Here is a 121,896-nt window from a genome sequence, read left to right as displayed (position 1 = left end):
TGGGCAGGCTCTGGCCCTTTACTTCTTCGTGCCCTTGTTAACCCCCACCCCCACTCACACATTCCACATTTAATAAATGCTTGAAATAATGACTTTTTATTAAAGCAGACACAAGTAGGCTTCAAGAGCCTTACAATTGCCAACTTAGTCTTGGATGCAAAGAAATTGAGATCTCATCCTTCCTATTTATGCCTGAAACCCAACTACCTAAGCAGCTTGCTTCCTACCTCTTAGTTTTGGGGATTGTTGTTGTTGTTGTTGTTTGTTTGTTTGTTTGTTTTCCTATCCTTGAGCAGAGAAACACAAAGGTTGCAGATGCGGGATTTGCTGCCCCAGGGTACCTGAAGCACAGGAATGTCCGGCTTCAGGGGATGGCCATGGTCCCTATCCCTAGTCTTCTGCAGAGATTCTGCTTCTAATCCTGCCAGGCTGCCCACCCCCAGGACAATATAAAAAGTCTTTCCATCTCCAACAGAGGACCCTGGGTGAGTGGGTTGGAGGCTCTTCTTGACCTCTGCTCTCCGGCAGGGCAGGGGTTAATGGTGAATTGCAACACTTCTCTGGGCTGAGTCACCTCCTACTGCCACGCCCCCCCAATTCCTCTGAAGTTTTATAAAGAGGACCAGAGACTGGAGAGTGAAAAGAACTGGGGGTAAGAACCCCCCCACCTAGCCCTGCTCCCCCAGGCTCCCCGAAATCTCAGGGCAGAGGCACAGACGGCCTCTGGAACTCTTGCCCGGTGGGACCATGAACTGGCAGCAGCTGTGGCTGGGCTTCCTACTCCCCATGACAGTCTCAGGCCAGGCCCCGGGGCCTGGAGAGAAGGAGGCAGCAGTGGTGAGTCCCCTGGGAAAGTCAGACCCAAGCTGGGGGAGGGAATGAAGGAACTGCTCCATAGTCCCATCGAAGCCTCCCTTCTGACCTACAACTGCCTGCCCTTCCCTTCCTTCCTCTATTCCATGCTCTCCACTCTACCCATCTCCCACTCCTTCCCCTTGTTCCTGCCCTAAGGTGCTTTTCCTTTCTGTCCCCTCCTATCCTTATGGGCTGTTAGGTCGCTTAGAAGCTATACCCAGAGACTAACCCCTTTCTATCCTGCTGACCCCCACCCTGGTCATAGGATTATTTGTTGCAATATGGGTATCTGCAGAAACCTCTAGAAGGATCTGATGACTTCAGGCCAGAAGATATCATGGAGGCTCTGAGGTGAGAGGTCATAAGGCTCATGACTTAGGGTCAAGGTTTCAAGGTCTTTGTTCTCTCTTCTCATCCCTTCTACTCCCCAGGCCCCACCTCTGCCTGACCCAGGACCATGTCAGGGATCTAGGGAATGGGTGGCTATTACTGTTAGGGTGGCGGGACCTGGGTGAGATGGGGACTCCAAGATGTGGGGCACAGTCACTGAATCTTCCTAGACCCCAAGTTCTCCTTTGTACATCCCAGATTGTATCCAAAATACTAATATGTAGTCAAATCCCACATGAAGTATAATTTATATATAAACTGTGAGTTGAGTTGACTTAAAGTTGAGTTGACATGATATTGCCTTTTGTAGACATTTAATTTAGCATTTCTTTTGTTCTTTTTTTTTTTTTTTTTTTTTTGCCTTTTCTAGGGCTGCTCCCGTGGAATATGGAGGTTCCCAGGCTAGGGGTCTAATCAGAACTGTGGCCGCCGGCCTATGCCGGAGCCACAGCAACTCGGGATCTGAGCTGAGTCTTCTACCTACACCACAGCTCATGGCAACGCCGGATCCTTAACCCACAGAGCAAGGCCAGGGATCGAACCTGCAACCTCATGGTTCCTGGTCGGATTCGTTAACCACTGAGCCACGACGGGAACTCCAGCATTTATTTATTTCTATTTTGAAGTTCTCTTTTTTTTTGGATCGAATGAGTCATTATTCCATTATTCTTTCTGCTCTCAGACATGTTCCCAGTCCATCAAAAAGCCACAGTACTTGCAGTGCCTGATGGATGAATTGCCACAGAGCAGACTGAACTGGGAGGGGTGGGTCCAGCCAGGAGGGGAGAGGCTGTGGGTGGACAGGCCCTCAGGTGGGAGCAGTGGTGGGAGAGTCTCCAGAGCAGGGTGTGGGATACTTCCCCAGAGTGGGAGAAGGTTAGAAATTGCAGGAGAGGAGTTCCCGTCATGGCGCAGTGGTTAACGAATCCGACTAGGAACCATGAGGTTGCAGGTTCAATCCCTGCCCTTGTTCAGTGGGTTGACGATCCGGCATTGCCATGAGCTGTGGTGTAGGTTGCAGACATGGCTCGGATCCTGTGTTGCTGTGGCTTTGGCATAGGCTGGCAGCTACAGCTCCGATTAGACCCCTAGCCTGGGAACCTCCATATGCCGCAGGAGTGGCCCAAGAAATGGCAAAAAGACAAAAAAAAAGAAATTGCAGGAGGGGAAAAAGGCTACACCTTCAGGGAATCTTACCCAAATAAGAGACTGGACACGGGGAGGTGCAGTTGGAGTATTGCCTTTTCTGCAGCACGGAAGAGAAAGGCTCAATTATGAGAAGTGGATCCTGCAGTGATCCCTTTACCTTCAGAGCTTTTGTGTCATTCTCAGCCACCACCTTGGGTAGCTGGGGTCCAAAGAGCTATCCCTAGTTCCCAGTCATTCTAGGGTCCCCTGCTCTGCTGGCCCCAACCCTCTCCTTCTTTTCAGAGCTTTTCAGGAAGCATCTGAGCTGCCAGTGTCAGGTCAACTGGATGATGCCACAAGGGTCCGTATGAGGCAGCCCCGTTGTGGCCTCGAGGATCCCTTCAACCAGAAGACCCTTAAATACTTGCTGCTGGGTGAGGACTGAGTCTGGGAAAGGGAGGGAAAGGAAGGGATGGCATGACTCTGGAGCACAGATGGTATTGGGACAGCCTGGACCAGCTCAGTGTGGAATGGATGGTCATATGGTAATTAACAGACCATCATTTGCCTGGAGAGGTTGTTAAACAGCTTTGCTGAGTGAGTGCCCAGACCAGAGGCGCTCTCCAGGGCTGGCAGAAGTATTTGTGTTTTTAATCTATTTTCTGGTCCAATAACCAGGCCGCTGGAGAAAGAAGCACCTGACCTTCCGCATCTTGAACCTGCCCTCCACCCTCCCACCCTATGTAGCCCGGGCAGCCCTGCTTCAAGCCTTCCAGTACTGGAGCAATGTGGCTCCCTTGACTTTCCGGGAGGTGAAGGCTGGCTGGGCTGACATCCGCCTCTCCTTCCATGGCCGCCAAAGCCCATACTGCTCCAATAACTTTGATGGGCCTGGTAGGTACCAACTCTTGGCTCCCTCCTCACGGACCTCTGTCCCCTCAAGTCAGTGACACTGGATCCTTAATGTTCAGGCCACCACCCATGCTCAACGGCACCCTACACTCGAACTATCTTCTAACATTTTGGGGGGAGCAGGATATCACCCCCCTGGGACCTTATCAACCTCTTCTTTGAAGCTTAGACCTTCTTCCTTGGTTTAAGCTCCTCTGCTCAAGACATACCTCAGAGAGGATAGAGTGGCTGCGATGTAAAGGGAGAGAGCAATGGGCATCCCTCAGAGAACTGGGTGATGACAGGGGACTCTGAAAGGAGAGAGAGGCATCCAAGACTGACTATTCATGGGGGAATTTTAAGGGAATGGAGTAACTAGAGTTTATAACTGGCAGGGGATGCTGCAGCCTAGGAGACTCTGACCGCCTTCCTCTCTCCCTTTGCCTTTGTCCAGGGAGGGTCCTGGCCCATGCTGACATCCCAGAGCTGGGCAGCGTGCACTTTGATGAAGATGAGCTCTGGACTGAGAGGTCCTACCGAGGGGTGAACCTGCGCATCATTGCAGCCCACGAACTGGGCCATGCCCTGGGTCTTGGGCACTCCCGATACACCCAGGCCCTCATGGCCCCTGTCTACGCCGGCTACCGACCCCACTTCAAGCTGCATCCAGATGATGTGGCCGGGATCCAGGCTCTCTATGGTCAGTCCTCTCTCCTAGTGATCATGAGGGTCAGTCTGACCAGCACCTCTTCGGGCTTGAAAAGACAGGTCTAATCTCCATGGAGGGAAATGAATGGCCTGGCTTCTTTCTCTTCCTTTTGCCCAGTTATGCAGACTTCTTCATTTTCAGAAGCTGTTTTTCTGACACTTCCAGAACTAATCTTCTTTTCCGATCTCTCTTCCCCTCACACCCATTCTTGGGGATGAAGAATGAACATTCCAGCAACCCCCTTCTCCCTTTCCAGTGCTTCTCAAAACTAACATGTGCCTCCTGCTGGTATCAATATGATCTTGCCTCCCATCAAGGGAAGCTCTCAAGGACGGCCTTTTCCTCTCTGTGTGGGGCCTCTGAGCTAGACAGTGGAGGAGTGGAGAGACCATTGCTCTGAGTTCTCTCCATGAGCAACTTTATGTGACCTTGCAGGCAAGAAGATCCCAGAAATGGAGGATGAGGAAGAAGAGACAGAGCTCCCCACTGTACCCCCGGTGCCCACACAACCCCCTCCCATGCCAGACCCCTGCAGCGGTGAATTGGATGCCATTATGCTGGGTAAGACCCTGCCCCTCCAGGCTATAGGCAGGCAGTGGGGGCGGCGTGGACAAACGGGGATGACATGGACCTCAGCATGAGCAGTGGCGCTTAGACACCAGGCAGGGGTTAGTGGCCACAGAAGGAGGCATGGAGAGGGAGGGTTCAAAGCCAAATTAAAGGTGGGTCAGGCAGGTATTTATGTCGGTGGCCACCCTATGAGGGCCACTAAAACACATCTGGAAATATAGCAAGATGGAGAAAACTATCTTAACGGGAATGTCAATTAGAGAGGGTATTACACCTGCATGGAAGTACAACTTGAAAGCCACTTAACGTAGAAGATGAGATCCCTGTACGGAAGTTCCCAGGCCAGGGATCAAACCCCAAGCCACAGCAGTGACCCAAGCAGCTGGCCCAAACTAACAATGCCCGATCCTTAACCCTCTGCACCACAAGAAAACTCCTGCAGGGCTTTTGTTTCATTGAATGGACCAGAGCAGCTAAATTGCCGTGAACTGCAAAGGAGAGGCTGAAGTCTGGGTCCTCCTTCTCTGCCCTTAGTCTTCTCCTTGAATTAAAGTTGAATGAATTTTTGAGGACTCTATCTATTGGAGGAGGGCAAACGGTCAGCCTGCCTGAGATACCCACAAATCTTCATTTGATCCCTGTCTTTTTGACTTGTCAACATGCCTGTGCTCTCAGGGCCCCGCGGGAAGACCTACGCCTTCAAAGGAAACTACGTGTGGACCGTGACAGATTCAGGGCTGGGTCCCTTGTTCCAAGTGTCTGCCCTTTGGGAAGGGCTCCCAGGAAACCTGGATGCTGCTGTCTACTCTCCTCGGACACAATGGATTCACTTCTTTAAGGGTAACAGAACTAATTTACAGTGTGTTACCTAAGGAGAGCCTTCCATCAGAGAAGCCATAAAAGGGAGGGAAGAATGAGAAGTTTCTGAGAGGGTGGAAAGGAGGGAACTAAAAGCTATCACTTGAGGAGCTCCCGCTGTGGCACAATGGGATCGACAGTATCTTGAGAGCACTGGGACGCGGGTTTGACCCCCAGCCAGCACAGTGGGTTAAAGATCCGGAGACCACAGCTCAGATCTGATCTCTGGTCGAGAAGCTCCATTTGCCACGGGATGGCCAAAAATGAAAAAAGGAAAAAAAAGCTATCACTGGAGGACAGAGGTGACTTGTTCTTTCCTTACATACGCTCAGGAGACAAGGTGTGGCGCTACGTTAATTTCAAGATGTCTCCGGGCTTCCCCAAGAGGCTGAATAGGGTAGAACCCAACCTGGATGCAGCTCTTTACTGGCCTCTCAACCAAAAGGTGTTCCTCTTTAAGGTACAAAGTTCAAGGCAAGGCAAATCCCTTCTCAGGAGGATGGTCTACTTCACACCGAGAAGCAAAGACTTGCTCTTGAAGGGAGTTCTTCTACAGCTGCAGTGGGTTGAGGGTAGACCTCTTGGGGGGGAGGTTCCCTAAGCTCTCTCTCCTCACCATCCTCTTTTCCCTGCCCATCCCATACCTAGGGCTCTGGATACTGGCAATGGGACGAGCTGGCCCAAATGGACTTCAGCAGCTACCCCAAACCAATCAAGAGGTTGTTTACCGGAGTGCCAGACCAGCCCTCAGCTGCTATGAGTTGGCGGGATGGCCGTGTCTATTTCTTCAAAGGGAAACAGTACTGGCGTCTCAATCGGCAGCTTCGAGTAGAGAAAGGCTATCCCAGAGATATCGCCCACAACTGGATGCACTGTCACCCCCAGAACTCAGATCCCACGCCGTTGGATGGGGATACTTCTTCTTCAGCCACAGAAACAACCTTGGATACCACATCCTCGGCCACGGATATCCCGTTGAACACTGACAGCTCACCCAGAGATGCAGTCTTGGACATTATCCCCTCAGCCACAGTCTCCACCACCCACTCATTCCCTGGTAATGTCACCCTCACAGAGGCCTAAGACCTCAGTCAAATGTCTCCTGCAGGAGGAGCACTGAACCAGAGATCTCAGGCCTCTAAATGTCCCAGCTTCAGTTCCCTCTCCCCTGTCCTCTTTCCCTCCTGGGCAGTGACTCTAACTCTGGGACAGCCCCCAATTCCTTCCATTTCTTCCCCACACTGGATAACATTTCCAGCTGTGTTATCTACTCTCTGGAGGACACTGGTAGAGGAAAGGCATCCATCAGGCCTTTGGCTGACAGGAGGCAACAGCTGGGAATGCCTGGGTCCTGTTCTTCCTAGATAAAGAGCAAGAAAACAGCATGGCCAGTAAAATGGGCAAGGGCTTTGGAATCCTTGAGAATCACATTTACTTGCTTAGCACCCTGGGCAAGTTAATTAACGTCGTTGAGCCTCGGATTTCCCAAAAGCAAAATAAGGTTAATACCAATCCTGCAGGGTTATTGCATTAAATGAAATGCTGTATGTGAAGTGTTTGGCACATTTGTGCTTAATAAAGGTTAAGTTCATGTTCATTAGAGAGTACTGAACAGCTCTTCTTCTGGCTGTGTGTGTGCAGCTCCTACTGTAGTCTGGTAAGGGTACACTCGTCAGATCTTTAAGGGACAGGGGACTTGTCAGTATGGCCAGCTCTTTGTTTTGCAGTGCAAAGAAAAGAAAGGAGCAGCAACAGTAGAGGCCAAACTCCCTGGTTCGGTGTTCAATGCTATTTTATTCACATGGTCCCACATTCCTCCTCCCTCCCAAAATAACCTTGCTGCCCAGCAGAACCAGAGGACAGACTTTGGGCAGGAGAATGGGGGTGGGGGGAGGCGGAGGATTAAAATGGGTTAGTGGCTAGGACAACAATCTGGTTAAGGAGATTATCATCACCTACAATGAGAGTCAGAGAAGGCACTTGTTTCCCACACAGCCCTGAAGACCAGGTTCCTTTGGGCAAAAGGGCAAGACTGGCACATGGGCCAATGCTCTCTCTCTGGAGCAAGAAGCCAGCTTTAGGGGTAGGTGGGTGCTGAGCCAGGCACTGCCCTGTGGTCTTCCCCACATTAAGAAGGAAGAAAAGGGGGAGTTCCTATTGTGGCTCAGCGGGTTACAAACCCGACTAGTATCCATGAGGATGTGGGGTCCATCCCTGGCCTCGCTCAGTGGGTTAAGGATCCACCGTGGCCATGAGCTGTGGTATAGGCCAGCAGCTGCAGCTCTGATTAGACCCCTAGCCTGGAAACTTCAATATGCTGCAGGTGTGGCCCCCCCAAAAAAAGGGAAGCACCATGGAGGACAGTCAGTACCACCAACTGAGGTAGGAGAAGGGGGATTGAGCCTATGAGGTCCAGAGGGAAAGGCTAACCAGGAAGCCAACCGCCTGGGGATTAAGGGATCCTGGAACTCCTCTGCTGCCCTTCTCCCCAGCAAAAAGCTTAGGAGGCTTCTTGATTTTCTATAGGTCCTACAAAAACAAACACCTTATTTTACTGTTGCGAGGCACACTGATGTGGGTATACAGAAGGCTATTTGGGTAACAGCCCTCCTTGGTTTGCTTTGGAGGGAATTAGGGAGTCAGTACCTTAGGGACCCGGGCACCTCTATTACTGGACAGAGGTAGGTACTCATACTTCCATTCCTCTCCCTTCCCACAGATTCCTCTCTATCTGTCCCTGAAACATATCCCTAGAGAGCTGGTCTGGGTTGGAGCACAGATTCCATCCCCAAGTCCAAGAGGTGGGGAAATTTGTGTGGGGGTCTTATGCCCTCAGGCCCTGCCCACCTAGTGTTCCCAGGTCCTTGGTGGGGTAAAGGCCATCGGTGGAGGTTTAGGCTCAGGTCCGGGTGGAACCAGGTGTGGTGAGGGGTACAGTGGAACCACAGTCAGAATCCAGGTCCAGGACAGTGTGGGGGGCTGTGGCCTGGGTGCCTGGTCCCAGCTGGCGCTCTCGAAGGCTCTGGAGATAACTCTGGAGGGGCACAGGGCAGAGAGAGCGGAAGAAAGGGCCTGGGGCAGAGGCCCCCCCCTCCGACCATCCCCATGTGCCCCCTACCCCTCCACTCACTGGAGCCAGACTGTCAGCAGGGCTCCGGGCGCTGGCAGGGAGCTGGCGCCGGTAGCTGCCCTCGCAGAGCCCCACACCAGGGGAGGTCCGATGCCACTTGGCTTCTTGCTGACGGATCCGAAGAAGTTGGAGATGCCTTCGCTGTTGGCTCAAGACCACTGATTGGGAGGGGCAATATGGACTCAGGGAGGCTTCTGTAGACCCAGGAACCCACCCCCAAATACTCACACTCTAGAGAAACCCATCTGGTCTCCCTGTTGCGTCTCTGTCAAACCTCCTCTTCTCCCCAGTTATTCTAAAAGAAACTTCTTTGGAATTCTCCTCCTCTTTCCTTCTGGACTTCCCTGAGCTCCTCCTTCCTTCGTCACAGTTCCCAGTAACTTTCTCCTCCTCCCCCTGAAAATTTTTCTCCTCATTTTCACCTAGACCTTTGGTGTCTCCAACTCTTTCTCTCAATGCCCTTCCCCATTCATTGTAATCACCTCTGCTCTTCACCCTCAAGAGTATTTCCTCCCTTCCCTTCCTCAAGTCTGGGAACCAGGGACAAGAGAAGGCATAGATTGGCTGTGTTCTGTGCCATAGCACTGACTCACCATTGGCGTGACCTCCATGTTCCTCATCCATGAGCTTCCACTGGGCCAGGGCACCAAGGGCCCCCAGTGCTGGCCAGGTCCCCAGCAAGACCCAGCTATACCAGCAGAGAGGAGGCAAGGCTGGAAGTGCCTGCAAGCGTTGGCCCAGCCGACTGCCCAGTGCCAGCCCCTCCAGGAAGTAGTCAGCACAGGCCACCAGCACTGCAGCACCCAGCAGGGCCGTGCCCAGAACTGTGAATGGACGTGGCCACCGAAGTGTGAACAGGGCTCCCAGCAGTGCCAGCCCCACCAGCCCCCCGGCCGGCACCCAGGCTGAAGGTGGCTGGTAGATGGGCTCGGTGCCCAGCAGAACCCCGGAACCCAGGGTTAGGCCTAGCAGGAGGCCAGTCAGGAAGAGCCCAACACTGCGAACCAGCATGGTGACCAGGCCGCAGAGGAGTCCGATGCCTAGCGCAATGCCAGCGCTCACCTCCAGGCTCAGCTGTGTCTCTAGCACTCGTTCCTTGTGGCACAGCAGGAAGATCACCAGAGCTCCTGACAGCAGGCCGGAGAGAAACATCACTGCCTTGAAGCAGCGGTAGCCTGGGAAGGGAGGCAGGAGGCACTGAGAGGCAGGAAGGTGGACTCTACAGGGATGGCTCTGATGAATGAGAAGGGAGAGGAATGGCTGACCAGAGGGGCAGAAGACAGGAGCAGCACACCCAGGGACCTCAAAGCAAAGGGCAGAAAGGGAGCATCGCAGGGAGGGTGGGGCCTTTTCAGGAACTGTGGGAGGATGGGAGGGCAAATCAAGAAGTAAAATGGATAGAAGGAGGGGAATAAGTATAGAAAAAAGGTTTAGTCTTTCCAGGGATGATAGACAGGAAGAAATCACCAAAGGCTGACTCAGGTTATTGGGGAAGGGTGAAGAAGTCTTAAGCATGCAGGTTAATCTGATAATGGAATTTTAAAGCAGGAGGCAAGTGATAGTTGCCAGGGGTCAGAGCTGGAGGGCATGGGCGTGGCATGGGAGAAGAGCTGGCAAGAGCAGTGTCAGCCATACTGAAAGTAGGTGTCCCCTGATAGAGGAGTAGAGGTGGCCCTGGAGTAAAGGAGAAAGTTGGCCTCATCCTTGAGGGTGACAGTCTTGGGCAGCTGCCCCCAGAACCCTGGCCCTGCCCTCACCGAAGCAGCAGTAGATGATTCCAAAGCAGCAGCAAAGAGCACACACCAGGGCGGGTGCCAATTCAGGATTGTCCTGGGGTTCCAAGACACATCTTGGGTCTGGAGGCTCTGGAAGTTGTTGATTAAAGGGCCTGGGGTCAGAGGTCATGGCCAGGGGCAGCAAGGCTTCCTCCATGGCCGAAGAGAAGGTGGTCACAGATGGGGAGGCCAGTGTCAGCTCCTCTTATCCATCCATGAATGTCTTGAGGGGCCTGGGAAACCTGCAAGGGGGTAGGGGCAGGAACTCAGGTGCTTACAAACCTTGAGGACTCTGTACCTCTCTCTCTTGAAGAAAGGCCAATTTCAGAGAGAGCTTGGCCCTGCTACACTAAGTGAAGGAATCTATGGGGCTGGGTCGAAGGGAGCCAGATGTCTCTCTATCACCCTCTGAAGCAAGGACTAGAACTAGAACTTAAAATCTTATGCAGGGGGAGTTCCTGTCGTGGCTCAGTGGTTAACGAATCCGACTAGGAACCATGAGGTTTGGGGTTCGCTCCCTGGCCTTGCTCAGTGGGTTAAGGATCCGACATTGCTGTGAGCTGTGGTGTAGGCTGCAGATGCGGCTCGGATCTGGCGTTGCTGTGGCTGTGGCTGTGGTGTAGGCTGGTGGCTAGAGCTCTGATTTGACCCCTAGCCTGGGAACCTCCGTATGCCTGGGGAGCGGCCCAAGAAATGACAAAAAAAAAGACCAAAAAAAAAAAAAAATCTTATGCAGGTAATGAGTCTTTGTCCCCTGGTTTTTCAGGGTGGGGTTGGAGTTTCCTAGTCCTTGTGTGTGGAGGGAAAGGCCAGGGGCACTCAGGTGACTAGGGTCTAAAGGCCTAGCAGCCAATTCCAGCTGAAGAGAAACTTTGCCCCATTTGCAGCTGGGACTCAAAATTATCCCATTAGACTGGGAAGGGTGGAGTTAACAAAAGGGGGAGAAGGAGGAGGAAGAGGATAGAATGAGTCATGGTGAAGGGTCTCCCTCAGCTGCTCTAACCCCAGAGAAGGAAGAGGAGAAAAAAGTAGACACCAAAAAGAGTTTGGGATAAGGAATCAAGTGGAGACAGCAACACAGATTTTGTCAGGGTTTTGAAGCCTCCGCCTCAGGTGGAGACGGAGTTGTTGGGGGAAGGGGCGCCCAGCAACAGTCCAGTTCCTGTGGTCCCTCTTAGACTAGGCAGGCGCCTTGCCCATAGACATCTCGTATTTGCTCCTCCCTTCAGGATACTGGTGGAACTTTCCTACCTTTTCCTTTCCCCTGGTATGTCAGCGCTGCCAGTGGGATTTGAACTTAGTTCCTGAAAGAACACCAAGGAGGGGCTGGCATTGGGGGCACTAAGGGAGGAGGGTAAGGCGGTGCAGGCACTTCCCTTCAGCTGTCTTCTTTTGGTCATAGAAAAGGAAGAGTTGGCTTGGGCAATCCCTAGGGCTCCTCTCCTCAATCCATTTGGAAGTCTGGGGACCCTAAATAAGGAGAGGTTGGGGAGGGGGTGTTAACTACTCACCACCCTGTCAAGGCTGAGGAGAGGAGGGGGTAGATGTGCTTCCCTAGACCCCCAGCTGCATCCCTGCCCGGAGTCTTAGGCGTCGTTTCGGGTGGTTGTTGGGAGTGGACACCCCCAGGGCCACTCTGTTCGTTGCCCCCTGAACTCTTGCAAGTCGTAGTCCAAGCCCCGTGGGCTAAATGCAACCAGTTTGGGGGTTGGAGGAAGGGGACAGGGTGTGTGTGTGTTGGGGGGGCTGACATCACAGGGCGGGCCCCTCCAACTCTTTTCGTTTTGTGTGGGGGGACCCAGTTTGCCTATTGATGTAGGCTGGGACCACAGACCCCGCAACCGTAGGAAGGAAGGGTCTTGGAGAAACGCAAGAGGTTTGAGAAAAGGTCTCTGAATACTTCAGCGCTGACTCAACAACTCGAAGCTCTCAAACCCTCTACTGGTGTCCCAGCGCCCCCCTACTCCGGCTTGGTTTCTTCCACTTCCCAGAGAATTGGAGTATTGTTTTCTGGAGAACTTGGTTTTCGGGACCCGGGACCCGGGATCCAGGATCGGGGGAAGGGGCTCTTACTGGTCTGGGGTTGCCGGCGAGGGGTTCATGGGTAGAAAAACTTGCGGAGCAAGACGGAGTCTGGAAGGGGGACTAACGGAGAGAGGCGTGTGGAGAGGAGGGGACGCACAGAGAAGGGAGCCAAGCCGGGTCTGCGTGGGGGCGGGGAAGCGTGTCGACGTCGACAGACAGCTTGGTATGCAAACGAGATGCAAAGCAGCAAGCAGATGAATCCAGTGTTTTTTGGCATTCCGCTCGGGTCCAGAGCCTAGCGAAGCTACGCTCCCATTCCTCTGGCCCAACTTCGTGACGAGGCCTGAGAGTTCTACCCAGAGGGGCGGATCCGGGCCGTGGGAGCTACAGTTGTACCGGGCAGTTCGCCAGCTGGGTCAGGCGCTGCGGAGACCGTGGGTTGCTGGGAAAGAAGGAGCAGTGTAGGAGGGCCAGGGTGGGGTCAGGCCTGGGGCGTCCTTCCCTCCATTCTACCTCTGCACGATACTAAAGGGCCTCTGACCTCGTTACAGCCAGCAGGGAAGTGATCAGAACGGTGGCTCCCCTATGCTCCCGGGTTTTGTCTGCAAGGGAAACAGACTGGCTCGGTGGCTTTCCTCTAACCCCTGGTTTTGGCAAAGTCCAAAAATACTGCCAGAGGGACCCTGAGACTCTGCAACCACTCCACAGGCACTGCTGCAGCGTCCACTTGCTTCGCTTCCAAGGGTGCAACCTTCGCGAATTCCACTTCAGCACGCGGAGGGAGGAAGGAGAGGGACCTTTAAGGGGCGGGACCAGCGCTTCCTCAAGGCCGCCTCTTCTGATTGGACTCGGCGCTTTACCGAACAGGCTCGCGCCTCCGCCAACCGCTTTTACTTCTCCTTCCCGTGTCTTCCCTGGTGACCCCGGAAGTGGAAGTAAGCGCAGGTCGGCGGCAGCGGCGGGCACGGAAGGCGGAAGCAGAGCGTGAGCGGGAGGCGGAGCCGGGGGAGCTGCTCTCGTAGCTCCCCCTGGCCCTAGGCCCAGCTGCTCGAGGGGGAGGAGTTACCGCCGCTCTTAGGTACGTTACCTTCGTCCACCTAGCCCTGAGGGTTCGAGGGTTGTCTCTCTCTGGGACAAACCCAGACTCCGCCCTAGATTTTCCTTAAGGGCCGCTCGGTCCCCACCCTTTTCTGGCAGCTTGTGGTCCCCTTTCCAGTCCTTACTTTTTAACCAAGAGTGACCCCCAGGATCGCACCCTTTACGGTACCTCCCTTTTCCCTGGATTCATGGTTATAGCTTTCTGGTGAAAGAGAAAAGTAAGGGGGGTGGGGGGAGGGAGCAGGTTGTCGTATTGGCTTTATTGCTGGGGTAATGAATGCGCCAGAAGAACTCGGTGCATTCAATGTATCCCTAATTTAAGATTATCTAACCTCTTTCTTGGACCTATCCTTGATCATCTCCACCTTGATACCTCTGTTACAGGTATCAGAATTTACCATGATGGCTGTGACCTAATATCCTCAGGAAGCCCCGGGGTCATGGCCCAGAAGCACCCCGGAGAAAGAGGGTTGTGTGGAGCCCACCACAGTGGTGGTGCCTCCCTCAGGACTCTAGGACCCTCTGTGGACCCTGAAATACTTTCATTCTCAGGACTCAGGGACTCAGCCGGGCCTGCTCCTAATGGTGCCCGCTGCCTCACAGAGCACTCTAGTCCTAAGTACACACAGCCCCCAAATCCAGCTCACTGGTCGGATCCAAGCCATGGCCCCCCAAGGGGTCCAGGACCCCCTAGGAATGGAGAGGACCCTGATCAGAGTGAGGCATCTTCAGAAGAAGAGTCAGGAGTGGACCAGGAACTCTCAAAAGAGAATGAGGCTGGGTACCAGGAGGATGGGAACCCTTCCTTTCTTTCCATTCCATCTGCTTGTGACTGCCAGGGAATCCCTGGAATTCCTGAAGGGCCTTATTCTCAGGGAGGAGATAGCTCTTCTAGCAACTTTTGCCACCATTGTACCACTCCAGCTTTGGGGGAAGATGAAGAGTTGGAAGAGGAATATGATGATGAGGAACCTCTTAAGTTCCCCAATGATTTTTCACGTGTGCCCAGTGGAAAGAAACCTCCACCGAGGAGACAGCGGCACCGCATTCCAGCCAAGGAGGATACTCGGGAGGGTGGACGCAGAGATCCTAGGTCCCCTGGTCGACATCGGCTTGGTCGGAAACGGAGTCAGGCAGATAAGCGCAGAGGACTGGGATTGTGGGGAGCAGAGGAACTGTGTCAGCTTGGACAGGCAGGCTTCTGGTGGCTGATCGAACTGCTGGTATTAGTGGGGGAGTACGTGGAAACTTGTGGCCATCTCATCTATGCATGCAGGCAGCTGAAAGGCAGTGATCTGGACCTTTTTCGTGTTTGGGTGGGAGTCTGGGCAGGGCGGCTGGGGACTTGGGCCCAGCTGATGTTCCAGTTTCTGAGCCAGGGGTTTTCCTGTGGGGCAGGGCTGTTCATCCGTTTTCTTAGGCTATTGGGTGCTTTGCTGCTCTGGGTTCTGGCCCTTTTGTTGGGCTGTCTACAGTTGGGCTGGTGGTTTCTGGTAGGACTGGGTGACCGATTAGGCTGGAGGGGTAAAGCTGCGTGGCTCTTCTCTTGGCTAGCTTCTCCCACCTGGCAGCGGTGCCTGATTCTGCTGAAAGATAGCAGGCCATGGCAGCAGCTGGTAAGAATGGTTCAGCGGGGTTGGCTGGAGTTGCCTTGGGTTAAGCAGAGGACTGATAGGCAGGGGAATGCACCTGTAGCTAGTGGTCGCTACTGCCAGCCTGAAGAGGAAGTGGCTCGACTCTTGACCATGGCTGGGGTTCCTGAGGATGAGCTAAACCCTTTCCATGTGTTGGGAGTTGAAGCCACAGCATCAGATGTTGAGCTGAAGAAGGCCTATAGGCAGCTGGCAGTGATGGTGAGTACCCTTCCTCTCTACTTCCTGTTTTTTATTTCCTATATTTTACTTTATTTCCTGTTACAATTTTAGGGAGAGTAGAGTAAAGGGAGGGCAGTGTAGAAAGTCATCTTGAAGCTGAACAGTATCTTTGATTCTTAGAAAAGAATCAACAAGACTTTTCTACCTTTACTCTATTATCTGGCTTTTCCTTTATTTTACGTTTGTCAAGAGAGCCTTTCTCTCTCTCTCCTTCTCTCTCTCGGTCTCTTTTTAAATTTTTTGGCTGCACCCATGGCTTGTGCAAGTTCCTGGGCCAGGGATCAAACCCACGCTGACCTGAGACACTGCAGTGATAATGCCAAATCCTTAACCTGTTGGGCTACAAGAGAATTCCCATGAGATTCTTTTTTTTTTTTTTTTTGCTTTTTAGGGCCACACCCGAGGCAAATGGAAGTTCCCAAGCCAGGGGTGGAATCAGAGCTACAGCTGCTGGCCCACACCATAGCCACAGCAACGCAGGATCCAAGCCATGTGTCTGTGACCCACACCACAGCTCATGGCAACACTGGATCCCCCGACCCACTGAGCAAGGCCAGGCACTGAACCCAAATCCTCATGGATACTAGTCGGATTCGTTTCTGCTGAGCCACAACGGGAATTCTAAAATACTTTTTCTTTTTTTTTGTCTTTTTAGGGCCGCCCTCACTAGCATGTGGAGGTTCCCAGGCTAGGGGTCGAATCGGAGCTGTAGCTGCTGGCCTACGCCACAGCCACAGCAACTCGGAATCCAAGCCACGTCTGCTACCTACACCACAGCTCACAGCAATGCCAGATCCTTAACCCACTGAGCGAGGTCAGGGATTGAACCTGCAACCTCATGGTTCCTAGTCGGGTTCGTTAACCACTGAGCCACTACAGGAACTCCGGAGATTCTTTTTCTTAAAGAAGATAAATGAACCTGGTTTATTAGAGTGTTGGATTCACCTACTCTGGAATATCTAGCTGAAATCCCGCTGAGTAGGGTGAAGAGACCTAGTCAGAAATCCTGTCTTTTACTCTCTCCTGAATAAATGAAGGGTCTTGTTTGGTTGGTTGGTTTTCTCTTATTTTGGCTGCCCCAAGGTATATGGAGTTTCCTGGCCAGGGATCAATCTGAGCTGCAGTTGTGACCTGCAGCTGCAGCAGCGCCAGATCCATTAACCCACTGTGCCAGGCTTGGGGTTGAACCTGTGTCCTGGTGCTGCAGAGGTGCCACCAATCCCGTTGTGCCATAGCAGGAACTGCAAGGTGTTTTTTTTTGTTTGTTTTTTGAACACAGAGAAATCCAATTATCTGTCGCAGTGAGGCAGGTGTGGACTAGTGTGGGAAGGTTCGGGGAGTACATGTGATTATTCTAGGAACAGGTGAAAGAAAACAAGCTATTTCAAGACCAACCCTGAGTGGGAAAGGGAAGAAGAATGGGATGTAAGTCGTAGAGAGGCATGTGCATATGTATGTCATACGTGAAACTATGGTTGGTTGTTTGTTGTTTTTTTTTTTTGGTAAGGCATGGTGTAGGTAGGAGTTTTTCTTATATACTTGAGGGAAATGGCTTACTACAAGCATGCAATAAAATTGCCTTTTTTTTTTTTGGTCTTTTTGCTATTTCTTGGGCCGCTCCCGCGGCATATGGAGGTTCCCAGGCTAGGGGTCGAATCGGAGCTGTAGCCACCGGCCTACGCCAGAGCCACAGCAACTCGGGATCCGAGCCACGTCTGCAACCTACACCACAGCTCACAGCAACGCCGGATCGTTAACCCACTGAGCAAGGGCAGGGATTGAACCCGCAACCTCATGGTTCCTAGTTGGATTCATTAACCACTGCGCCATGACGGGAACTCCAAAATTGCTTTTAAAGTGGATATGAGGTTGCTATTTTTAGATATGATTGTTGCTGCTATTTCTGTGCAAGTAAAAGTGTATTATATGTGCATAAATTGCATTGGAGGCCTAGTTGAGTGTATGGAGCTAGACTGGTAAAATATATCACAGTGTGCAAATTATCTCAGAGGTTTCATGACACCAAAGAGAAATGGGCAACCAAAGTTTCCATTAACCATTCAGGCCTGTAAATTATCAGGAGAGTTATACTAATTTAGTTTGGGGGGAAATGGATGCCCCTCAGTGGATAGCCTGGGATATTCTGAGAGTGGGGCACAGTGTTCACACTCAAATTGTTACTAATGGTAGAGCTTTTTTTTCACCTTCATGTCTTTTAGCAGACATCTTCTGTTGGGGAATATCATTCAAAAATTCTCCCTTTTTAACTTACTTTATTGGAGTAGAGATGTGGTAAAGCTCCCCACATCACAAAGTTCTTCCCCTTGTTCTGGGCCGCAGTGTCTGTGGGCTTCTTTTATCCAACCTCTCACTGCCCTTATTAGGTCCTAAAGTAACCATGACCTACATTCTATAATCTTGGGACTATGGGAGATTTAACAGCAGTTTATTTGGTTTCAGTCAAGAGGCTTGCTTTTTTTTTTTTTTTTTGTCTTTTTTTGTCTTTTTGTCTTTTTTAGGGCCTCACTGGCGGCATATGGAGGTTCCCAGCCTAGGGGTCTAATCAGAGCTACAGCCACCGGCCTATGCCAGAGCCACAGCAATGCCAGATCCGAGCCATGTCTTCGACCTACACCACAGCTCACGGCAATGCTGGATCCTTAACCCACTGAGCAAGGGCAGGGACCGAACCTGCAACCTCATGGTTCCTAGTTGGGTTCTTTTCCGCTGCACCATGACGGGACCTTCAAGAGGCCAGCCTTTATCTCTGTTTTTGGTGAATGAGGATGGGAACAATCAGGAAGCTGTAGGAAGTGAGGATATTATTTGTCTTGGAGAAAAGGCTGAAAAGTGGATAAAAAGCCTGTGTGGATCATGGTATGTTATTTCACTTCTAGGACAGAAAAGCAAACTATTGTAGAAGTTTTGAGTAGATATGAGAATTTCCTAGTTAGAAAATAAAGAGTTTGAGGATTGTTGGAACTCTAAAAGTTATTGTTTTATGATGGACAATAAAGTTAACATGTGAGGGTTTAGTATGTGTGTGCCTGGTAGGGTGACCAACCATCTCTGTTTGGGATTGTAAGGTTTCCTGAGACATGAAATTTCAGTGCTAAAACTGGAACAATCCCAGGCACACTGGGATGGTGGATCACCACAGTGCCAGATTCTGTGCCATATGTTTCACATGTTCTTATTGAATACTCGCAACAATCCATGATAGATAAAATATTCTAGGTCATATAGCTGATAGGTGATAGAGCTGAGACATGAACCCAGATCTGTCTGCAGAGCCAGAGCAATTAGCCATTAAGCTATACTGACTCCTGAAAAGGGTGGTGAAAGAGACACTTTGGCTATGAGGTTATTTTGACCCAAGATGGGGAGAAGGTTGGAAAGGATTTGTGATGAAATCTTTGTCTTGGTAGGTTCATCCTGACAAAAATCGTCATCCCCGGGCTGAGGAGGCCTTCAAGGTTTTGAGGGCAGCTTGGGACATTGTCAGCAACCCTGAAAGACGGAAGGAATATGAGATGTAAGTTGGAGATAGGAAATTGTCAGGTGGGGTAAATTAATAATCTTCAATAGCAGAGATCCCTGGACTTGTTGATGGGGGCTCACCGAGGCAGAGAGAACTGAGGTGGCTTGTCTTCCTAGCTGGCCCAGGGGCCTTAGGAGACCAATAGATCTGCCTCCTTTTGTCCCTCACTCAATACCCTCTGACTTAACAAAGCTTTTTTTTCTTCTAGGAAACGAATGGCAGAGAATGAGCTGAGCCGGTCAGTGAATGAGTTTCTGTCCAAGCTGCAGGATGACCTTAAAGAGGCAATGAATACTATGATGTGCAGCCGATGCCAGGGAAAGCATAGGTATGAAATAAGGCAGGCGTAGGATAGCCACAGCTTAGGGAAGGGTAGCCAAAAACCTTCCTTGTGAGTATTAGTGGCAGTTGTGGGATGCAGGTGGTGAATAAAAAGACCCCAAGGTTTCTTGCCATATTTTTCAAGAGACTGGGGATTTGAACTAGCAAGAAGAAAAAGGTAATGTCTCTGGCTTTAACATAGTAGAAGGGGAGTTCCCATTGTGGCTCAGTGGAAAAGAATCTGACTAGCATCCATAAGGACGCAGGTTTGATCCCTGGCCTCACTTAGTGGGTTAAAGATCCAGCATTGCCCTGAGCTGTGGTGTAGGTTGCAGACACAGCTAAGATCTGGCGTTGCTGTGGCTGTAGCGTAGGCGGGCAGTTGTAACTCTAATTGGACCCCTAGCCTGGGAATCTCCATATGCCACGGGTGCGGCCTTAAAAAGCAAAAAAAAAAAAAGACAGTAGAAGGTTGAGGGTAGGTTGTGTGTAGGCGTATGTAACAAGTGAGTGAATTTTAGATGTTGCAGCTATGTCTGTCAGTAAAGATGAGTCTATGGCAATGCCTCAGGTGTGGTTGACAAATTAAGGAACTGTCCTTTTTGTTGGGTTGCAGGAGGTTTGAAATGGACCGGGAACCTAAGAATGCCAGATACTGTGCTGAGTGTAAGAGGCTGCATCCCGCTGAGGAAGGAGACTTTTGGGCAGAGTCAAGCATGTTTGGCCTCAAGATCACCTACTTTGCACTGATGGATGGAAAGGTGTATGACATCACAGGTATACTTCTGTTCTCTAAAAGTATGGGCTCATATAACTTTAAAACTGTGGCATTTTTGGCTAATTATCTCTCATGCTTGCAGAGTGGGCTGGATGCCAGCGTGTGGGGATATCCCCAGATACTCACAGAGTCCCCTATCACATCTCATTTGGTTCGAGGATGCCAGGCACCAGTGGGCGTCAGAGGTAGGTGGTATTTCTTTCAATGATTTATCCACGATTTTCTTTTTTTTGGCCACACCTATGGCACATGGAAGTTCCTGGGCCAGAGTTCAAAGCCATGTCACAGTGGTGACCAGAGCTGATGCAGTGACAATGCCAGATCTTTAACCTTTTACATCACAGGGAACTCTGAGTTCTGAATATGGTTCCAAATGACATGCTGGGAGTTGCTGCTGTGGCACAGCGGGAGCGCTCTGGAGCCCTTGGATATAAGTTCAGTTCCTGGCCTTGGCTTTGCCACAGCTGCAGTGTAGGTTGCAACCGTGGCTCAGATCTGATCCCTGGCCTGGGAACCTCATATGCCATGGGGCAACCAAGACCCCCCTCCCCCCCCAAAAAAAACCAAATGACATGCTGTATAGAACATGTATGTCTGTCACCCTTTAAAGAGATTTGCTTGAAAACTGATTTAGTGTATCTTTAAATAGGTAAGTTTGACTCCAGTATCCTCATCATGTCTTCTGTTTTCTTCTCAGAGCTACCCCTGATGCCCCTCCTGCTGACCTTCAAGATTTCCTGAGCCGGATCTTTCAAGTACCCCCAGGCCAGATGTCCAATGGGAACTTCTTTGCAGGGCCTCAGCCAGGCTCTGGGGCCACTGCAGCCTCCAAGCCCAACAGCACAGTACCCAAGGGAGAAGCTAAACCGAAGCGGCGGAAGAAAGTGAGGAGGCCCTTCCAACGTTGACACCCTTCTCTTTCCTCAAATCAATGTCAGGGAGTCAAAAGGGCTGTGTACAGCACCGGATGGAGTTTTGATTTGTTTATTTTTAAATATTTAAAAAAGGGAAAATTTTAAGCTCAAATTGTTCACTCAGTAATGGTAGGAAGCCCTGGAACCACTCTCCCTCCTCCACCAGCACCCAGGAACTGAATCTTGTCTTCTGACAATACCAAAGAAATAGGGGGCGGCTAGAGCAGAGAGCCTAGGGCCCGGACCTGGGCGGGACAGTATCTCCCATAGTAGTGTGGGAACTGGGTATTTCCCTGGAGTCTGTATGCCTTTGTCTTGTCTCTGGCTTCTACAGCAGACGACACTTTCCCCTCTTTTTTTTTAAGCTATGGAGTCTATCTTATTTCTGGATCCATTTCAGGAGGGAGCCCACTCTTTGCCCCAGTATACTAGTAAAAAGAACAAGAAAGCATGTAACCCTGATTAGAGGAGATAGAGTTCAGAGAGTGGGGATGGTCACTGTGTGGGAAATCACCCAACTTTGTGCTTGTTGTTGCAGGAATGGCCAAAACTAATAATTTTTAAAAAGCAGATTCATGCCCTCTTCCCTTGGGTGAGGGGAAAGGATAAAGGGGCTCCCAGCAGCCCCCATATGATCCAAGGGTTTGTATTTTTTTAAGTTTGTTCATATTTGTATGTACATATCTATTTAAAGCCAGGGGATTATCTTTCTATAAATACATAACTGGCAACCTCTATCTTCCCTCTCTTCTTTGCCCATATAGCTGGAGCCCTTTTTTTCACTTAAGAACCTTTCCCTGCCTGTGTTAGCTGAGAGCAAAGGGCACCTCCTATTGGACCAAGGGAAAGGGGGTAAAAAAAATACCTTGGAGAAATTTTGTAGTTCAAGTTAGGTCATTGTTGCATCTTTCTTCCCTAGCCTTATGAAGACATCTCTCCACCCTTCCTGTGAACCAAACTGTAGCCATATATGAAAAAATTACCTTTATTAGAAGAAATACATAGCAAAACAGAGCTGGAAGGTAGTGGGAGTGGATGATACGGAAACACAACGAAAAAGCTGCCCAAACATGGTTTCCTGCTGTGCAGGAGAGTGATTTGGCCCTTACCTCACCTGTCTTTCCTGATTCAAAGAAATCCTGCTCCTAGCAGGGCTAGGCTCAGAGAACCCCATTTTCCAACAAAAACTTGGGAAAAGTTAGAGTTTCCAGTAGGAGTATGGGAAAGGTTGTATAGTTCTCAGGGTTTCAGGATACCAAAGACAGTTTGGAGAAAGGAGAGAAGTTACAACCCTTTGTTCCAATGTTCCCAGACCATCCCTCAGTATTTGTTGATGCCAAAGAGGCGAACCCCATGGAATTGGGGCAACTTAGGCAGCAGTACGCTGAGCAATGAGACTGTATTGATGAGGAAGTGAGCAGCATCATACTTGGTGTAGAAGCTGGCCAGGAGGTAGCTGGGGAGAGAAGAAATTAAGTTAAGTGAAGTTGGCCTTCCCTATCCATATTCAGGCCTTTCCAGCCACTTTATTTTAAATGATCAATTTTACTGCACATAGTCCTAGGATATCTGAAAATTTTCCAGCTATAACAATATTTACTTTGGGATCGGGGAGATAATCAGCAACTTTTATAAATTAGGTTGGTTTTTTTTTTTTTTTTTTTTTTTGTCTTTTTGTCTTTTCTAGGGTCGCACCCGAGGCATATGGAGGTTCCCAGGCTAGGTGTCTAATTGGAGCTGTAGCCACTGGCCTACGCCAGAGCCACAGCAACATGGGATCCGAACTGCATCTGTGACCTACACCACAGCTCACGGCAATGCCGGATCCTTGACCCACTGAGCAAAGTCAGGGATCGAACCTGCAACCTCATGGTTCCTAGTCGGATTCGTTTCCACCATGCCACGACAGGAACTCCGTGTAGTCTGCTTTTTTTAAAGCTTCCCTGTGGGCCTTTGTACCAGGCTCTTAAACCATCTCCCATATCTCCCCCTGGACTCACAGTACAATAGGAGAGATGCTGAGGAATTTGCGGGAAGAGGTAAATTGGAGCCCGTAGTCCATCTGTTCCCAGTGTGTAAGTAGCCGAGCCTTTCCTTGGTCGGGAGTCTCAAAGGGTGTCCCTTTCACCGTATGTAGGAAAACATACATAGCCTGGTAGGAGGAAGGGGTAAGTGTGAGGAGGGCAGAAAGTAGTCTTCAGCCCAAGAAGTATGTATGCTAAGTTCCCCAAAGGAAGACAGAAATCCCAAATAACTGGTGATTTTGTTTTTGAGTGGGAAAGGCGTAGAGTGGGTAAAAGGGCATGGTTTAGTGCTTACCAAATTATGGATGACGTTGGTCAGGGTCCAGACAACAGGAATGCTGAAGAAGGGGATGCTGAGTAGAACCACATGCAGCAGTCCTACCAAGATGATGTAGGCCAGCCAGATGCCCCGACTATTCATCACTCGAGTGTTGGGGTTTACTTCGCTGTGTGCCACCCCCACATTCATCCTACCACAGTGGGGGATCAGGTAGGAGTCCAACTTAATCTCCTCTCAACCCCTCTGCGTCTGTTCCTCCAAGTTGTCTCCTAAAGAGCCAAAATCCCCTGGATTGTACTGGGGATGAAAGGACTTCCCCATCATGCACAAAGAAAAACTGAAGACTCGGGAGGAAAAATTTACAAGGCAAGAAGAGTCCTTTTTACATCTTGGAGACATAGTATGGTAAACTTTCTTCTGAGCCCTTTAAATGTAACTTGGAGTAAGCCCAGGCTTGGGGACGGGTATTACTTTCCTTAAGAAGTTAATAAGGAACAATGAAGACATTACAGTACACCCAAAATTGTAAAAGAGTATCATGGAAAACAACCAAGGAACCACCATTAAGGAGGGATGGGAGGGTAAAGCTACTTTTTCTAATCTAATCTCTATCTTTTCCTCTGGGGCTCGCCCCGTCCTGTCACTCATGTCTTTGGCATGTAAGCAGGCGGCATCCCAATTCCTTCTTTCAAGTGTGGGGTGCTGCAAGAATGTGCCCAGGGCTTTGGCGCTGAATTTGGAAGAGACCTGAGCTGAGTGTTTCGAGAGATGGTCCCAACTCCAGGGGGAGCCCTGATGGTCTGAACTTGGCCCTTTAAAATCGTGCTAGCCGTAAAGTTGATGACGCCTGGTTAGCAAGCAGCTCTCTCCGCCCTCTACCTATAATTCCCTAAACTCTGGTATTGAACCCGCCCCTTGCTCCTCCCAGCTTTCTTCTTCGGCTCTCAGCGTAGTCTTCAGCACTCCACTCTCGGTCTGTAGTTCGCCGCCGCCACCCCACCCCTCACCCCCCACCCCCCGGCCTCCTTCTTCCTCCGCCTCCCACCATTTTTCCTTAGGACCCATTTCTAATTTCTCAGAACCCTTACCTGCCAGATTCAGAAGCCCGTCCGGCTCGGGGCGCTCTGCTTCTTCCTCCTACACCTGCGGTCTCCAGGAAGCAGCCGCCCCGGCCATCTGCGCTCTCCCTATTGGTGGAGCAGAGTCAGCGCCGCTACCACCCATTGGCTGCCGGTCTGCCATACGGACTCACAATTGATCGCCATTTCCGTCTTTCGTAAAGTGCCGAACCCGCCCTACTCCCCGTTCCGCCTTTTGAGAGAGGTGGAGAAAGCCGCTTGGAGGGGTGAGGGCGACGCCAGCTCTTGACTAATGGGAAGAATTGATGGTAGGAGGCGGGAGTAAGAGCCACAGCGATTGGTTGGCCTTGGCTGTCGGCGCCGAGGCGGGAGCGCCCGGAGGCGGAGGCAGCGGGTGGGGGCCTGGCGGAGTGGAGGGGTAACAAGATGGCGACCGAGACGGTGGAGCTCCATAAGCTGAAGGTACCGGGAAGGGGGAAGGGCCGGGTCGGACTTTTCCGGAGGCCGAATTCTGCCGGCTGGCTTGCGCCTTTTCCTGAATATTCTCCTTTCAGGCTCTTTCACTTCTTTTCCTGGCTCCCTCCGTAGTTCTTTTGTGCCTTCCTCCTTTCCCACTACGCCTTCCCTGATTTCCCATTTCACCTCACGATTTTCCTGTATCTTTACTTGTTACTTCAGCTCCCTCCTCCAGCGTTGTGTCGTCCGACACTTCTCCCACCGGGTCGTGTAAGTGCCTTCAACCTCTTCTCTTGTTTCTCTTCAGACGGGATTACGTCAGTGGTCCCCTCTTGGCCCCGAGCCGGGCTCTAGACCCCTTTTTCTTCCCTGGGTTGGCGCTTTTCTGTTGTCCAAAGCTTAGATTCCCGGTAGCAGATGATGGCACTTGGTCTGTTTCTAGCTAGGTCTCAAACTTGACCCAGAAAATGCTTCCACCCCCTTGTTTTAGGTGGTCGGACGCCCCCGGGGCGAACTTTGAAACCTGAGGAGAGGCCTCCGAAGATAGGCCAACCCCTTAGAGCCCTGGACTTTAGGAGACCTAAAGAGGTAGTGAAGGCAGATACTCCAGATTGACAAGTTTTGAGTTCTCTCAGTTCTCCGTCTGCCAGCCTCCCTCCCACCCCCACATCCCACCTGGAAGATGGCTTACTCAGAGCTGTAATATTTTGGGAAAATATTTCCAAGGCTAGGGTTACCTCTGTCCCAATTCATATCGCAGGTGGACCCTGCATCTCTTGGTGTCACCACTGGGTGACACTCAATCACAGAAGCCGTTTTAAGTTGGGTCTTGGGAATCTTGATAGCTTTTTCGTATTTAGATTATTATTTTCCTGGAAGAAAAGAGTAGTTTCTTTTAAGGTGAATTAATAGAGAATATCTTGATTAGTTGTCCATTTGTGGCTTCACAAGTAGTTTCCCCATCACATATTTTGGTCACATCCTGGGGAACCTTTGGCAAACCAGGCTGATTTAGCCCAAGCTGAAAACCGATTCTTTAAAGCTTGATGAGTTTTGTTTTGTTTTGTTTTTAAAGTGTAAGGAAAGTAAGGGTGGAGAGAGGTCCTTTTAGTCACTGATTAGTTGACACCAGTTTGTCTTCCTGTGAAAGTTGATAGATTTCTTACTCTTGGATTCTAAGCTGTACTAGTGAGCTTTTGTGTCATCTTGGAGTTAGTTAACTTAGTACTGAAATGTGCAGATTGTATCAGTGGTCTCCTAATAGGATGACAAGTAAACAGAGTTGAGTGACCATCTCCATTATTTGTGTACTTATATAAATTATGTACTACTATACTGTTATGTTACAAAATAGGAAAGGAATTTTTGAATGAATTGGATAAAAAGGAAATATGAATAGGAGATCTAATATTTCCTTCATATTAGTTACATTTTTGAAACCCATAAAGTCACCAGCCTTGTGACTTGACTTTATGGATTTTGTGTTGATTTATGGAGTTCCTCCTTCCATAAAAAACTGTATTCGTCAGTTCTGTATTAAATTTGATTTTGATTGGATAATAGCCTCTGACCTGATTTCTGGTAGTATAGTCTAAGGAAACATGAGGCAGTCCTGACAGCCTAAAAAAGAGTCAGTCTTTTAATCATATATTGCTTGTCTTTGCTTTTTCTCTAGAGCACTTCTTAACCTTTTGGAGGTCACAGATACCTTTGAAACTCTGATGAAAGGTATGGACCCTCTCCCCATAAAGAGGCATGTACAGATACTTGTATGCAATTTGAGGGGCTTCATAGGACTACCTTGTAGCCCTGAGGAGTCCATGGACCTCTGGTTAAGAACCCATGCCTTTAATTCTGACATCTAGGATGGTTAATATTTGGTTCGGTTCCACTGTTGATCTTGATGGAGTGATCCTGACTTTTGGGTTGACCCAAGGAGTATCTCTTAAAAAAAAAACAAAACTTTCCATTTTTATGAAGAGAATTTGGGGTTTTAGTGTTGGGCTTTCAGAGGAAAGGAACAAGCTTTGAAGTAGGAAGGAAAAATATTATCTATGTGAATTGATATGTAAGTTCACATCAACTGCAAATTTCTGAAGACTTCGTAGGAATGCAGTCATTTCAGCACAGTTCGAAAGAGAAGCTGAATTGTAAGTGAAAATGCTCTGAACTGTAATAGTACTGAATTTTCAATCAGTAGTGAGAAAAGGAACTGCAGGGGAAAGAACAAGGGTGTACTAGAGTGTTGAGAACAGTGAGACATTTGTAACGTTGAAGAATAAAGTGCATGTGTGTTGATGGTTGGAGATAGTTTGGAAAGGAAAGTTGGTGAACTGTGTGACTAGAGGTATATTGGAGTGATACAGAAAAAGGCTGCCAAGTGTGTCATGTAGGCAGAAAGTGGGGAGCTTTTGGAAATTTGAAAGGAGGAGCTGATGTGATCATTTTGTGTTCTTTCTGCAGTAAGGAAGATGAGGTCTGGAGAGGCAGAAATTTCACCAGTTAAGTTTTATTATAATAGTCACTCCCCTGCTTAAAACCTTTTAATTGATATCCTGGCCAATCTCGTGAGCTTAGTTTCTCATTCTCACACTCCAAATACAGTGGCTTTATTTCATTTCCCAGAATTTACATAGGATTTACTGTGTAGCAAACATGGTTCAAAGCTGTTTGTATACATTAATTGATTTAATTCTCACAGTAATCCTAAGTTAATAAGGTAAATACCTGTATTGTCCCCATTTCTTTTTTTTTTTTTTTTTTTTTTTGTCTTTTGTCTTTTGTCTTTTTTTGCTGTTGTTGTTGTTGTTGCTATTTCTTGGGCCGCTCCCACGGCATATGGAGGTTCCCAGGCTAGGGGTTGAATCGGAGCTGTAGCCACCGGCCTACGCCAGAGCCACAGCAACGCGGGATCCGAGCCACGTCTGCAACCTACACCACAGCTCACGGCAACGCCGGATCGTTAACCCACTGAGCAAGGCCAGGGATCGAACCCGCAACCTCATGGTTCCTAGTCGGATTCGTTAACCACTGCGCCACGACGGGAACTCCTGTCCCCATTTCAAAATGAGAAAAGTGGAAGCTGAGAGAGATTGGTTAACTTGCCCTAGGTCATGCAGCTAGTAAGTGGTGCCTCAAATCCAGGCAGACTGTCTCCAAAACCCATGTTCTTAATCACTGTTCAGGACTCAGAACCTTTACAAATGCTTTTGGCCACAATGGTTTTGCCACCCCTGTCCCCCATACCTTTTGTCTAATTGACTATTGCCCTTCAGGTATCAGTCAAACGTCATTTATCCAGAGTTCCTCCTGTGGCTTAGTGGGTTAAGGACCTGGTATTGCCGAAGCTGTGGCATAAGTCACAGCTGTGGCTCAGATTCATGCCCTGGCTTGTGAACTTCCATATGCCATGAATGCAGCCACGCCCCCCCCCAAACAAGCAAAAAACCCATTTATCCAAGGAACCGTTAGGTAGGATAGGTTCTGTCCGTCCATACACAAGGTCAGACCACTTTTTAAATACTTTCATAGGCCCCTGTACTACTAATTTACTTTTGGCTGCACTATAGCATGTGAAAACTCCCGGGCTGGGAATTGAACCTGCACCACGGCAGTGACCTGAGCTGCTGCAGTGACAACACCGGATCCTTAACCCGCTGTACCCCAAGGGAATTCCCTGTACTTCTTTTTTTTAATCAATTAAACATGTATATGATCATTGATTGCCTTGTTTCCTTACTAAAATGTAAGCTCTATGTGGGCAAGAACTCTTTCTGTTCTGTTTATGATTATTTTTCTGAGATAATGCTTGATATATAATGGGTACTCAGTAACTATCAGGTGAGTAAACTTATTAAGACTTGAAGTAAGATAGTAGCTTTTAGAGTAGGAATGAATTTGAAATAAATTTGGGATATAGAATTATAATTTTTTTTTTTTTGGTCTTTTTTTGCCATTTCTTGGGCCGCTCCCGCGGCATATGGAGGTTCCCAGGCTGGGGGTGAATAGGAGCTGTAGCCTCTGGACTACGCCACAGCCACAGCAACACGGGATCCAAGCCGAGTCTGCAACCTACACCACAGCCCACAGCAACACTGGATCCTTAACCCACTGAGCAAGGCCAGGGATTGAACCCGCAACCTCATGGTTCCTAGTCAGATTTGTTACCCACTGAGCCACGACGGGAACCCCCAGGATATAGAATTATAAATATTTATAGGTCAGTTAGATGTGAGAGGAATGAAAGTTGACTCCCAATAGTGATACCTTTAGTCTAGGTTGGGAGGAGGAGGAGAAGCCAGTTTTACACAGGAAAGTTCAGTTTGGGGCATAAGTGCCTTTGAGACATAGACTAGGAGATACCAGTAGTAGTCATTTGGGAATGTGGGTCTCCTGCTCAAGAGCTGAGAAGTCTGATAATAAAGATTTGAGACTTATTCAAAAATATATATGAATTGCCTACTGTGTCCCAGCTACCATAGGTAATGAACATATAGCAACGAACAAAGCAGAAAAACTTGTGTCATGGAGCTTATATTTTGCTAGGGGAAGGCACAATAAGTAAGTAAAAATTATAGTATATCAAATAGTGATAAGATTTGTAGAGAAAAATAGAAATAGGGAGTGTAGTGGGAGGAAGGGTATTATAATTTTAAATGACTAGGGGAAGGCCTCATTGAGAAGGTGATGTTTAAGCAAAAACTTGGAGGAAGTGAAAGAGTGAGCCTTGTGCAAAGTATTATAAGAGGCCCTTAGAGGTGATCATTAAGATTCTGGCTTTGACCCTTAATGAGATAGGAAACCAGTGGAGGATTTTCAAATAGAGGAATGACATGTTCTGACTCAAATTATCAAAAGATCACTCTACTTTGTTGAGAATAAACTATAATGAGGTTCAGGGGCTGAAGAGTTTTTATGATAATTTGTATGTTAAGAAAGACAAGAAGGGATTAGATTCTGGATATATTTTGAAGGTATATTTTGCCAATAATTGTATTCTGGGAAGTGAAAAAGCCTTTGATACAAGTGGAAGGATAAGAAGGCCAGAGCCAGAATCTTAGTGAATATCTGTATTTACAGGGTTGGGTGGAAGAAGACCTAGCAAGGAGGCTGAGGAGGAGAGGTGAGAGAGGAATGGTGAGAGAAATAGAGTGTGCACGTGAGAGCAGCAGTGCTTTATCTTGGTGGTTATAATTGGGCTTAAATCAAAGAGATCTGAACTGGTGTATTGGCTCCACTATTTTCTAGCTGGGTGATTTTTTTTTTTTTTAAGTGGCTGTACCCTCGGTGTGTGGAAGTTCCCAGGCCAGGGATTGAATCTGGGCTGCAACTGTGACCCATGTTGCAGTTGAGGCAATGCCGGATCCTTCAACCCCACTGCGCCAGGCCAGGGATCAAACCCATGCCTCCACAGCAACCTGAGCTGCTGTAGTCAGGTTCTTAAACCACTACACCACAGGAGGAACTCCACTAGGTAATTTTAAGCAAATAAAAATTTAAGCCTCATTTTCTTCCATTTATGAAATGTGATCATAATACCAACCACATAGATGTAAGGATTAAATGAGGAAATGACTTAGCCCTTGGGAGTTCCTTTTTAGGCTCAGCAGGTTAAGAACCATGAGGTTGTGGGTTTGATCCCTGGCCTCATTCAGCGTTGCCTCAAGCTGCAGCATAGGTGACAGATGCAGCTTGGATCTGGCATTGCTATGGCTGTAGCATGGGCCAGTGGCTAAGACTCTGATTCCACCCATAGCCTGGAAACTTCCATATGCTGTGGGTGAGGCCCTAAAAAGACAAAAAACAAAGAAAAAAGCAACAAAAAACCATATGCACAAACAAAGCCCCCCAAAACTACGAAGTATTTAGCCATTTGCCTGGTAGGTGTTAGTACTTGAAATTTCAGTTCCACTGGCACGAAGTTATAAGTGATGTAAAATGTCTCTCATCAAAGGTTTACAGACAGGTCTGGAAATAACAGATAAGAGGAGTTCCCATCGTGGCTCAGTGGTTAATGAATCCAACTAGGAACCATGAGGTTTCGGGTTTGATCCCTGGCCGTGCTCAGTGGGTTAAGGATCTGGCATTGCCGTGAGCTGTGTGTGTAGGTCTCAGACGCAGTTTGGATCTGGCATTGCTGTGGCTCTGGTGTAGGCCAGCAGCTACAGCTCTGATTAGACCCCTAGCCTGGGAACCTCCATATGCCCCAGGAGCGACCCTAGAAAAGGCAAAAAGACCAAAAAAAAAAAAGAAAGAAAGAAAGAACAGATAAGAAAGATTTGAATCAAAATTCAAGATTAGGAGTTCCTGCTGTGGTACAACATGATTGGTGGTGTCTTGGGAGTGCTGGGACTCAGGTTCAGTCTCTTGGCCTAGCACAGAGATCTGGGTTAAGAATGTGGCATTGCTGCAGCTGTGGCTTAGGTCATAACTATGATCTGATCCCTGGCTTGGAAACTCCATACACCGAGGGCCAAAAAAGGAAAACAAAAAAAACAAAATTCAAGATTAGTAAATTAGTGGAAATCACAGATCAATGAATGATTAATGTGAAAAGTTGTGTAGTCAATTGATCAGTCCTTTTTCTGTGAGGTAGAATGAAAAATGCCTCATTAATACTGAAAAGTAATTTGTTTCGATTGATACTGAAAGTTTAATTTTTAAATAGATAGTTCATGTACAAGTTCACAATTCTAAAGGTAGCAAAACCATATATGATAAAAAGTTTCCCTCCTACCCTTGTCCTTAAAAAACTTCTTCCCACATTCAGCTAGTGTTAATTTATCTATGTCAAGCATCTCGTGTATACATACATTATATGGGGGCTGTGTGTGTTCCTTGTTTGGGGGTGAGGGTTGACATATGGAAGTTCCTGGACCAGAGATCAAACCTGCATCACACTAGCAACCCCAGCCACTGCAGTGACAATACCACAACATACTTTTAAGGGATGATTACCTGTGGGCTCATTGAGTAGAATAGTTTTTCATATAGCATTCCTCCCTGCCTGCCTTCCCCACTTACTGAACATTCAATCTGCCCAATCAGGAAAAAAAAAAAAAAAAAAAAAAATCTCCCCCTTTCCATTTCCCAATGCTGCCTTGATTGAAAACCTTCTGGAGATAATGAGCATACTCCCTTAGTTGTAAAGGTCTTTCTTCCATAGGAATCTGCTTTCTAACTTCTACTGGTTGGTCTTAGATATGTACTTTAAAACTAGCAAAGTCTTTTTTCAGGACAGATATCTTCTTGTGCACTGATCTGCATCCAGAGTTTATGGAACCTTCCTTTTCTTGGTGGTTGTCCTTAGCTTAGGATGTCATCATACTTCTTAAAATGAGGATGTAGAGCCCAGTAAGGCTATTACATCATTTAATATAGATCCTATTTATTCAGTTACCCTTAACCTAGAATTACTTTGGTAGCAAATCATACTGTTAACCCTCTTTGCACTTGTAATCATCTAAAACCCTGACTGGGGTCTTTATCCTTTGAGTTACTGTTGAACCAGATCTTGTTCGTCTGGTTTTTGAGCAATTTAAATTTCTAATGTAAGTGTAGTACTTTATAAGTATACCTTATTCCTTCTAAATGGAATCTTCATTTTGGCTCATCGTTTTCCCCTAAAGAGCCATCCACTCCTTTAGGTCTATAGTAATTTATCAATTCTCCTTCCATCTATTGTCTGCAAAGTTGATAAGCATACTTGTTATATCTTTAGTCAAGTTACTGATTTTAAAACCTTTAGCAGGGAGTTCCCGTCCTGCCGCAGAGGAAATGAATCCGACTGGGAATCACGAGGTGGCAGGTTCGATCCCTGGCCTCGCTCAGTGGGTTGGGGATCTGGCATTGCCGTGAGCTGTGGTGTAGGTCGAAGATCTGCTCGGATCCCGGGTTGCTGTGGCTGTGGTGTAGGCTGGCAGCAGTACCTCTGATTAGACCCCTGGCCCGGGAACCTCCATATGCTGCAGGTGTGGCCTTAAAAAATCAAAAAAAAAAAAAAAAAAAAAACCTTTAGCAGAGCTCTGTTTCATGCCATTACATAGTTTTTTCCATTTTGGCAAAAATCCTTTAATCCATTCCTTGTTAACATTAAGCTGGGTAATACATCTACCTAATTCTGCTGTGATCAGACTTGTATCCTTGTATATGGTAGATTGCAGTAAAGGACCTGGATAATTGATAGTAAGGAGAATCTGCTTTTTTTTTTTTTTTTTTTTTTTTGGCTTTTTGCCTTTTCTAGGACCATTCCCTTGACATACGGAGGTTCCAGGCTAGGGGTCTAATCAGAGCTGTAGCTGCCAGCTTATGCCACAGCCACAGCAGTGTAGGATCCGAGCCACGTCTGCAACCTACACCACAGCTCACAGCAATGCCAGATCCTTAACCCACTGAGCAAGGCCAGGAATCAAACCCGCAACCTCATGGTTCCTAGTTGGATTCGCCAGACTGAGCCACGACGGGAACTCCCTAAAGATTCGTTCTTACATGAACTGGTACAATTATTATTTAGGAAAATAACTAAAGTTTTTTTTTTTTTTTTTTTTTTTTGGTCTTTTTGCTATTTCTTTGGGCTGCTCCGCGGCATATGGAGGTTCCCAGGCTAGGGGTCGAATTGGAGCTGTAGCCACTGGCCTATGCCAGAGCCACAGCAACGCAGGATCCGAGCCGCGTCTGCAACCTACACCACAGCTCATGGCAGCACCACTGAGCAAGGGCAGGGACCGAACCCGCAACCTCATGGTTCCTAGTAGGATTCGTTAACACTGCGCCACGACGGGAACTCCGAGATTTTATAATAATAAATAAATGCATGAATAGATCAGAATTTTATTTTTTTTTTTTATTTATTTTTTTTTTTTTTGTTGTTGTTGTTGTTGCTATTTCTTGGGCCGCTCCCGCGGCATATGGAGGTTCCCAGGCTAGGGGTTGAATCGGAGCTGTAGCCACCGGCCTACGCCAGAGCCACAGCAACGCGGGATCCGAGCCGCGTCTGCAACCTACACCACAGCTCACGGCAACGCCGGATCCTTAACCCACTGAGCAAGGGCAGGGACCGAACCCGCAACCTCATGGTTCCTAGTCGGATTCGTTAACCACTGCGCCACGACGGGAACTCCAGAATTTTATTAAAGTAGGATATTCTTTACCATCTGTTATAAAAGTCTTCTTGGGAGTTCCCTTGTGGCTCAGTGGGTTAAGGAGCTAGCATTGTCATTGCTGTGGCTCTGGTTATAGCCATGATACACATTTGATCCCTGACCCCAAAACTTCTGCATGCTTCTAATGCAGCTTTTTTTTTTAGTTAAAAAAAAAAAGGAAAAGAAAAATCCTCTTGTATATTGGATATTGTTATTGTTAGGGGTGGACTGTCTTTGTGGACCTAGAGGCTTGGTGGGATTAAGAGCAGTAGCTTGGAGTTGAACTTTCTTTTCTTTTTCTTTCTTATGAGAACTACCTCTTTTTTTTTTTTTTTTTTTTTAACTCCCACCAGGTTCATTCTATAAATTAAGGAAAAGCTTTATTCTTTTTTCTCAGCTTGCTGAACTAAAGCAGGAGTGTCTTGCTCGTGGTTTGGAGACCAAGGGAATAAAACAAGATCTCATCAACAGGCTCCAGGCATATCTTGAAGAGCATGGTGAGTGCTCTGTGGAGGCAAAGACTAATGTGAATGTGGGGATTAATTTTTAAGCTCTGCCATATGGAAGAGTTCTTTTCCTGTAAGTTGTTGATGATGTGAGGTCTTAATTAACTCTGTCCAGAAAACTCTTGGTCATCGAAAACAGTGGTTATAGTGAAAAGAAAGAAATACCACTCCCCACCACCACCTTTTAAGAAAAGACATTGTGATTATATTTCAGCAGATTTTTTTTTTTCCTTTTTTTTGGCTACCCCATGGCACATGGAGTTCCTGGGCCAGGGATTAGATCTGAGCTATATGTGACTTATGCCACAGCTGCAGCAACACCAGATCCTTAACCCACAGTGCCAGGCTGGGCACTGAACCTGCATCCTGGTGGTGCAGAGATACCACTGTTTCCACTGTCACAAAGGGAACTCCTCAGCAGATATTTTGAAGGTAGTATGGTACAGCAAGTATCCTTAGACTCAGAATTGGAAAATTTTGATTTCTGATTCCTCTCGTGCCAGAAATTTACTAGGTAATTTAGGATGGCCACTGTTTTCATGGCTAAGTGTCTGTTCTGGTCTGTGAAGTGAGACAAGTGTCTCCACCTTTGAAATCCATGAACCTAGGTAATCTCTGGTCCCTTCAAACTCTGACATTCTCTAATTCCACCTTTTTAAAAAGAAAAACAACTTCATTTGAGGCATTGTGTCATCCTTCTCTAATTTTTATTATTTATTCCGTTTTATTCCTGTGCCATTTGCCCCAGCTATTCTAATGTATATATTTTTTGTCTTTGTCCTTGTAAGCCAGGTAGTGTTGTTTGGTGTACAGTATTTTTATGTAATTGGCAATGCGGCCATAGTCTTACTTTATTTTTCTTACCTTTCCCTCAGAGTACCATGTTCTAAGATATATTTGTGGGGTGTGTGGCTATATGGTCATCTAATCTATTGATTCTAATTCCTGCAAGGTTATTCTGATGTATAGAATTTACCACGTTTTATTTAGTTCACTCAGTGACTGATGCTCCTTTGTTGCCTCCGGAACTATTTCTTTCATATTCCCTTAAATTCCTGAGAGTCTTTCTGGGTTATATACCCAGGAATGGGGTTGCTGATAAGTACATAAATGTATACTTAATGTGACTAAACACTGCCAAATTGTTTTTCTAAATTGCTCTATAAATCTCATCATCAGTACATGAGGGTTCTTATATCTCCTCCACAAACCTAAAGTTGACATCGTCTTGTCAAGTGACTTAATTTTTGCTTATCTCTTGGTGGCTTCAATTTACATTCCTCGAATTATTAAAAAGTTTGTGGTTTGTTACCTTTTTCCTTTGCCCATTTTTCTTTTGGGATTCATATCATTTACTTCCTTTGCAGTCATTTCTTCAGTATTCTGGTAATTATCCCCATGTTGGTTTTAGACACAAATATCTTCTTTGTCATTTGTTTCTTTTTCTGTGGTGCCTTAAAAAGTCTAAACATTTCTTTTGTTTGTGGTTCTTTGGGTTTCTCCTTTGCCCTTTTCTCTGATGGGATTCACATCATTTACTTAGTTTGCAGACATTTCTTCTATATTCTAGTAACCGTATATATAGACACAAATGTCGTCTTTGTCATTGTTTCTTTTTCTGTAGTGTCCTTCCCTGGTTTGAAAAATCTGCAGTTTTTTGCATATTACTTTTGCTTTAGGGTTTTTTGGTTTGTTTTTGAGAAATTCTTCCCCACCACTAAATTCTCACACATTACTTTTTGTGAATGTTATAGTTTGACCTCATCACATTTAATCCTTCAGTCTAGCTGGTATTCAACTTCGTATTGATATTAGGTAGAGAATATAGTTTTATCTTCTCCATGTGGAGCACATTTTATGAACATCATTTCTGCCTTCATTATTGAATTTTATTTTGGGGCAACAAACTGATTATAATTTTAGCCTAAGTGCAGTGATCAAGATGGTTTTGTAGCAGGGCTTGACCTAAATATTTTAATATTCTTTAGCTGAAGAGGAGGCAAATGAAGAAGATGTACTGGGAGATGAAACAGAGGTGAGTTGGAGAGAGTAAGGTTAGTCACTAGCCTGGCAATGTGCCACTGCCTTGGTCACATTGCTGAGCAGCAGATATTAGAGGGCTTATATGCTAACTTGTTAGGGGAGCATAAAGGGGGAATGCAGCTTCTGAAAGACTGGTTCATTTTGGCAGTCTCATATTCTTCTCTTTGACAGGTATTTACTCTTAATTTACATTAACCGTCCTGTTTCATTTGGTTTTAGGAAGAAGAGCCGAAGCCCATAGAACTGCCTGTCAAAGAGGAAGAACCTCCTGAAAAAACTGTTGATGTGTAACTATCCCTTTTTTATAATGAATACAGAGCAGACAGGTCTGGGTTTTTTAGTGTTTCACTCTGTTCATCTCCTACACGTTTGCATTGGCTTTTTCATTTCTCATTAGATCACGTATTTTCAGAAATGTCTACTTCATTTCAAGTACTTGGTCCCAGTAAGGCAAAGTAGGTTGTCTCTGGGTTATGTAATACATAATTAGGACCAGGAGACTTCAATCCCAGGTAAAGTTTAGTTCTCCTAGGCTTTGCTGTATCACCTTAATGGATGATTCTCTTTCTGTATAGAGAATCATGAAGGTTTTCTGCATGTAAAGAATTTTGTAATGGAGGAAGATGCTGAACAGAGGTTACATCTCAAGTAATGCTGTATTCTCTCTTCCTGTTTGATTTACAGTGGAGGAGGGGAGGACAAAGTACTAGAGTGAAAAGTGGATCTTGGTTGCTTAAATTATTCCACAAGCTTGATTATAAGCATCTTTTATTTGGTGTTTCCCACAAACATCTGGCTGTCTTAACTCCAGCACACTAAGAACAGTTGAGTCCTTTTTAACACTTTTGTTTCTTATAGCCGTATTAATCCATTTAATTATAAAAGGCAATATATGTATAAGTAGAAAGTCAAATAGTACATAGAGGGATATATAAATTGAAAATTAAGTATCTTGTCTCCACCCCCACCTGACTTCCCAGAGGTTTTCAATACTTTTTTTTTTTTTTTTTTTTTTTTGGTCTTTTTAGGTCCGCACCCATAGCGTGTGGAAGTTCCCCAATCAGAGCTATAGCTGCTGGTCTACACCACAGCCACAGCAACGTGGGATCCGAGCCGCATCTGCAACCTATGCCACAACTCATGGCAACGCCAGATGCTTAACCCATTGAGTGAGGCCAGAGATCAAACCCGAGTCCTCATGGATTCTAGTTGGGTTCGTTAACCACTGAGCCACAACGGGAACTCTTTCAGTATTTTTGTGTGTGTGTGTGTGTTTGCCTTTTCTTGAGCCGCTCCTGAGGCATATGGAGGTTCCCAGGCTAGGGGTCTAATCAGAGCTGTAGCCACTGGCCTGCGCCAGAGCCATAGCAACGTGGGATCCAAGCAGCGTCTGCGACCCACACCACAGCTCACAGCAACGCTGGATCCTTAACCCACTGAGCAAGGCCAGGGAACGAACCCACAACCTCATGGTTCCTAGTCGGATTTGTTAACCATTGCGCCATGACAGGATCTCCGTTCAGTATATTATTTTGAAATATTTTAACATGGTGGTGTGTGGCTGTGGTGTGTGTATGGATACATTTGTATACATGATGTGTATTGTCAGTTTCTTGATTTTTTTTCCCCCCACATATGGAGATCGCTCTATATCATGTAATAATATCCTCTTTTAAACATTAGTTATATAATAGGTGAAATTCTAAGTATTTTGCATGTATTCGTATTTAATACTCCTGTCAATCCTATTAAATATGGATAATTTTCCTAGTAAGTGGTAGGTCTCTTTTTTTTTTTTAAGCTTGTTATGGGATATTATAAATACATACAATAAATTATAAAAAATAGTATATAGATCCACATGAACCCATCACCCAGATTTAGTAGTTATCAACTTATTCTTTCTGGCAACTAATAGCATTCCATTCTATGATTGAACAATAATTTCACCAGTCTCCTGTTGATGGGCATTTAGATTATTCATAATTGCAAATAATGTAGTGCTACATGTCCTTATACAACTAATTTTTAATGTATGCAAGTATAAATTTCTAGCAATGGATTTGCTGCATCTCAGGGAACGTGCATTTAATGTTTTATTAGATTTTGTCAAATATTATTGCTTTCTAAAGCCATTTAGTTATCTTTCATCACAGGAAGTTTGGGGTTTTTTTTGTTTTTTGTTGTTGTTGTTGTTTTTGTTTTTTTGGTTTTTTTGTTTTTTTTTTTTTTGCTTTTTAGGGCCACACCCACAACATATGGAGGTTCCCAGGCTAGGGGTCCAGTCAGAACTGTAGCTGCCGGTCCTCACCACAGCCACAGCAACGTGGAATCCGAGCCTCATCTTCGACCTACACCACACTTCACAGCAAGGTCAGATCCTTAACCCACTGAGTGAGGCCAGGGATCGAACCTGCAACCTTATGGTTACTAGTTGGATTCATTTCCGCTGTGCCACAACAGGAACTCCATCACAGGAAGTTTATGTTTAGATATGATGCCTTAAGAAAATGAACTAATAGGATAGCTTTAGAGTAGAGAGGTTTTGGGGACTTAAGGGGCAAGAAGGAAGACAAGGTAAATATAGAGATAATTGGCCTGTGTGGGTTAAAAGTGAATTTGAAAATTTGTAGGAGGTCATTATCTTTATAATATGTAAAATGTGTAATTCTCTTGTTTTTTTTTTAACTTTAATTTTATCAATGAATTTCTAAACAAGGAAATTAAAAGTGTGCGTTGGAGGGGTTGTGTTTTTGCTCTTTAAAGGGATAGTATGTACAAAAGGTTCTGGGTCTCTGTAGTTTGGAGATTGTTGTGTATGTGACTGTGGGTATGATAGAAACTCCTTAGTGATGAGAAAAAATTTCCCATGAGTCCCAGAATAAGGTGTGTATTTATTGCTTGAACTTAATTGTGCCTGAGGGAGTTTAAACAGCTAAAGGAAGCTTCCTCCCTCCAATGCTTTTCTACCATAAGGTGTACTGCAGTGATTGTGCTTTAAGATGGGGATGTGGAAGAAATCATTAGCTTGGGGTTTGATGGAGAGAACTGCTTTCTTAGTGGCATTGGACTTCAAGTAAAACATTAAACTTCAGTGTCCCTCTCTGCCTCTACAAAATGGAAAGGGTTTGGGAAGGAAAGATGGCCAGGAAATGGAAAAAAATCAGATACTTCTTTAAAAGTCAGAATATACAGGGCTAATACAGATTCTTTGAACATCGAAAAGGAGATTCCCCTTGCTTTGTCTTTGAGATTAAAGACCTCTGTTCCTAGTTTGATTCCCCCACCCCCACAGCCGACAGTTAAATATTGCAGGACTTAGTTATGGTCAGCAGGGGGCTCTCATTGCTTATCTGTCAGTTCAGGGACCTTCAACAAAAGGATGGAGGAGAGAGTAAGTTCCTGTTCCAGAATTGCTTCCTCTGAAAATGCCATTAAACCATTACTACCTTTCAGGGCATCAAATGGGAAAAAGTGTCCGGGATATCAGAACAAAAGCCGCCCATGTCTCTAAATGAGGGACCTTAATGAGACTGGTTATGACCCACGGTTTTATGGGAGTTGTTTGGTGGAGGGTTAATGCCCTTCCATTTATCCTGGGTACTTCCGAATTTTGTCTCCCGCCCCTCTGGTCCCCCTTCTTTTGTTTTCTCTTAAACCTTTTGACTAGTAACTTACCATGTTTTCCTAATTCAGACTCCCCTTAGCCTTTTTTCTTCCTACTCCCTTTGGCATTTTTATTTGTCTCACTTTGACTCTTCCAGCGTGGAGCTATGGTCCCCATGGGAGAAATAAGGGATTTGTAAAAGAAGGAAACCAGACCTTGTAGAGCACTCATTAATTGTTGTGATGAACATTGAGAGCAGATATTTAAATGAGGATCAGACAGTCATTAGTCCAGAAGTACATTTAAAGTTCCTTAAAGTAAATGAAATGGTTTCTAGTGTCCTTTGAGTGTTTCCCTTAAGCCCGATGTATTTAACCAGACTTCTTTTCTGGTTACTTTCTTACACTGGCAAAGTATGCAGTCTGTTGTTTGAACTCTTTTATCAATAGATGACAGTTCAAGGAATTGAAGATCTAATGAGCTTCATGGTTTTTTTGGTCTAAGGGGTGGCAGAGAGATAATGGGACAAAGGACATGATTCAGGTGAATTTTTATACAATTCTAAGGTTTTGGTTTAGAATAGAAGTTTTCTGATTTTAAAAATCTCTTTTCCAGGGCAGCAGAGAAAAAAGTGGTAAAAATTACATCTGAAATGCCACAGACCGAGGTAAGTATTCTTTCAGAAGAGCAGTCTGTATATATCTTCCTGTTTCTTACTCTTTATTCTGTATCATCACTTTAAAAAAAATTTACTCATAGGCAGACAATCAGTACTGACAGATTGTGGTATTGGTGATTTTTCCACCAGCTATACTTGGGAAAATACATGGACTGGCATAGTCAACTTTAAAGCCCTAGTCTTTTTGTATCGTATTCTGGTCTTAACTCTTTTTAAGATGTTTACAAACTACTATTAGAAGTTCGGGAAAATTGTATCTTGGAATAGATGATAAGTAACAAGAGACGATGTTGCTCTTAAGTTACTACTAGCTAGCTGTTGAGATTGAAATGTCTCTGGATTCTGTCTCAAGATATCTGAAACTAGATTCCAGTCAAGATCACTGGGTTTTTTGTACCTTTAAAATAGAGGTGGCATCGGACAGCACTGCCTCATTTCTAACTGAAAGAGTACAACTAGTGTTGGAACCAAGCTGTTCCTTTGATCCATTTTCAAAGGTCAACCAAACACAGCTTTTGTCTTCTTGGCTTGATGCAGAATGTGGGTTTTATTTTATCCTTTCCCTTTTGTTTTTGAGGACTTGAATGTAATAATAGTCTTTTTGTGTTTGCTTTCTGGAAAGAGCTGTTGAGTTAAGCCTTGGGCTGGATACAACCTGATATCCTCTAGGATTGTCAGTTTAGACTTCAAGAAAATACTCCTGATTGTATTTTTCATTGTAGTATACAGTAGAGAATTGGTTAAATAAGTGTGCACCATGGTACAGCAGAAGACCATACAGATGTTAAAAATTGTATTGAAGAGTATTTGTCAGATAAATGGAAAAAGCAAGTTATAAAATAATATTTGTAGTATTTTCCCATTTTGGTAAAAAAAAATGATGTTCTAAAGATACGCACCTCTAAACAACTTTTCTTTTAGAAGAAGGAAACCAGAAATTGAATTTTCTCTTCTACTTCTTTTGTCCATTATCACTTAGAGGATGCAGAAGAGAGCTGAACGATTCAATGTACCTGTGAGCTTGGAAAGTAAGAAAGCTGCCCGGGCAGCTAGGTGAGTGTCCCCAGCCTTTTGGACCTGAGATAGTGACACTAGGAAGCTAAGGGAGTGGGTTCCTAGGTTTTACATGTAATTGTTGATTTTAAGAGAATAGAGGCCTTGATTAAAAGAAAGGTATGATATAGTTTGGATTTTATCATCAAGCAGAATTTTTAATAATAGGTAAAAGTCAGGAACTCACTGCTACTCTCAACTCTGATAAGACTTCCTTTTAGCTATTCTCTGGATTCTTGGTGAGAAAAAGAGTCAACTGAACCTCTTTCATGGGGTTGTTAGAATTAGCTAATGATTGCAAGGATTGAGATCACAAGCAAGGAGTGCCATATGTACACTTAAAACGGAGACAGACAACCAGGAGTGTGAACAGCTTCCTAAAATTTAGCTTGTTTTTCTTTCTACAGATTTGGGATTTCTTCAGTTCCATCAAAAGGTAAGAATACAGAGACATCTGAGAAAGTTGTTTTTTTTTTTTTTTACTTTTTGGGCACAATAGATTCCATTTCTCTAAACTTTTTAGCATTAGAACCCTTTAAAAGGTTATTATATTCACGTCTTTATTTGCTTTAGGTAAAACCATACTCTAAATTGCCTTACTGGGCAATTTAGAGAAAATAACCGAAGTTAGGGGGGAATAAGGAAAGTGCCGGCATTTGTTTTCCTTTTCTTGGACATGTTCAGAGACGCTTCTAGTACCTTATTTATTCTAGCGTATCGATTCAGCATGTAATTATTGTGTACCTGTCCAGTTTATACTGCCTAGTGTAAGTGGCAAAAGAGAAAAGTATCTTTTACTTTCTAGGAATTTACAAGGAAATAATCTTGGCTACACTTAAAGATTTAGCCACAAGGATTATCATAGTATTATTTATAGTGATCAATAACTGGGAACATTGTAATATACAGTAGAGAATTGGTTAAATAAATGTGCACCATGGTACAGCAGAAGACCATGCAGATGTTAAAAATTGTATTGAAGAATATTTGTCAGATAAGTGGAAAAAGCAAGTTATAAAATAATATTTGTAGTATTTTCCCATTTTGGTAAAAAAAAAAGTGCATGTATGTAAAGGAAAAAAGATTAGATGTATACTAAATCAACAACACTCATTATCTCTGGTAGAATTTTGGAGTGACTTCTTGCTTTACTGTGTTTAAAATTTTTGCAATGAATACGTATTTGTAGAGTAAATTAGGAAAAAAGGGTTTTTTTTTTTTTGTAGGTTATTCTTTTTAAAAAGAACATAGTACTTGTTCACGGGGGCTTTAAATGTAGTCTCCAGATCCAATCCAGTTTTCCTAGTGACTTGTCAGTAGTTTTAAGTCTATTAAAATGTCTTCTAAAGATCTTATGGAGTTTTGCGATACTCCTTTTGAAAGACCAGCAGGAGGGAGTTCCCATGGTGGCACAGTGGTTAACGAATCCAACTGGGAACCCTGAGGTTGCAGGTTCGATCCCTGGCCTTGGTCAGTGGGTTAAGGATCCGGCATTGCCCTGAGCTGTGGTGTAGGTTGCAGATGTGGCTTGGATCCCACATTGCTGTGGCTCTGGCGTAGGCCGGTGGCTACAGCTCTGATTAGACCCCTAGCTTGGGAACCTCCATATGCTGAGGGAGCGTCCCTAGAAAAGACAGGGGGAAAAAAAAAAAAAAGACCAGCAGAATTCTGGTCACTGTCACTCTGAGAAAATATTTTCTGGGAGTTCCCGACGTGGCCCAGTGGTTAATGAACCCGACTAGCATCCATGAGGATGTGGGTTTGAACCCTGACCTCGCTCAGGGGGTTAAGGATCTGGCATTGCCGTGAGCAGTGGTGTAGGTTGCAGACTCAGCTTGGTTCTGGCGTTGCTGTGCTCTGATTTGAGCTCTGGCCTGGGAACCTCCATATGCCGCAAATACGGCCCTAAAAAGACAACAACAACAAAAAATTTCTGGCACTTAATTATGTCAAGAGAGAGATAATAGGATTGATGATGGTACAATAAAAATTTTAAAGATATTGTTAGATGGTGGTATTTGAAGAAAGACAAAAAATTAATATTTAGCCTAAAAAGGAAAACTGACCAATAAATAATGTATAGATAACATTCACAGTGCTACTCATATAATCTTAGAACTACAGAGTAGCTTTTAAAAGAATAGAATTTGGGGGAGTTCCCTTCTGGCCCATTGGGTTAAAGATCTGTTGTTGTCATTGCTATGGCTCTGGTTACAGCTATGGTGTGGGATCACTGCAGATGTGGCCAAAAAAAAAGAAGAGGATATGGCAACATTAAAAGGAAATATTGTTTTATGAATGAGAACATGAAAATACCTAATAGTCCTTAGCACAGTTGAGTACCATGACCGAATGTTTACAGTGAACAGTTAGGGAACCAATTTTAAGATTGAGATTGCTTAAAATTCTGAAAAGTTTTAAGCAAATAATTATTGACTAGATTAGGATTGGGCCTACAGGCCAATATACTACTTGCTTTCTTAGTGATAATTTCAGGACAGAACATTGACTCTAAGAAGTCATAATTTTTAAAATATGTTTATTTTTGCTTTTTAGGGCCACACCTGCAGCATGTGGAAATTCCCATGCTAGGGTCGAATCGGAGCTGTAGCTGCTGGCCTATACTATAGCCACAGCAGCATGGGATCTAAGCCATGTCTGTGACCTAAACCGCAGCTCATGGCACCGCCAGATCCTTAACCCACATCCTCATGGATACTAGTCAGGTTCATTACCACTGAGCCTCAACAGGAACTGCCATGATTTTTTTTTTTTTTTTTTTTTTTTTTTAATTTTCTTTTTAGGGCCGCACCTATGGCATATGGAAGTTTTCTGGCTAGGCATCAAATCAGACCATAGCAAGCCTAGCTGCGTGTGCAACCTGTGCTGTAGCTTGTGGCAACACTGAATCCTTAATCCCCTGAGTGAGGCCAGGAATCGAAACCTTATGGATATTAGTCGGGTTCTTTTTTTTTTGTTGTTGTTGCTGTTGTTGTTTTGTTGTTGCTATTTCTTGGGCCGCTCCCGCGGCATATGGAGGTTCCCAGGCTAAGGGTTGAATCGGAGCTGTAGCCACTGGCCTACGCCAGAGCCACAGCAACGCGGGATCCGAGCCGCGTCTGCAACCTACACCACAGCTCACGGCAACGCCGGATCGTTAACCCACTGAGCAAGGGCAGGGACCGAACCCGCAACCTCATGGTTCCTAGTCGGATTCGTTAACCACTGCGCCACGACGGGAACTCCATTAGTCGGGTTCTTAACCCGCTGAACTACAGCAGGAACTCTAAGAGGTCATAATTTTAACTCATGATAGTAGTTCCACTCTTTTGTTTGGGTATGATGTCTTTTTTCCTAGTAAAGTTTTTAACAACTTTATTGAGATATAATTCATACAACTCATCCCTGTAAAGTATATGATTTAGTGTTTTTCATATATTCTTAGGGTTGTGCAGTCATCATCACAGTCTAATTTTAGGACATATTCATCACCACAAAAAGAAGCCCCATACCCTTCAGCAGTTTTACTCATATACTTCCTATGCCCCCCACCCCAGGAATCACTAAATTTTTTCTATATATATATTTGCTTTCAAATAAGCTGTATCACAGTTTATGGTCTTTTGTGACTGGCTTCTCTAACTTAAGTATTCTGGCTTCATCTCTGTTTTAGGATGTATCAGTACTTCATTTCTTTTTATTGTTGGATAATACTATATTGCACTCATGTACCACATTCTGTCTGTCCGTTACTTGATGCACATTCAGGTTGTTTTCACTGTTTGCCTACTATGGCTAATGCTGCTGTAAACATTCATATATATTTTTGTATAGATAATATATTTTCATTTCTTAGGTATATACCTAGGAGTAGAATTGCTGGGTCATATGGTAAACGCCATGTTTAACTTTTGAGGAACCACCAAACTTTTCCAAAGTGGCTATTCTATTTTATGTTCCCGTCAGCAATGATTATAGATGTGATCTCTAGATGTAATCTCTGCGTTTCCTTTCACTTCATAGGATAAAGGACAGTTGTTGTCCTAGGTATGATTTCTTTTTTTTTTTTAACTCATTGAATTTTATTATGTTTATAGTTGTACAGCGATCATCACAACCCAGTTTTATAGCATTTCCATCCCAGACCCCAGCCCATTCCCCTACCCCCCAGCCTGTCTCCTTTGGAAACTTATGTATGATTTCTATGCTTAACTTAATTTGAAGACTCTCAACTTTTTTATGACTTCTAAAAATATTAAGTAAAACTTTTTTATTTACTTCTTTAGGCCTGTCGTCTGACACCAAGCCTATGGTAAGAAATCTTTTTTTTTTTTTTAACCTTGAGAGTCAGATCTTAACTCTGTACAGTCAGTTTAAAGTTAGAGATTTCCGGGGAGTTCCTGCCGTGGCACATCGGAAACGAATCTGACTAGGAACCATGAGGTGGATTCGATCCCTGGCCTCGCACAGTGGGTTAAGGATCTGAGGTTGCCATGAGCTTGTGGTGTAGGCCAGCAGCTATAGCTCCGACTAGACCCCTAGCCTGGGAACTGCCATATGCCGTGAGAGCAGCCCTAAAAAAAAAAAAATTTTTTTAAAGGCATAAATAAATAAAGTTAGATTTCCTTCTTCTCCCCAGATCAGAGGAAATAGATCATATGAGTTTGGTGACTATTTTCGGTACAGTGTTTTATGTCCTGAATAAAAGGAATTGTTTGAAGTACTGAGGTCGGGAAAATTGTCAAATTTTCAGAGTCATTATAAACATCTTCCTTCCTACTACTCCTCTTAGAAAAAATGTATAGAATTTGTTAGGTACAGGACAATCATATAACTCTTTGTTTTATGGTACTGGAGTTTTAGCCCTCATCCAGTGGCTTTGGATAATATCTAACTTAATTATTGCAAGAGAATCTATGGAAACAACTTAAAAATTCTTTTTGTAGATACTGGTAATTTTTAGTACTACTGAAATACTAAGATAAATTACCAGTATCTTAAATATAAAACCAGAGAATAGGAGTTCCTTGTACCACAGCAAGTTAAGGATCCAGTGTTGTCACTGCAGTGGCTTGGGTCACTGCTGTGGCACGGGTTTGATCCCTGGCCCCGGGAACTTCCACATGCCATGGGCATGGCCAAAAAAGCCCCCAGAGAATAAAGACTATAGAATAGGTTGCCTTCCAGACCATTATGACTAGTTAGCATGTTTAAAAAATGAAAACAAATGCTATAAAATACGTTCAGCTTTATGAAATTCTGTTCTTGGAGTTAAGTTTTAGTAGTAGTAGTAGTAGTTATAGTTATTAATATCACTAGTAGTAGTAATGAAATATGCCAAATACCCTTATGATAATTTTTATATATGAAGGTTTCCAAGAAAAAGGAAAGAAGAAAATTGAGTTAGGCACTAGTAGTAGATTTGTCTTCCGAAAAAAGGAGAGCTTCAGTGATACTCTTTTTTGCTAGAGTTAAGAACTGCTGACAAAGACTGTCTATAGGAATTAACAATTTTGGACTGTTTGGAGGTGATGAACTTGTTTGGAGGTGATGATTTAGACATTTGTTTGCTTTTTCAAGCAGTGTTTAGCCTACTTTGATCTTCAACTCTCCTTAGGCTCTTGCCACCTTTGATGAATGAAGGAGGCAGAGCTGAATCTGTCAGTGCATTCCAGGAGAGGCCTTTAATAATTAGTGGCATCAATGAGTGCTGCTTAGTTTCCTAATTTGGCACATAGGGTGTCTTTGATGTTGTGTAGGCCTATTTGAACTCTTGGCTTTGGACCATAGTTTGTGCCTTCTGTGTTTTCCATTTTTGATTTTTTAAAATATGTGTATATATACATATATGTGTGTTTGTTTTTTTTTTTTTTTTTTAATAGGTAAACCTGGATAAGCTAAAAGAAAGAGCTCAAAGATTTGGTTTAAATGTCTCTTCAATTTCCAGAAAGGTATGGAACTGTTTTTGCAACGTTAGAGCAGCTTGGGGCTACATAGTCTGGGGATGACTGTCCTAAGAATAGAACTGGCTACTTAGTACTTCATTTAATGCAGTCCTTTGACTCACCTCCTCTCATTGACTAATGATTACATTATGGAAATTGTTTCACCAAGTTAATTGTTTTCTTTCCACAGATTGTTTCATAGCTTCTACATGGGCCATTAGAACAGAGTCTATATTTCTCTTGGTTAACATGTTGAATTCCTTGATGTTGAAACTTGTCACATATGCTTTAACTTCTGATATAAGTGTAATGGAAATTAAATAATTAGGAGAAGATGGTCAAAGTTACCTAGAAATAAAATTTGGAGGTTCAGGAGTTCTCTTGCAGCATGGCAGGTTAAGGATCTGTGTTGTCATTGCAACAGCTCAGATCACTGCTGTGGCATGGGTTCAATCCCTGGCCCAGAACTTTCACATGGCGTAGGCCCAGCCAAAAAAGAAAAGAGCAGATTTGAAGGTTTGTAGAAAAAACTGAGAAAATTACTCCATTCTTTCTAGCCATGTATTGTCTGACACTATTTAGTTTAAGTAAGATAACTTTGTTGAGGCATTCCTGCTATGGCGTAATGGGTTAAGAATCCTACTACAACAGCTCGGGTTGCAGTTTGATCAGATCCGGCATTGCCTCAGCTGCAGGCTTGGATTCAGTCCTTGGTCCAGGAACTTCCATATGCCATGGATGTGACCATAAATATAAAATAAAAGATGACTTTGTTGACTGTAGGGTGATCGGTCCTTCAGAGCATTGTTGTACTTATGATAGGCATATTGGAGAAAATGCTGAGTAATCTATTTGCCAAGAGTAAGTAGTCTCTTAATCTTTGTTCTGTGAAAATGAGAACATGTTTTTTGGCTGTTGAAGTGGTGGTAGGGTTAAGTGAAGACTATTTCCAACCAGAAAAATCATCACTAGGGGAAAAAAAAAAGGCATTCCCGTTGTGGCTCATTGGTTAATGAATCTGACTAGCATCCATGAGGATGCAGATTCGATCCCTGGCCTTGCTCAGTGGGTTAAGGATCCGGCATTGCCACGAGCTGTGGTGTAGGTCACAGACGCAGCTCGGATCCTGCGATGCTTTGGCCGTGGTGTAGGCTGGCGGCTGCAGCTCCAATTTCACCCCTAACTTGGGAAACTCCATATGCTGTGGATGCGGCCCTAAAAAGCAAAAAAAGAAAAAAAATGAAACTGGAGTTCCTATTTTGGCTCAGTGGGTTAAGAACCCAGTATAGGAGTTCCCGTTGTGGCACAGTGGAAACGAATCTGACTAGGAACCATGAGGTTGAGGGTTCAATCCCTGCCCTCCCTCAGTGGGTAAGGGTCCTACGTTGCTGGGTAGGCCAGCAGCAACAGCTCCTATTAGACCCCTAGTCTGGGAACCTTCATATGCTGCTGGTGCAGCCCTAAAAGGATAAGAGACAAAAAAAAAAAAAAAAAGCAACCAGTATAGTGTCTGTAAGGACTCAGGTTTGATCCGTGGCTTCACTCAGTGGGGTTAAGCATCTGGCGTTGCTGCAAGTTGTGGCACAGATTGCAGATACAGCTTGGATCTCACATTGATGTCACTGTGGTGTAGGCTGGCAGCTACAGCTCCAATTTGACCCCTAGTCTGGGAACTTCCATATGCTGCAGGTGTAGCCATAGAAAAAAAAAGGAAAGAAAAGACAAAAAATAATTGGAGGTACCTGGTGGCCTAGTGGTTAAGGATCTGGCTTTATCACTGCTGTGGCTCAGATTTGATTCCTGGCCTAGGAACTTCTGCATGCCTAAAAAAAGAAAAGAAAAGAAATAGATTTCCCATTTGTGTGAGGAACCATTTAGCTCTCTGGAAATCTATTAGAAAAGAACTGACTTGACAGTAGTTATATTTTTGCTCAGAAAAAAAACTGAGCGTATAAAAGTAAACACCAATTGTGTCCCTGTGAGATTCACAACCTTGCACGTAATTGTGCTTCATCTTTCTCCCCTTTGAGTTATTTTTTTTGGCCAGACCTGTGGCATGTGGAAGTTCCTAGCCCAAGGATCAAACTGGTGCCACAGCAGTGACCCAAGCTGCTGCAGTAACACACTGGACCACAAGAGAACTCCTGAGTTACATTTTTAAAAAAATTATTATTATTTAAATTTAATGGCTGTACCTGTGGCAAAGGAAGTTCTTAGGTCAGGGATTGAATCTGAGCCATAGCTGCAGCAATGCCAGATCCTTTAACCTACTTTGCCAGGCCAGAGATCAAACCAACTCCTCTGCAGTGACCCAGACCTCTGCAGTTGGATTCTTGACCCATTGAGTCACAGCAGCAACTCCTCTGGGTTACATTTTTTATGTTTATCAGAAATACAACAAATCTGTCTGCCCAGCTTGGTGCTGAGACCATAGCTATTCAGTAGGAGTGTTAAGTGATTTAAGCAAATTAGGAGTTGAGAGGAAGACAGATTCTTACATGATTTTTTTTTTTTTTTTTTTTTTTTTTTTTGGTCTTTTTGCCATTTCTTGGGCCGCTCCCTCGGCATATGGAGGTTGCCAGGCTAGGGGTCCAATTGGAGCTGTAGCCACCAGCCTACGCCAGAGCCATAGCAACACGGGATCCGAGCCGCGTCTGCGACCTACACCACAGCTCACAGCAATGCCAGATCATTAACCCACTGAGCAAGGGCAGGGATTGAACCCGCAACCTCATGGTTCCTAGTCGGATTCGTTAACCACTGCGCCACAACGGGAACTCCAGATTCTTACATGATTCTTAAACCACATGTAGCTTAATTGGGAAGAATTATAAATCAAAACTCGGTTGTTATTTGGAGTTCCCTTGTGGCTTAGTGGGTTAAGGATCTTGTGTTGTCACTGCTGTGGCCTTGGTTATGTTGTGACATGGGTTTGATCCCTGGCTTGGGAACTTCTGCATGCCACAGATGCAGCCCCTCCCCCCCCCCCAAAAAAAAAAGTTATTTGTGTTTTACTAGATGATCAAAGGGAAGGGTACCTTAGATCGTGGCCCTGGTTATTATCTAGCTCCTTCTGTATATTTATGAAACATAGTATCGGAGAATCTCAGCAATAACTTCGCTCCTCTAGGGGATTGTATGAGTTTGTGGATTGGGGGACTGAGAACAAAAGCTATACCCACTGAACTGAGAAGGTATCTTTTTTTTTTTTCCATCTTTTTGTCTTTTCTAGGGCCGCAACCAAGGCATATGGAGGTTCCCAGGCTAGGGGGTCACATCGGAGCTGTAGCCACCGGCCTATGCCACAGCCACAGCAACACGGTATCCGAGCTGCATCTGCAACCTACACCACAGCTCACGGCAATGCCAGATCCTTAACCCACTGAGCGAGGCCAGGGATCCAACCTGCAACCTCATGGTTCCTAGTTGGATTTGTTAACCACTGAGCCACGACGGGAACTCCAGAGAGAGGGAGTTACATATCATCAGTGGGTCTGTTTATTGTAAGGTAACTTACTCATAGGATAGGATCAATTAGATGACAATCCAGAAACATATGCAGCTGCACTTTGCACTGCTAAGGAGCCATTGGACCAATTTCATAGTTAACCCAGGGTTGGGGGTTTATATGCTTAGAAACAGGAAATGCATTGCCAAGTTAAGATTTATGAATGGGCAACTAGTCTCATGGGTACCAAGAATATGTCAACAAAGGTCTTCATTGTTGTTCAGAGACTACCAGAGAATAGAGGCCACCCAGACCTAATGATCATTAAACAGTATCTATTAACAACAAAGCCATTGATGACAGAGAAGAGATTTACTGCACAGTACAGCCTTATGTAGGGTCAGTGGAAGGACAGGAGGAACCGAGTGGACCCAAGGTAGCATCAGTTATGCTAACAGCCATACATTATGTGTTCCATTAAAATTGAACATCCTATATCCTTCTAGTTATGAAGCTTATATGGACACATTCCTGGAGGAATGTGTTCCTCACTCTACTGTCCGCTTGAGTTATACAAGGATATCAGTCTTTTTCTTTTCCCTTCCCTGGGATCTTTCTCTATATTTGACCTGTTTAAGCCTCCATAGGAGGGCGAATAAAATATGAAGAGATACATTTATTAATTTTGAGTAAATTTTGGGACTTTAAGCAAATTACTAAATTTCTTTGGTTCTCAAATATAAAACTGATATTAGGAGTAATACCTAATACCTAATACCCTGTTTGCAAAGAATAAATAGCTCTACATTTGTAATTTTCTAAAATAGTGACACTTTAGAGTTCCCTAATGGCTTGGCATTGTCACTGCTGTAGCTGTGGTTACTACTGTGGTGTAGTTCAGTCTCTGACCTGGGAATTTCCAAAGCTGTGGGCTTGGCAAATAAATAACACTTCGACCCTCAATAAATGTGGCTTTTCTTCCTTAGTTCAGTTCTGTAGGCCGACTGGCTTTATAACTTTGTGTCAATTAACTTCTGTGCTTTAGTTGATTGTTGATAAGATCTCAGTTCCCATTTTAAATTCTGAAAAGTTAAAATGTGATAACGGTAATTGGCAGAACTCTGACTCTGTGAGTTCTTTTCTCTAATAACATTCTTTGTTACTCATACATTCTGTAATAGTGCTTCTCAAATTCTGTAGCAAGACTAGATTTTAAAAATTTCCAATTCAGGAGTTCCCATCCTGGCGCAGTGGTGAACGAATCCGACTAGGAACCATGAGGTTGTGGGTTCGGTCCCTGCCCTTGCTCAGTGGGTTAACGATCCGGCGTTGCTGTGAGCCGTGGTGTAGGTCGCAGACGCGGTTCGGATCCTGAGTTGCTGTGGCTCTGGCGTAGGCTGGTGGCCACAGCTCCGATTGGACCCCTAGCCTGGGAACCTCCATATGCCGAGGGAGCGGCCCAAGAAATAGCAAAAAAGACCCAAAAATAAATAAATAAATAAATAAATAAATAAATAAAAATTTCCAATTCATTGTAGAGTGCTACTTTTGAGAAAATGTAATAAAAATGTCAAAGCAGTGTTAAAATTATTTTGGAAGTTTCTAAACACTCAATTTCTGGACTTATTGTAGACTGGTAGCAAACAGTTTGGGGATTAGCACTAGGAGGGAGGGCACTTTTTTTTTTTTTTTCTTTTTTTTTTTTTAGGGCCACACCTGTGGCATATGGAAGAAGTTCCCAGGCTAGAGGTCAAATTGGAACCGTAGCCACTGACCTACATCACAGCCATAGTAACGCCAAATCTGAGCTGCATCCGTAACCTACATCACAACTCATGGCAAAGCCAGATCCTTAGCTCACTGAGCTAGGCCAGGAATCGAACCAGCGTCCTCATGAATACTAATAAGGTTCTTTACCACTGAGCCACAATGGGAACTCCCAGACCACATTTTGAGTAGCACTGTGCTAGAATATATATGATGTCTTCCAAGTCCTGTTTTGCTTGGAGGCTTGTGACGTTCTGAGATGTCCTCTTTGAATATAGGTTCCATTTACATTGACCATAAATCTTGATTTTTCAGAATTATGCTAATTTCAATGGTTTCCTCTAACTTGCCTCATAAACCATTTAAAAAATGTCCCTGATGTTTTGCTCTCTAGACCACCATTGTCCAGTATAACTTTCCATGATGATGGAAATATTCTACAGAATATTGTTCTAGTCTGTATTGTCTAATGCATGCATACCTCACAAATATTGTGGATTCCAACCACCACAGTAAAGTGAGTCACAAATAAAAAAAGTGCTAACTATCATCTGAACCTTCAGTGAGTTGTAATCTTTCTGCCAGTGGAGGATCTCGCTTGAGGTTGACAGCTGCTGACTGATCAGGGTGTTGATTACTGAAGGTTGGGGGTTGGGGCTATGGCAGTTTCTTTCTCTCTCTCTCTCTCTCTTTCTTATGGGCACACCCACAGCATTTGAAAGTTCCTGGGCCAGGGATTGAATCCAAGCCACAGCTGAGACTTGTGCCACTGGAGCTGCAGCAATGCTAAATCCTTTAACCCACTGCACTGGGTATCGAACCTGTCTCCTCAGCAACCTGAGCTGCCACAGCTGGGTTCTTAACCCTCTGCACCTCAGAGGGAACTATGGCAATTTCCTAAAATGAGACAACAGTGAGATTTGCCACATCAATTGACTGACTCTCCCCTTCGAAAATGATTTCTCTGTTAACATGCAACACTATTTGATAGCATCTTACCCACAGCAGAATTGGAGTCAATCTTCTCAACCCTGCTGCTGCTCTGTCAACTAAGTTTATGTAGCATTCTAAATCCTTTGTTGTCATTTCAGCAGTCTTCACAGCATCTTCACCAGGAGCAGATTCCATCTCAAGAAATCCCTCTCTTTGCTCATCCATAACAAGCAACTCCTCATCTGTTCAAGTTTTATCATGAATTCAGTCCCATCTTCGGGTTCCACTTCTAATTCTAGTTCTTTTGCTGTTTTCACCACATCTACAGTTACTTCCTCCCCTGAAGTCTTGAGCCCCTCAAAGTCATCCGTGAGGGTTGGTAACAACTCTTTCTAAATTCCTGTTAATGTTGATTTTATCTCTTTCCATGAATGTACCTTTTTCTTTTTTTTTTTTTTTTTTTTTTTTTTTTGTCTTTTGTCTTTTTGTTGTTGCTATTTCTTGGGCCGCTCCCGCGGCATATGGAGGTTCCGAGGCTAGGGGTTGAATCGGAGCTGTAGCCACCGGCCTACGCCAGAGCCACAGCAACGCGGGATCCAAGCCGCGTCTGCAACCTACACCACAGCTCACGGCAACGCCGGATCGTTAACCCACTGAGCAAGGGCAGGGACCGAACCCGCAACCTCATGGTTCCTAGTCGGATTCGTTAACCACTGCGCCACGACGGGAACTCCGAATGTACCTTTTTCCACGGATGTTCTTAAGGGTATCTAGGATGGTGACTCCAGAAGATTTTCAATTTGCTTTGCTCAGATCCATCAAAGGAATCACTGCATGACAGCTATAGCCTAATGAAAAGGTTTTTTTTTGTTTTTTGATTTTTGTGGGGTTTTTTTTTTTTTTTTTTTTTCTGCTTTTTAGGGCCTTACCTGTAGCATATGGAAGTTCCCAAGCTAGGGGTCACATTGGAGCTGCAGCTGCCAGCCTACACCACAGCCACAGCAACACGGGCTCTGAGCTGTGTCTATGAGCTACCTACACCATGGCTCACTGCAACGCCGGATTCCTGACCTGCTCTGCGAGGCCAAGGATCAAACCTGCATCCTCATGGATACTAGTCAGATTTGTTTCTACTGTGCCACAACAGGAACTCCTGAAAAGTATTTCTTTTTTTTTTTTTTCTTTTGTCTTTTTTTTTTTTTTGTCTTTGTTGTTGTTGTCATTGTTGCTATTTCTTGGGCCGCTCCCTCGGCATATGGAGGTTCCCAGGCTAGGGGTTGAATCGGAGCTGTAGCCACCGGCCTACGCCAGAGCCACAGCAACGCGGGATCCAAGCCGCGTCTGCAACCTACACCACAGCTCACGGCAACGCCGGATCGTTAACCCACTGAGCAAGGGCAGGGATCGAACCCGCAACCTCATGGTTCCTAGTCGGATTCGTTAACCACTGCGCCACGACGGGAACTCCTGAAAAGTATTTCTTAAATAAAGATAAAAGTCAAAATTACTCCTTGATCCATAGGCTGAAGAAGGGATGTTTTGTTCGTAGTAGTGGAAACAACATTAATCTCACTGTACATCTCTTTCAGGGCTCTTGGGTGACCAGGTGCCTTGTCGGTGAGCAGTAATACTTTGAAAGGAATATTTTTCTGAGCAGTAGGTAGGCTTAAAATATTCAGTAAACCTTGTTGTAAACTGATATGCTGTCATCTAGGCTTTGTTGTTGCACATGTAGAGCACAGGGAGAGCCCTAAGATTTTCAGAATGGGTAAATGAGCATTAGTTTCAACTTAAAGTGACAAGCTGCTTTAGCTTCTAACAAGAGTCAGTTTGTCCCTTGAAGCCAGGCTTTAACCTCTCCTCTCTAGCTGTGAAAGTCCTAGATGTCATCTTTTTCCTAGTATAAGGCTATTACAAATCTACATTGAAAATCTGTTGTTTGGTGTAGCCATCTTTATTAATAATCTTAGTTGGATCTTCTGGGCAACTTTCTGCAGCTGCTCCATCAGTGCTTGCTGCTTCACCTTGCACTTTTAGGTTATGGAAGTGACTTCTTTACTCAAACCTTATGAACCCAGCCTCTGCTAGCTTCAAATTTCTGCAGCTTTCTCGCCTCTCTCAGCAACCTTCATAGCATTGAAGAGAGTTAGAACCCTGCTCTGGATTCGGCTTTGGTTTGAGAGAATGTTATGGCTGGTTTGATCTTCTATCGAGACCATTTAAACTTTCTTCACATCAGCAATAAGGCTGTTTTGCTTTCTTATCATTCTAATGTTCATTGGAATAGCACTTTTAATTTCCTTTAAGAATTTTTCCTTTTTTTTTTTCTCTTTTTTACAGCTGTAGCTGCGACATATGGAAGTTCCTGGGCTAGGGGGTCAAATTGGAGCTGCAGCCGCCAGCCTACACCACAGCTGTAGCAACATAGTATCTGAGCTGCATCTGCAACTTAAACAGTAGCTCATGGCAACGCAGATCCTTAACCCACTGAGTGGGGCCAGGGATTGAACCTGGGTCCTCATAGATGCCAGTTGGATTTGTTTCTGCTGCGCCGCAATGGGAACTCCCTGTCTCAGCTTTTGACATGCCTTCCTCACTAAGCGTAATTATTTCTGACTTTGATTTAAAGTGAGAGATACACAACTCTTCCTTTGACTTGAACACTTAGACACCATTGTAAGGTTATTAATCGGCCTGATTTCCATATCGTTGTGTCTTAAGAAATAGGGGGCCCCGAGAAGAGGGAGAGACGGGAACAGATGTTTGGTGAGGCAATCAGAGTACACACACATTTATCAATTAAGTTCAGTGTCTTATATGAGCAAGATTTGTGACACTCCAAAATAATTATAGCAATAACGTCAAAGAACACTGATCACAGATCACCATAACAAATACAATAATGATGAAGTGGTTTGAAATATTGAAAGAATTACCAACATGTGACAGAGACATGAAGTGAGCAAATGCTATTGGAAAAAAATGGCTCCAGTAGACTTGCTTAACTGCAGGGTTGCTGCAGACTTTACAATGTATAAAAAATATATCTGGGAGTTCCCGTCGTGGCTCAGTGGTTTGTAAATCTGACTAGGAATCATGAGGTTGCAGGTTCAGTCCCTGGTCTTGCTCAGTGGGTTAAGGATCCAGCGTTGCCATGAGCTGTGGTGTAGGTGCAGACATGGCTCAGATCCCGCGTTGCTGTGGCTCTGGACCCCAGCCTGGGAACCTCCATATGCTGTGGGTGCGGCCCTAGGAAAGACAATAAGTATATCTGCGATGTGTGATAAATCAAAGAACACTAAGACAAGGTATGCCCATACTATAGTTATTCACCACATGTGTTACTGATCACTTGAAATGTAGCTGGTATGACTGAGGAACTGAATTTTTAACTCTTTAATTATTTTATTATTTTTAATTTTTATTCTTTTTTTATTTATTTATTGGCACGTGGAAGTTCCTGGGCCAAGTTGTGAAACCCAAGCCACAGCAGTGACAGTGCCGAACCCTTAACCAATAGGCAACCAGGGAACTCCTAATTATTTTAAATTTATTTTTTTTTTTTTTTTTTTTTTTTTTTTTTTTTTTTTTTTTTTGTCTTTTGTCTTTTTTTTTTTGTTGTTGTTGTTGTTATTGTTGCTATTTCTTGGGCCGCTCCCGCGGCATATGGAGGTTCCCAGGCTAGGGGTTGAATCGGAGCTGTAGCCACCGGCCTACGCCAGAGCCACAGCAACGCAGGATCCGAGCCGCGTCTGCAACCTACACCACAGCTCACGGCAACGCCGGATCGTTAACCCACTGAGCAAGGCCAGGGATCGAACCCGCAACGTCATGGTTCCTAGTCGGATTCGTTAACCACTGCGCCACGACGGGAACTCCCTAATTATTTTAAATTTAAATAGACATGTGTATTGGACAACTCAGGTCTAGCTTATATCTCCCACACAGCTTTCATACTTGAAAGTAGTGTAGAAATCCTTTATCAAACCACATACTTGGATTACTGTTCCATAGCCCAGAGTGAATCTGTAGGAGGAGAGAAGTTGGAAGAAAGGGAATAAGAGATAAGTAAGTCTTGGAGTTCCCTGTGGTGCAGCCCGTTAAGGATCTGGCATTGTCACTGCCGTAGTTCAAGTTGCTACAGTGGCAAAGGATCAGTCCCTGGCCCAGGAAGTTCCACATGCCACAGACGCTGCCAAAAAAAAAAAAAGAAAGGAAAAGTTCTTTTTTTCAAGTATTTTTTTTTTTTTTCCTCCTAGAACTTTGTGTTTTAGATGCAAATCCTGAAATTGTAACGATTGTATTCTCAGTAAGAGTTGCTTGGTTCACAGGCTTGAGTTTAACAGTTCTTTATCACCAAAAATGATTTGCTACCTAGTATTTGGCCAGCCAGAAGTTAGTGGTATTTGTGGAACTACCAGATCAGCACACTTATGTCCTCCTTGTCCTGGGTTCCATTATAGCCTCCTCCTGTGTAATTTGGTCATCTGTCTTAAGTTTTAGAATTCTCTAAGCACAGATTTTGTTCATTTAGATTGGTGCAAATAGCGGAGGCTACTAGGTGGTGTGGAGATTCCTCTTCATCCTGGTGTCCCAAAAAGAGCAATGAGAGACCCACCTCCTGTCATCTCATTGCATGGAGTTTGTGTTTGCTTGATCCAGCTTAAGGCCCTGATTGCTTGTTGGTTTAACTGTCACAATCTGACCATCTCCTCTTCAAATTTTAGATACATGGTTTCAGCATATTGCACATTTGAGGGTATCAAATTTCTGCAATTCTTCCCAGGCAGACTTTTGCACAACTGCTCATATATTTCCGTTTTCAGCCCCACTAGTACTATACACATTAGGCAGGACACAGAAACTTAAAGAAATCTGGCTCTTCCCCCCACCCCACCCCCAGTCATCTTCCCCCTTTCCCCCTGCCCAAGAAAGGCCTGTCCGTTCATGTTTCCAGCTCAAGTCTCAGTGAATAGAATCCTGTTGGTTTAGGATAATGGGAAGTGACAGGGCAAAGAATGGCACTGGCATTTATAGACATTTTTTACACAAGAGGCTGTAAATTGTCCCCTCCAACTCTTTGGACTACTTGAGGATAGAATGGCGTCGTGCCTTTTCTCATATAAGCCTCATGGTGACTGTGGGCTGAGAAGCCTCCCACCCCCTCAAACAAAACAAAACCCAGATAAATAACCTCTGCCTGCTGGTTGGTTCTGATTGATCACCAGCTAAGTTTTCGGTCTTGTGCTTGACTGGTTGTTGTTTTTTTCTTTGTCAGTTAGTTTTCCATGCCTCTGAAGAGAAGTAGTATTTTGGTCAGTCCTCTAGGTGAAGGACTTGGCCTGACATATAAGAAATTCATCTCTAAAAGTAATGGATTAGGAAAATAGATGGGAAGCCAGCTCAGTTAATATGTGATGGTCATAAGACATTAGTTTTGGTAATAACTAAGTCTGGGCTTAGGAGATAAATTGTTAACTGATGTATCTAATTTGAGTGGATTGGATTTTTTTGTTATTCAAACATTGACACATTTGGGGAAAGTGAAACTTGATACTTCTAGGAAGTTACAAGAAAAACTACTAGGTATTTAAAACAAACAAAAAAACCTGGCTCAGACACTAAGCAGAAAACTGGAGTATGGTTTATTTATACTCTTCTCCCTCCCTGAGAATGTGGGAGACATGTGTTACTGCTTTTTGATTCTTTATTAGTGGTAGAAAATAGTGACCTTAGCATGTCCTCCTTATGTCTCTACTAGGACATTAATGAATTTTCCTTACTTGCAGTTCTTTATATAGGTAATTGTCCTAGTGGGTTATCTTAAGGCCTGTAAACCTTAAAAGCTACTTTTTCCATGTTTGTGATTTTGCCAGTTTTCTTCCCTGATGAATATTCTGTGTTACACAGTGTTAGAATGTTAAAAAGTTGAGGGAGTCCTCTTACGGTGCAGTGGGTTAAGGAATCTGGTGGTGTCACTACAGCAGCTCTGGTCACTGCTGTGGCGAAGGTTTGATCCCTGGAACTTCCACATGCTGTAGGTGCAACAACAACAAAAAAAAGAATAAGAAGTTGCCATTGTGCCTCGGAGGTATCAAATCCGACTAGCAACCATGAGGACTTGGGTTCAGTCCTTGGCCTTGTTCTGTGGGCTGTGGATCTGGTGTTGCCTTGAGCTGTGGGGTGGCCCAGCAGCTACAACTCCGATTCAGCCCCTAACCTGGAAATTTTTTAGAACAAGTACAGCCCTAAAAAGAGCTCCCCCCCATATACATGTATATATGTATATGTGTGTATATATAAAACAGTTGAAAACAAATAACACTCTACTGCCTAAATTGTTGCTGAGGCTGGTAGCTAGAAGATTCTTGAGTGGCTGCAGTCATTAGTTTCATGAATCTTTTGTATAATTATATATTTTTGCTCACCATTGGTTGGGGGTGAACCACCAATGAGATATTGGACTTGCCTTGTTTTTGAGGTGCTTGTTGCTAAAATGTGTTATCAAAGAGGAAGCTGGGACAAAGAGTTAGTTCCAAGCACAGGGGGTCACCATTGTGCCCTCACATGCAAATTTCATTGTGGCTATCCGATGTTGGGTATGTCTCCATTCACTCTCTTCCGGAGGGCCTGTTTGAGTCTATTAAGATTCCCTTCCACCATCTGAAATAAACAGAGAATGTTGGCTGTTTCTCCTCTCAGCAGTGAGTTTTGGGTATAGAGGTTAGGTAGTGGGATGTGGAGAGAAGGAATTTCATACTATAGATTCAGAACTTATTTGATCACTAGCCTTCTCAGAGGGTCTATAATTGGGATTTGTTAGAGTTTAGGGATGTGTATAAACCTTTTCAAAAGGAAGAACCGTGGGACCGTGCATAGGACATTGTCAACATGGAACTGAGGAACCACAAGCTATGGTAAGGAGTTTGGTAGAATATTTTTTAAACGGGGTAATAGTAGAAGATTAAGGTCCCAGGATAAGTTGGAAAAGTAGCATGCTGAGTAGGTTTGGGTCTTTCCACCCACATATATACTCAAGCAGCAGTACTTAGTGCAACACTTAATTCTCTGTTTCCTTTTCTCATGGTGCCCCATGAGATCAAGAAAAATGCAGGGGTAAGAGTGTAGATGGAAAAAACTTCAGTGTAGATTCTCTTAGTTACTGTATTTCATTGATAAGGGCTTTTGAGGGAATTTCTCTTCCCCTTTCTTCATCCTAGGCTGTCATCTGCCCCCAAAATGACTCTTCCACTTGAAAAATTCTTTCTTTTAATGTACATTAACCAACAAGAAAAGAAGGTAAGAACAGGTTGTATAGTAGATAGAGATGGCAGTTGAGAATGGCTACCAGAGAAGGTGAATTTCAGAATAGCCCAGACTCAACTCCACATAATCCTTAGCATTTCTGGAACATTTTAGGGCTCTGCTAAAATCTAACCAGTCCTTTAAATCACCTTCTAATTCATAATAATTTGAAAATATATGTTTGGCTTTTTTCTTGTTCTTCTGCCTCCTCTTCTAATAGAAAAACACACACGCTGCTGTTTCTCTGTCCGTCCATTGGAACAAACCTTGAGGGAGTGGTGAAGGAACTGTTTAAAGAGGAGACAATAGGGAAAACGCTCTGACCTCAGTTTATCCCCTCATCTGGTTCTTCATTTGTCCCTGCTGAGGAACAGAACTTGTCTTTTGTCAGTAACACAAATACATCTTTACCTCCCTCCCTTCACACTTTCCCCCCTACCCGCTCTTCTCACTCCCTTCTATTATGGTTCCAATCAATGATGTCATTATGTGTGCCATTCAACTGCTGTTGAACCTCTTGGCTATAGGAATTCGGAAGAGCAAAGAGGCAGAATGGAATTTTTCTCTTCTGCCCAGGACAGTTGAAAATGTATTCTAATTTTAACTTGAGAAATAGGAGTCAGGTTTTCTTTGTTCAACTTCTACCCACCCTCTTATGCCCTAAACCTCAGACCCACACTTTTTTACCTGGCTGTTGATGAGAAAAAAAATTAGGCAAGAAATGTTAGGAGTATAAATTGAGCAGTTTAGAGGAAAAGATTTAAAAATTTGGGGAAGCAAGGTGAGATTTTTGGTGCTATATTGTCATTTATTGCAGGTGTTTTGCCCTGTTCACTGTATTTTTATTTATTTATTTATTTATTGTCTTTTTGCCATTTTCTAGGGCTGCTCCCACGGCATACGGAGGCTCCCAGGCTAGGGGTCTAATCAGAGCTGTAGCCACTGGCCTACACCACAGCCATAGCAATGCAGGATCCGAGCTGAGTCTGCGACCTACAACAGCTCATGGCAACACCAGATCCTTTTAACCTACTGAGCAAGTCCAGTGGTTGAACCTGCAACCTCATGGTTCCTAGTTGGATTCGTTAACCACTGCACCACAGTGGGAACTCCTTGCCCTGTTCACTGTAAATTGGATCTTTGAGAAATTTCTATTAGAGGGTTGTACTTCCCTAAAGTACCTGGTTGAGATCTCTAGGATCTTGTACCATTTCATTTTATTTTTCTCTCTCTGACTTCATTCATTGAGTTTGAACCAAAGAACTAAATGTTAGAAAGTTTCTAATAAGAAAAAACTCAACTTTTCTATCTCCTCTCGTTGATGCCCCACCGCCGCTGATGTCTTTCCATTCCTTCTTAGAACATGTCAGAACTGATGAATTTGATAAAAAGCAAGTTTTACGCCTCTCTGTGGTTCCCATTTTGTCTCTTCCCCAAGAGTAAACATAGGGGGAAGGGAGGGGACTACTGCATTCTGTTGAGTCTGTTTTATTCTTAAATACCTTCAGCTGGTTTTACCAGCCAAGTTCTTGGGGTGGGATCATTTTCTGAGTGCCAGTTTTTAAAAGTGCCACTCTTTTTTAAAACCCACCTGTAAGTCATATTATATCTGATTGTGTGTCTAGTTGTATGACTAATTTTGGGGTGACCATTAGCTGGCCTGGCTGTTTAAGCAGAGCAGTATCTATTTGATCCCTCCCAGATACTCTCCCTGGCGGTGGTGAAATGTGAGCTAACTATCTGAATCCAAGTCTATCTGTCCTTCAAAATCCATGTGGGAGGAAAAATGTGGGATATTTTCTGTTTTGGTTTGGGGCTTTTGGGTATGTGTTGTGATTTTCTTTGAGGGGGTATAAAATTTTGGTGTTCAAAGGCTCCTCATGATGTAAGAACCGTAGCAGTATAGGAATATGTAAGATGTATTTTTATACTTGGAGCCTAATAATTGAGTGATACTATTTTTTGGGCTGACATTGATAAGGAGACGTACCATTTTATTTAAAAAAAAAGTATGTGTTAAATTCAAGTAAGGTTTAATAATAACATGATAGTTCACTTTTTTTATATACTCACCAAGATAGTAACATTACTTTTTATACCTTAAAGCTGAAGCAGGTCAGATAAAATTCCTTTAGTATTTTGGAGACAGAGATGGGGATGAGACAGGGCATCGGATTGTGAGATGTTTTATAAGAAGGTACTTGGTAGTGATGTCCTTTACATACTGTGCCACATGGGAACTCCATAAAGGCCTTGTTTTTAAGAAAATCTCAGGTCTCTTGTTAATATCTGGGAAATGTTAACTCCTTTCCTCCCATTTCTTTCCTTTGCTACTCTTTTCTCATATTTGTAAAGATAGTGTTTAACCCATTTTTACCTTCTCATCTCAACAGCAAATTCTTAGGACAGATATAGAAATGTATTTTCAGAGTGTTCTGCATTTGGAGTTTGTATCAAATATTGAATCTTTAAATCCCTAGCAGTGAAGATGTGTTGTTGAGAAAAAGATTATATTTGAAATGCTTGGTGTCTGGATATTAGGAAGTATTTATTGGGGTATAGAGTAGAGGAGGCAGTTAAAGAATTTTTACCACATGGAGTTCCCATTGTGGCTTAGTGATAACAAACCTGACTAGTATCCATGAAGATGCAGGTTCAGTCCTTTACCTTGCTCAGTGGGTTAAGGATCCAGCGTTTCCCTGGGCTGTAGTGTAGGTTGCCTTGCAGCTCGGATCCTTTGTTGATGTGGCTGCAGCTGAAGCTCCAATTTGACCCCCAGCCTGGGCACTTCCATATGCCACAGGTGCAGCCCTGAAAAGCAAAAAAAAAAAAAATTCTACTACCACGCTCATACTGGAAAAGAACATACCTCCAAGATGAGAGAGCTTATGTGATTGACCTCTTCAGTGCCCTAGACGAACAAGCAAAACACATGAGCCTTAAGACATAAGCCATCTGTTCTCCTGTCCTCCACTTTATTAATACTACCCTCTTTCTCTGTATCCTTTCTATAGGGAAAAAAAACAAAACAAAAAAACCTTTGTGTTATTGAACTTGGTTGCCTCTCTCTTTTCCCCACATACTTGAGGTGTTCCCTAATCTTGTTTTTTTTGTTTTTTGTTTTTGTTTTTTGGGGGCTGAACCCGAGGCATATGAAGGTTGCCAGGTTAGGGGTCAGATCGGAGCTACAGCTGCTGCCTATGCCGCAGCCACAGCAACACAGAATCTGAGCCGCATCTGCGACCTACACCACAGCTCATGGCAACACCGGATCCTTAACTGACTGAGCGAGGCCAGGGATTAAACCTGCAACCTCGTGGTTCCTAGTCAGATTTGTTTCCTCTGTGCCATGATGAGAACTCCCCTAATCTTGTTTTGGCATATTCTTCCAGTATTGAACTCCTCTGGTAAGAGTCTCTGTTCCTCTATTTGAATTCTAGGAAGGCAGCAAGACAGGTGTGCACCTAAGAGCCTGCTGTGATGACTTAATAGCTTTCTTTTTCCCTTCACATTCCTGCAGCTGAGATAACCTGTTTGTAGGAAGCATAAGCTTTTTTGGAAGGCCTCTAGTACTTTTGGAGGGAAATTGGAGTAGCAGCCTCATTTGCTCTTGGCGATGGCAAGTTTTGTTGTTGTTGTTGTTTATACTTCTCAAAGCTATTCATAATTATTCCAAACTATTGCTGCACGTAAGGTTCAACAGAGGTTCCTTAGGCTCCTCTTCTTCTTCTTTCTTTTTTTGTCTTTTTAGGGCTGCACTAGCGACATATGGAAGTTCCCAGGCTAGGGGTCTAATCTGAGCTACAGCTGCCTTGCCTATGCCACAGCTATAGCAATGTGGGATCCGAGCTGACTCTGCAACCTACACCATAGCTCATGGTAACACAGGATCCTTAACCCACTGAGCAAGGCCAGGGATTGAATCTGAGTCTTCATGGATACTAGTTGGGTTCATTATTGCTGAGCCACAACGGAACTCCTGTGGGCTCTTTAGAGCAGAGTGAAGCCAGAAATCTGCATATTAAAATATTTCAAATGAAAAGAATCTGTTTTCCTAGTGCTTACCCTAAATTTCTGGGTTTTTTTTTTTTTTTTTGTCTTTTTGCTATTTCTTGGGCCGCTCCCGCGGCATATGGAGATTCCCAGGCTAGGGGTCCAGTCGGAGCTGTAGCCATCGCCCTACACCAGAGCCACAGCAACGCGGGATCCAAGCCGCGTCTGCAACCTACACCACAGCTCACGGCAACGCTGGATCGTTAACCCACTGAGCAAGGCCAGGGATCGAACCCGCAACCTCATGGTTCCTAGTCGGATTCGTTAACCACTGCGCCATGACGGGAACTCCTAATTTTTTTGTTTTTTTGTTTTTTTCCTAAATTTCTGAATACTCGGGTTACTGTTGTCCTTCATTCTCTGTATATTTTAGCTAAGACAGAATTCACCTCCCCTCACAAAGTTTTTAGCTTCCCTTTACTGACTTTTTGACATTTCTGCCAAGCTCTGCATCGTTTATCCTTAAAAGCAGCAGCTTCCTGGCTTTTAAGAGAGGGAGGTGGTGACTTTTAATAGAAACTTGGTTTCCAGGGGTCTCAAGTGTGAAGCCTTCATTTCCTCCACCTTCCTTGCTTTGTCCTACAATCAGCTAGAGCAAGACCGAGACGACCTCCTCTGGGGTTGGAGAGGAGTGGGGGTTGGGGGAAAAAACTTGATATGGACAAGAGAGAAAAAGTGATGGGAGCTAGTGACTTAGAAGAGTGTTTGGTTGTGAACTATGTACCAGGGTTTCAAATACTATAAAGATAGGAGGAGATGCTATTCTTGGTAGTCTCTAGTTCTGGTGTAGCTTTACAGTTCCTGATACCCTCTGGCCCTAGAAAATTGATCCTGATCTCAACAATTAAAAGATTGTTAAAGAGTAGGTAAGATTGAAGTTCCTGATGTGGTGCAGTGGATTAAGGATCCAGTGTTACTGCAGCTGTGGCGTAGGTCTCAGCTTTGGCTCATATTTGATCCTCCATATGCTGCAAGTGCAGCTGAAAAAGGGGGCGGGGGTAAGTAGGTAAGATCCTTGTATTGGGAGACATGTGTATGTGTGGGGGTTTTGGAGTATCTCTTTACTTTGGATGTGCTTAGAAGGCGTACCCTATGCTAGTTCAACCCTTCCCTTTAGTCCTGCTTAGGCCATGTGTTGATTTTTTAGGACTATCCCATGTTCTGGTCTGGCGGGCATAAAGGGTCAGGAATAAACATGTTGAAATGAATTTCAGAAACTGGGGCAGGGAGGTGACAGCTGTGTGTTTAAGCATTGAAGTGTTTCTGAGAGAAAAACCATCAGTTGCTGTCATTCACCCTGAGAGTATGAAATTGGAAGCCTACTCACCCTGGAGTGTTTCATAACCTTTACCTCTGGGAAGTCAAGGCCATGTCATTATTAATCTACCAGCGCCTGAAAGCCCCCAGGCTCTGCTTTTCATCCTGCCATCAGTCACGTGGCAGTGAAAGGAAAGTCACCAGAAGGCTCCCTCTCTTCCTTTTTGCCCCACTCTTACCTTACATTCCCTTGGAAAATCATATTGGCCTTTGAACTATTAACATCTTAATATGGTAAATCACTTAAAAGGGGGGGCAGTTGTTTGTTCCTTCTTTGGAAACTGTGATCATCCTAGTTCATTGTCAGCCTCTCTTCCATCACTCTGGGGAAAAGACTTCTAAGAAAAATAACTTAAAGTGGGGTAAATAAATGGCACGGTTTAGGTCCTGATGGGAATATATATGATGTTCTTACATTGAACTGTGTTGAAAGTGAACAATAGCTCAGTCATTGAAACAGCTGTAGGAGAAGGGCCCATTCCAACTCATAGCAGTACCTGAGTTTTCCTGAAATGCCCCTTTCTACTTATAAGGATATCTCTTACTGAATTGTTTAGATTGAAATTTCTGCTTTTCACATGTAGTATAAGAAGGGATAGTGAGTGAGTGAACTTATTATACTGACCAGGAAAAATACCTGGTTTGGTGAATTCTTTTGGTTTCCTATGAGAATAGTGTGGATATCTCTTATTTGAATTGATTAAACATTCTTACTTTGTGTTTTGGAATTTACTGAGTTCAAATTCTCTAAATAAGCCTTGGTTGGTTACATTTGGGTCACTGTTTTGTTTTTCCTAGTTTCTCTTTATGATCCAGAGGGCACTGGTAATAAGATTGAGGAAGGTAAATGCTTTTAACATATAGCCCATGGGGTGCTAATAAAGTGGACTCTTTTGGCAGAGCAAGTAACTCTAGCACACTGGCTTGAAGCAGTATTCTTTATTATATTTAGGATAAAATTAGCAAGTTTTGAAAAATGTTCACTTGAATTTGAATCTTGAAGATATAAGTTGGGTTTGGAAGAAAAAGCTGGAACTCCATTTTGGGTAGAGATTTTACCTGTCATAAGAACGCAATCACTTTATTTATTTATTTTATTATTTTTTTTTTTTTTTATCTTTTTCTAGGGCTTCACCCATGGCATATGGAGGTTCCCAGGCTAGGGGTCTAATTGGAGCTGTAGCCACCGGCCTACACCAGAGCCACAGCAACATGGGATCTGAGCCGCGTCTGCAACCTACACCACAGCTCATGGCAACGTCAGATCCTTAACCCACTGAGCAAGGTCAGGGATCGAACCCACAACCTCATGGTTCCTAGTCGGATTCGTTAACCACTGAGCCATGACAGCAACTCCCAAGAAGGCAGTCACTTTAGAAAGTAACTGATACTCAAGACTGCCAGTTGTTGCATTTGATCTTCCTCTTGGGACTTAATTCTTCACTATAATGTATGTGCTATGGAAATTCTTGTCAGGGACCTTAAATTAAAAATTTCTAGCTATGCAGAGTTCCCGTCGTGGCGCAGTGGTTAACGAATCCGACTCTGAACCATGAGGTTGCGGGACTGATCCCTGGCCTTGTTCAGTGGGTTAAGGATCTGGCATTGCCATGAGCTGTGGTGTAGGTTGCAAATGCGGCTCGGATCCCATGTTGCTGTGGCTCTGGTATAGGCCGGTGGCTACAGCTCCAATTAGACCTAGCCTGGGAACCTCCATATGCAGCGGGAGCAGGCCTAGGAAAGACAAAAAAAAAATTTTCTAGCTATGGTGAGTTACTGTTGTGGCTCAGCAGGTTGAGGACCCAATGTAGTCTCTCCATAAGGGTGCCTGTTTGATCCCTGGCCTTGCTCAGTGGGATGAGGATGCGATGTTGCCATGGCTATGGCGTAGGCCCCAGATGCAGCTCTGAATGGACCCCCAGCCCAGGAACTTCCATATGCTGCAGGTGTGGCTAAAAAATAGGAGTTCCTGTCGTGGCACAGAGAAAAGGAATCCGACTGGGAACCATGAGATTGCGGGTTCGATCCCTTGCCTTGATCAGTGGGTTAAGGATCTCGTGTTGCCGTGAGCTGTGGTGTAGGTTGCAGACTCGGCTTGGATCCTGCATTGCTGTGGTTCTGGTGTAAGCCAGCAGCTCTGGCTCCTATTAGACCCCTAGCCTGGGAGCCTCCATATGCTGCAGGTGTGGCCCTAAAAAGCAAAAAAAGGGGGGGGGATAAATAAATAAAAATAAAACTATATAGCTATAACCTAGTACTTCTCTCTTTTTTCTTTTTTGGGCATTGAAGTTTTTCTTAAAAAATGAATCCCACTATATTTAGAGAAAAATAAGTTCTTAAAGGACCAGCAGAAACTTCGTGACTAACTGTACTTCATCTTGTCTTCTAAGCTTCTACCTCTGGATCAGGGTGTTTGATCTCCATCTCTCTCTCTCTTTTTTTCCTTTTTTCTTTTTATGGTTGATTTTTACAGGCTCGGGGTCGAATTGGGGCTGCAGCTCCCGTCCTATGCCACAGCCATCACAGTCCTGGATCCAAGCTTCATCTGCGACCTGCACCGCAGCTTCAGGCAACACCGGATCCTTAACCCACTGAGCAAGGCCAGAGATCAAACCCACATCGTCATGGGTATTAGTCAGGTTCTTAACCCGCTAAGCCACAGAGGGAAGTCCTGATCTCCATCTCTTGATCTTAGGTTTCTCTCCCACGTCAATACTTCTGGCTTCTCCTTTCTTTTTTCTTTTTTCTTTTTTTTTTTTCTTTTTTTTTTTTCTTTTTTTTGCTATTTCTTGGGCCGCTCCCGCGGCATATGGAGATTCCCAGGCTAGGAGTCAAGTTGGAGCTGTAGCCTCTGGCCTACACCAGAGCCACAGCAACGTGGGATCCGAGCCACGTCTGCAACCCACACCATAGCTCACGGCAATGCCGAATCGTCAACCCACTGAGCAAGGGCAGGGACCGAACCCGCAACCTCATGGTTCCTAGTTGGATTCGTTAACCACTTCGCCACGATGGGAACTCCTGGCTTCTCCTTTATAATAGAAGTATTTTCAAAACCAGTTGCCACAGACAGGCCACACATTTTGCTCCAAACTTTATATTAATCAGTAGAAAGAGGAAAACACAGTTGTACTGTTTACAGTGATTCAGAATTCAGGAGGTAAAAAACTCTAAAGTTGCTCAGCAGACACATAATTCTTTTGGGTCTGGAAATCAGAAGATTTCCCCCTGGGCCCTCATAATGGAGTATGTAATGAACAGTGGCACACATCTTTATAGGAACTCAATTGTGAATTCATAAACCACATGAGGTTAAGGATCTTTTTTTTTTTGTTAGGGCTGCACTGAGGCATATGGAAATTCCCAGGCTAGCGGCCGAATCGGAGCTGCAGCTGCTGGCCTACACCTCAGCCACAACAATAAGGGATCCAGCCATGTCTATGACCTACACCACAGCTCACGGCAACGCCAGATCCCTGACCCACTGAGTGAGGCCAGGGGTTGAACCCACATCCTCATGAATACTAGTTGGATACATTTCTGCTGCACCAAAACAGGAACTCTGAGGTTAAGGATCTTTGTTTTATCTCTATTCCCAATGTTGGAACAGTGCCTGACCCATGGTAGACTCTCGGTGAATATTTGAATGATTAGTGAATGAATGATTTAATTTTATGGTTTCAGTGTTAGTGAGAATGTTGATAGAAACTAATTCAGTGAAAAGCAGTCCTTCAGGGGTTTTTAGAGTATCTGGTATTGGTCCTCAGAGTTGGAGGTCGAATCCTTGCTCAATTCTTTCTGACATTTCCTTATAGATATCCCTTTTTATAGTCATTAATTATTAGGAATGATGAAATCAGTAAAGCCTGACAGTGTTTTTTTAGGGTCCCAGAAAGAGAAGAAGAGGAGGTGGTTAATAGTACCTGGTAGAGAAAACCGTGGTTTTGTCCAGTTACTGTTCTGAATGACATTGTTAGCTTCACAGTTTTGCTGGTGGTCTCAGACTTTGGTTCAAGGACTGGAAGGAAGCAGTAGAAATAATGGCTTAAAAAAAAAAAGAAATAATGGCTAACATTTATTGAATACCTATATGATAGTTTCTATGTACTAAGCATTTTCACATATGTAATTTCGATCTCAGAGCAGCCTGGAATGTCTCAGACTTTTCCCTCAGCAGGTATTATTTTCTTTATACTATCTGAGGATTTGCCAATATCATTTTCTTTATATTGTCTGAGGGAAGCAGAAAGGTAAATTTTGAAAAGTTGAAGATGACTTCTGAAGGGTTCATTTTGGAATTATCTTATTCCATGATGGAAAATACAGTGATAGTGGAGTTCCTGTCATAGCACAGTGGAAATGAATCTGATTAGGAACCGTGAGGTTGTAGGTCAATCCCTGGCCTTGCTCAGTGGGTTAAAGATCTGGCGTTGCTGTGAGCTGTGGTGTAGGTCGCAAACGAGGCTTAGATCCTGTGTCGCTGTGGCTGTGGTATAGGCCGGCAGCTGCAGCTCTGATTAGACCCCGAGCCTGGGAACCTCCATATGCCACAGGTATGGTCCTAAAAAGCAAATAAATAAATATTTAAAAAAGTAAAAAACATTGCAATTCTTACTTAAAATTAAAAAAAGGAAGAAAAGAAAATACAGTGATAGTGATTCATGGGGGTATTTGGCTTTATTAAATCTATCATGGGAATTTTCTTGCGGTGCAGTGGGTTAAGGATCTGGCATTGTCACTGCAGCAACTTGGGTCACTAATGTGGCATGAGTTCAGTCCCTGGCCTGGAATTTCCACATGCCAGGAAAGGGGTGGGGGCAAAAAATATATATATAATATTATATATTAAATATTTCATGTTTTATATATATCATGCTTTCTGTCTTGTGCTGTTTATATGGACTCTCTCTTCTTTTGCACGATTCTTTTTCTCATTTCTGTCACCAAAACTTTTGAAAAGAAGAACAAGGCACTTATTGGGAGATGTGAGTGAGGATTGTATACACTACGATTATTGGCGTCAGTCAGTCAGTTGGCTTGCTCTTTAGGTCTTGAGTGAGAGAATGGGGAAGGTGAAGTATATGGATCAATCTGAATATCCAATGCCTGTGTTTAGTTAAGTGAGGACAGATTACTCATCTGATTCTGGATGCAAGTTGTGTATTTTGAAGCGTTTTTTTTTCACTTGATAGCAAATAAGGGTGCTTCAGATTCCAGCACTGTTCTTCCCACACAGCACGCCTGGGAAGAAAAAAGATTTGTTAGTGGTTGAGGGTTTGCGGGAGGGAAGTGGGGGAGGAATGAAGAAGGGAAGGGTTTGCAAATGTGTATGACACTGAGCTAGAGAGGTCAGTGCTGCCTGCAGATGCACAACCCCATTTGTGCACTTGAGCATGGCCTGGGGGAGCACTGGCCTGATGAATGCAGAGAGAGATGCGTTTTGATCGAGGTAATTTCCCTCAGATGGGTCTCACCATCCCATGAATCAAAACCTGTCAGCAAGGAGCTAAAGATGGAGTGAAGTTTATTGTACATTTGTTTCCATGCGACACCGTCACGCTAGAAGGGTCAAGTGAGAGAGATCATTAGAACTGTGTTGATTTACTGGGCCTGTTGTGCACTTTCCCTGCAGGGCAAGGAGGAAAGAGGCTTTAGGAGGGGAGCTGAGGGGTGCTGGCTACAGAAGGAAGGGCAGACATGCACAAAATAAATAAAACCCTCACTGGTCTCTGTGGGTGAGGAGTGGGCAGGCTGTTCATAGGGGATAGGAGGTGGGGGCATCTGTATTGTTTTTTTTCCCCCCTAGAGCCCCTGGTAGATTTGGAGCAGATGCTCTGCCTGGATCTCCAGGAGAGGTACTGAAGGATTAAAAAAAGGAAGCTCATGGGGAAATCTCTTGATACTGTCCTTCATAGTTAGGGAAGTATATCCCCATCACAACCTCCCTTCTTTTTCTCCCTCATTCTTTCCTCACCTTTGAGCTCAAGAAGAAACTGGATGTTTAACTTAGAAGTCAGACTCCCCGTTTTGGAATGTAGCAAAGTAGAGAACCAGAGGAAAGGCTGCCCCACACATTCCAAATGGGCATAGGCTCTGTGATGAGATTTGTGAAGGGAGTGGCCCCAGGGTTTGTGCCAAGAGAATGGCTAAGTTTCAGAAGTAGCATCTTTTGTGATTTATACTTGCTTAAGTACCTGTAGCACTGAATTTTTTTTTTTTTTTTTTTTCTTTTTCTTTTTAGGGCTGCCCTGTGGCATTTGGAAGTTACTGGGCTAGGGATCAAATCAGAGCTGCAGCTGCCAGCCTATACCACAGCCACAATAACACAGGATCCAAGCTGAATCTGTGACCTCTGCCACAGCTTGTGACAACACCAGATCCTTAAACCACTGAATGAGGCCAGGGATCAAACTTATATCCTCACAGATACTATGTCAGGTTCTTAACCTGCTGAGCCACAATGGTAACTACCCCCAGCACTGAATTGAATGAAAAAAGTGCATAGTGGTAGTTCAAGTTATGGTCTAGTCCTGCCTCTTTCGAAGAAGGGTATGGTGTGCTCCTCTTATTCCCCCTAAAACCGTTTCCTGCTTGGCCTGGAGTCTTAACGAAATGGAGATCTTTCATCTAGAATGTCCTGCAGAGGTTCTAATTTGGAAATCACCATTTGTATCCCTTAATCACTTTTATCTTAGTGGTGGTAGACAAAACAAACTTCCTGGTGACTTGGTAAGGAAAAATATGGTGAGGCCTTGTTCTTTGGAAACCCTAATTCTTTCCATACAGTTCAACAGATGAAATAGCCAATTAGCCAAAATTAGAAATAAATTCAGTTGAGAAAATCTTTAGTATGAGACTGCTCATTGGAGTCCTTTCCCTAGATCCCTAGTTAGCTATAAAATGGAGGCATATGGTATGGTAAAAAAGCAGTGGATCCTAGCATTGACTCAAGTCATTTGAATGATATAAAAGTAGTTGAAGTGGTTCACAACTACTTTTAGCTAAGGGTCCTAGTGATTTTCCTTTCCTTGGAAACTTGGGAATTAAGCACTACTTCCATTCTGCTACTTGATACCTGAAGATAGGGTAAAGTTAAAGTGGGTTCTTTTTTGCATTTCAGGCATTTTAAGTTCTCAGGCTAGGGGTTGAATCAGCTGTGGGCCTACGCCATAGCCACAGCAACTTGGAATTTAAACCATGTCTGCCAACCTATACCAGCTCACAGCAACAACAGATCCTTAACCCACTTAGGCCAGGGGTCAGACCCGAATCCTCATGGATCTCATGTTCATGACCCACTAAGCCAAAACTGGAACTCAGGAAAGTAGGTTCTTGAGTAAAATGTTTGGTTTCCTTTTCTGACTGCCGCTTACTCTTTGTGAGACTTAGGCAGGTTACTTAATATCTCTTTTTTTCTTTCTTTTTTTTTTTTTTTTTCTTTTTTGTCTTTTTTGTTGTTGTTGCTATTTCTTGGGCCGCTCCCGCGGCATATGGAGGTTCCCAGGCTAGGGGTTGAATCGAAGCTGTAGCCACCAGCCTACGCCAGAGCCACAGCAACACGGGATCCGAGCCGCGTCTGCAACCTACACCACAGCTCACGGCAACGCCGGATCGTTAACCCACTGAGCAAGGGCAGGGATCGAACCCGCAACCTCATGGTTCCTAGTCGGATTCGTTAACCACTGCGCCACAACGGGAACTCCTTAATATCTCTTAACATCAGTTTTCTTATCTATGGAATGAATTTAGTCATACTACCTACCATGTTTAAGATTGTTAAAAGAACTAAATGTGTGGGAGTTCCCGTTGTGGCACAGTGGTTAATGAATCTGACTAGGAACCATGAGGTTGTGGGTTCGATCCCTGGCCTTGCTCAGTGGGTTAAGGATCTGGCGTTGCCGTGAGCTGTGGTGTAGGTCGCAGATGAGGCTCAGATCCCAAGTTGTTGTGGCTCTGGCGTAGGCCAGCAGCTACAGCTCCGATTAGCCCTGTAGCCTGAGAACCTCCATATGCCACCAGAGCAGCCCTAGCAAAGGCAAAAAAGCCAAAAAAAAAAAAAAAAAAGAACTAAATGTGGAGTTTCCTCATGGTGCAGTGGGTTAAGGATCTGATGTAGGTGCTGTGGCATGAGTTTGATCCCTGGCCTAGGAACTTCTGCATGCCATGGACACAGCCAAAACAAACAAACAACTAAATGAGGAGTTCCCATCGTGGCTCAGCTCAGCGAAATCAAATCTCATTAGGATCCATGAGGACACAGGTTCGATCCCTGAGTTAAAGATCCTGCATTGTTATGAGCTGTGGTGTAGGTTGCAGACACAGCTCGAGATCTTGCGTTGCTATGGCTGTGGCATAGGTTGGTGGGCTACAGCTCCAATTTGACCCCTAGCCTGGGAACCTCCATATGCCACGGATGCGGCCCTAAAAAGACAGGAAGGGAGGAGAAAGAGAAAGAAAGAAGAAAAAGAACTTTAATATAGTACCTGGCACATAGTAAGCACCCAAATGTTAGTAGTTATAACCATTATTAATTTATGATTGTTAAAAACAAGAATACTTTTTTCCTCTGGAACCTGGCTCAGTGTTTAACAGTGGTTTAGATTACATTAATTATCCACCCACTCTTGATTTGCTGATGGTCATAATGAAAAAGGCAAAAAACCTATGTAGGCAATATATTCTGTTCTAGTAATACACTGTGATTAAGTGATAACTCATGTAGGATTTTTCAGTCCTTCAATAACCACCAACCTTTCTAAGCTCATTTCCTACTTGCTAGAAGGCAGTGAGTGCAACCAAAGGAGAAAATGAACTTGTTCCTCACGCTAAAAGAGCCTGAGAAAATAAGAGTTCCCATTCTGGCTCAGTTGTGGCTCAGCAGGTTTAAGAACCCAGTGTAGTCTCCGTGAGGATGCAGGTTTGATCCCTGGCCTCACTCAGTGGGTTAAGGATCCAGTGTGGCTGTGGCTGTGGCATGCAGCTACAGCTCCTATTCCACCCCCAGCCTGGGAACCTCCATATGCTACAGATTCATCCATAAAAAGAAAGAAAGAAAAAAAAAATAGATAGTATTCCTGCCCACTGTGTTCAGAGAGCTGGGCTAGTGAGACGAATTGAACACATAAAACTCTATAGCTGCCCTGCTTTTAACCAAGAGGTGGTTCCTGTAGTCATAGAAACAAAAGCAATTCCATGGTTGGGGTTGAGAGTAAAGGTATTTTAAAAATTCCTGTTTTGGGGGTTCCCTTGTAATGCAGTGAGTTAAGGATCTGGCCTTGTCATTGCAGTGGCCCAAATCTCTGGTGTGGCACAGGTTTGATACCTGGCTACAGAGAAGCTCCACATGCCACAGGAGCGGCCAAAAATTTAAAAAAAAAAAAAAATAGGAATTTCTACTGTATGGCTCAACAGGTTAAGAAGCCAACTAGTATCCATGAGGATTTGAGTTCGATCCCTGGCCTCTGTTCAGTGGGTTAAGGATCCAGCGTTGTTGAAGGCTACAGTATAGGTCACAGATGTGAATCAAATGTGAGCTGGCAGCTACAGCTCCAATTCATCCCCTAGCCTGGAAACTTACATATGCCACAGGTTTGGCCCTAAAAAGAAAATAAAAATAAGCCTGGAGTTCCTGCCATGGTGCAGCAGGTTAAGGATCCGGTGTTGTCTGCAGCCGTGCAGATTCTATCTCTTGCCTGGCACAGTGGGTTAGGGATCTGATGTTGCTGAAACTGTGGCATAGGTCTCAGCTGCAGCTCAGATTCAGTCCCTGGCCTGAATGTGTTGTGGGTATGGCCAAAAAAAAAAAAAAAAAAAATGCAGTGTTGCTGCACCCTTGGCATGTGGAAGTTCCCTGGCCGGGGATCTGACCTGAGCCACAGCAGTGACAATGCCAGATTCTGAACCTGCTTCACCACAAGGGAACTCCTGTTTGATGAATACTTTTGACTGTGGTGTAGGCTGGCAGCTGCAGCTCCATTTTGACCACTGGCCTGAGAACTTCTAAATGCCACTTGTGTAGCAATAAAAAAGAAAATGAAAAATAAAAAATAAATAAGTAAATAAATAAAATTTAAAATAAAATATATACTATAAGAAAGGAGTTCTGTGGTTAAGAATCCAGCTTGGCTCAGGTTTGATCCCTGGCCCAGGAATTTCCACATGCTGTTGGGCACAGCCAGAAAAATAAATAAAATACTGTAGAATGGTCAGCTCCAAATTCATGGTAAACTGGAACATTGTCTCTGATTACAGGGCAGACATCATGAGTCTCTTGGATGCTTGGAAAAGATCCAGGGCATATCTCTGAGAGAGATGACTGTAGCTGTTTCCTTGTTCCAAATCATTTCAAACTATTCAGATCCTTTTGTGACTTTTCTGGGTGTTCATAACGCTTAGCTTTCTAAGATCTTCAAAAACACCACTCTGGCCCCCTTTCTCTTCCCTTTCTTATTAGCAAGTAAATGGAACTTGTAAGTAAGCAATGTTCAGTAAATAGTTTGAGTGCCTTCTACCAACCTGCTCCATGCAGATATTATTTAGTAAAGCCTCTGCTTTCCATATCTCTAAACTACAAAAATGTCTTCAGGACAGGAGTTTGTTTTATGGGCATTTCTTATTGTTCTCTTGACTCTACTTATGGGTATTGAGGCCATACTTAAAATCTTCAGTCATTCCGTAGACAATATGCTATATGCTAGCTTATTGAGCTTTCTGTCTGTTTTTTGTTTGTGTGATCCTTAGTTCTTGACACAGGTTGGCTGATGTATTTTGTCCAATAAGTTAGAATTTCATTCCTATTTACCTTGTGAATGAAGGCTAGCTTGTTTTAACTGTTTTCTTTGTCCCTGAACAGTCTGAGGATGATGAGAAGCTGAAAAAAAGGAAGGAGCGATTTGGGATTGTCACAAGTTCAGCTGGAACAGGAACCACAGAGGATACAGAGGTAAAATATACCTAGAATACTTCATAGGGCCCTTGAAGGGAAAATGAAGGTGAACAGAGTAGAGAAACATTATTATTTCCCAGCCTACTTCTTAAGTGCCCAGATAACAAGATCTTTTGTCCTTTGCTTGCTATCTGTTTCCTGAATAAAGTGACCCCACTGAATTCCATCGATATACTTAAGTAATTCACTGTTAGAGCTAGTAGAAAAGAACACAAGATTTGGAATCAGTTAAGTTTGGATTTGAAAAGTGGCTGAGCCACTTAGTAATATAATACTTACAAATTATGATAGTTTTCTGAGCCTCAGTTTCATTATCTGGAAAGTGTGAATAATAAAACTTACCTCTATTTTAAGCATGAAATGATTCTGTGTAAAATGTTTGACACAGTGTCTGTCACATTATTAAAATATTCAGTAAGTAGCAATGTCTCTGATTATCTGCCAAGCATATTTCTTTGATCATTTAATGAAGTTCATGTCCAGCCCAGACACAAGTATGTATAGTTGTCTAATTCCCCTCTGGAATAGGACAGTGGGCTCAAATGAGACTTCTTATTCTTATCACTTTATTTACAGATAGTTTCTCAGAATGAATGTCTTTTTGTTTGTTTGTTTGTTAAGACTTCTGTTCATCCATATCCCAGCGTTCTCTGGAGTAACATTCATTGAGACTCTGAGCCTTGGCAGACTGCCCAGAGTGTTGACAGACAAATTGATTTGCTGATTCGAGAGTATCTTTAATGGAGACCAACTGTCACTTGGGGCATACAAGAACAGTTAAAATAGTATGTTTAGAATTATTGAAACCCCTTAGGTGGCAAAGAACTTGGAATGTTGCTTCTTTCATTTCACCAAATTTACTTCTTTCCATCTGCCTCGACAGGTGGCCTCTGAAAATCCATTACCATACACACTCAAAATCTTATGAATAAATATCAGAGTCAGTCTTGTAATAAACCCTGAGAAATTTTTTTAAATTATTTTTTTATTTTTTGCTTTTTAGGGCTGCATCTGCAGCATATGGAGGTTCCTGGGCCAGGGGTCAAAGTGGAGCTACAGCTGCCGGCCTACACCACAGCCACAGCAACATAGGATCCGAGCCACGTCTGTGACCTACACCACAGCTCATGGCAACGCCGGATCCTTAACCCACTGAGTGAGGCCAGGGATTGAACCCGCATCCTCATGGATACTAGTCGGGTTCGTTAACTGCTGAGCCACCATAGGAACTCCAGGTTGGTTTTAATTCTAGTTAAAATCACTCCCTTCTTGTCAAGGAAACTGTTGTAAAACAGGCATGTTCACAAGTTGGTACATTTGGCCTCCAAGATAAGGCAGATGAGGATTTTGTTAGGTGAAAAGGAATAGAATAAACAAGATCCTACTCTATAGCACAAGGAACTATATTCAGTATCCTGTAATAAACCATAATGGAAAAGATTATGAAAAAGAATGTGTGTTTGTGTGTGTGTGTCTAATTGAATGACTTTGCTGTACACTAGAAACTAATTTTAAGGGGTGGGGGGGCTTCCTCTGTGGCACAGTGGATTAATGATCCAGCTTGTCTCTGTGGAGTTGCTGGTTTGACCCCTGGCCCAGTGCAGTGGGTTAAGGATCTGGCATTGCTGCAGCTTTGGCATACGCTGCACATGTGACTCGGATTCACTCCCTTGCCCAGGAACTTCCGTGTGCCATGGGTGCAACAAAAAGGTGGGAAAAGGAGACCCCCCCCCCCCCCCGAAAAAGGAATAGTGGCTTTTGTTAGGAGCGTTAATGTGTATAAGGGAGTAGTAACTTTTGAGGCTGATGTAGTTTACATGAACCAGAGGACCTCCATTTGATTCCAAAGAATTGTGTCAGAAATCCAAATGGAGTGAGCTAGGCTTGTATGCACTCAGCTTTTCTTTTTAATCTAAATGAAACCTCTTGTATGAACGGAATTTTTAAAAAAAGCCCCTCTTTACTGGGAGGCAGTGGTTGGCATGAGGATGAAGGACTCAGTTCTGTTTTGTGAGTCACTCCCAGAACAAAAATATCTTTCTCTCCTACTCTCTGCTACCCATTTCCCACCCTTTCACCAATACTGCCTCCCTTAATCAATCCCTGTTGGGGCCTTGCTGACTGAACCTACTGCCCAGAAGGACATCCTCTTTACCTTCTCCATGAAATAGCATTGGTCAACCTTTTTTCCTTTGAAATCTCCCATCTCCGCACTAACTGGAAAACTTTTCTTCATCATATTAAGGCTAACTTGCGGAGCTCCCATGGTGGTGCAGTGGTTAATGAATCTGACTAGGAACCATGAGGTTTCGGGTTCAATCCCTGGCCTCACTCAGTGGGTTAAGGATCCGGCATTGCCATGAGCTGTGGTGTAGGTCGCAGTCACGGCTCGGATCCCACGTTGCTGTGGCTCTGGCATAGGTCAGTGGCTACAGCTCCAATTAGACCCCTAGCCTGGGAACCTCCATGTGCCACAGGAGTGGCCCTAGAAAAGGCAAAAAGACCAAAAAAAAAAAAAAAAAAAAAAGGCTAACTTGCTGTAAGGCTGTGTGGTTTTTTCTCCTTGAGGAATCTTTCTACTTTTTACCTTATTCTCCTCTTCCTCCTCTCCTCCCACCCCCTACTCCCCACAATCTTTTCCCCTCCTTACCATTCTTTCCAAACAAACCAGCTCTAACTGGATAACTAGAGAGATTCAGACATTAAGTCTCTGGCTGCCAAGCTTAAGCCTGGCCTTCCCTCCTTCTTGGACCTTGTGACAGTCCATGTGAGTTTGGATTAAAGCAGTCAGGAACCCAGGCCACTGTTGTCTTATAATCTAATTTTTTTTCTTCTTGCTTTTTCCTTATAGGCAAAGAAGAGGAAAAGAGCAGAGCGCTTTGGGATTGCCTGATGAAAAGCTCTTGATGCTTTCCATTCTCCAATGGTTTCCATCTCTCTGACTCTTCCTGGTCACATGTATACCTAAATGCACAGCCATGTGCCTAGGTCCTGCCTTGCAATGAGGGAGCATGTACCTCAGGTACATTCGTGAACTCCAGCAGCAATTTGACTTATTGCTGTTCCAACTTTAAGGTTGTTGTTGTTGTGTTGTTTTTTAATTATTATTTTGCTTGTTAATAAAAAAATAGAAAAAAGAATAGTGTGTTTTATCAGGTTCTCCTTTGAGTTCATAGAGCCAGATTAGACCAGATAAAGGGAGCTTAAGGGGCAAATATTATAGAGAATTAGCCATAATGCCTTTATCCTTTAGAAAAGAGAACAAGGAAAAGGATTGAGTCTATCCCTTTAAGCCTATTTATTCCCTTCTCTCATACTCACAGGCATCATTTTACCTCTTTATCCTCCATGAAGAGGCTAAATTTCACCCTGAATCTTTGCTTCAACAAGTTGACATGACCCATTGGGATAAAATAGGGAGAACACTGGGTTTTAGGAGGTGCAAAGGATGTAAATACAAGGGCTAGTGATTGGTAGTCTGTTACGGAATGGAGTCTAGAGTCCCTATTCTGGAGTCAGGAAGGACCTTGTTTTCAAGAGTGACCTGTCTGGTTTCAGCTGAAGCCAATGTGTGGGATCCTGTTGGTTATGCAGTTCAGGAAAGGAGATGGGCTGAACTCAAAGAAAGTATAGGGATTCAAAGTATGACAGGATATAGGTGTTAAGCTTTATTACCTAGATCACTGAAAATAAAAGCTGTGGACTAGAAGCTTCTATTTTCTAATCAAACCTTTTGCTAGTTTAGTTTGTCGTCTTCTGTTGAAGGAATATACTTTTACAGTTTTGGTGTCAGTGTTTCTAAGATATTACTAAAATCCGTTTTCTTCACTGAACCTCCTACTTAGAAAGGTTAGGCTCTCACTGAATAGGCTGCTTGTTTGCGTTTGAAGTTTCACGTAGATCTGAGACCTGCTACTTAATCTTTTGGGATGTGTTAGTATAGGGTTTCTCCTCTTAATCTTTATTTCTATACATCTTTTTTTTTTTTTTTTTTGTCTTTTTTTGTCTTTTTTTGTCTTTTTGTCTCTTTAAGGCCGAATTCGTGGTATATGGAGGTTCCCAGGCTAGGGGTCTAATCAGAGCTACAGCTGCCGGCCTATGCCACAGCCACAGCAACGCCAGATCCAAGCTGCGTCTGCGACCTACACCACAGTTCACTATAATGCCGGATCCTTAATGCACTGAGCGCAGCCAGGGATTGAACCCACAACCTCATGGTTTCTAGTTGGATTCGTTTCTACTGCACCACGGTGGGAACTCCTATTTCTGTACATCTTTATATCTTTGGGTTTGTGTGTTTTTTGGTAGTAAAACTTAAGCGCATGGCACCTTACCTGAAGACTTTGGCGCCATATTCAGGTCCTGTATAGCTGTGGTGTAATTCCTTGTTCCTATTTTTTTTTTTTTTTTCCCCTTTGGTCTTTTTAGGGCTCACTCTCGGTGTATGGAGGTTCCCAGGCTAAGAGTCGAATTGGCGCTGTAGCTGCAGGCCTACACCACAGCTCACGGCAACTCTGGATCCTTAACCCACTGAGTGAGGTCAGGGATCGAACCTGCGTCCTCATGGATCCTGGTCAGATTTGTTTCCACTGAGCCATGACAGGAACTCCTCCTTGTTCCCATTTCTACTAATACTTCTCTCTGGTTTTGTAATTTATAGAAAGGTAAAGGTATCTCCCTTTTCTTTTCTTCAGGCCCTGATCTTGAAGCTAGCTTTTCCTTTCTGTTATTCTGTCTCTCTCAAAACAGAACCAGAGAGAAATAATTCAATTTTGTAGCTTTAGAGAAATTATAGATTCGGTAAGGCTTTTCTACTCAAAATCAGAAAGAGGTGTAGGAGTAGAACAGATGCAGATAATGGAATGGAGCACTAGGTCCTTGAGAAGTTTTCCTCACTTTGTCTCCTTATCTTCTATAATGTTCCAGAAAAGTATTCAGCCTCCCCATCCCCATCCCCTATCCTCAGGATTCTCTTCCCAAAGCCTAATCATTCCCTACTGGACTCACTCTCCCTGTATCTTTGATACAGTGTTTCTCAATTTGTGTGAATTTTTTACTAGCCTTTTTCATCTCATTCCAGCAGTTGTTCTTAGGTTGGACAGAAGTGTCTCACCTCCAAGTCTGATCACCAAATCCTCTTTCTGTCTCATTGTAATCATTCCATACATACTTTTTGAACATGAATAGTTCATGATGCCTATGTCTTTTTTACTAATTCAGTCTTAAAATAGTAAGTTACTTAAAAGGCAGAACAGGCTTCCATGCTTGCAGTTCTTTATCTGGGATCCAAGTACCCTTCCTTCCTATTCCCCAGTAACTTTAGGTTAATCCAGGATCCAGATGTAGTTAGCTGACTCCAGTCTTCTTTGCCCTGTCCTGAAGCTGTGACATTCTCTGCATACCTGGAAGCTCTTAATGAGGGAGTCTATAAAAGGTGCAGAAGGAACCAGCTTCCTCAGCTATAAATCTGTACCTTTTTATGGTTCTCTAGGATCATTCTCTTTTTCTCTACTATCACTTTAAACTGCCCTTCCTGCCACCTCGGGTCTTGGGAACTTCTGAATATACAAGGCTGGAAGCCTCTGTGGGATGAGGGCTATAACGAAGACGAGGAGTTCCTGTCAAAGCACAGTGGAAACAAATACAACTAGGAACCGTGAGGCTGCAGGTTAGATCCTTGACTTCGCTCAGTGGGTTAAGGATCTGGTGTTGCTGTGAGCTGTGGTTTAGGGCACAGACAGGCTCGGATCCTGCGTGGCTGTGGCTGTGGTGTGGGCCGGCAGCTGTAGCTCTGATTCGACCCCTATCCTGGCAACCTCCATATGCCAAGGGTGCAGCCCTAAAAAAAAGGAAGGCAGGAGTTCCCATCTTGGCGCAGTGGTTAACGAATCCCACTAGGAACCATGAGGGTTGAGGGTTTGATCCCTAGCCTTGCTCAGTGGGTTAAGGATCCGGCATTGCCATGAGCTGAGGTGTAGGTCTCAGACATGGCTCCGATCTGATGTTACTGTGGTGCTGTGGTGTAGGCCGGCGGCTACAGCTCCGATTTGACCCCTAGCCTGGCAACCTCCATATGCCGTGGGAAGCGGCCCTAGGAAAGGCAAAAAGACCAAAAAATGTGAGAAAGAGCAGGACTTCTTGGTTTTGAGTCCTAATATCTGACATGAGGAATAGATGAAGGGGAAGAGAGGACCTTAAATAAATAAATAAATAAATAAATAAAGATAAAGGACCTGTGACCTACAAGATTATTTTTCCCTGTCCTCTTTTAGGACAACCTCTGATGTGTCACTCACCTCTGGTTATTGGACTCCACCAAAATCTAATGTCTCCCCTTTCTTGCTACATGTCTACTACTTGTTTTTCCTTCCAAAGGGACTGAAAAATGTCAGGTTTCACACTTTGGGAACACTTTGAGCCCAAAGCTCTCCCAGCTTTCTCTTTCTTTTCCTTTCTCAGTTGTCCTGGCCTTTAGTTTTTCCACCTCTCAGATCACTATTAATAGATGAGAATGAAATATTGTAAAGCAACTTCTTTGGTATAGTTTCTTGTTCTACTGCATTAACTCAACTGGTTCTGAAACAGTGGGGAAATTAATCATTCCTGACTCTTTTCCAAACTCAGTGCCACTTCCAACCCTGTCGTGAAGGTTGCTGTGAGAATAAATACTATCACATTATGCACACAATTTGCTTACCCTTTTTTTGCGTAGTAATTGTCCAGTAAATATTAGCTCTCCATTTTACTAGGTGATTTACAGTAGAAATATTCTCTTTTCCCTGAGTAGGTTCCAGCTAGAGGGTAGAGACTAGTTTGAGAGTGTGTATGTGCATACTGCATATGTACGTGCATTTGGGACTTAGAAATGTGAAGAGGTGGGAGAAGTCCCAGTTGCTCCCTTATCCCCAGCTCATTGATAGGAAAATGAAGCTGGAGGCATTAACTTCCCAGCTTCTGCCTCACCACACAACAGGAGCTGTAAATGCCACTGCCTGCTGGTTCTTAGCCTGGGGCCCCCAAGACAGGCAAAGACAAGGTGTAGGATAGCTACTCATGCATTAAGTTGCAGGATGTTAAGGGATAAAAGACATCTTGCAGTCTCTTCTGGGTGTCTGTCCCTCAATGTAGGAAACAACAGGCAATGGGAAATGGGGTGGGAGAGCTATTTTTAGTTCAGGCTAAAAGGTAGGTGTAGGTGTGGATGAAGCAGTTCCTTGAAGGGAGGATACCGTATGTAGCACTTTTGTCCTTCCTTGATTTCAGTCTGATGGGGTCAGTCTGCTGATAGAACTGACAGCGGGGGAAAGCATGGGGGCACATTGTGCCCCATTCTGGATCATATTGATGTCACAGGAACTTTCTTGTTTTCAGATATGAGGCAAGATTCCTTTGCTACCTCCAATTCTTACGCCTCACCAAGTGTGCTCTAGGTACATGGGGGACATTTTTATGGTAGAATCAGAATATTTGAGATGCTTAATAAACTCTTGGTATGCTAGAAGTTGAATGTTTGGTTTGGTTTTGGATTTTGTTGAGGAAACCTAGAGTCAGTGAAGTGTAGAATAGGATAGAAATTAGCTGGAGTCATCCCAAAAGAATTTTTAGATCTGTTCTGTGGAGGCTGGAGGTTTTTATAATCTTGAGGGACTGTTTAGGATCAAGCCTCCAGCAAAAAGTAGTTCTAGGTCCCCTCTCTCCCATCCTCTGCCCAACCTCCCTTGAGCTGCATGTCCCAGCCCTCATCCCAAATGCCCATTGTGTTTTTGCATTACTTCAAAGACCTCCATCTTCTTGAGTCCTTGAGTTTTCATTCTCCCTCAGATCCTTTGCTTCCTGGTCTCCGAGGTGTAAATGTGGCGCTTGATGAGGGAGAAGAGCTCATCACTGATTTCTAAACTCTTTGACTGCTTTTATTTATTTTTTTTTTTTTCAGGTTCAAGTGCTGGATTGTGTCATGTGACCATCCCAAAATTCAGAGCACCCTATGGCCATCTTTGCCCTCTGTCACATAACTTGAAAACTGCCTGATGGCCTTTTTGCAATGGTTCCCTCCAGGAAGCCTTGATCTCAGTGAAGAAGTCCTTTCCTGGCATTCCAGTGCCCCTGTCAGCCCCATACTCCTCAGACACCCTTAACAAACAAAGGCAATCACACACATGGTGTAACAAATACACAAAGTAAATAATAATTACACTAATTATGATCAGAGGGGCACTGGCCAGGTCCACACACATCATGAGGTGGGGGGGGGGGTACTAGTTCCCACTAGGTTGCTGGGCTGTGCCCCCAAGCCTATTTATCCCATGCCTCTTTGGGTTGAGGAGGACCAGGAGAATGAGACTTAAAACTCAGATTTATGTTCATAAGAGAAAGACCCTCCCCCAAAGGTCTTTATTTGGTGGGATTACAGGGGCATATTCTAAGTGTCCCCCAAATCTAATGCCCCAGCTCTCTAGAACTTGTAGAAGGAAGTCACCTGATGCCTCTTGTCCAACCCCCACCCTGTGCCAAGATCAAGAGACACGGGCATTTGGCCTTGGAGGAGGCATCTTCTGATCTTCACTTCTCTGTTCCTCTCCTTCCACCAAGGAAATATGAATGGTGTTGATGGTCAGGTGGGTCTTGGTTTTCCAAGATTGGGGCAGAAGGAAAGATGAAGAACAGGGCCAGAGAGGAGAGGCTGGGGGGTTAGCTTAGCTGCTATGTGGGAGGAGGCGAGTTGAAATGTTTAACAGCCCTTGCCCATTCCTGTACCAAAATAACCTCATCTCACTTCTTCACTATGGGAATGGGAATAAGATGCCAAAACTCACCAACATCACCCTTCCAAGGGTGGCCACATACCTTTTCCCCTTCCACCAGCTGGGCCAGGCGGGAAAGTCATGCTCTTGTGAAGAACCAACCTTGCAGATCAGCTCTCCAACTTGGGCTTTACTTTAGTTCAGCACTGTTTGCATCAGACCCATAACTGCTGGCTCTACTTAGAGTGACAGTTTTGCTGAAGGTTCTTTTCCCCTCCTCTCCTGACATCCTCTAGGCTCTAGTCTGGAACCAAGAGGTCTGGTGGTGAGGTATGGATAGGGTATGGGTCAGGAGATTCTCAACTCCTTGGCTTCAGGCACTGTCCAGCTGGGAGGGAGGCAGAGGGGAACTTGTACTCTGAAGCCTGTGACTCCTCAGCCTCACATCTCTTCACCACTACTCTGGTGCCCTGGTTATCTGTCCCACAGCGAGAGGTATTTTATGTCCATAAAGTGCCCGTGGTAAGTGCTCAGAATTCATCTCTTGGCTGTGGCGGGTGCTGCTATTTCTCATTCCATAGAGGGGAAGAAACCGAGGCACAGTGCGTCCCGAGGAGGGTGGGTCAGGATTGTGGAGGAATGAATAGGCCCAGCTAGTGACTTGGAGTGGCAACCAGTACCTGCCTGCTTCCTAGCTTTCCAAACCAGGGAGTCTCCATCCTTCCTGTCCTCTGCTCTAACTGGCCTTGTCAGATGCTTTCCCCCACTTTATTGTCCCCTCCCTGCTGCCAGGTACTGCTAGGTTCCAAAAATAAAAGATAAAAATAATTATAGACACTCTGCTCCCTTGTTCTCTCTCCTTCCACCCTGAGCTTTGGGGTTGGGGGACTAAAATGTCCCCCCTCCAGAATCCCTTCCACCTTGGTCTGCTGGCTTTCCTCCCTAGCCCAGAGCAGTGATTTGGATTCAAACGCCCTGTAACCTTCAGCCTCCTTACAACTCCTTTCTTGACCTCTCCTAACCCTTCCCAGACCTGGGGACTCTGGGCTCTCTCTATTCTTCTTTTTATTAACCTGAAGACAGAGGCTGGGAGCAGAGGCATTCCACAGGCTCTTTGGTCTCTCTCTTGGCTGGGGGGATTTTGAGCATAAGCAGGCCACACCTTTGCCTAAATAAGTCAGTACAGTGAGGGTAGACCTGAGGGTTAGTTTAGTGGCTCTCATATAGATCCTGGATGTTGAGCGCCCTCCCCCACACCCCCAAGCTTCTAAACCCTAACCTCTCACTGTCTCTGCAATTGCTGGAATTCAGTTCAACCCGTTTGGCTCAGGAAGGTTAAGTAGGGTGATTTGGGGTTGGAAACTTCCATGTGTCAGCCCTCTTGCCCTCTACTCCCGTTCTCAACCCTGGAGGCTTTTAAACAAGTGCTTAAGTAGGTGGGTATTGAGGGAGGACAGGGTTTGGGGAATAAGGGACAAATGGGGCACAGTGGGCAGGGGCCCTTCTATTTCAGTAAAGCCAAATACCAAAAAATGAAAAGTCATAATAAATAAATAAATAAAGTTCCAAAATCCTCACGTTTGCCCCTGCCCTTACTTCCCTTCCCCTAGCCACTGCTGGAGGGAGAAAGGGAAGAAGCTAAGAATGGGTCTGGATTTCCTCTCCTACTGAGAATGGTAGTCAGGGGGGAATCTCCCCAGACCGTACCAAGCCCCTCACCTTGCCACTGGAAGAAAGGAGGCTTGGTGTGGGGCTTTCTCTTAATATTCCATTTCGGTCTCTTCATTGTTTATCTCTGCCTAGTCTCTGTCTCTTCTGCATCTCTATCCCTTTGCCTTCTCGCTGCTGCTTTTTGTTCCTCCGTCTCTATCCCTCTGCTCTACTCTGTCTCTACATCTCTCAGTCTTCTTGCCAAACCTTCTCACCTCAGACCTCACACACTCCCCACCTGACCATGCCCCCTCCTCTTCCCCCTTTCCCTCAAACCCCTCACCCCTCAATCCCCCACCTGCCTCCCTCTGTTGTATTGCACACTGCTTGGGCAGGGAACAAGGTGTGATGTTCATCAGAAGAGGTGGAGGGAGCTTTAGGGCCTGGGGGGAGGGGGTCAAAGCTGGGGGTCTAGGGGTAGGGTCTGTGGGGGGGGGCATCCTCTGTCCCCGACCTTAGGAGCAGCCACAGCGATCCACCACCATGCCAGGGATCTTGCCGTAGATAATTTGCTGCTTGTCATTGAAGTAGAGCATGTTGATTGGGGACATCTTGGTGGGGGTACAGCAGGGCCCAGCAGAGCCTCTTGGATTAGCCTGTTGCACCAAGTGGGTGTGCGGGTACTTTTGCATGAACATGTACTCGCACTGGCCAGAGCAGTAGTTGGCCTTGTAGCGTTTAGGTGCGATGATCCAGTCCCAGCCAAATGCCTCAAAGTCCACTGTGAGGGGATATCGGCAGCAGCGGGACTCACTTGAGTGCTCATCGCAGTCCAGACCCAGGTTCCGCCGAGACCGTTTTGTGTTCTCTAGGACTCGAAGCTCCATGAAAGGATGCTGGGGTGAGGGAGAGAAGAAAGACATGTGAGAGAGCCCTGAAGAGCTCCCACTCCCTGCTCTTTTGTCACCTGCCCCTCAACAGGGGATCGGAACAGAGATTATTGATTTCTCAGCTTCTCCATTGCTCCCATCCCCAAGCCCTGCCTTCTGCCCACTTTTCTTGCCAGCTAGCCATCTCTCCTCAACTCACCTTGCCGAATTCTCCCTCTCCTGGCAACCTGGCCCTCATCCTTAGCTCAAAGTCTTAACAATAGCCCACCTTTGTCTCATGAATTTGTTCACCTTCACCCAAATCCAGTTTTCAGCCGTTACCTGCCTTGGGTCTCTGAAAAGTGATAGCACCCCATTACCACCACCTAACTCTATTGAGTCAGCTCCAGACCCTCAACACAACACCCTTTGCATTCCTGGTCTACCTTTTCCAACATCCCACTTCCTCAGGGCCAGGTTATACATATCTGCCAACGTCTCAGGCTTCCTGCTCACCAGTCCCTCAGCTCCCGGCCCCAGGGAGGTGACAGCCAGGTCTGTGCCACTGGGATCAAAGGCGTTGATCTCGATGCCCCAGTTGCTCTGTGGCTGGCGGAACCAGCTGTGTAGCACTTGCTTGAAGTCGATGCTTTGCCAGTGGCCAGAGCGCGAGTGCAGGTCAATTTTGAGAGAGCGGATACGGATGTGACGCCGGCCTCCGCCCCCTCCCCCTGCTGTCCCTTCCCCAGTTAGGGGTTTCAGTCGCAAGATCTGCAGGTAGACTGTGGCTGGGCGGGGCACAGGCCGTAGATACACCCACAGCTGGGCCTTCAGTACTTTTGTGAACATCACCTTGGGGCTGAAGTGGAAATGGCAGCAGAGAGGGCTGCCATCTGTCTGCACTGCAGGGTCCGCTGATAAGAGAGAAGGGGGCACAGCATCAGCAAAAGGTGTTTGTGGAGGGCGTCAGCAGCCTTGGGGGGTGTCGGCAACTTGGACTCCTCAGCCCGTGTTACCTTTCTCCTCTGCTTTCTTGTTAACTACCATGTCACCGGAGCCTAGAATAGCACCCTGCTCCCCCAGTAGGATGATGGCTCTGTTGGGCCTTACGGGATCTGCACCCCTTCCTTAATCTGTTTGCCCTAATGCACAGGTTCCCCTCTACCAGATAGCCTGCAAAGATAGTTATTAGAGAACTCTTCCACCCTGCTGTCTTCCCTTTCTCCAACTTTGCCCAGCAAATAGGGCTCCAACTTGTTCTGAATCTTTGATGCTCTCCATAGGAGGCAAACCTGCTATCACACCTGCTGTCCTCAGGTTACCTTTCCCCATTTCTGCTCTGTTTTGTCTGGTGGCCAGGTGGAGCCTGGCACAGGCCCCCCAAAACAGATGGCCTCAAAGAATGGATAACCCAAGGTCCAGATAGGGAGCATGGACTAAATTCATTCCTTGAAGTAAATCAGCAGTCAGATCTAGGCTTCTCACATCGTTCCCACCAGAAATAACACACCCAGAAGAATGGTACTACTCAAGCAAGCCCCATGCATCTTGACTCCAACATCCCTTGACCCTGAGAACATGTTCCCTCAGCTGCTTCCTCATCACCATTTTGTTGTCTCCACTTTTTTTTTTTTTTTTTTTTTTGTCTTTTTTGTTGTTGTTGTTGTTGCTATTTCTTGGGCCGCTCCCACGGCATATGGAGGTTCCCAGGCTAGGGGTTGAATTGGAGCTGTAGCCACCAGCCTACGCCAGAGCCACAGCAATGTGGGATCCGAGCCGCGTCTGCAACCTACACCACAGCTCACGGCAACGCCGGATCGTTAACCCACTGAGCAAGGGCAGGGACCGAACCCACAACCTCATGGTTCCTAGTCTGATTCATTAACCACTGCGCCACGACGGGAACTCCCTGTCTCCACTTTTAAGGAAAGGAAAAACTACCTCCATGTATTCTTTCTCCTACTTTCCCAAACCATCAGAAATAATATTCAACACACCAAATCAAATGTAATCAGTCTTCTTTTCTCCCCTGGGCTTCCTTCAGTTTCTCAGTCCAGCGCCAGTAAGCCTTTACAAAGATTTAATATCCCAACTTTACATTTTGGCCCACTGCCCCTTGTTCTGGACCCTACACTGACCCTTCTTGTGTTTAAAGAATGAATTCTCTATCTGCCTCTGCTTCCACTAGAGCTCCTCTCAGTTTCCCTTTCTAATCTCTTATGTCAGTTGAGAATGCCTTAAATCATGTTTCTATTGGACAGGAATATCCATCCCCACTCTAAATATACTCTGAGAGGAAGAATCAGGAACTAGCTCCCAGAGCCATGTAAGGATGATGAGAAAGTTTAGGTCCTTATGTATCACGTCCACGTCTGCATGATCATGGAGAAGTTATCATTTGTTGTCTGCCATCAGCATCCATCCCACACTCCCACCCTAGGAGAAGGAGGATACTTCAAGTGAGATGAGGAGGAAAGTGCCTAGTGATCTTCATATATTCAGGACACGAGACACAAAATTCTTTTGCAGCTTTCCTTCCCTTGGTTCTTCTCCAAGGTCCCAGGGCACTGGTAGTCCTCCCAGGTAATCTCCTGCTGGAGCTGCAGTGATGGTGCAATGGGACAGGGTTTGGGGAGTGGAGATTCAGGGATTAGGAGAGTCCCTGGGGCTGCTGGTGAGATGGAGAGTGACAAGCAGCAACTGAAATAGCATACTAAGCCTAATTTCAGCATAGGGTCTATCTGATTTTCCTGCCTGTCTTCACCATTAGGTACAAATTTCTTTTTTTGTGTTTGTTTTGTCTTTTGTCTTTTTTAGGGCCGCACCCTTGGCATATGGAGATTCCCAGGCTAGGGGTCTAATCAGAGCTGTAGCTGCCGGCCTACCCTACAGCCATAGCACTGTGGGATCCGAGCCACATCTGCAAACTATACCACAGCTCACAGCAATGCCAGATCCTTAACCCACTGAGCAAGGCCAGGGATCAAACCTGCATCCTCATGGATGCTAGTCAGATTCGTTTCCACTGAGCCACGATGGGAACTCCATTAGGTACTAATTTGCATGAGGGTAGACACTGTCCATACTGTTGCCCACAGTACCAGGCAGTGCTCAATAAATCCATGTTGAATGAACTCCCTAAACTCTCGATCTTAAATTATATAGGCAAGTGCCTGAAGTTCTTCTTGGCATCTAAACACTGTTCTTTGACTAAACTGAAGTGGATTTAATCACTGCCTGACTCATTAACCAGTATCTGACCTTACTTTCCAGACTTCTCGGTGATACAGATGGTAATCCTTGCTTCATAGGAGTGCTGAACATTAAATAAAGAATATGAAAATAGTAGTAGTTTCTCAATTGGTTTATTGTTAGTTCTCTAAACTCCAAACACATGTCCCTACCTAAGCTGACCCAAGGCCTAGAAATGGGGGACTGGTCTCCAGGGCCCCATCCCTCTAAGTCTTTGGTTCCTTCAGGCAGAGTTCCCCATCCTCACCACCAGGAATCACCTTACACTTCTCTCCCAGTGGATATGAAGACAGTTGGTACTACAAAGGGACAGGACGGAGACATGTGGAGAAAGAAAAGGGAAAGGAGAAGAAACGTGGGAGAGACTAGAGATAGGAAAATAAGAATAGAGGAATTCCCATCGTGGCACAGGAGAAATGAATCTGACTAGGAACCATGAGCATGCAGGTCCGATCCCTGGCCTTGCTCAGTGGGTTAAGGATCCAGCGTTGCCATGAGCTGTGGTGTAGGTCACAGACGTGGCTCAGATCTGGCATTGCTGTGGCTGTGGTGTAAGCCAGCAGCTGCAGCTCCAATTCAACCCCTAGCCTGGGAACTTCCATATGCTGCAGGTGCAGCTCTAAAAAGAAAAAAGAAAAAAAAAAGAATAGAGAAGAGGCTGTTAGAGATGAAGTCAGGTTAGAAGAGAAATGGAGGAGAGAAGGCAGAGAGGGGAAAATATAGTAGGGGGAGAAGAAATAAGTTTGGGAGCTGGAGAACATTAGGAGAGGAGGAGGGGTGCAAAAGGAGTGAGTGGTGGGTCAAGAAACTGAAAGGAGTGAGGTAGCTAAGCCTATTGGGATAAAGAGAAAGGATAGAAGGATACAGAGCGAGGAACAAAGGAGAAGCAGGTAGAGCCACAAGGGAAACAAGGGGCTTGAGAGAGTCCCCAACACACACATAGGCCCAGCTCCCAAGGGGAGGGGAAAGAGCCACATCTGTGTTGGATTGATCGGGTTGGTGGCAGGCAGCAGGTCAGGTTTAGTAGGCGGCTCTGGTCTGGAGAGAGGTCATTGCACTATTTTCAGCAAAAGCCCAACCCCCTCCCTGCTTACCACCTCCTCCTCCCCCCACCCCCCCCCACCCCCAAACACCAAACACACTTTCCTTACCCAGGCTGGAAGGCCTAGGGGCAGGAGGTTGGGCTGAGAGGGCAGGGGCCTCTTGGTGTAGGGAGGAGAGAGAAACTGAGGGGCTGGGCTTGGCTCCCAGAAGGGCAAGGGGGTTGGGTTCCCAGGAAGAAGGCTGGGGTGGGAGAGCCTGAGAGGGTGGAGAGAACTAGGGCAGGCACAGCAGCCTAGGAGAGGTGGGGGCTGGGGTCCAGGGTTGAGGGCTGGGGGAGGGGAGGAAGGGGGAGGGGAGCGGAGGCCATCTCTGCTGACAAACACCTCCCCCGATTAGCAGAGCACAAGTCTCTTATTAAAGCGGGTCCCTGGGGATTAGACTATAAAAGTCTCTTTTTCCTTTTCCCCTCTCTCCCTCCCCTCCCCTGGCTCCCCCTCCCTCTCTTAAGAGCTCAGCTTGGCTCTTAAAGGGGACGTACAATACCTGGCTGGAGACCCAGTTCCCTAGTTATCTAAGTCCTGGGGCAGCAGGAGGGTAGACGCTGGGGTAGAACCCCACCTGCTGATCCTTCCCCCTCCTCCCCATCCCTAGTGTAACTTGCAGTCCCCAAACTGTGCATGCAGCATCTGTTTACTTCCTGCATCCCCATTACCAGGGCTAATTCCAGGCTCAGGCCAACTGGTTAAGGGATGCTAAGGATAGAATGGGCAGGGAAAGTCCACAGCTCCATCACTCATTCTGGAAATTCTCACACACTATACCACATAGACCAGAGTATCCTTTCCTTCTGTACCCTTCATCTTCTTCCAGCAAACTCTTCTTCAGAATTCCTCTACCACTCTCTGGTTTCTAAGTTTGTTAGAATCCCCACCTCCGACCCCTGCCCTCAGTCAATCTCAGACTAACCCTAGCTTCTATGAGGCAGAAGCCTCAAGAAGCAAAAGGAGACTGGGGAACTCACCACCAGATCCCAGGCCTTCCCACCCCCCACCCCAGGTTAATTTCCTAGTCCTTTGGTGTTCTATTCTTTGCAGCCCTGACCAAGTACTGTGGAGTTAGGATCGCAGAAAAATTGGTGGCAGTGTGAGGCACTCAGCCCCCCACATGCACACCTGGGTTCCCAAGCCTCTCCCTTGGGGGTGGGCCACTAGGACTCCCCTCATCCCCGGGTTTTTATGACCCATCTGCCAATAAACCAGTCTCCCCCTCTTCTCTTCAGAGCCATAAAACCAAACAGTTGGGGTGGGGGGGTTTGGCTTTGCCAAACCACTGGGGAATAAGAGGGCCTGGTTCCCTGGTTGTTGGAGGTGGTGGGGGGAAGACTTCAGTGGGGGAGGGGAAAAGGGAGTCATCTGATCTTAGGGAGAGCTAGGAGTTGGGGGGGGGCAGTGTTGGCCTGGATTTTCCAGGCCATAAAATTTCAAAGCAGCTCAAGTCTATTAACATGTTCATCTTCCGTTTGGCCAGGGGCTAGGACTCCTGGGTTCCCCCCTCCCTCCCATCTATTTCTTTCTTTTTCTTGCTAGGTCTTTCTCCCTCTCCTCAAGTCTCATTGAGGGTTGGGGCAAGTGAATATGGAATACAACCAACATAGAGGTCTGAGCTGCCCAACGGGTGCCCTTAGCCCCAGTGCAATGAAGTTGAGTTCTCTGAGCTCGGTCAGTACCGAGAAGGCACAGCTTTCACCCGCCCCTTGAGAGTCCGAAGGGTCCCAGGTGGAATGGGTGCCAGGGCTGCCGGGAGAGATACAGGGCTCTGGTATCTCTTTCCTAGGATTAGGAGAGGAGCTCTCGGTTCTTCGCAGCCCGGGGGGCGCGTTGCAAAGCCCAAGGTGGTAGAGGTGGAGAGTTGGTGCCACTGGGAGGCGGAGAGCACCGCAGCCTGGCTGGGACTGCCTGGGTCCCGAAGCCTCCCGATTCTATTTTTCAGCCTCTCTACCACGGCCTTTCGGCATCGAGTTTCTGCCCCTTCCCCTACAGGCGGACCCCGGCTTTCCCAGTATCCCCCCAAGCCGGGATCTTTTTCGCACATCCCGGCTCGGAGGTGCTATCTCGCAACGCTTTCCTTTTGCCCCCTCACCTCCGGGGACCAAAAGTGCACAGAACTCCGCAGCCCATCTCTACAGCTCGAAAAACTTGTGGAACAGCCCCCCGGCCCCCAATCCGTCAAGTTTTCTCAGAAAAGGCTTTCCGGCCGGAGTAACCCGGAACGCCCCGCTTCGAGCGGCAGGCGCTCACTTTCCCGGAGCGGGAGCGGGAGCCAGCACCCCACCGCTCTTGCCCCGCGGTCCACTTACTCTCCTGGGCCATGCTAATGACAGTCTCGGTGGTGGCGTGGTACTCGTCCTCCTCCAGGAAGTCCTCGGGCTGCAGCGCGTCGCCCTGGAAGTCGTGCAGGTCCAGGATCTGCTGCAGCGGAGGCGCCTTGGGAAGCAGCTGCTTCACCACCTCGCGGCTGATGTTGGGCGCCTCCTTGAGCCGCAGTTTGCTCAAGATCTGCGACTTGATGCTCTCCAGGCGCAGCTCACGGCTATGCTGCCGCCACAAGCACACGGGGCAGCCGTCGGGCTCGGGCGCCACGGACGCGGCCGGCCGGCTCGAGCGCTCCCCCCCGGCCCCCGCCGCCGCCGCCGCCGCCGCCGCCGCCGCGGGGCCCTCGGCCGCCTCCCCCCGGGGCCGCAGCTCCAGGGCGAGGAGCAGGAAGCCCAGCAGCAGCGGGGCCGCGAGCACCATGCTGGAGGGGAGGGGAGGGAGGACTGGGGGGCGGGGACGCCGGAGTCCCGAGGGGAGGGGGCGGAGGGAGGAGGGAGGGAGGAGGAGGGGGTCCGGGCGGCGCGGGATTGGGGGCTGCCCGGCCGAGGGGGGGCCGGGGGGGCCGGGGGCGGCGGGCGCGCGGGCGGGGCGGGCGGGCGGCCGGGGCGGGCGGCTGGGGGGGCCCGAGCCCGGGCCAGGCCCTTTATAGCCCCGGCCCCCGTGTCGTCAGCGGCCGCGATTGGCTGCGGAGCCAACAAAAGAGGCAGCGCTGTCATCCGAGGCGAGAGAGGGAGCCGGAGAGAGCCGAGGAAAAGAGAGAGAGGGAGGGAGCAAGGGCCCAGAGAGATGGAGAGACAGAGATATAGGGGTGGGGAAGAGGAAGGGAGAGATGGAGAAAGTCAGAATCGGAGACAGAGATAAAGGGGGAAGACACAGAGGAGAGGCGCAGAAATAGAAAGAGGGGGAGGAAGAGGAGAGAGAGAGAAACAAAGGGGAGGATAAGAGTTGGGGGGGAGACACAGACAGAAGAGACTTAAGCAGAGAGACAGAGATAGAGGAGGAAAGTGATGGCATCACTAGTGAAGGAGAGAGGGGAGTCGGAGAGCAGAGGGAGGAGAGAGTGATAGCTAGACAGCTGGAGAGCTAGAGGTCTGCAGATCCAGACCACAGGAGGTCAGGGGTACATGGAGTTGGGAAGAGGGGCTGAAGAACTGAGCCCAGAACCCGGGGGATGAGAGAGGAGAGAAATGTTCCAACAGAGCCTGGGAGGTACCAAGGGAGCCCCAGGGGCAGACCCAGGATCAGGTTCAGGCCGAGATAGGCAGATGGAGACTCCTGAAGGAAGGAGAGGCAGCTCAGTGATGAGAGTCAGCCTTGGTGGGAACAGTGAGAACCCAAGAGGGGGAGGAGGTGGAGAATTTGAGCCCAAAGGAGCCCCAGCTACCAGAAGCAGCCCAAGGAAGATGAAGGGGTCTGGAAGATGGAGGGGCAACATCAGGCTCAGCAGGGGCATCGGGAAGCATGAGATGGATGGATTGGACACGTGGGCTAGCAAGAGAGACAAGGAGAAGAGGCCAGGGGTCAGTCTGAGAAGGTGGAGAGGTGGTGGGGAGCCCAAGAGCAAGACTCAGCACTGGGAAGAGTGTGAACTTGAAATTGAGGCTTGAAAGGGAATAAGGGAGTCAGAAGGCTGGAAAAGGCACGAATCTGGGAGCACTGGGGAAACAGCCGGAGGAAGTAGGGCTGCTGGAGACCATTGTGCTTGCAGAGGAATCTGGACCTCTGGATTCATAGCTGTACCTTTGGATTCGCAGGGTCTTAGAAGACTGAGAAGGGGCTTGTAGTTGTAGGGGTGAGGATGAGACAGAGGGCTGCCTTCAGACGCTTTAGTTGGAAATAGCAAATTGCAAGGGGAGAAACCCAGATGTGCGCTAGCTCTAGCCTTCAGATGTAACACTGGGTACAGCCGAGCAGAAGGGGGCCACAGCACTAAAACGCTCCTGAAGTGCTTAACTTCTGGTTTTGGATACCTCTTCCCAGATTTCAGTTTCTCTGGGCTGATTTCCTCCTTCTTTCTTTCTTTCTTTCTTTCTTTCTTTCTTTCTTTCTTTCTTTCTTTCTTTCTTTTCTTTCTTTCTTTCTTTCTTTCTTTCTTTCTTTCTTTCTTTCTTTCTTTCTTTCTTTCTTTCTTTCTTTCTTTCTCTTTTTTGGCTACTTGCGGCATATGGAGTTCCCCTGGCTAGGGATCAGATCTGATGAAAGAAATGCCTTGGGCTTCTCAGGCAGCGGAACACTGGTTTCCTCTTTGGATTAGACGGAACCCTGGGTTGTAAGGACTGAGTTGGGCTGGGGAGTTGGAGTGGAATGAGGGAAGGAACTGGGGATGCAGGTATGAAGGAGGAAGGTTGGATAGGGATGAGGAGGGCCAAGCTGGGGAGCTTTGAAGAGATGATCTGTTCCATGGAGGACGGGAAGTAAGACCCAGCAGAATGGAAGAAAACAGACAAAACCAAAAACTTAGACAGCTAGTTTCTCCAAGACACAAGCACCTCAACATTTCATCAAGTTTCTTCATCTATGACATACACTCACACTGCCTACCCTCAACTGGTTGTGAGGGTTGCATAGCAATCAATCAACAGTGGCTTCTGTTTTAGGGCCACACCTGTGGCATATGGAAGTTCCCAGGCTAGAGACTGAATCGGACCTGCAGCCGCCTGGCCTATGCCACAGCCGCAATAACTCAGGATCTGAGCTGCATCTGCGATCTACACTACAGCTCACAGAGGTGCTGGATCCTTAACCCACTGAGGGAGGCTAGGGGACGAACCTGCATCTTCCTCACGGACACTAGTGGGATTCATTACCACTGCAACACAATGGGAATTTGTCAAAAGTGGCTTTCACAGGCTCCTTTTTCATGATGATTTTTCTTTCCTTTATGAGCTCCCAGAGCAGTGATTATCTTTACCACATATTCTGGCCTTACCTGTTCTCCAAAATATTTCTCTGATGTCATTTCCTCAGAAGAACTGCAAATTCCGGAGTTGCTGCTATGGCCCAATGAAATTAGTGGCATCTCTGGAATACTGGGAGGAGCTGTTTGATCCCTGGCTTGGATCTGATCCCTGGACTGGAAACTCCATATGCTGCAGGGTGGCCAAAAAAGAAAAACGAGTAAAAAATTAAAAAAAGAATTGCAAATTCCTAGAGAGCAGAAGTGGTGTCACCGCTTTCTTCATCAGAAGAAGTGGCCCAGCTGTCACTTCCCTACCAAACATGTAGCTAGTTGTAGCTCTGTAAGAGATGCAACGATAAATAAGATTTAGCCCCCCTTTTCGGCGACAGACCCTAGATAGATGATACCAGCCAAAACTCCAGACCAGATGCCTCCTTGATATCTCCATGTGGACACACCTCAAACATCATTAACCCCTAACCTGGAGTTCCCATTGTGACTAAGCAGGTTAAGAACCCTACATAGTAGTCTCCGTGAGGATGAGGGTTCGATCCCTGGCCTCACCCAGTGGGTTAAGGATCTGGCGTTGTCAAAAGCTGCAGCTTAGATGGAAGATGTGGCTCAGATCTGGCGTTGCTGTGGCTGTGGTGTAGGCCTGCAGCAGTAGCTCCGGTTAGACCCCAGCCCCGGAACTTCTATATGCCCCAGGTGCAGCTGTAAAAAACAAAAACAAAATCGTCAGTTAAATAGTGTAAACAAAGAACATCTTCTCTCCCCTGAATTGTGCCCCTCTCCTGCACTATTTCATTTTAGCGAATGACACGCAATCATCCAGGCCAGAAACCTGGATGTCACCTTCACCCTCTTTCTCTTGATGATCTCTGCATCTTTGCACCAGCTGTTTCCTCTTCTTGGAACAACTCCCCCTCCTACCTCCACTCCCTCCCCTTCAAATGTACTCTTTCTTCAGGTTTCAGTATAGATGAGATTTTGGACAAGTCTCCAGGGAGTCCATCCCTGATTCCCAGGTCTAGAGTTGATGCTTCTCCTAGCTACATCTGCACCATTCTGTGTATCCTGGAGGTTAATCACGTAGCTTCTAGACTCAAAGTGGGCTGCCTGGGATCAAGTCCTAGCTCTCTCCTTTTTCTGTCTGTTGTGAACTTGGCTCTATGCCTCATTTGTATGATGGAGGTAGCAAAGCTGTATCTATTTCGTAAGGTAATGAGGATTCATTGTCTGAAACATAGTTCTAAATGGGATAGTCATTACTGTTACCACAACATACCAGCCTCACGCTGAGAGACCTAAGAGAGCAGAAATCTTTTTTCACCAAAGTTTTCTTTAGCGGCTTTGAATAAAGAATGAATAAACCCTGCTAACGAGATCTGGTTAGAGCCGGGCTAGAAAAAGAAAACTGTATTTTTGGCCATAAGGAGTTATGGGTATCTGCCAAAAACCAAAAAGCGAGAGTCGGTAACAACTTGTGAGACAGAAAGGATGTCCGCCTCCCGACTTCCTCCCGGTAGATTCCAGGACTGCACTTAGTCCAATGAGTGGGCAAGACTGCCATCTGGTGGTATAATCTGGAATTTCTCCTTCTGGGAGGTGGAATTAAAACCACTTTTTTTTTTTTTGGCATACTTTGTATATTTTCACTTTGTATTTCTAGTCCAAGAAGTTCTTTATCATAATGTATGAAGTCTTGTTCATTTCTCCAACCCCTCCTAGATCTTGTCTCTTTCCTTGAGTTCCCTCAGGCTTGGTACGGTTGGGTTCCCGTGAGTTGCAGATAACCTCCCACCCCCACCCCGCTGAGATCTCTTTCAGGAGCTTCAAACTTCCAGCTGCCCTAGACCCAGTCCCCAGGAGGAAAACCTTGCTGGCTTTACGGAAAAGGAGTTGGGAGAGATGTGGATATTTAGATCTTTCCTCGTCCCAACACTAGCTAACCAGGGTTTGGGGCCCCGCCCACTGCCCTTGTCTCCCAGGCAACTGTCTTTCAGCCGGTGGTGCCCTCTCGCCGGTGTTACCCAGGCAACCTTCAGACCCGCCTCCTTCAAGGTCCTGACTGGTTCATAGCAAATGTGGGTTGGGGGCCTAAGGGAGGCATTGAGCTACGAAAGGTGTGAGCGGCTGGGACAGAAGCGGGGACGAGGTTTCCTAAGCTGCTGGAGGAAAGAGGTGCTTGTGTAGCCTTGGGTAGAGGGTTCTTTATGCTACATTCTCAGCAAAAGGAACTGCAGGACCTGGGAGCCCGTCACCAGGGTTCGAGTCCGGAGGCACCCGGACCCCTCTCAGAGCTGCGGACTCCAGCACCAGGGAACTACTGCAAGGAGGAGGTGCTCCAGCTCACCCGCACCGCTGCCACTCAGGCCACGCCCACACCCGAACCGCCTTGTCTATCAGAGCTGGACCCAGGGGGCAGTAACTCATGACTTCTGATACATCTCTTCTTCCCCCTAAAGGCCCTGTTTCTAGGGTCAGTGGACTCATTCCCTGGCCCCACAGGTCTTTCCATGGAGGGGAGGGGCTGGGCCATTGAGAAGCAGCTGGGGGTGGGGGATTCCCTGGGAGGGTCTTCCTACTCCCCACCCTCCCAGCAGGAGCTTGGCTGGAGTAGGGGGGTCGAGTGTGGTGTGGGGGGGAGGCTATTCTGGGCTGGGGATAGTATGCTGATGGAATGGACCCCTCCCAGGTCTCTGCCCACAAAGCCTGAAGCCCCCAGAGGGAACCTCAGTGTGTAATTACCATCCTCTCCCACTCCTAAAGCCTGTAATTATCCTGCCTGGATCCTGGATGGGCTGGCAGCCCTGTTAACCTCTTTAACCCCAAGGCCCTTTAAGAGAAGCTGGAGGTTGTGAGGAGGGAGCTAGAGAGTTTGTGTTTGGAGCGAGAGGTGGAGAGGGGTGGGATGCAAGTGGGCAACTCTGAGAATCACTCAGAGTCACATCTTCCTCTGGCCTCCCTCGAAGACACCCCCCCTGCCCTCTTTCCTCCGTTACCCTTGGTCTTCCCAGGTCTGCCCTCTTCCTGTTTTTCTCTCCTATTGCTCCTGCTCCAGGCCCTTGGAGGAGTCTTGCTATGGGCGGTGGACAAGTCTGGCCCCAAGGCCCAATTATGCTGGCAGGAGGCACGCTATTCCAGTTGGTCCAAGAAAAGGAAGGGTCTGAGCACAAAGTCTGCTTCTCCTGGGACTTCAAACCGCTGGTGGATGTACTGACCCAGGAGGAGACAAAGCATGACCTGGGTTGGCAGGTGAGGGGAACCAGTGGGAAGCAGAGGGGAGCTAGAGGCAGAAATGTTCAGAGGGAACCCAGCTGCCAGGAGAGAGCACTGGAGAGTGAAGATCAAGGTGTGTGTGTGTGTGTGTGTGTGTGTGTGTGTGTGTGTGTGTGTGTGTAGCAATGGTGAGGGTGTATGAAGACCAGAGGATCTGGCTGAGGTCTGGGACTGGGAGTCAGAAACGAGAGATGCACCCATTGTGGTGCAATGGTTAACGAATCCGACTAGGAGCCATGAGGTTGCGGGTTCGATTCCTGGCCTTGCTCAAGTGGGTTAAAGATCCAGCGTTGCCGTGAGCTGTGGTGTAGGTTGCAGACGTGGCTCAGATCCCACGTTGCTGTGGCTCTGGCGTAGGAGGGTGGCTGTAGCTCCGATAAGACCCCGAGCCTGGGAACCTCCATATGCTGTAGGAGCAGCCCTAGAAAAGGCAAAAAGACAAAAAAAAAAAAAAAGAAAGAAAGCAAAAGCAAAAGCAAAAGAAATGAGAGATGTGAGGGCAGGACAACCTGGTCTGGGCTCTGCCTGGGGGTGCCGGCAATGCCCACCCATTCAAACCCCTCCTGCACCCCTGGCTCCCTGAGCTGCAAGACCACATCCACAGGCTGTATCCCCAGCCTGGGCCAGGGAGCCCTAGCATCCAGGGTTTCTCTTTGGCACAACCCTCACCACTGTGGTTTTGTTTTTTTGTTTGTTCGGTTTGGGGTTTTTTTGTTGTTTTTTTTAAATGCCTGCACCCACAGCATGTGGAAGTACCAGGGCCAGGGATTAAACCGAGCTGCAGCTGAGGCAACACTGGATCCTTTAATCCACTGCGTGGGGCCAGGGATCAAATCCACACCTCCATAGCTGCAGTTGGGTTTGCAATCCACTGTGCCACAGCGGGAACTCCACCATGCAGTGTCTTGTGTTGGTGCCTACAGGTTGTGATCTACATGTTATTCATCTCTGTATAGTCTTGGGCTCTCTGTAAATGGAAGGATGGGTGAGTGAATGAATTCTTCCTCAGCTCCCAGGCCTCTTGGCCTCCGAGCCTCAAGAAACAGAAACCTGAGCTAATCTCCTGGCCCCAGCATTGCCTCTTTCTTCTTTCTCCCAGGTTCTTATCTGTTCCAGCCCCAGAGAAACCTGAGTTGAGCTGACTCTCAGGCGGCTACTCCTGCTCTCCCGATTGGGTAGGTCCTGGCCCAGAACCACGCTGGCCAGGGCGCTGCAGGAGGAGACAGTGGCCTGGAGCTGCAGGTCAAGCCCAGAGCCTTGTGGTGGGGCATGGGGTGGGTGGAGCTAGAGCTGGAAATCTGGCATTTGCCAAGGTGGGCAGGAGGGGCTGTAGGAGGCTGGGTCATCCTCCCAACCCTTTTCTTGGCGTCTCAATTGGGGGTGGAGTCCAGATAGTTCTCAAAGCGAAATCATTTAATTAATTAATTAATATGTTTATTCTTTTTTGGCTGCCCCACAGCACATGGAGTTCCAGGGCCAGGGATCAGATCTGAGTCACAGTCAAGACCTAAGCCGCAGCTGGGGCAATGCTGGATGCTTACCTCAGTGTTCCAGGCCTGGGAACGAACCTGCATCTCAGAGCTCCAAAGACCACCAATCCCACTGTGTCACAGCGGGAACTCCTCAAAGCAAAATCATTTTCACTCCCATGAGTCTGACGGGGTATGATCAAGCCTTTTTCATTCTTGTTGTTTTTGCCTCTTTCTTTTGGCTTCGACCGGCATGTGGAAGTTCCCAGGCCAGGAATCAAATCCGAGCCACAGTAGTAACTTGAGCTGGTCCAGTGACAATGCCAGATCCCTAACCTGCTGTGCCACAAGGGTACTCCCTGCCTTTTTCATTCTTAAGGTACCAAAACTGATCCCCTTCGTTGCTCTTCCTCCTCCGGAGTTTTCCTCCCGCCCAAGTGAGAAGAAACTGGGACTCAGCAAGGGTGAGAGTTTAGCCAAAGTCACCCACTCAAGTGGGGTAGAACCTGTCTCTCACCAGGGCTTCTGACCTCAGGGCTTGCTGGTGGTGAGCGTGGTGCATTCAGCACTGAGGTTGGTGTCTCACCTGCAAGTTGTGTCTGAGTTGCTGGCTTCATCTCTCTGAGTCTTATCTTCCTTGAAGCAAGGAAGTGAGGTGACTTTGCCACTGACAATGTTCTTCCGGGTACCAGGGGGCCCGTGACCTAGTCTTGCCCAGAGTCAGAATTGGCCCACAGAGACTGGAGCTCCTCTCTAGCCCCCAGACTCCATCAACTAGTACCTCTCCAGTCCCGCCTTTTTTTCTTTTTTTTTTCCAGCTGCACCTGAGGCATATGGAAATTCCTGGGCTAGGGGTCGAATCTGAGCTGGAGCTGTGACCTGCGACACAGCTGCAGCAATGCTGGATCCTTAACCCACTGTTCCAGGGCTGGATTGAACTGGTGTCTTGACAGAGACAAGCCTAAGCTGGATTTTTTTTTTTTTTTCCTTTTGTTTGCTTTAGGGCTGCACCTGTGGCATATGGAGGTTCCCAGGTTAGGGGTTGAATCAGAGCTGTAGCTGCTGGCCTATACCACAGCCACAGCAACACCAGATCTGAGCTGCATCTGAGACCTACACCACAGCTTGCAGTGACGCTGGATCCTTAACCCATGGAGTGAGGCCAGGGATCAAACCTGCGTCCTATGGATCCTAGTCAGATTCATTTCTGCTGCATCACGATGGGAACTCCCCAGGCTGGATCTTTAACCCTCTGCACCACAGTAGGAACTCCAAATTATTCTACTAACCATTTCTCTCTCTCTTTCCTTTTTTTATGGCCGCACCTGCAGTGTATGGAAGTTCCTGGGCTGGGGATGAACCCAGGCCACCAGAGGGACAATCCTGGGACACTTAACCCACTGTGTCACAGCTAGAACTCAGCCCCACCTTTGTTTTGATCTAACCCCCTTCTCCAGTACCCATGCCTCCCTCATAGACAAAGCTGGGGCCTCTGGATTGAAATCTTGGGCCCCCAGTTCAGCCCCAGCTTCCTGACCTTAAGTTCTAGCATCATGCTCCCTCCCCTCCCCAGTGGAGAGATGCGCCCTCTCCCTCCTCTCTCCCAGCCCTGACTCCTCCTCTTCCATCGTCTCCCCACCCCCTCCCTCTCCTACTTCTTTCCTCTCTCCTATCCCTCAAGTTCTCCGGGTCTCCCACCCTCCCCTACTCCCTGTATCTCCTCGCCCCTCTCCAACCCTCCTCTTCCCTTCTCTGTGTTCTCCTTCTCCTTGTCGCCTGTGTGGGGCCTCTCCTACCAGGGCACCTGTGTCCCATCATCCTGTCAGGGCGGCCCCTCCATCTCTGAGTGGGGCTGTGGTAGGGCCTGCTGAGTGTCTGCCCTGCCGCAGGCTTTGAACTCTGCCCGGATCTGGGCTTTGGGAGACCTTGGGCGCAGGCTATGAGATGCTGTGCGTTGCCCTGGGTCGGGCTGATGCCTACATGCTCTCAGATGGCACCACCTTTGCTTGGGACACTTGAGGCCCCCATGCCCTGCTGCTCGCTCTGGACCTAGAGGGCAGCCTGGCTCTGCTGTGTGGAGAGGAGGCAAGGGTGCCCAGCCCAGCTCACCCACCACCAGCCATTGCCAGGCACCCAAAGGACAGAAGCCTGAGCTAATTGGGTGGCGGTCTGGCATTTCCAGATGCTAGTGCTTGAAGCTGGTGCTGGAGGCTCTGAAGGATGTGCTGTGAGGTCAGCCGCCTCCCCACCCAAAGGTACACAAGGCTCTAGGCCAACTTTCCAGGCTGGTGGAGTGAGAGTGGGCCATTCTCTTTTTAAAAAAAATTTTGTTAGGAATTCCCTTGTGGCTCAGTGGGTTAAGGATCTGGTGTTGTCACTTCTGTGGCTCCAGTTACTGCTGTGGCAAGAGTTCAATCCCTGGACTGGGAACTTCTGCATGCTGTGGGCACCAAATTTTTTTTTGTTGTTGTTAAAATACATATAACAGGAGTTCCCATTATGGCTCAGTGGGTTAAGAACCCAATTAGTATCCACAAGGATGCAGGTTCGATCCTTTGTCTTGTTCAGTGGGTTAAGGATTGGGCATTGAGGCAAGCTGTGGTATAGGTTGCAGATGTGGCTTGGATCCCACGTTGTTGTGGCTGTGGTGTAGGCCGGCAGCTGCAGCTCCGATTCACCCCCTAGCCTGGGAACTTCCATTTGCCAAGGGTGCAGCCCCAAAAAGAAAAAAAATACACATAACATAAAATTTACCATTTTAACCATTTTTTTCTTTTTTCTTTCTTTTTTTTTTTTTTTTGTCCTTTTAGAGCTGCATATGAAGGTTCCCAGGCTAGGGGTTGAATTGGAGCTGTAGCTGCTGACCTACGCCACAGCCACAGCAATGCAGGATCCGAGCCACATCTGCGATCTACACCACAGCTCATGGCAATGCCAGATCCTTAACCCACTGAACGAGGCCAGGGATTGAACCTGAAACCTCAAGGTTCCTCGTCCGATTCATTTCCGCTGCGCCACGACGGGAACTCCATTTTAACCATTTTAAGTGTTCAGTGGCTCTAAGTACATTTACGTCTTGTGCAGTTGTCACCATCATCCAGCTCTAGAACTTTTTCATCTTCCTAAAGGGAAACAGAACAATCACTCCCCATTTCTCCCTCTGCCAGCTCCCCCCCCCTCCCACCTTGGGCTCTAAATGTGACCTGCCCTCCTCCTTCCAGCTCCACACAGGTCTGTTCTCCAGGCTCTCCCTGGCCCCCTCCTTTCCTCTCTTCCCTGGCTCCATATTTCTGTCCCATTGCTTGGCCAGGCTGCTAATGCCACTCCACACTGGCCCCCGTCTGCTCCCAGCCCTTCCCCTGGTGTTCCTCTCAGAGGGGAGGGTCCCATTCTCTTGACCTTCCCCTCAGCTCCACCCCCGCCCACCTGGATGCCTCCCCTCCCTGCTACTCCCTCCTCAGGCCCAGCAGGTGCTCCAGATCCTGCCCTGACCCTGCCTGGAGAAGGCCACCCATCCAATGCCCTTCTCTTGTGACATTTTCTTTTCTCTTGGCCTCTGGGAGAGAGAGGAAAAAGCACAGGCTTTGGAACTCCCAGAGGTCGGGGTTCAAATCCTAACCCTGTCCTTTACTGGCTTGACTCTGGCACTCTGGCAAAAAAAGGAAATGAGACAAATCATATAGGCGTAACAGGGCTGTCGTGAGGATTAAATGAGCTCACGGCTCTAAGTGCCCCGCATCGGGCCCAGGGCCCAGCAGAGTGCAGGGGTCCAGCCCCGCAGCCTCCTTTCCCCTTCAGCTCCTTTACTGCTACTGACCCCTCTGCTGTGTTCCTTCAACATCAGGGTTTCCTGGAATGTTTCTTCTCTTGCTCTGGCCTTCACTCATGTAATGGAGCAGGGCCCTGTGAGGCCTTCCCAGAGTGTCCCCTCCCCGCCCACTCATGTCCTGCACCTGCCTTTTTGGCTATAGAAAACTTTAGTTGAAGAATCAACTTAATCAGGGAAGTGAGAAAATACAGAGAAAAAGGAAAATAGTCAAGCACGACAGAAAATAATAATTTAGCCATTCAGCAAAGTCAAGGACCTTCAGTTCTTCTTCAAAGCCTATAGATAATATTCTGAGCCATGGGAGTTCCCATCGTGGCTCAGTAGTTAACGAATCCAACTGGGAACCATGAGGTTGTGGGTTCGATCCCTGGCCTCGCTCAGTGGGTTAAGGATCTGGCGTTGCCATGAGCTCTGGTGTGGGTTGCAGATGCGGCTCAGATCCTGCGTTGCTGTGGCTCTGGTGTAGGCTGGCATCTACAGCTCTGATTCGACCCCTAGCATGGGAACCTCCATAGGCCGCGGGAGCGGCCCAAGAAATGGCAAAAAGACAGAGAAAAAAAAAAAAAATTCTGAGCCATGTCTTTGGAGCCCTTTTGCAGGTGTTGAAGCCCCCACTGGGTGGAAGAAGTCAACTGGATGCTGCCCACAGCACATGGACCCCAGACTGGCTGGGACCAGAAGGTCGATGATGCTGACTCTAAATGACCTCACCACCCACCAATCAGGACAATGTCCACGAGCTGATCACGCCAGGCTCCTCGAACACTAGAAGACTCCTCCCTACCCCTTCCAAGGGGGGGCATGGTCCTTGGGGGCACTAGCCTGCTGTGTTCCTCTCTTTGCCTGTCCATTAAAGCTACTTTTTTTTTTAGGGCTGCACCCATGGTATATGGAGATTCCCAGGCTAGGGGTCTGATCAGAACTGTACCTGCTGGTCTACACCACAGCAATGCAGGATCCAGCCATGTCTTTGACCTACACCACAGCTCACGGCAGCGATGGATCCTTAACCCACTGAGCAAGGTCAGGGATTGAACCTGTGTCCTCATGGATGCTAGTCAGATTCGTTAACCCCTGAGCCACGACGGGAACTCCTAAAGCTACCTTTTCTGTTTCCTCCAACTCTGTGTCTCCATGTTTCTATTGGGCATCGGTGTAGAGGCAGCCGACATTTCAGCAACACTCGCCTGTGGATCAGAAATCACTTTTTATCTCTAATTTGACTACTCCTCTCTCCTGAGTTTCACATCTCCAATTCCAGGTGGGACATCTCCATCTTTCCCCTGGGCACCCAGGTTTGGAAACTCTGAGTCATCTCAGACTCTTTCCATTTCCTCGCCCCACTGCCATCCCCCCTTTATTTTTTTGTCATTCCAGTGGCACGTGGATGTTCCTGGGCCAGGGATCGAACCCACACCACAGCAGTGGCAAAGACAGATCCTTAACCTGCTGTGCCATAAGGGAACACCAGTCACTCTGTCCTTTGCTTTTTCCCTCTGAAAGTCCTTTCCAAGGATTTCCCCTCCTTTCCGTGGCTCTGGTCTTAATTAGCTCTCCCCTGGGGCATGGCAGTGATGTCCCAGCTTCCCTCCAGGCATTCATTCCTCCTCGTCCAAGGTAGGCCCCATGCTAAGGCAGTTCACCTTGTCAATTAATTTCCACGGGTCCCCTTTGTCCTAGAACACACCCAACCCAGCCACCTAAGTTCTCAATAGTCCTGTCACCCAGACTGTCTTCTTTGTGCTTCATCTACTGTTTTGTGAAGTATTGCAAAGTAAATTACAAATATGACATTCCACCCTTAAGTATTTTCATATGCATATTAAAAAAAATAGTGGAGGAGTTCCCATCGTGGCTCAGTGGTTGGTGAGTCCGACTAGGAACCATGAGTTTGCGGGTTCGATCTCTGGCCTTGCTCAGCAGGTTGAGGATCTAGTGTTGCCGTGAGCTGTGGTGTAGGTTGCAAATGTGACTCGGATCCTGCGTTGCTGTGGCTCTGGCGTAGGCCAGCGGCTACAGCTCTGATTAGACCCTAGCCTGGGAACCTCCATATGCCGCAGGAGCGGCCCTAGAAAAGGCAAATAGACAAAAAAAAAAAGAGGAATTTTCCTATATAATCATACTGTCATCATACCTAAGAAAATTATTTTCTCAGGTCTAATTCTCAGTCAATATTTAAATTTGCCCAGCTGTTCCCAAAATGTCTTTCATGGTTGTTCAGGCAAAGATGTAATCAAAGAGCAAGCATTATACTTGGTGAGTAGGTATTTAATGTTTCTCAATCTTTTTTTTTTTTTGGTTTTTAGGGCCGCACCCATTGCATACGGAGGTTCCCGGGCTAGGGGTCACCGGCCTACGCCACAGCCACAGCAGATCTGAGCCTCGTAAGCAACCTACACCACAGCTCACTGCAACGTCAGATCCTTAACCCACTGAGCGAGGCCAGGGATTGAAACTTCAACATTATGTTTCCTAGTCAGAGTCATTTCCGCTGTGCCACGACGATGCTAACTCCTAAAGTTTCTCAATTTGACTTCAGACCAGCTTCCCTCCCGTCCATCTGTCACCACATCCTTCCCCAGCCCTGTGAGGCAGCTGGCCAATCCCAATCTGCCATGGACTTTATTTTTAAATTAAAAAAGAGTTTGTGTTTTTGCTTTTTAGGGCTACATTCGCACAACTCAAGGCCACGCCGGCTCCTTAACCCACCGAGCAATGCCAGGGATCAAACCCACATTCTCATGGTTACTAGTTAGGTTTGTTAACCCACTGAGCCACAGTGGGAACTCCCTGCCATGGACTTTTAAAACTACTCCTTTTTTGGAAGTTCCCATTGTGGTCCAGCAGTAATGAACCCAACTAGTTATGAGGATGCGGTTCAATCCCAGTCCTCGCTCGGCTCAGTGGGTGAAGGATCTGGCCTTGCCGTGAGCTGTGGTGTAGGTTGCAGACACCGCTAGGATCTGGCGTTGCTGTGGCTGTCTCTGACTCAACCCCTAGCCTGGGACCTTCCGTATGCCTGAAAAGACAAAAATTAAAAATAAATAAATAAATAAACAAAACGACTCCTCTTTTACACCTGGCCCTTTCCTTGGCCCTGGAACTGATGCTTGCCCTTTTATTCGCCAAGCTCCCCTGGGAGAGCACCACCCACCTCTGTGAAATCTTTTTCTTTTTCCCTCTGGGGCATCGGCACCTCCTGCCCCTCCCTCTGAGCTAGTCCAGCTGCCACCAGGGGTTTCTGCGTCTATTCACAGTGTGGGCTTGGTTCTGCCTGCTGGCAGAGGACAGGGCCATCAACTTCCTCACCTCGCTGGCCCTGTGCCCAGCACATGCCTGGCAGAAACAGAGGAATACTCCTTTCTTCGGAGTCTTGGCTCCTCCTCCCCAGCCTGCCTGCAGGTGATAACTGGGGAGCAATGTCCAGAAGGGGCTTGGTGTGTTTCGCTTGAAGATAGTGATCCTGGAAACTGGTTCTCAGCCCAGCCCAGCCCAGTGCGCCTTCCTTTTGCTCTTAAAGTTTCCTTCCTTCTTTGTGTACACACACCACAGCTCAGGAAATGGTTCTTCAGGCAGGACCAGAAAAACGCAAGGGGTGGGTTCAGGCTGGGCGGGCAGCGGTGTGGTGGCTGGTTCCGTCCTTGCCCCGTTCACACAGTTTCTTCTGGGAACCACCGTGGCCCGCCCGGAAGGAGGCAGCTGGAGCCCACCCCCCCCTCACCTTCCAGTCCTCTCCAGGCTTTGCCCCTGGGCTGTCCAGGACAGGCGAGGAAAATGCAGGGAATACGTGCTGTGCTCGCCTAAGTGTCCTCGGCACGCCTCCCGGGTAACAGGCTGATCCGGGAGTGGAGGGAGGGACCTCATTCATGACGCATCATGACTGACGGGGTGGGATGTCCTGGGAAAGGCTTCCTCTATTTCTCCGCTCACTCCTCCGGAATCCTACAAAATGGAGAATAGACTAACAAAGGGAGCGGAGGGAAGGAACACCCCTTCTAGAATGGTGGGGGACCCCCAGGATGTGAAGCCAGGGACTTTCTAAAAGTGTTTATTCGCGACCCACCCGATCCCAGGGACCCAACAGCGCCCTCTACTGACTCGGGGAAGGGGTGAGGGGCTGGAACAGAGTTGGAGCGAGAGGAAGGGAGTGGGCTCTGGGTGGAGGATGAGGAGGCCTCTTGAAGACCATCTTGTCCCCTCGCCTCAGCTCCGCCGCCCGGGCTGGGTGCACAGAGGGTTCCTCTGGGCCGCTCATCCCTCCTTTAGCTCTCACACGTCTCCCCCGTTTGCCTGAGCCAAAGAAAAGCAGGCGGCGCCTGGTCCCCCTCTCCTACCCCGAGTTGGCACGGGGCTGGGGAAGCCAGGAGAACCCAGGCACCCCGGGGTCTTGCCCTTGGTGCCCTCCCTTTGCGGGGGGTGGGCGCCGTCTTCCAGGCAGGGGCCACGTGGCCTTGACCCGGCCGGGGTCTCGGCCTTCCTCCTGCAGGCCGGGTGACTCAGGCCGCAGCTGTTCTCGCGTCACATGAGGGAGGCTGGCGGCTACTCGGCGGGGGAGGGGGCTGCGGATGGAGCCGGGGCGGGGCCGCGCGCCGGGCGGGGCCGGAGCCGGGGGGCGCAGCTAGAGAGCCCCTGAGCCGCGGCGGGAGTGCAGCGCACAGCCTCGGGGAGCCCAGGTGAGGCCGCGGAGCCCGCTCCGGCTCTGGCGTCGGGGTGTTGGGGGGAATCGCCAGCCGCTCCCCGCTCAGGGCCTCGCTCCGGGCCTCTGAAGATCGGCTTCGCTCCCCCGCTGCTCCCGAGGCCCTCGCAACTTTGCAACTTTGGAAAGTTCCGGAGGCCCGGGAGGGGTGGGATGCGGAGCGCGGGACGCACTTATTTTTGGCGGTGGTCAGAGCCCAGGGGAAAGTGGCCTGGGGATCGGGCTAGAGCTGAGGACAATTTTGGGGGGCTGGTTGGGTGGGGAGGGGGTGTTTAACACCTGGGGGCTGGCGGGCCCAGGGTGGGCGTCCAGCCCTGGCCCCAGCGGGCGCCCTTGGATCAGTCCGGGGCCAGGGACGCGGCGGGGCGGGGTCCGGGCTGGGCGACGGGCGCCCCCACCCCTCTCCTGCAGGGAGAAGAGGGGGCTGGGAGACGTGGATCTGACCGCGGGTTTCCGGGTGGGAGGGGCCGGGAATGGGGGCCGCGCAGGGGAGGTCTCGAGGGCCGGCAGGGCGCTCCGAAGCCCGGATACCCCTTCGACCGGTTCTAATCCCCCTGCCCTCCCCTGTGCCCCAGGCCAGGCAGCCATGGCGGTGGAAGGAGGAATGAGATGTGTCAAGTTCTTGCTCTACGTTCTTCTGCTGGCCTTTTGCGTGAGTGGGGAGCGGGGACGATGGGGGCGCGCTGGCAGGGTGCGGGGAGAACTGGCTCGGGAGTGCTGAGGGCTGAGGGGTCAAGAAGGAAGGCAGCTGGAGAGCAGATGTGGAAGGAACTCCCGGCTAACGGCCGAGGGCAGCGCGGCCATCGCCTCCTCCAGCTCAAAGCAGGGATCTTTGAGACTGTTTGGGATCGAGAATGGCCGGCCTGGGTGCCTAGCACCCTCCCCGTAATCCCTCCTTGCCTTTCCTGTCTGGTGACCCAACCTCTTGTGATATGGGGCAGTGGGGCAACCCGCCAACGGCTTGATGCTATCACCACGGGGTGCCCCTCCGCACCCTCCACCCCCCCTTCCTCTCCATTCCCTCATACCCCCTCCTTCCTGCTTGGGGGTTGGAGAGGGCTCTGTCCACCTAGATGGCTCCTGCCCTGGGCCCCCGGCTTGAGAGAGGATTGTTTGTCCAGGGAGGGGCAGGTCACCCTTACCCCGCTTCCTCCTCCCTTCTCCTCCCTGGCCTAGTGGGCCTGAGGAACCCGAGTCCTGAGGAACCCTAGTGGGCCCCAGGAACCCTAGTCACAGCTGGTGAGGATGTGGTGGGCACTGGAGGACAGTGAGAGGGCAGTTCTGGGAGCCCTGGAGGCCCATAGGAAGAGGCTCACAGGAAGCACTTCTCTTTGTTGGGAATTTGTGCCCTGGGGTCAAGGCTTTCTGGGAACTTCTCTTTTTGCCTTGGTGAGGAGCGGGTTGTGGAAGGTGTGGTTCCTTCTGACTGCCTTCTCTGAGAGCCTTGAACAGTTTCCCAGCCCTCCCTGGCAAGGATGGCTCACCCTTCTCCCCCACAGTTAGGTCCCCTGGAGGTGTGAGAATCCGTCTCTGGAGTGGGGTTCTGGTCTGTGTCCCGGGTCCATCGCGCCCTCCACCTTGGAGGGCTGATGGGTTGTGCGGCCTCTCAGTCCTGCTCTGTCCTCCCCGCAGGCCTGTGCCGTGGGACTGATCGCCGTGGGGATCTGGGTCCAGCTCGTGCTAAATCAGACCATTACCCAGGGGGCCACCCCTGGCTCCCTGTTGCCTGTGGTCATCATCGCAGTGGGTGCCTTCCTCTTCCTGGTGGCCTTTGTGGGCTGCTGTGGGACCTGCAAGGAGAACTACTGTCTTATGGTCACAGTGAGTGGCGGTGGGCCAGCACGGGGCCTGGCCCTCCTGGAAGGGCGTTCCTCTGGAGAGGGCTTGGGAGGGTGGGTGGGTGAAGGAAACTTCTGTGAATGTTCCTGAGAATGGCAGGCCCCCCCTTGCCCAGACGCCAAACCTGACTCTCGTCCTTTGCGCCCGCAGTTTGCCATCTTCCTGTCCCTTATCATGCTGGTGGAGGTGGCAGCCGCCATTGCTGGCTATGTGTTTAGAGACAAGGTAAGCAGGGACTAAGGGGAGGGCCTCGTCTCAGAGGCCCGGCTACTCTGGGACCCAGGTGCCCCGAATTCTGGCTTCAACACAGCTCCTCTCTACTCCCAGGTGAAGGCAGAATTTAATAAGGACTTCCAGCAGCAGATGCAGAATTATCCAAAAAACAACCACACAGCATTGATCCTGGACAGGATGCAGGAAGATGTGAGTGGGGTTGCTGGGAGCAGGAGGAATGGGGTAAGAAGGTGCTCATCTCCATGGTGAAGATGGGGGCTCACTTAGCAGCCTTTTCCCTGTGTCTTTCCTCTCCCCTAGTTTAAGTGCTGCGGGGCAGCTAACTACACAGACTGGGAGAAGATCCTGCTGTCACCCAAGCGAGTCCCGGACTCCTGCTGTGTCAATGTCACTCAGCACTGTGGAGTTAATTTCAACGTGAAGGAGATTCATAATGAGGTAGGGAGGAGGCTGAGATAGTAGTGGACGTGGGGAACCTGGCATATGTTTGAGGGGGGCCAGAGGGACCAGGGCTGGAGGTGGAGAGGGTCGGGGCCCTTGGGGATTGAGGGTCAGGGATGGGGAGGGAACCTGGCAGTGCCAGGGGTGGGGTGAAAGGTACAGAGGGTGGGGAAGAGATAGCCGGTCTAGGGAAGTTTCTTTTTCTTTTTTTTTTTTAATCTTTTACCTACTGTCTTTTGTGCTAGCTCTTTATTTATTTATTTATTTATTTTTTTTATTTTCCCACTGTACAGCAAGGGGGTCAGGTTATCCTTACATGTATACATTGCAATTACAGTTTTTCCCCCACTCTTTCTTCTGTTGCAACATGAGTATCTAGACATAGTTCTCAATGCTATTCAGCAGCATCTCCTTGTTAGGGAAGTTTCTGATAGGGTTCTTGTCTTGTGTGCTTGCCCCTTCTTCAGGGCTGTGTGGAAAAGATTGGGAGCTGGCTGAGGAGCAATGTGCTGGTGGCAGCTGCAGCAGCCCTGGGCATTGCCTTTGTGGAGGTGAGAGGTGCCCGTGGGTATCTGGGAACATGGGGCAGTGGGAGGGTGCAGAGCTGGAGGTACTGGCCTGGTTGTGTCTGGGGTCTCTGGGCTGGGTCTGGGGTCCCTCGCCTCTCTGGCTCCTCTTCACCCCCACCTCTAACTTTCCTTCTAGGTCCTGGGTATTGTCTTTGCTTGCTGCCTTGTGAAGAGCATCCGAAGTGGCTACGAGGTGATGTAGGGGGTCTGGTCTCTTCAGCCCCCTCATCCAGGAGAGTGGGCTAGTATACTCCAGGTTTTTCAATTAAACGGATTATTTTTTCAGACCGAAAAGAGAGAGCGTGTCTGTTTGTCTTCAAGAGTGATACCTTATTCCTTTCCTCTCCTGATCTGTGTTCCTGTCCTTTGGGACCTTGTTCTGTTAGTACCTTTGGGAAAGTCAGGCCCCTCTTGGGGGTGTTGGGAAAGGAGGACTTTGCTGAAAGTGTTGGTGGGGCTGCCAGTGCAAGTGGGGATCCCGAGGGGGCTAAAGTCCGCTGCCCTCCCTGTCTCCTAGTCTAGTGCTGCCAGGCTCAGTGCTAAAGGATTCTCGAAGCTATCTCCTAAGTCAAAGGGATTCCCCACAAAGGTCCTACCTGGGAGAGGTCAGCCCACGCCCACCTGTGGACATCTCCCTGGGCCTCTGCACACCTCGAGCTCAGCAGCTCCCTGCCTCACCCACCCTCGAGGGCATCTGGCTCTTCTCAGGGTGGTGACAAGTTGCTTTTAAACCTGTGTGGACAGCGTCTATCCTTCTTGATGTACATTAGGTAATGGAAGAATTTAAGAAAGCATCGCCTTTTTTAGCCCCATGGAAACCATCCATCTTGGCCCTGACCCATTCCCACTTCAAATGCTGAATTTGCATCTTACTCCACGTAGAAAATAAACATCCAACAGTGCCCTCTGGTGGTCATCCCTCCAGTTGCAGCTTCAAAGATCACAGACGCGAGACAGTCCTCTTGCGCCCCCCAGTGGGTGCTAGTTGTTGTGCAGGTACTAGACAGGTCAGAGACCCTGGGCTATGTCAGCCTAGGTTAGGAATTAAATGGGGTCATCTTCACCGGGCACCTTCATTTCTGCCCACCTACAGTGTTTTTTTTTTTGTCTTTTGTCTTTTTTTTGTTGTTGTTGTTGTTGCTATTTCTTGGGCCGCTCCCGCGGCATATGGAGGTTCCCAGGCTAGGGGTTGAATCGGAGCTGTAGCCACCGGCCTACGCCAGAGCCACAGCAACGCGGGATCCGAGCCGCGTCTGCAACCTACACCACAGCTCACGGCAACGCCGGATCGTTAACCCACTGAGCAAGGCCAGGGATCAAACCTACAACCTCATGGTTCCTGGTCGGATTCGTTAACCACTGCGCCACGACGCGGGAACTCCTACAGTGTTTTTTTTTTTTTGTCTTGCCATTTTCTTGGGCCACTGCCCCGGCATATGGAGGTTCCCAGGCTAGGGGTCTAATTGGAGCTGGAGCTGCCAGCCTACGCCAGAGCCACAGCAACGCAGGATCCGAGCCGCGTCTGCAACCTACTCCACAGCTCAGGGCAACGCCAGATCGTTAACCCACTGAGCAAGGCCAGGGATCGAACCCGAAACCTCATGGTTCCTAGTCGGATTCGTTAACCACTGTGCCACGACAGGAACTCCGTGTTTTTTGTTTTGTTTTGAACAATACTCATTTATTGAGTGCCAATCTTGCGCCAGACACCAGGCAGTACCAGGGCACCAGGGTGGTGGTGGTGGTGGAGGGGAGTGGCGGCAGAAATAAAGTCCTGTCTTAAACAACAATCTCTTGCTGGAGGGATGGCTTCAGTAGACTGCCTGAGCAGGCTTGGGAAGGATCCAGGTGAACACAGCATCCACCAGGCTGGCTGGCAGGTAGGAGGCTGGCAGCCAGAGTAGCTTGGCATCCCAGCCTGGGCTGTAGCGGGTTCTGGGGTGACGGGCAGTCAGGGCATGCTCCAGGCACCTGCTCACTTTGGTCAGGTCCAGGTCAGAGAGCAGGTTCATGAAATGATGCTGCAGTCTCAGGTCTGCGGCCCAGTGGACGATCGTAATCAGTGCCCCTGTCCCAGCGCGCCTCAGGCCCTACTTCTGGACCCTGGGGCTTGTTGCCCAGCAGAGGTGAGAGGGGCGCCTAATCTCTTCCCCAGCATGGGGAGGGGGCAGGTTGCACATGGCCTGGGTGTTCTAAGGCATCCCGTTTGCCCTCACCCCCTCCCTGCCTGCCCTGCCCACCCTGCACCTAGCAGGCAGGTGCAGGACTGGCCTTTGTCACATACCCCTTTGTGGGCCCAGCTACTCACACTTGGTGAGGTAGGCCTCCCCATAGAGGGCCTGTGTGGCTGGAGGCAGCCGTGCCCAGCGGGTCTTTATGATGTTGTCCAAACTTTCCGGGTTTGTTATAGGGGTTTGGAAGAAACCAGGCTCCACGATGGAGACTCGAATCCCAAAAGGAGCCACGTCCCGCCTGGAGTGGGGGTAGAGAGAGGTTTCTGGGTTCTTGCCCTTATAAGGAGGGAATCTTCAGAGACATGGGCTGGCTGGGGGCTAAGATGGGGAAGTATCACAGACCAGGGGCAGGGTCCTGACAGGAGGTGATACCCACTGCCCTGGGATGAGGGGCAAGGAGGGCTGTGGGAGGAGGTGTTTCTGAGGCTTGTGTCCCTTTGTAATGTCTGTCATCTCGAGCAGCTACCGGCAAACTCCTTAAAGAGCCAGATAGTAAATATTTTTGGCACTGCAGGTCTGAAATCAATGGCATTATGTAGGCACTTATATAACCATTTATAATGTAACCGTTTAAAAATGTAAAAATCCATTATCAGCTAGTAGGCTGCTGGCAAGATCTGGCTGAGAACCATAATCTGCCGACTCCTGACCTTGAAGAATCAGGTTCCCTAGATTCCAAAGCACAGGGTTGAGTCCCAAGGGCTGGACAGGGAGGGTGTAGACCGGTATTCCCTGGAGGAAGGTGGGGATACCTGGCACAGATGGCACAAGTCTTACTATAGGGACGAAAGTGGATTTTGACGTTATTCGCTGAGGGACGTTGACGAAGGTGTGGCTTGGGGGACTCAAATTTCTGTTCCAAATCTTGGCCCTGTTCCCACATCACCCTCATCCAGTCTCTGTGGGTACACAGACCTGGGTGTATGTGGCAGCATTCCCGCTAACCACTGTGCTGTCTTGGGTAAGTTATGTGAGCCTTGGGGTATCACCACTTACCCTCACAGGATTTTGGGGAGAATGAAATGAGATTGTGTTATGCAAATGTATTATCTCATCATATGTAGTCGTTGTTATTATTAATAACAACATCAATGACAGCAGGCTTTGGGGGGCATTTTCTACACGTCGGGCAATGTTGGGGGGCCTCCGTGTTCCTCATTTCACTCATATCATGGGGCAGGTCTCATCCCAATTTAACAGAGGAGGAAGAAACTGGGGAAGAAACAGCTAAGGAGGGGGCCTGGGCGCTCCTGGTTTGTGCCAAGCCCTGGCTTCAACCCTCAGCCTCTGGTCTTCCCTGGCTTCTCCTCCCCCTCCTCCCACAAGCACTTAATGCTTTTGGCACCCAGTCCACCACCCGCCGCAGACTTGTTTTCTGTCACCTCTTACCTCCTGCTTAGTCAGAAGTAACTGATTGAGGTTACCAAGCTCACATGATAAGAGGCTGGGATTTGAACCTATGAAGCTGAGACCTAAATGCTCTCTTTTTCGGGCTGCACCTGTAGCATATGGAAGTTCCCAGGCCGAATCAGAGCCATAGCCGCCAGCATGCACCACAGCTCATGGGAACACTGGATCCTTAACCCACTGAGCAAGGCCAGGGATCGCACCTGAGTCCTCGCGGATGCTAGTCGGGTTTGTAATCCGTGAAGCCACATCCGGCACTCCTTAAACGGTTTCTTAGCTATGGCCCCACGCAGTGTTTTCATCAGCTCTGCAGGGCAGATGCTAGTTTTTTGGGTGGGAGCTGGGGCCCTGCTCCCCTCACCTCAGGCTGTCAGAGAAGGCCTCCACGCCAAACTTGGAGACGCAGTAGCCTCCTCCATTGGCTGCCAGGCGACCCAGGACACTGCTGACGTTGACTACCCGGCCCCGGGCCTGCCGCAGCAGGGGCAGCAGGGCAAGGGTGACCCCGATGGGACCCAGCGTGTTCACATTCAGCACCTGCTGGAAATCCTCCCGTGTCTGCCAAGGGGTGGGCCCGATGATGCCAGCCACGCCGGCATTATTCACCAGACCAAAAAGCCCTGCGGGGAGATGAGGCAAGCACGTGGCTGCGCAGGGCAGGCATTCCAGCGGCCCCTCTGGCAAGGTCTGAGCCTCTTCCTCCCCCCGAGAGCTTCCCACACCCCATACCTCCATTCCCAGGGGTCCTGGCCATACACACCTGCTTCCCCAACATGTGTTTCCACCCACTTGGCTGCCCGCTGGATGCTTTGGGGATCAGTGACATCCAGCAGGGTGGTGTGGAGGCGGGAGGAAGCCACACGCTGTAGGTCTTCGGCTCCAGAGGGGGTCAGGCAGCTGGCCAGGACTCGGAAGCCTCTCTGGTCCAGCCTCAGTGCCAAAAGCCGTCCGAAGCCCGAGTCGCAGCCGGTGATAAAGACAAAAGCATCGCTGGTGGGCAGGCTCTGCCGGTCCCTGAGCAACCAGAGCAGTGCCCAGAGCAAGACTCCCAGCAGCAGAGGCAGCCACATAGCTGGAGCCCAGGCGACCTGCAGGTGGCAGCCGAGGCTGGGCAGGAAGCCTTGTCCAGATTAATCTGGCCCTCCAGCTCTCGCCCTCCATGTCCTCCCTGGCTGGAAGTCCCTGGTTTGGGCAGATGGCGAGTCTGGCCGATAACTGGCAGGCTATGGCGCATCTAAGGAATGAGGCTCATCAGGCAGACCCTGTGGGTAACTTAAATAAAACCAGGTGAGCCTGGTCCTGTGAGCACAGAGGGATCTTGTTTTCTGTCATCTCTTACCTCCTGCTAAACCGGCTGGGACTTGTTTTTGGAAACATATACGGGGCAGCTGCATTTTAGTCCCAGTGGGTCCAAACTTACTGTGTGAGGCTGCGCAGCTATGAACTGTGTCTCTGAACCTGTTTTCTTTCTTCTTTTATTTCCTTTTGTCTTTTTAGGGCTGCACCAGTAGCATATGGAAGTTCCCAGGCTAGGGGTTGAATCAGAGCTGCAGCCGCCGGCCAACACCACGGCCACAGGAACGCGGGATCCGAGCCAAGTCCAAGCGACACCACAGCTCATGGCAATGCCCGATCCTTAACCCACAGAGCCAGGCCAGGGATCGAACCCACACCCTCATGGATACTAGTTGGGTTCGTTACCACTGAGGCACCATCCGAGCTCTATTTGAACCTGTTTTCTCATCTACCAAGGGGGCTAACAACCCAGCACGCCCACCTGGGAGTTGGTGCAGGATCAAAGGGATAGAGAGGGAGGCAGCACGTGAAAAGCTTTAGGCTTTGAATTATCAATACATGAATATCGACTTCTCATTGCCCCCCAGCTCCCCATACCCTGCTTACCTCCTCGGCGGAAGGCAAGCAGCTACTACAACACCTGAAGCTTCTTTTGCTTCGCTTGAGAAACTTTGCTCCCAGTCTTCCCAGGGCCCCACACGAGCTACAGCCAAGGCTAAAGTCTCTGGGAGGTGGTGGACTGGGTGCCAGAAGTATTAAGTGCTTGTGGGGTGAGGGTGGGGGAGGGGCCAGGGGGAGGAGCCAGGGAAGACCAGAGGCTGAGGGTTGCAGCCAGGGCTTGGCACAAACCAGGAGCGCCCGGGCCCCCTCCTTAGTTGTCTTTTCTTGTGGGGGAAGCGGGTTAACGACTGCCTTTATCATGGATTCTCAAGAGAAGGGATCTGTCCAGGAGGGCATCAGCCCCTCTCTGCTGGGGACTGAGTCCCTGCGGGGCTCCTGGGCACAAAAGCCTTTCTGTGTCCATTTCTGTTCTTAGGAAATGGGCTTCCTTGAGCCTCCATGATCTTCCCCGAGATCCTAGGGACAGGTTCCGACCGTTGCTAATCAGGGAAAGAAGGGGTTGCAGAGACAAGGAGAAGAGCCAAGAAACAACAGTACAGCCTTGGGGCAGCATCCTTGTTCCCTCTCAAGGGATACACATAATAATACGGGCAATCTTATACCCATAAGTGTAAAAGAAAAGTTATATTCCTTATGCTTTTTTTTAGAAATGAATATTTATTTATTTTTTGCTTTTTAGGGCCGCACCTGCAGCACATGGAAGTTCCCAGGCTAGGGGTCCAACTGGAGCCATAGCTGCCAGCCTACACCACAGCTACGGCAGCATCAGATTCGAGCTGTGTCTGCGACCTACACCACAAGTCACGGCAACCTCGTGGTTCCTAGTCAGATTCGTTTCCGCTGCACCACAACGGGAACTCCCAGAAATGAATACTTTAAAAGTGAACAGCTTAGGAGTTCCCGTTGTGGCTCAGTGGTTAACGAATCCGACCAGCAACCATGAAGACGTGGGTTGGGTCCCCGGATTCACTTAGTTGGTTAAGGATCCGGTGTTGCTGTGGCTGTGGTGTAGGCCTACAGCTGTAGCTCCGATGGGACCCCTAGCCTGGGAACCCCCATATGCCGCTGGTGTGGCCCCGAAAAGACAAAAGACAAAAACAAAAAAAAACAAAAAACGGAAGAGCTTGCAGTCTTTTCTTGTCCTTCTCCCTGGCTTAATTGCACACTAAACACAATCACCCATAAGCTAAAGATTACACACCCTGGCACAACTGCCTGTGGGTTAAAAGTTATGAGCATGTGAAGATTTCCTAGTTTGTTGTAATCTCTGGTCAGTGTGCCCTTTTTGCAAGTACTGTTGTTCTAGGCAATAACCCAGAAGCCCATCATCATGATTATGCTGAGATCTGACATCGGCTTTGATGACTAAGATCCCCTAATCAAAGCAAAATGCATACTTGTCCCAATCCTTTTTTTTTTTTTTTTGTCTTTTTGCCATTTCTTGGGCCGCTTCCCCGGCATATGGAGGTACCCAGGCTAGGGGTCTAATCGGAGCTTAGCTGCCAGCCTACGCCAGAGCCACAGCAACATGGGATCCGAGCCGAGTCTGCGACCTACACCACAGCTCACGGCAATGACGGATTGTTAACCCACTGAGCAAGGCCAGGGATCGAACCCGCAACCTCTTGGTTCCTAATTGGATTTGTTAACCACTGTGCCACAACGGGAACTCCGCCAATCCTAATTCCTATTGTAGGAGAAAATGTCCCAATAAA

The 121,896-nt window shown here is 47.1% G+C and overlaps 8 protein-coding genes and 2 long non-coding RNA genes across 32 annotated transcripts; 4 read left to right on the top strand and 6 right to left on the bottom strand.

Moving 5' to 3' along the window:
• Positions 1 to 638: 638 nt before the first annotated feature.
• Positions 639 to 6,998, top strand: MMP19 (matrix metallopeptidase 19). Its single transcript, XM_005663883.4, has 9 exons — positions 639 to 837; positions 1,121 to 1,206; positions 2,677 to 2,807; positions 3,052 to 3,267; positions 3,719 to 3,964; positions 4,409 to 4,534; positions 5,219 to 5,383; positions 5,734 to 5,861; positions 6,050 to 6,998. Exons 1-9 carry the CDS (start codon positions 748 to 750, stop codon positions 6,482 to 6,484), a joined length of 1,623 nt encoding a protein of 540 aa, XP_005663940.3. The 5' UTR covers positions 639 to 747; the 3' UTR covers positions 6,485 to 6,998.
• A 177-nt stretch (positions 6,999 to 7,175) lies between these two features.
• Positions 7,176 to 13,132, bottom strand: TMEM198B (transmembrane protein 198B). 4 transcript variants are annotated; one of them, XM_021091777.2, is made up of 5 exons: positions 12,380 to 13,132; positions 10,289 to 10,548; positions 9,125 to 9,706; positions 8,532 to 8,689; positions 7,176 to 8,435 (listed from the first exon to the last, which is right to left on the bottom strand). In XM_021091777.2, the coding sequence occupies exons 2-5, from the start codon at positions 10,461 to 10,463 to the stop codon at positions 8,301 to 8,303; spliced, it is 1,050 nt and encodes a 349-aa protein (XP_020947436.1). In that variant the 5' UTR covers positions 10,464 to 10,548; positions 12,380 to 13,132; the 3' UTR covers positions 7,176 to 8,300. The 4 variants fall into 4 exon arrangements, with proteins under 4 accessions (XP_020947436.1, XP_003126328.1, XP_084812193.1 ...); XM_003126280.5 differs by lacking the exon at positions 12,380 to 13,132 and adding an exon at positions 11,818 to 12,009; XM_084956067.1 differs by lacking the exon at positions 12,380 to 13,132 and adding an exon at positions 11,818 to 12,009 and having other exon boundaries at positions 10,335 to 10,548.
• Positions 13,133 to 13,280: 148 nt separating this feature from the next.
• DNAJC14 (DnaJ heat shock protein family (Hsp40) member C14) lies at positions 13,281 to 22,078 on the top strand. The gene is made up of 7 exons (NM_001185066.2): positions 13,281 to 13,409; positions 13,814 to 15,282; positions 18,732 to 18,838; positions 19,053 to 19,172; positions 19,782 to 19,942; positions 20,026 to 20,128; positions 20,641 to 22,078. Exons 2-7 carry the CDS (start codon positions 13,870 to 13,872, stop codon positions 20,849 to 20,851), a joined length of 2,115 nt encoding a protein of 704 aa, NP_001171995.1. The 5' UTR covers positions 13,281 to 13,409; positions 13,814 to 13,869; the 3' UTR covers positions 20,852 to 22,078.
• On the bottom strand, positions 21,827 to 24,329 carry ORMDL2 (ORMDL sphingolipid biosynthesis regulator 2). 2 transcript variants are annotated; one of them, XM_003126257.6, is made up of 4 exons: positions 24,250 to 24,329; positions 23,177 to 23,430; positions 22,858 to 23,009; positions 21,827 to 22,313 (listed from the first exon to the last, which is right to left on the bottom strand). In XM_003126257.6, exons 2-4 carry the CDS (start codon positions 23,348 to 23,350, stop codon positions 22,178 to 22,180), a joined length of 462 nt encoding a protein of 153 aa, XP_003126305.1. In that variant the 5' UTR covers positions 23,351 to 23,430; positions 24,250 to 24,329; the 3' UTR covers positions 21,827 to 22,177. The 2 variants fall into 2 exon arrangements, with proteins under 2 accessions (XP_003126305.1, XP_001928873.1); XM_001928838.7 differs by having other exon boundaries at positions 23,177 to 23,351.
• A 323-nt stretch (positions 24,330 to 24,652) lies between these two features.
• On the top strand, positions 24,653 to 87,755 carry SARNP (SAP domain containing ribonucleoprotein). 19 transcript variants are annotated; one of them, XR_014803375.1, is made up of 13 exons: positions 24,653 to 24,702; positions 34,234 to 34,333; positions 36,331 to 36,377; positions 36,605 to 36,672; positions 37,070 to 37,209; positions 40,608 to 40,659; positions 41,651 to 41,724; positions 42,132 to 42,160; positions 46,011 to 46,036; positions 47,607 to 47,675; positions 77,345 to 77,434; positions 80,289 to 80,459; positions 85,371 to 87,755. XR_014803375.1 is itself a non-coding variant. In XM_084956100.1 (13 exons), the coding sequence occupies exons 7-13, from the start codon at positions 40,645 to 40,647 to the stop codon at positions 80,328 to 80,330; spliced, it is 345 nt and encodes a 114-aa protein (XP_084812226.1). In that variant the 5' UTR covers positions 24,653 to 24,702; positions 26,372 to 26,424; positions 34,234 to 34,333; positions 36,331 to 36,377; positions 36,605 to 36,672; positions 37,070 to 37,209; positions 40,608 to 40,644; the 3' UTR covers positions 80,331 to 80,579. The 19 variants fall into 19 exon arrangements, 11 of the variants coding, with proteins under 11 accessions (XP_084812226.1, XP_084812223.1, XP_084812224.1 ...); XR_014803374.1 differs by lacking the exon at positions 37,070 to 37,209 and adding an exon at positions 26,372 to 26,424 and having other exon boundaries at positions 24,653 to 25,284; XM_084956100.1 differs by lacking the exon at positions 85,371 to 87,755 and adding an exon at positions 26,372 to 26,424 and having other exon boundaries at positions 80,289 to 80,579.
• Positions 54,256 to 63,956, bottom strand: LOC146403271 (uncharacterized). The gene is made up of 2 exons (XR_014803392.1): positions 57,694 to 63,956; positions 54,256 to 57,352 (listed from the first exon to the last, which is right to left on the bottom strand). It is a non-coding gene; the product is annotated as an uncharacterized LOC146403271 (long non-coding RNA).
• A 393-nt stretch (positions 87,756 to 88,148) lies between the features above and the next one.
• GDF11 (growth differentiation factor 11) lies at positions 88,149 to 95,785 on the bottom strand. The gene is given in 3 exon segments (NM_001244310.1): positions 88,149 to 88,724; positions 89,214 to 89,611; positions 95,350 to 95,785. Coding segments are annotated over 3 exon segments (1,215 nt in total). The 3' UTR covers positions 88,149 to 88,343.
• A 14,130-nt stretch (positions 95,786 to 109,915) lies between these two features.
• Positions 109,916 to 111,364, bottom strand: LOC102162669 (uncharacterized). Its single transcript, XR_303407.4, has 2 exons — positions 111,179 to 111,364; positions 109,916 to 110,786 (listed from the first exon to the last, which is right to left on the bottom strand). It is a non-coding gene; the product is annotated as an uncharacterized LOC102162669 (long non-coding RNA).
• Positions 111,365 to 111,465: 101 nt separating this feature from the next.
• CD63 (CD63 molecule) lies at positions 111,466 to 114,917 on the top strand. The gene is made up of 8 exons (XM_005663878.3): positions 111,466 to 111,517; positions 112,116 to 112,192; positions 113,173 to 113,361; positions 113,530 to 113,604; positions 113,707 to 113,802; positions 113,914 to 114,051; positions 114,522 to 114,605; positions 114,760 to 114,917. The coding sequence occupies exons 2-8, from the start codon at positions 112,127 to 112,129 to the stop codon at positions 114,823 to 114,825; spliced, it is 714 nt and encodes a 237-aa protein (XP_005663935.1). The 5' UTR covers positions 111,466 to 111,517; positions 112,116 to 112,126; the 3' UTR covers positions 114,826 to 114,917.
• A 1,358-nt stretch (positions 114,918 to 116,275) lies between these two features.
• Positions 116,276 to 120,317, bottom strand: RDH5 (retinol dehydrogenase 5). The gene is made up of 5 exons (XM_003126254.5): positions 120,167 to 120,317; positions 119,025 to 119,352; positions 118,626 to 118,884; positions 116,932 to 117,095; positions 116,276 to 116,658 (listed from the first exon to the last, which is right to left on the bottom strand). Exons 2-5 carry the CDS (start codon positions 119,332 to 119,334, stop codon positions 116,435 to 116,437), a joined length of 957 nt encoding a protein of 318 aa, XP_003126302.1. The 5' UTR covers positions 119,335 to 119,352; positions 120,167 to 120,317; the 3' UTR covers positions 116,276 to 116,434.
• Positions 120,318 to 121,896: the final 1,579 nt, after the last annotated feature.

This window comes from Sus scrofa, chromosome 5 (genome assembly GCF_054392235.1).
Source record: "Sus scrofa isolate SSC_HxYL_T2T_F1_AM1 chromosome 5, Sscrofa_HxYL_maternal_Yorkshire_Landrace_v2.0, whole genome shotgun sequence".
NCBI classification, from domain to species: domain Eukaryota; kingdom Metazoa; phylum Chordata; class Mammalia; order Artiodactyla; family Suidae; genus Sus; species Sus scrofa.
This window is presented reverse-complemented; position numbering and strand designations above follow the sequence as displayed.

Bases quoted from the DNA above. Each gene is read 5' to 3' on its own strand.
- CD63 (XM_005663878.3), top strand. From the start codon at position 112,127: ATGGCGGTGGAAGGAGGAATGAGATGTGTCAAGTTCTTGCTCTACGTT. The intron at 113,803-113,913 runs GTGAGTGGGGTT...CCTCTCCCCTAG, and splicing joins TGGACAGGATGCAGGAAGAT to TTTAAGTGCTGCGGGGCAGC. The intron at 114,606-114,759 runs GTGAGAGGTGCC...CTTTCCTTCTAG, and splicing joins TGGGCATTGCCTTTGTGGAG to GTCCTGGGTATTGTCTTTGC.
- SARNP (XM_003126256.5), top strand. From the start codon at position 24,667: ATGGCGACCGAGACGGTGGAGCTCCATAAGCTGAAG. The intron at 24,703-34,233 runs GTACCGGGAAGG...CTTTTTTCTCAG, and splicing joins TGGAGCTCCATAAGCTGAAG to CTTGCTGAACTAAAGCAGGA. The intron at 40,660-41,650 runs GTAAGTATTCTT...ATTATCACTTAG, and splicing joins CTGAAATGCCACAGACCGAG to AGGATGCAGAAGAGAGCTGA.
- TMEM198B (XM_021091777.2), bottom strand. From the start codon at position 10,463: ATGGAGGAAGCCTTGCTGCCCCTGGCCATGACCTCTGACCCCAGGCCC. The intron at 9,707-10,288 runs GTGAGGGCAGGG...CTCCCTTCCCAG, and splicing joins AATCATCTACTGCTGCTTCG to GCTACCGCTGCTTCAAGGCA. The intron at 8,436-8,531 runs GTGAGTGGAGGG...GTGCCCCTCCAG, and splicing joins CTGCTGACAGTCTGGCTCCA to AGTTATCTCCAGAGCCTTCG.
- DNAJC14 (NM_001185066.2), top strand. From the start codon at position 13,870: ATGGCCCAGAAGCACCCCGGAGAAAGAGGGTTGTGTGGAGCCCACCAC. The intron at 18,839-19,052 runs GTAAGTTGGAGA...TTTTTCTTCTAG, and splicing joins AGACGGAAGGAATATGAGAT to GAAACGAATGGCAGAGAATG. The intron at 19,943-20,025 runs GTATACTTCTGT...TCATGCTTGCAG, and splicing joins AAAGGTGTATGACATCACAG to AGTGGGCTGGATGCCAGCGT.
- MMP19 (XM_005663883.4), top strand. From the start codon at position 748: ATGAACTGGCAGCAGCTGTGGCTGGGCTTCCTACTCCCCATGACAGTC. The intron at 2,808-3,051 runs GTGAGGACTGAG...TCCAATAACCAG, and splicing joins CCTTAAATACTTGCTGCTGG to GCCGCTGGAGAAAGAAGCAC. The intron at 3,268-3,718 runs GTAGGTACCAAC...GCCTTTGTCCAG, and splicing joins CAATAACTTTGATGGGCCTG to GGAGGGTCCTGGCCCATGCT.
- ORMDL2 (XM_003126257.6), bottom strand. From the start codon at position 23,350: ATGAATGTGGGGGTGGCACACAGCGAAGTAAACCCCAACACTCGAGTG. The intron at 23,010-23,176 runs GTAAGCACTAAA...TCCTCCTACCAG, and splicing joins CCAACGTCATCCATAATTTG to GCTATGTATGTTTTCCTACA. The intron at 22,314-22,857 runs GTGAGTCCAGGG...TTCTCTCCCCAG, and splicing joins AGCATCTCTCCTATTGTACT to CTACCTCCTGGCCAGCTTCT.
- RDH5 (XM_003126254.5), bottom strand. From the start codon at position 119,334: ATGTGGCTGCCTCTGCTGCTGGGAGTCTTGCTCTGGGCACTGCTCTGG. The intron at 118,885-119,024 runs GTGTGTATGGCC...ATCTCCCCGCAG, and splicing joins AACACATGTTGGGGAAGCAG to GGCTTTTTGGTCTGGTGAAT. The intron at 116,659-116,931 runs GTGAGTAGCTGG...ACTGGGCCGCAG, and splicing joins GGAGGCCTACCTCACCAAGT to ACCTGAGACTGCAGCATCAT.